The sequence below is a fragment of the Hypanus sabinus genome, chromosome 1, assembly GCF_030144855.1.
Source record: "Hypanus sabinus isolate sHypSab1 chromosome 1, sHypSab1.hap1, whole genome shotgun sequence".
NCBI classification, from domain to species: Eukaryota; Metazoa; Chordata; class Chondrichthyes; order Myliobatiformes; family Dasyatidae; genus Hypanus; species Hypanus sabinus.
The window spans coordinates 135,036,316-135,180,494 of NC_082706.1; the positions used below are offsets into that span (position 1 = coordinate 135,036,316).

Genomic DNA, 144,179 nt, shown 5'->3' on the forward strand with positions numbered 1-144,179 from the left:
ATATTATCATGTATTGCTCTGTACTGCCCCTAAGTCAACAATTTTCATGACATATGCCAGTGATATTAAACCTGATTCTGATTTTATTATCAGACATCCTTTTATGGTGATTGGAGGAAGGTTTAGGATAGATGTCAGACATAGGTATTTTATACAGAGAGTGGAAAGTGTCTGGAATGTACTGCTGGGGTTAGTGGTGCAGGTAAATACACTATGGACATTTAAGAGACCCTTAGTTAGGGGACTGGTTAAATAAAAAAGTTAGGGTTATGTGCTAAATAGGAGGAAAGGGTTAGGTTGATCATGGAGTAGTTTTATGTTGGTCATCAGAATCAGAATCAGAATCCTTTATTGTCGCCAGGTATGAGGACAGATAGAGGGAATTTCATGCCGGTTTCCCTGAGCTCTCTCTGTACAGAATCATGGGTCCAAGGGTGCACACTGTGCTGTACTGTTCTATGCTCTATAAAAATATGGGATTAATAGAGGATTATTGTATATGGATGGTTGATGGACGGTGTGGACACTGGTCTGAAGAACAAGTTTCAATGTTGTATGACTCTATTACTCTAAGTGTATCCTCGGTCAGGAATACTCAACATATTACTTGTTAACAGCTGCCTTTCTAATCTGGTTTCAAAATACTGAAATACTATCTAACAGCAGGATAGAAGCTGTCCTTGAACCTTGAGGCATGTGTTTTCAAACATCTGTTTTTCTCTCCCTGAGGGAGGAGACAGAAGAGAGAATGCTCACGTGGGAGCAGTTTTGATTCTCTTGGAATGCTTTACTGAGGCAGCAAGAAGTGAAGGCAGAATCAGTGGAGGGTTTCCATGATCTGATGAGCTGTGTACGTAACCCATTGCAATTGCTTGTGGTCTTGGCTGTGCAGTTGCTATACGAAACCGTGGTGCATCAGGATAGAATGATTTCTGTAGAGTGTCAATAAAAATCAGTAAGCGTCAACAGGGATGCACTGAATTTCTTTGGCCTCCTGGAGAAGTGGAACAAGCCTCCATAAATTAACAGCTTTAGGAATATAGAAGGGCTTGTGATTTTTGTATATTAGATCTCTTATCTCTGAGTTAAAATCTAGTTCAGACTACTGTGATGTGGATATACTCAACTCTAGGGGAAAATATCATTTTAGATAAGGTTGAATGGATTAGCTGATCTCTCAATAAGCAAGACCCAAAAGAAAAAGAAAAAAGACACAAAATTGGCAAAGTCTTGGTAGAGTATGAGTTACTGAACCTAGGGTTGTGTTATGTTATTGCCAATTAACACACTGTGGAACTTGACTCGAGAGCTGTGATACACTTGTCCTGAAGGATTTGTGATGTTGGTTTTATTCACAGATGTCAGTGCTAACAATTCTTTAGATGCAAAATTCATGAAACTTATATAGCACAGCGGAAAAGGCAAGAATGGAAGTGTATCCAATTGCATCCAAATCCTTTTTTTCTGGATAAAATAATAAAATATTTAAATATTAATCAGGAATAATTTACTGAGCTGTATATTCAACTTCCAGCTCTTGCATTTTGTGTTTCTCTGTTTGGGATGATTTTGGGAAACAGATTGGTGCTTATGATTTTCATCATGATTTCAACCATTAGCAATAATTCTTTTGGCAGCAACCTGATAGAGGAACATTTTTGTTGAGTGGTTTGGCCCAAAATTGTAATAAAATGTCATGACTACAGTTGGAAGAGAGCTAGGGCTTACTGAGGTGACTGTTCAATGATTACAAAGACGATACAAAAAAAAAGACAAATTTGAAATGAATCAAAGGTGCAAAAACATCTGTGTTGCTTTTTCAATTAATTTATTTTGTAAAGCCTGGCTGGTGCAAAGAAGCATCCACTGAGTGGCTTTAGAGGCTATTCCTGAGTGCATTTCAGTTAACTACATTGCAGAGTCCTGATGTATGAACAAACTCCTATAAAATTATTACATTTCTAATAGATATATGCAGCATATACACCTGGATTCACATGCAGACACAATGAACATGTGAGTAATAAACAAGTTTTGTTTTAACAGGTACCCTTTAAGTCAGTTTTGTCCATAAGTCAGAAAATAAAGCAGTCAGCATAATCAAAGACAGAAGCCTGAAACCACCTAACACCAGGCACAAGGAGAGCTTCCGCCCTGCTGTTTTAAGACTACTAAATAGATCCTTAGTGAAATACTCTTTACCTTGTTATGATCTTACACCTGACTGGTTACCTGCACTGCACTTTCTCTGAAGCTACTACACTTTATTATCGCTTTACTTTGTTCTGCTTTAAAGCACTGTGTAGTACTCTGATCTGTGTAAAGAGTATGCAAGCAAAGCTTTTCACTGTATGTCGGTAAATATGACATTAATATTCTAATTCCAAAAATACACAAAAATATTTTTTCTGTTTTGCACTCCTTTCTCTGTCAATACTTCTGGACATTAAAAGGACCATAAGTGGAATAGAACTCTTTCCTTAGAAAGTATGTGCATGATCAACTTTGCAAGTAATAGGATTACATCCAGCTAAAGTGTGAAATGGCCAGATGAAGGAACTAAATGAAGAAGAAAGAAAAATCCCTTGACCTTTAATCAAACCTATTAACAGAGTCTAGCTGCATCTGCTTTATAATTAATGTGCTAATGCGGCTTTGCCTCACCTCTTGTGATGTTACTGAGATAAGGTGTTATGTAGTTGCTTCCAGCTTCCTCGTTCTGTCACTTAAGTTTGATCCTCCAACACAGCTTATCATTATCTCAATGAAAATCAGTGGAGAATTTTTAATGTCTATCATAGCAAATGCACAGCCTTAATTTGCAGTCATTAAATACACCTTGAACTCATCAAAATATTCATGAATTGCTTGTGTAACCAGTTTTGAGCAGTTCAATTAGAATTTGCACTTAACCTAGAAACATAATTATAAAGTAAAGGAATATTTCATTTTTACCAAACTGATCATTAAGAGATTAAGATTTATTGGACATGTTTCAGAATTGGACAACTTTAACTGGATCGAAGCCTGTAATGGAGTGCTTGCTACTGTTTCTTAAAGAAAACTGTAAGATTGTGTAACATTATAATCATCACCAAACAAATTCTCTAGAGCTTAAAAAACTCTCCACAAGCTTTTTTTGTTTCATTTTTTCAGCACTGTTGACAAAGCGAGGATTTGTTGCCTAATCCTAATTGCCCTTATGAAGGAGGAGGTGGTGAATTGTCATCTATAAGTCATAGTTTTACAATATGAAAACAGGCCCTTTAGTGCAACTCATTCATTCAAACCAAATGCCCATCTAAGCTAGTTCCATTAGCCTCTAAAGTTTTCTATCTTGAAGTGCAGCAATCCTTCTGGTTAATAGGACCATTGCCCTATTACAAACAGTTAAACAGATGATGAGAAAAGAGACTGTAGATGGTAGAATTTGAAGAGATAAACAAAATGCTGGAGGAACTCAGTGGATAAAGCAACATCTCGGGGGGAAATGGGCAGTCCACATTTTGGGTTAAGACTTTTCAGTTGCACCCTTCAAGTGGGCAGTCCAGATAATTGTTCTTGACCCAAAACATCAGCTGTCTTATTTACCTCCACAGCTGCTGCCTGAGCCCCTAAATTCCTCTAGCAGATTGGCTAAAGAAATTAGAAATGTATTCTGTGCAGTTCAAAAGAATAAGAGGTGATCATACTGTAACACTGAAAGGCTTGACAGGGTCAATGTTGAGATGTTTCCACTAGAGGGAGACGCTCCAATGAGAAGACATAGTTACATGTTTAAGGACTAGTCATTTAAAACTGAGGTACAGTATGTGGGAACTTCTTTTCACAGATACTATTGACCTCTGGAATTCGCTTTTTGGGCAGGTTGTGAAGACTAGATCAATGGGTGCATTTAAAGAGGAAAGAAAAACTTTTTTGAAAGATTGGGGAATGGTGGATGATGGGAATCTGTCATAGAAAAGTTGAAGCCAAGGACAGTTAAGCCATGATCGTGTTGAGAGGTGGACAGTGAGCCAGTTGTTTAAATAGGTTTGGTTTTTCATCCAATAAAAACTTCATCAGATGTACTGTTAAAAGTATCCCGATTGCTTGCATCATGATCTGGTACAACAATTCCAACACACAGGAACAAAAGCGAGTGAAGAGAGTAGAGATCACAGTCTGGTCTGTAGGGCACAGCCCTTCCTACCATCGATAAATTCTACAAGAGCCTCACGAAAGGACATCTATTATCAAGGATTCCTGTCATCCTGGCTATCCATCTTATCACTGCTGCTGTTCAACAGGAGGCACAGAAGCCTGAAGTCCCTCTTCATCAGTTTCAGAAACAGCTATTTTCCTACAACCATTGTGTTCTTGAACAGATCTGAACAACTCTAACCCTAATTCTGCAACGTAACACTACAGACTATTTCTTGCAAGACCGTGACTCCGTGACTTATCTCTGATTGTATCTTTGCTGCAGATAGAAACTGTACATTACCATATAGTTTTGTTCAATAAACTGCTAAATTGGCAAATTGGTTCATTATTTTCACATGTGCCAAGGTCCAATGAATTCTTGCCAAATATATGGACCATTTCATCAGACTGAGGGTACTTTCAGACTTTTGTATCTTCTGCCAGACGGGAGAGGGGAGAAGACAGAATGTCCAAGATGTGTGGACTTTGATTATGCTGACTTCTTTACTGAGGCAGTGGGAAGTATAGACAAAGTCTATGGAAAGGAGACAAATTTCTGTGATGTCCACAATTCTCTGCAGTTTCCATAATACACTGTGATCTGTCCAAATAGGATACTTTCTATGATCCATTGATAAAAGTTGGTGAGGGTAAACAAAGACACTTGGTGAGACGAGAGAGAGAAAGGCAGTGAGGGTGTGCGGAAATGATGACATTGTATCTCCCTCCCTACCCACCTGTGACTGTCCCTGTGCAACCAGTGGCTCCACCTCTTCTTGGGGCAACTTCATATCAGTCCTGTGCAGCAGGAATTTGCCTCTTGTAATGGAATGGTTGGTGTGTGGAGATCTTCATATTTGTTGACTATTTGTAACTAAAATCAGCATTGGTTAATTATTGTCTCATGTATCAACATGCATAGAAAAGCTTGTCTTGCATACTGTGTATACAGATTATGTCAATGCACAATGCATTGAGGTAGTTTAATGTAAGACAATAACAGAATGCTGAATGAAGTGCAATAGTTACAGAAAAAGTGTAGTACTGGTAGACAATAAGGTGCAAGATCAGAATAAGGTAGATAATGAGGTCAAGAGTTTATGACTTTCTTCCAGCTCTCCTCAGCAAGCAGGAGTGCATAGTGACAGCAAGTACCTTGGACAGCATGGCTAATATGCTTTCATGCAGTCTGCAGACAAATCTGTTGGGGTAGGCAGGTATCTCCAAAAGAAACAAGCATAGTTTGGACAATAGTTCTCCATCCCCAGTAACACCCTCATCAATCATGTCTTCACCCAAACCAATGCACCACAACTGTCCTCAGGTGTGGTGACAAAACTATGCAAATTCATGCTTCAGATGGAGTTTCAATGTTTGGCTGAGTAGCCAATGACTACCTGGATATACTGTATCTGATACTTGCATTAATAAACAACAAGTTTGACCAAAACACAAGCAAATCAATGCCTGAAAGGCATGGGTGACTCTCAGATACTAGACAGCCCATTCAATAGAATTACTAGTTTTATTTTGCTGTAATGTGGAATCAAGGACATGATTAAATTCAGTAGGTTAAAGAGAAAAAGAAAGTTATATTACTTCAGTGACATTACCACTAATTTATTTTCTGATGTTATCTGAAACATTTATCTTTTGAAGATAAATGCATTATCACTGTGGACTGAAATACTGCCCATGGCAATGATTCATTTATGAGTTACTGTGAATACACACAATGCTTTGAGTATCAGTAAGACCAAAATCACTTCCATCTTTGTTCAAAGACACCTAAGGAATGTCTTCAAAATTCAAATACTCCCTTTCCATTTTTGCTTAATTTCTCACCCATCAATGGTAGATAAAATAACCATTGTGATCCCGTGTTCATTTGCAAGCCTTTAACTGATTGCTAACTCCCTGTCTCTTTAGTTAGTCAGTTGACAAGTCAATTAACTAATGTTAAACCTCTTGATTCCCACAGCTATCTTGATGACACCTCTTCCCACTGTTTCCTGTAACAATGTTATTCCTTTTCTCAGTTGCTTCGTCTCCATCACACCTGTTCTCAGGATGAGGCTTTCCTTTCCAAGACATCAGAGATGGTCTTCTTCAAAGAAAAACTGGTGTCCCTTCTTCCGTCATTGATGCTGCTCTCATTTGCATCTCCTCCATTTCCCAGACTTTCACGTTCAACCCATCATTCCATCTTCCCGTCACCTTAACAGTGACAGAGTTCCTCTTGTTTTTGCCTTCAACCCCATGAGCCTTTGCATCCAACACATCATTCTCCGTATCTCCAAAGGGTTCCTACCACCAAACATATCTTTAAATGCCTCCACCCCCACCCCACCCCACTCTTCGCTTTCTGTAAGGATTGCTCCTTCCATGATTCCCTTGTCCATTCATTCCTCCCCGCTAATCTCCTTCCCGGCACTTAACCCTGCAAGCGGAAGAAGTGCTACACCTACCTATTCACCTCCTCCCTCACCTCCATTCAGAGCCTTTCAAATGAGGCATCACTTAATCTATGAATTTGTAAGGGTTGTCTATTGAATCTGGTGCTCCCGATGTGGCCTCCTTTACATTGGTGAAAACGTAGTAAATTGGGGGACTGCTTCATCAAGCACCTCCGCTCCAGAAGTAGAACTTCCTCGAGGCCCAACATTTTAATTTTGATTTACATTCCTGTTCCAACATGTCAATCCATGGCCTCCTCTTGTGCCATGATGAGGCCACCCTCAGGGTGGAGGAGCAATACCTTATATTCTGTTTAGGTTAAAAAATTCTTCTGGTTAAAAAATATTCTTCTATTCCTTACTTTGGTCTCTTACCTCTATCTACCTGCCTGTCACCTCCCCCTGGTGCCCCTCCTCCTTCCCTTTCTACTATGGTCCACTTTCTTCTCCTATCAGATTCCTTCATCTCCAGCCATATGCCATTCCTACATACTTGGCTTCACTATCACCTTCTAGCGATATTTATTCTGCTCCTCCCAACTTTTTATTTTGGTGTTTTCTCCCTTCCTTTACAGACTTGAAGAAAGGTCTCGGCCCAAAACATCAACTGTCTTTTTATTTCCGTGGATGCTGCCTGACCTGCTGAGTACATCCAGCATTTTGTGTGTGCTACTTTGGATTTCCCCCATCTTTAGAATTTCTGACCAGAAGATGTATTATTAGAATTCTGATGTTAATAATGGAATTTACAGTTACCAGATGAACAATATAATGTTTGTTCACTTAGTGTGAACAGCTTGTAGAATGGACCTGTCACAGCAATTATACGTGGCCTATCAGCGGTGCCAACAAAGCTTTACCAAGAGGTATTTTTTGCAGGTCAGCGGTGGTTATTTAAAAAGAGAGCTTTGAGAGCATTTGTCCATTGCATGTGGCCTATCAGCAGTGTCAACAAAGCTTTACCAGGAGGGATTTCTGGGAGGTTGGTGGTGGTTATTTAAAAAGGAAGCTTTGAGAGCATTTGTCCATTGCATGTGGCCTATCAGCGGTATCAACAGAGCTTTGCCAAGAGGGATTTCTGGGAGGTTGGTGGTGGTTATTTAAAAGAGGTCTTGGCTAGGAAGAGATGTCAGCTCCGTGTAAAGCGTCTATTAAGGTTTTCTTTTTGTTTTTATTCCTCTCTTACTGTACCATTTAAATGGCTGTGGTGTGCTCTTTGTGTCGGATGTTAGAGAACTGGGAGACCCAGAGTCTCCCGGGGAACTACATCTGCATGAAGTGCATCCGGCTACAACTCCTTAAAGACCGTGTTAGGGATCTGGAGCAGCAACTGGATGACCTTCGGCTTGTACAAGAGAGTGAGGATATAATTGATCAAAGTTACAGGGAATTAGTCAACCCGAAGTTGCAGGAGGTGAGTAGCTGGGTGACCGTCAGGAGAAATGGAAATAGGCTGTTCGAGCAGAGCACCCCTGTGGCCATTCCCTTCGAAAACAAGTATATCACTTTGGATACCTTTGTGGGGGATGATCTCCTGGTAGAGTGCCACGGCGACGGGGTTACAGGCACTGGGCATGGGTCTGTGGTGCAGAAGGGAAAGAGATAGCAGAAGGTAGTGATAGGGGACTCGATAGTGAGGGGAACAGTCAGGAGATTCTGTGGACATGAACAGGACATCCAGATGGTATGTTGCCTCCCAGGTGCCAGGGTCAGGGATGTCTCAGATCGCGTCCAAAACATTTTGGAGGGGGGGGGAGTGGCCAGATGTCTTGGGACATACTGGTACCAATAAAATAGGAAGGAAAAGCAATGAAGTCCTGAAAAGAGAATTTAGAGAGCTAGGTAGAAATCTGAGAAGCAGGACATCCCAGGTAGTAATTTCTGGATTGCTGCCTGTGCCACGCGCCAATGAGGGTACAAACAGGGTGATCTGGCAGATAAATGAGTGGCCGAGAAGCTAGTACAGGGGGTATGGCTTCAGGTTCTTGGATAATTGGAATCTCTTCTGGGGGAGGGTATGACTTGCTCAACAGTGACAGGTTGTACCTGAACTTGAGGGGGATCAATATTCTCATGGGCAGGATTGTTAGAGCTGTTGGGGAGCGTTTAAACTAACTTTGCAGGGGGGTGGGAACTGGAGTGAAGGGACTCAGGATAGGATGGATGGTAAAAGAGTAAAGATAGCATGCAGTCAGACTGTCAGGAAGTGCAGGCAGGTTATGGGACTTGGTTGCAGCCAACAGGCTAAGTATCAAATCATTAGGGATGCAGAATCAGAGACCATAGCAAATATGGAACTCAAGGTGCTGTATCTAAATGCACGTAGTATAAGAAATAAGGTGGATGATCTTGTTGCAATATTACAGATTGTCAGGTATGATGTTGTGGCCATCACTGAATCGTGGCTGAAGGATCGTTGTATTTGGGAGCTGAATGTCCAAAATTACATGTTATATTGGAGAGATTAAAAGGTAGGCAGAGGGGGTGGTGTGGCTCTACTGGTAAAGAATGGCATCATATCAGTAGAAAGACGCAACATAGGATTGGAAGATGTTGAATTCTTGTGGTTTGAGTTAAGAAACCGCAAGGGTAAAAGGACATTGATGGCAATTATATACAGGCCTCCCAACAGTGGCTGGGAGGTGGACCACAGATTACAACAGGAAATAGAAAAGGCGAGTCAAAAGGGCAATGTTATGGTAGTCATGGGAGATTTTAATATGCAGGTCGATTGGGAAAATCAGGTTGGTAATGGATCTCAAGAGAGTTAGTTGGTTGACTCCTTAAGAGATAGCTTTTTAGTGCAGTTTGTCACTGAGCCAACTAGGGGATCAACTGTACCGGATTGGGTGTTATGCAATGAGATACAGGCGATTAGGGAGCTTAAGGTAAAAGAACCCTTTAGGAACCAGTGATCACTTGAAATTTGAGAGGGAGAAAGTAAAGTCTGATGTAGCAGTATTTTAGTGGAGGAAGGGAAATTACGGTGGTATGAGAGAGGAGTTGGCCAAAGTAAATTGGAAGGAGCTGCTAGCAGGGATGTCAGCAGAGCAGCAATGCATGCGTTTCGGGGAAAAATGAGGAAGGTGAAGAACACATGTATTCCAAAAATGAAGGAATACTCAAATGGTAAAATAGCAGAACCATGGCTGATAAGGGAAGTCAAAGCAATTGTAAAAGCAAAAGAAAGGGCATACAACAAAGCAAATAATTAGAGGGAAGATAGAGGATGGGGAAGTTTTGAAAAATCTACAGAGAGCAACTAAATAATTCATTAGAAGGGAAAAGTTGAAATATAAAAGCAAGCTAGCAAATAATATCAAAGTGGATAGTTAAAGTTTTCTCAAGTATGTTAAAAATTAAAGAGAGATGAGAGTGGATATAAGACCACTAGAAAATGAGGCAGGAGAAATAATAACAGGGGACAAGGAGACGGCTGATGAACTAAATGAGTATTTTGCATCAGTCTTCACTGTGGAAGACACCAGCAGTATGCCTGATGTTGTAGTGTGTGTAGTGGAGAAGTGGATGCAGTTACTGTTACAAGAGAGAAGATGCTCAAAAAGCTGAAAGACCTAAAGGTACATAAGTCACCTGGGCCAGAGCAACTGCATCTTAGGGTTCTGAAAGAGGTAGTGTTAGAGTTTGTGATGGCTTTTGGAAAATATCTTACAAAAACCATTGGAATCTGGCATGACCATTGACTCCTTAAGAAAGGAGGAAGACAGCAGAAAGGAAATTATAGACCATTTATTCTGACCTCAGTGGTTGGGAAGATGTTAGAGTCAATTGTTAAGGATGAGGTGATGGAGTACTTGGTGACACAGGACAAGATAGTACAAAATCAGCATGGTTTCCTTCAGGGAAAATCCTGCTTGATGAACCTGTTAGAATCCTTTGAGGGGGCTACAAGTAGGAGAGATAAAGGGGATGGAATGGATATTGTATATTTGGACTTTCAGAAGGCCTTTGACAAGGTGCCACACATGAGGCTGCTTACCAAGTAAAGAACCCATAGTATTACATGAAAGTTACTAACATGGTTAGAGCATTGCATGACTGATAGGAGGCAATGAGTGGGAATGAAAGGATACTTTTCTGGTTGGCTGCCAGCGACTAGTCATGTTCTGCAAGGGTTAGTGTTGGAACTGCTTCTTTTTATGCTGTATATGAACATTTCAGATGATGGAATAGAAATCTCTGTTGCCAAGTTTGCAGATGATATGAAGATTGGTGGAGGGTATGTATGTTGAGGAAACAGGTAGCATTCAGTAGGACTTAGACAAGTTAGGAGAATCGGCAAGAAAGTGGCAAATCAAATGCAATGCTGGAAAATGCATGGTCATGCACTTTGATGGTAGAAATAAATGTGCAGACTATTTTCTAAATGGGCAGAAAATCCAGGAATCTGAGTTGCAGATGGACTTGGGAGTTCATGTGCAGAACACCAAAGGGTAACTTGCAGGTTGAGCTGGTGATGAGGAAGGTACATGCCAGGTTAACATTCATTTAAGAGGTCTAGAATACAAGAGCAAAGATGTGATGCTGATGCTTTATAAGGCACCGGTGAAGCCTCACCGCATTGTGAACAGTTTTGGGCCCCTTATCTTAGAAAAGTTGATGCGGGCATTGGAGAGGGTCCAGAGGAGATTCACAAGGATGATTCCAAGAATGAAAGGGTTATCATACGAGGAATGTTTGATGGCTCTGGGTCTGTACTTGCTGGAATTCAGGAGGATAAGGGGGATCTCATTGAAAACTTCTGAATGTTGAAAGGCCTAGACAGAGTAGATGTGAGAAGGATATTTCCCATGGCGGGAGAGTCTAGGACAAAAGGACATAACCTCAGGTTAGAGGGGTGCCCTTTCAAATCAGAGATGTGGAGAAATGTCTTTAGCCAAAGGGTGGTGAATTTGTGGAATCTGTTGCCACATGCAGCTGTGAAGGCCAGGTCATTGGGTGTATTTAAGGCAGAGATTGATAGGTTCTTGATTGGACATGGCATCAAAACTTACAGGGAGAAGGCCAGGAACTGGGATTGAGGAGGAGAGAACAAAAGGATCAGCCATGAGTGAATGGTGGAGCAGGCTTGATGGGCCAGATGGCCTAATTCTGATCTTATGTCTTATGATCTATTATATGATGGTATGGGCTGGATAGGATCATCATGGTCACCAGTCTGCTATTGAACTGAACATCTACTCACCTGTTGTAATCGCAATGAGAAATGAAGGGACACCTGGTTGATGTGTGGACCCCGGAATCTTCCTCTAAGACATCTGAAAAACACTGTGGAAAGTTGTGGATACAGCTCTGCACATCACCTCAGAAATCAGCCTCCCCTCCATAAACTGTCTCAACTCTTCTCATTACCTCAGTAAAGCAGCCAGCATAATCAAATAATCAAAGACTCAAAGACAGCCAATCCCACTACCACCTCCCCCCCCCCCCCCCCCACCATCTCATCCTGGACATTTTCTGTTCTAGAATTAGTATCAGAATTGAAATTGTCTTTTTTAATTGTCACACATATGACTAACCGCAAAATTTCAAGTGCACCTTCACTAACTCCTCGTACACGGTAGAATGTCCGGTACTTGAGGACATTTATTAAGGTGAGTGGGGAAGTAAAAGTAAATGTTTGGGTCACAGAGAGTGTCAAGTGTCTGAAACCAGCTGCCGGGGGAATGGTGGAAACAGATATGATATAGGTGATTCAGAGTCGACTGGATATATACACAGATCTGCAGGGAATGGAATGATATAGATCAGGCACAGGCAAAAGTGATTTAGTGTAATTCAGCATTGTGTTCAGCATAGACGTTGTGGGTCGAAGGGCCTGTTCCTGTGCTGTACTGTTCTCTAAGTCTCTTTGAATGATCTTTGCCCACTCATTTAATACATCTCTATTCTCCTGTGGTTTCTTCATAAGATACACTCTTATTAATCATAGTGACATTAGCAAATTTAGCAACCGTGCCTTCTGTGCCTCTTTCTGAGCCATATATCTTTTGCTAAACCTTTACAATAGTTGAGAGCCAGTTGAGGGATTGTATGCCATTCATAAGTCCAAAAGCTTAAGAAGCTGATGACCGTGGAGAGGAAACAGAGGAGATTTCTGGAACAATTCCAGGTGGGACATGTCACAGTTTTTAAAGGAAATTTGGGGAGCCAGAGCAGTATCCTTAGAGCAGGGAGATTAGAAACTAATATGTCGGAAGTGTTTAAGTATCCGGTCAAGAAGGCATTCAATGCTCCCTCGGTTGACATCTGTTGGATAGACCATGAAACTCTTGATTTCACTTCTTTTACATCTGTTTTTAATCTTAAGTGTGTTTCTGGAACTGTCAGAGCCTGCAACTTACAGTTTGGAATCGAGTGAGTGATCTGAGAAGATTCTGTATCTGAGAAGATTCTGGGAAGCAGTAAGTGTGAGCCATGATGTGAAGAGGCTATGAGATAGGATGCAAGCCGATGTTTGCTGAATAATGCTTGCATTACTTGCTGAGAAAAGCGATGAAGCTTGAAACATCGAGGCGAATGCAGGAGGTGAGCTCCAACTGCCTGTCTTTTACTTGATGATGGGACACTCTGCTGCCAGGGAGGGAGCCTGGGTGGCCTACCTCCATGCCCAGAGGTTAGGCCTCTGCGTTCTAGCGGTGTCTCTCTCTTTCAATGATGTTGAAGGATGTTACCTAGGTTTTGTGTCTATGAATTTGTACTATGAACTTATTAGTCTTATAGTTTTCATATTCTGTGTTTTCGCCTGCTCTTTCCTGTTTTTTTTTGTGTGGGGTGAGGGTTTGGGGAATTGATGTTTTTGTTGCATTTTGTGTGGGGGGAGAGGGGTCTTGGGATTGATGTCCTTGTTTTGTTGTTGTTAGATTCTTGTGTAGGGGAGGGCGTTTTGGGGTCACTGTTCATGTTGCATTCTGTGCGAGGGTAGGAAGGTTTGGGGAAGGGGTTGATTATCATGTTATGTGGGGGGTGGGTTTGCTGTTTCTCTTTGAAATGACTTCCATGGTTTTTCTTTGTTTCGTGGCTGTCTGGAGAAGAAGAATCTCAGAGTTGTATAAGGTATACATACTTTGATAATAATTGAACATTTGAACCTATGAATCTTTGAACTTTTAAGGTCATAGAAGTCTTAGAAAAGGCAAATAAGGAGAGACCACAGATTTAATCAGATTGATAAACATTCAGAAAGGAAAAGATAACTTCTGGAAACAGTGGTTAGGACTTAAGGCTCACAGACTGACAGGAAGGTATATTTCAATAAGTCCAGATGAAGGGTCTTGACCTGAAATGTATACTGTCCATTTCCAGCCATAGATGCTGCCTGATCTGTTGGGTTGCCCAGCAGTTTGTTATTCCAGGTTTTAGCAACTGCAGTCTCTTGTGAAATAAATTCAACTGGAGTCTTCAAAGGAAACTGGATTCTTAGAGGAGAGAGAGAAATGTAAGGATCTGGAGATGGAGTTGGGGAATGGAGCTAAATGATTATTCTGCATAGTTGTGGACTAAATAGGCTTCTCCTGTACTTCTCTATTCCATAATCTCATGGACTAATGGAAGTTAGGCTGTGTAGAATCATGGAATTATTATATAACAGAAGGATATTTGGCTCATCAACTCTATGATAGCTCCAAGTAAAATCAGCTCAATAATGCCATTTACATGCAACTACTCTACGAAATATTCTCCCTTAAATTTATCCAATTTATGAGATATTCTCCTTTGGATTTTACCCAATTTCCTTTTGAATAGCTGGTCTAGTTCTCTTTTGAGCAATTCCAAAGTAAAGCATTCAGCCCATTCAGCTTCACTGTCCCTTTTATCGTTTATGAAAATGTTTAAGTATGTGCCCCATAAACCCTCAAATGACTGCAACAGTCCATAAAAATCAAGAGCAAAAAGTGGAAGTTATTTGTTGCTCTGCAAGAGCTGGCATCAACTCGTTGGACCTAATGGTGTATTTCTATGACATAGATTTGAAATGTTATGGTTGTAAAACTGCTGAAACTGTCACACAGAAATCTCTGACATACTCCTGGAATGAGTGACTTGTCCATGTGTTCGGTGAGGTTATAACATGAGGGGAGTATTAGAATGACTCTATCTAATAGAGGGATGGGTACCGGGGGGCGGGGGGGGGGGGGCCGTTGTTGTCTAAACACGCAGTTAATAAAACCATGAGTAATCAATCCTTGAGATCGGAAGGCAGCTATAAGTACTCCTCCCTTCAGAAGTGGGATTTAAAGCACTGGGCAGAATGGAGCACAGTAAAGAGAGGAACCAGAGCCCCTTGACATTGGGCTCTAACTATAGGTTTATACGGTGATAGTAATAGCCTGCCGAAGGATTCTGAACCGCCACTATGGTAGGGCATTTGGTTAAGACAGCATCTCCCAATTAAATGGGGTGATGTTGCCTTTAATGGGATCGACAGCTGGAGGTACCATAAATGCAGCCATTTGGTTGCTGAAAGGGTTGGAGTACGAGGGAAAAGGTAAGCATAGCCGGGTAGGGGATCTGAATAAACAGACAGGGTGTGGCAGATCTTACATGAAACATAAGATGTTTTTAGGCATGGGTCCTGAACACTCCTGAACAGGTCAATGGAGTTTCTACTCCCATGCAATGTGGAAGGTACGTTGTGAGAAGAAGGGAACTCTTCAAGGGTGGGGCATCTTCTAAGGCCTCCCGCACTAAGGATTCATTTGATACTTTTTCAGATTCCACATCTTGCAATTCTGGTTCCTGATATCCCTTTCTGGAAGCCTTACAAAGGGAACTTGCAGACCTTCAGCGGCAGTGGAGGTCAGGCAAAGGGTGTGCCCTCTTGCCCCGCTCACATAGGGATGGGGTCAGGGCTCCTGGCGGATATGTTCAGCGGTCCTTTCCAAGCCAGGGGAGCAAATGCATTGTGGTGCATTGGCAGAAAGGAAAACGAGTAGCAATAGATGGTACTGGTAGACACCAGCGTCAAGAACACCATCATTCCACGTAACCCCAGCAGGTAGCAAGGTTCCTGGGCTACAATAGAGGGTTTTAGGGTGTTCCCTTCTTTCTGCCCAGGAGCTTACCCTGCAGTTGGCCATTGGATCAGACCAGCCAGGACCCAGGACTGTCTTCACAATGATATTTGTCGAGTGCATTCTGGGCATGAATGTGCTGAGGGGTAGATCCCTACAAACCAATAAGGGTCACTTTACCTTTGGGATGGCCTGGGTGAAGATATTGAACGGATTGGCCAGTGGGAGCCTTTGGCGATTCTGCTCCCCTCGAGTGTGATCAACACTAAATACTTCCTGATTCCAGGAGGCAGCAAAGAGACTGGGGAGACTATCGGTGCCCTGTTGTGGGAGAGAGTCAGTCGCCCTGCCACTTACCTCTATAACAGCCCGGTGTGGCCAGGGGATGGGACACGGCACATGATGGCCAACTATCGACAGTTGAACAAGCATGCACTACCCCTCACAGCAGCTGCCTTGGATATGGTGACCATTATTGAGGAAATAGGGGGTAGGGAGGAGAACCACTGGTATGCGGTAGATGTCCTGTCCAATGACTTTTTCTCCATTTCCGAGTCTGGAATCACAAGATCAGCTCATCCTCATATGGGAGGGTTGCGGGAACCCTTTTCACTGCCTCCCCCAGGGGTATGTTCAGAATCTCACGTTGTGTCACTGTATGGTAGCTCAAGATTTATAGGGGATACAGCTAGACCCCCATGTCTCCGTGCCTCACTATATAGTTCCACGGGCTCTCGCAGGATGAGGTGGTTACCTCTCTGAGGAAGCGGGGTTAGTCTATCAACTCCGATAAGATACAAGGCCAAGTCAGAATGCTCTATTCCCAGTCATATTGTAGCATTCTGGGCAGTGCAAGATACCTGATAAGACAATCTGAATGATCTTGAATACTGTGGATCTCACCCCCAGCAGCCAGCAGTAGATGTAGCGACTTGTAGGGCTCCTCGTGTACTAGCGCCAACATACCCACACCTGACCACGATATTATCACTCCTATACCAGGTCTCCTGCAAAAAGTCCACCTTCTCATGGGGCCTCTGAGACTGCCAACAGGCAGTGGAACAGGTCTCCCATTAGCCCCTAGACAGGGTGGAGCACCCTTTGAGACTGCAGTTTTCAGCTAGTCCTGGGGTGGCCATGTGGGCCCTGTGACAGGTGAAGGGATAACCTTTCTCCTTGGGGAGTTTTGGACAAAGACTTTCTCCAAGGCAGAGACCAATATATCCCCTTCCAGAGGCAGCTTTAGGCCTGCTATTGAGCCCTCCTGGGCACTGAACACCAGACAGCCTCTGAGTCAGTTGTGATACAGTGGGTAAAGTCGGACAATACAGTTCACACAGAGGGCCATGCCCAGCAGTCTTGGTCATTAACTGGAAATGGTATATATGGCAGACAGGCAGAGATAGGTCCTGATAGGGTGAGCCGTCTCTGTGGATAGGTTACATAACTGCCTGATAACAACCATTTCACTCACAGTGACATCCCTACAATTGACCCCTCACCCATACAGTGGGGTAAGGTGTATGATAATCTGACCCCTGAGGAGAAGCAACATGTCTGGTTCACCAGTGGTTCCAACTATTGATGGGATGGCAAGCAGTGATGGAGGGCCACCATTTCCACCCTGCGATGAGCAAAGTAATAAATGAGCAGGAGGGAGTGTGTGGGTCCATACAATTGTCCTGAAAGTGGCTGGGCCTATTAGAGTCCACACCTCTTGGGGCACTGAGGACACCATACTGTAGATAGAGCAGCTCAGATCAGAATGGCAGCGGTGGCCTGGTGGTCTGGGCACACCAGAAAAGCGGGTCTTAGGGATGGATGGGATAAGGAAATGGCCGGATGGTTGAGGAGTGGCTCTAACTTATGACAAGCCTAAAATGATGGCCATAAGTTGACAATTTGCCTGACCTGGCAACAGAGTAAGGCCAGGAGATGGCCAGCAGGTCCATCAGGACACATCTCAAGGGATACAGGAGGTAGATTAGCCAGAACAAAATAAAGAGTAGCATGTGCTGACCATAGTTAACATGTAATTCAGAGCCGAGTGACCATGCTGACCAGTAAAACATGATAAAAGGATTACAGTGCTTGTCATCCATGTATGGGATTCCCTAGGAGATTCTATCAGACACTTGCTCACATATCGCAGGAGATAACGTCCAGGACAGGACTGTAAAATCCAGCACTTCATGGGTGTATCAAATTCCATACTACCTGCAAGCAGTGGGGCTGATCAAATGCATGAGTGGGTAATTGAAGAAACAGATTAAGCTATTGACCCCTACCCACTCCCTCCAGGAGTGTCTGGGTGTGCAGCAGCGAGTGATGGGCCACCTGAGCATATGGCCAATGAGTCTGGGTGGGTCCCAACGTTTAGAAGTGTCAGACCTTCCAAAGCCTGAAAAAATGAAGTTGGAAGAGGATTCGGGGAAAGGATGGGGCCAGTGGAGCACAGGGAGATTGTTGCACACAGGCCAGGGAATATGCGGTTGGTTCCATTACCAGGGAAACTGGGAATGACATGTCCAAATGCCCAGTGATTAACCAGGTTGGAGTAAGTGTGTGTCTCCCTACATTGCGGAATGGTGAAGTGGTGGGCACTGATGGCAGTGGTGATGACACTGATTCTGTGGCGGGAGGTCCTGTAAATATGCAAACAGGACCAATGTGTCAGATTGCTGGATCTCGATGAGGACTCTGACCTATGCAGCAGAAGTAATCCCATTAAAACCAATCTGTTCTGTGGTCTGATCAATGATTTATAGACCCTCAGCATTTCATCCTTGTTTTTATATTCTAGTCCTCTTGAAATGAATGCTAACACTGCATTTGTGCTGCTTACTGCTGACTCGGACTGCATGTTAACTTTTAGGAATCCTGCACTTCTCCCTTTTTACCACTGATCTTGGAAATTACTCTATGTTTAGAAAATAGCTTATGACATTATTCCTCCTTGTTATGTGCATGGCCAGTCACTTCCCAAAACTGTATTTGAAATTGGTGGATTTAATGTTAAGTTCCAAAATCTGTAAAGTCCTGTTCAATGTGTTTCCTTTGGGCCCCATTGGAACAGTGTAGAAACCCAAAGACTACAAAGTCAGAGTGAAAACTAACAACAGACACTGGAATTTGGAGCCAGAAGCTGCTGCAGGATCTCAGCAGGTCAAGCAGCATCTGTGGAGTTAAATGGCCAGTTGATGTTTTGGGTCAAGACCCTTTGTTTAACTCAAATAAATAGAAACCAGAAGCCACAGAGGGTCATCAGTGAGGGAGGGTATTACAGAACGTCTGATGGAGAGAGCAGGAAAGGTTCTTCAAATTCAGCGTGCCATGAAGAAATGTCACAGTGAAGTCGTGCAATAGGGACACAAGAGAATGCACATAATGGATCCGGAGTAACAAGCAAGTTACTGAAGGAAGTCAGTGAAACAGGCAGCATCTGTGGAGGGAAACAGAAAGTCTGCATTTTGGGTTCAGACTCTTCATTTCATAATTAAATTAAATTAAAGAACCTCAGGGTAGATTGTAGGGAGGAGTCCTGCAGAGTGGTGGTCTGTTTGGTCACTGAGTACATTGGAAGCTGAGGCTGAACCATTTTGCAGCACAAAGAATGAGGGCATTAAATACAAAATGTGCAATATGTCAGCCTTGATCTAACTGAATGATAACTTGAAGGCTATTCCTGGTGTACTCCAGCTCCCATTTCTCTTCTTTCTGAGGTTTGTGGGTATTTGGCGGTCAATCAAAAACTGTGATTTGTAAGGCTTGGTTGTGGAAGTGTCTGGGACAATGAGAAGTAGAGGGAGTTAAGAGACACATCGGCACAATTGAAATGAACGTGGAGACCTTCTTTTGGCTTTGCTTCTGTTCCAAAGGTTAACTTGAGAAACAGTAGACCACTAACCCTCCTAATCTCTGCAACAAATCATTAGAAATAACATGAAGAAAGGGTATGAGTGTTAATACCATTTTAATTGCCTTAAATATAAATGGAATTATGTATCACTCGTAATGCCTCATTGCAGACACTCTTAGAATTCAGTCAGATTCTACGACCAAGATGCTGGGCTCTGGATTGTTTGAGAAAATAAAAATGATTACTTCCATCTTCATTCATGACTTACTAACAATCTCTTGGTCACAGACAGTTTTAAACTCGTGATTTCAAAGAATGCAATTTATTTAAGGGAATGGGAAGAAGACATAAATCCAATGATAACTCATCAGCTGTAATAATCCTCTGGTATTTGTCATGTCACTAAAGAGCCTTCCAGGCAGCATAAATTTACATGGGGTAAGGAAGGTATTATAGTATTAAGAGCAGAGATTCCAATTAAGTGCACATAGCAGAGCAGCTTAGAAAATGTACAACGAGGAAGAAATTCAAAGGGTCAAATCAGCCTCCTTGTAAATCTCCAATCATAATTGGGGATTATGTGCCTTGGTCATGTTCAGTCAGTTCCAGTCTTAGTTCTGACTCAATATTAGGTGTTCAAATCCCAGCAAAGAGGTTTGTGTACAAAAAAAAACTAGGTTGAAATACAAGTGAATGTGACATTGTCTTCTGTAGTTAATGTCTGCCTCTCAGGTGAGTGTGAAGAAACCTGAAAGCAATAACGAGAAGGGGAGTTCTCTGGTGCAGTAAAACAAGCTGCTGGAGGTGCTCAGTGAGTCAGGCAGAGTCCATGGGACGAAATGGGCCGCTGAAGTTTCAGACTGAGACCATTCACCTGGTTTGAAGCAGTAGACGGGAGAGGGCATGGATAAACAGGTAATGGGATGGAAGATGTGGCAAGTGATGGATGATGCAGGCAAGGAGAGGTTGAAATGCAGCTGGAGTCAAGTAGGGAAGGGAAGGGTGGAGAGAGGAAAGGAGGCTTGCGGGTAATAGCTGGAGGCAACAAAGGGAAACAGGTGATGGAATCTGAAAGGAGAGGGAGGTGGAGCATTGAACCAAATAAATGAGGCGTGGAGATAAGATGCAGCTAGTGCATGAACGGGGCCCAGTGGGAGAAGTATTCGGGTAATAAGCTGATAGAGTGGATGGAGGAGGGTGAAGGAATTTGGATACAGAGGGCTGTAGTTATAAAGTAGGGTGTATACATGAGAGAACCTGAGTTGATCAGAAAGGGAGAGAAAGAGACAGTATTTTGTGATCAATATTTACCCCTCAGGAAGACATCATTTGCATGCCTTGTGTTGAATTGCTGCACTTTGACAGGAAGCAGCTCATCAGCTGTAATGGATGAGTTATAATGTCTGTGATGATGAGAGGGATTGACAGGAAGATGCCAAGGAGATGTTTCCATCGTCTGGAGACTAGATTTGGAGGATATAATCTCAGGGCTAGTGTCGACCATTTGGGAATAAAGCTGGATTGGGGCACCTTGAATTCCATTCATCAGTGGAGAATCATGCACAGAAGCTGTTCTTACAGCCCACCAGACGGCACCATCTAACAAGGATTGAGAAATAAGAATCAACCTCAATGCCATATACATGATTTGGGGAATTTCAGAATTTGTGTTGGTTGTACTGTGAAATGCAGCCTAAAGAGATTAAAGAATGGATATGAAATATGGAATCGAGCAGTTTTGGGCCCCTTATCGAATAAAGTATGTGCTGGCTTTGGAAAGGGTTCAAAGGTCATTCGTGAGAATGATTCCGGGAATGAAAGGGTTATCATAAGAGGAGCACTTGAAGGCTCTGGACCTGAGCTCACTGGACTTTTGAAGAATGAGGGGGAATCCCATTGAAACCTATTGAATGATGAAAGGCCCAGATAGAGTGGATATGGAGAGGATGGTTCCTATAGCGTAGGAGTCTAGGACCAGATAGCACAGCATCAGAATGACAGAATCTCAATTCGTTTAGAACTGAGATGAGGAAGAATTTCTTTAGCCAGAGGGCAGTGGATCTGTGGAGTTCATTGCCACAGATGGCTGTATAGGCCAGGTCATTGTGTGCATTTAAAGCAGAGTTTCCTAGATTCTTGATAAGCCAGGGTGTGAAAGTTTATGGGGATAAGGGAGGAGAATGAGTTTGAGAGGGAAATAGATCAGCCATGATCAAATATTGCAGCAGACTTGATGGACTGAATGGCTAGGCTAGGCCCAGAACGTGCCAAAAGACAAGGGCCAGGGAGGCAATGACAAATTTTTAAGTTAAAAGTTCTCGAGAATGTTTGCCAACAATGTACAATTGTTACTATTTGCAATAGTTAATGGAGTTTTGTTCCATTTTATATTTCAGGCATTTCTTGTTTTTATATGCTCTTTGAAACTACGCACCTGATTGCCCTGTTGCATCTAGTTCGATTGAAATTCACTGCTTTTCAGGTTCAAGGTGAAGTATAATTGTCATTCAACCATACATCAGTGCACACGAACACAGCCAGATGAAGTAGCATTAGTCCAGGGTCAAGGTGAAAAACACAATAGATTCTTGATAAGCCAAGGTGTGAACGTTTATGGGGATGAGGGAGGAGAATGAGTTTGAGAGGGAAATAGATCAGCCATGATCAAATGGTGCAGCAGACTTGATGGACTGAATGGCTTAATTCTGTTCCTATGTCTTATGGTCTTATGAAATAAATGTACATGAATACATAAATACCACTATATATTTACAATGAAAACATCATTATAAAGTGTGGTTTAATGTGTTTGCAATACAGTTCAGTGGCTGCGGTAATAGATAGAAGAGGGTGGCGGTCTAACCAGAATGTTTGATTAGATAAACTGCCTGGAGGAAGAAATTTAAGATGGCTTGAAGCTTTTGTTTTGTTTTGTGCTTTCCAGAAGGGAGATTTTGAAAAAGGCATTTTACAGGGTGGGTTGTGTTCACCTCCCCCACCCCCCACTATTTATACTGATCCTATGTTATTCCCATTCTTCTCTGCCCATATCCTTCGCTCCTCCCAGATTCTACCACTTATGTCCATGAGTAGTGGCCATTTAACAAGCCAACTCATAGCTTTGGCATTTGGGAGGAAACCAGAGCTCCCAGAGGAAACCCATGCAGACACAGCAAAAATGTAATTTCCACACAGAGATTGGGATCAAAACATGTTGTGAGTGTTGTGTGGCAGTGACTCTACCGGCTGCCCCATGGTATAGCTCTTCATTCAATTCATGTTAGATCTGGGCATAAGTACTGAAATCATTGTAGATAGAATGTTGCAGCTCATGGGCTATGGATCTAATATGCCCACTCTTCAAAAAGTAGGATAGCAGCACACTTGGGCGCAGTGGCTTCTACTGGGTCAATGAAAGGTGTTATTGTCCCTTTAAATGTATTTTCTACAATCACAAGATATTCCCTGCAGGAATGCTGCAAGTCCAATTCATTGATTTATCGGTGAATGGGGGGGGGGAGCTGCATGGCCTTGGTCATAGCAAGGAGTAGGCCTCAAGCCTCAGTGTTGCCTGCTCAGGTATCGGAGTCAGGCACTGCATCGTCAGGCAGTGTAACGTGATGTCCATGTTAGAGCCAGTGGTGCCTTCACTGTTCAACTGGCAGAAGTCAAACTGTATTGTTTTGGACTGCAGACTGTTGCAGTGGGCTCAGGAACTTGGATTATATCTTTTCTGTGATTACTATCTTAAATATGCTTGCTGACTTATACGTGTTCTATGTCCCTCGTGCTGTGTTCTATATTTATTGCTTAATTTTTTTTTCTTTTGTACTTGCACAGTTTGTTGTCTTTTACATATTGTTTGCCTGTCCTTTTGGGTGTGATCTTTCATTGATGTTTTTGTGTTTGTTAGATTTACTAAGTATGCCTGCAACAAAATGAATTTCAGGGTTGTATATGGTGATATATATACACTGTAAATACTTTGATAATAAATTTACTGTGTTGCTCCCCAAGACTCTGGAATTTGATGTTCTCAGTGGTTTTTCTGTCTCTCTGGTTTCATCTCAGCTACAGTGTACTCCTAAACCTGAGGTGGCCCTGTATCTTCAGAAGCTCTCATCGCCTCCATGTAGCTGTAAGGAAAGATTCTGACCCTGGGAAGTGTACTTGTTCCTGAGGGGTTTTTCAGTGTGGATGTGGAGGAGGGGGTATGAATGAGAAGCACTCGTTCTCTTGAACGTGTTCCATCATTTATTCACTGATCTAACTGCAGCCTCAACATTATATTTCAGTCTATAGAGCTGAAATATATTTCAGTCTACTCGTGGTGAATTTTCATGCAACAAACTGCCTCTAACTTAAATTATTCAGAAATTGTTACCAACGTCAGTTGTAGGGAATTTAAAAAATTAATGCAATTATGTGGGGCCCCTGGAATCCGAAATGTACCTGTTACTGAAATGACAGCATAATTAAACGAATATTTTCATTTAGTTTTCACATAATTGTTAAGGAACCAGAATCAAGAATCACAATCAGGTTTATTGTCACCGCCGTAAGTTGTGAAACTTGTAAACGATGTGACAGCAGTACAAAGCAACAGATAATAATATAGAAAATAACCTGTGAATTATGTCCGTTTAGCAATCATACGGCTGAGGGGAAGAAGCTGTTCCTGAATTGCTGAGTGTGTGCCTTCAGGCTTCTGTACCTCCATCCTGATAGCAGAAATGAGAAGGGGGCACTATGAATCTAATGGGGAGAAGGTGATTGGAGGAGTTGTGGACAGTATTAGTGAATATTGTGGGATATAGAACCCTTATAGATTTGGGAAGAGAAGACCACAAAACCGTTAAACATAGGGGGCAGATTAAGACCATCTGACCCATTGATTCTGCTCTTCCTTTCAATCATGGCTGATCATATTCCCTCTTAACCCCATTCTCCTGCATTCTCCTCATCATTAGAAATCAAGAAACTGTGAACCACTGCTTTAAATGTACAAGATGGTTTATCCCCCACAGCCATCTGTGGCAATAATTTCCACAGCTTCACCATTCTCTGGCTAAATAAATTCCTCCTCATCTCCGTTCTAAGGGGATGAACAATTCTGAGGCTGGGTCTGCTGAATAACTCAGAAATGGCAGAAGAGTTCAATCTGAACAAGTGAGGGTTGTTACACTTTGGTGGTGGTGGTGGGGGGGTGGGGATGTCAAATGAATGAAAATAGTATGCAGTTGCTGTTAGACCTCATGATATTGAGGTACAGAATGATCTTGGGGACCAGATTCATAGTTCATTGAAAGTAGCTACTCAGCTTCAAAAGGTGGTCAGGAAGGCATGTTTGCCTTCATAGTAAGGGTGCTGAGTAGAAGAGTAAGGATGTACAAATGTACAAGTATACAAATATTTAATCAGGCCATTTTTGGAGTATTATGTGGAGTCCTGAAGAAGGGACTTGGCCCAAAATAGTAACTGTTAATATATTTCCATGGATACTCTGTGACCACTTGAGTTCCTTTAGCATTTTGTGTGTGTTGCTCTGAATTTTCAGCATCTGCAGAATCTCTTGTGTGTATTATGTGTAGTTCTAGTTGGCCTGTTATAGAAGGATGTGGAGACTATGAGAGTTTTACCAGGATATTGCCAGATTAGAGTGCACGAGACACAAGGAAAAGTTGGACAAATGTGTTATCTTCTCCGGAGCAGCAGAAGCAGAGAAGAGACCTCAGAGAGGAGACCTGACAGAGGTTTCTAATTTAATGAGAGGTAAAGATAGGTTTTCTCCAGGGCTGAAATACCAAACAGTTAAAGACATGCCCCTAAGGTTAGAGGGAGGATGTTTAAAGGTAATGTGAGAGGCACATTTTTATTTATGCAGGGTGTGGTAGGTACTTGGAATGAGTTACCGGGGTAGTAGTGGAAATAAGTAGTTTGGTGGAGTTTAAGGGGCCTGTAGATAAGTACGTGAATATGAAGGGCATTGAGGGATGTGGATGGTACACAGGAAGAGGATGCTCAGTATAAATTGGCATCAACATCAGCATATCCCTAGGCCAAATGGTCTGTCCTAAACGGTACTGTTCTATGTTCAAACTAAAGGAAATCAGCATCATTAAGAAATTAAGATTTAAGCCAGTCAGTGACTGGCCTTGATCTTTTGAACCACAGAGTAATAAACCAGGTGCCTTAGAAATAAAAATGCTTTTATTGCCATTTTCCTGAATTTTATAGATCACGAAATTTCTAGAAATTTAAGTGGCATGAAAATCAGGAAACTATAGATTAATGAACATAAAATTAACAGTAGGGCACATGCTTGAGGTTCCTATAAAGAATTGGATAACAGGACACCTTCACAATATCAGTAGATGACTCAAAGTCAACATAGGCTGCTGGAAAGGAAATCATCTGTGCCAAACCTCCTTTGAGGCTATAACTGGCACAAGAGTTAAGGGAAATGCAGTGATGTGTACTTGGATTTTCAGAAAGCCTTTGATAAAATCCTGCATAAAGGAGATACGAGAAGCTGCAGATGCTGGGGATCAGAAGTAACAAATAACACGCTGAAGGAACTCAATGGGCCAGGTAACATCAGTGAAGGGAAATGGACTGAGAACATTCAGGCTGAGACAACTAATCTGGCCTGAAAGACTGAGAGGAGATAGCAATGTAAAGAGATGCGGAAAAAGGGTATGGCAAGATCTGGCAAATGATAGGAGGATGCAGGTGAAGAGAGGTCATAGGCAGATAGAGGAGGGAAAGGAGGAACTAGTGACAGAGGCTTGGAGGTGATAGGTGGAGGCAACAGTGGACAGCAGATGATGGAGTCTGATAGGAAAGGAAGATGGAGCTTGGAGGTGGTGTGGGCCAGTGGGAACATGTAGGACACCAAGTGGGGGGTGTGTATGTTGATAGGAGTGTGTAGTGGAGGGAACAGAAACAGGATGAAGGAGGCTGGAGTAGGTGTAAAAGGAACTGGGTTGGTCAGAGAAGAGAGAAAAGGTTAAGATTGGGAGCAATTTACCTGAAAATGGATAATTCAAAGTTCATGCCATTGGGCTGAAGAGAACCCAGGCAGAATGTCCGTCCAGTTTGCATTTAGCCTCACTCTGGCAATGGACATGGATATGGTTCGTGATATGGATTATTCCCATTTTAAAGTCACCACCAGATTCGACAGAAAATGAATAGCAACTTAACCCAGTTATTGAAGACAATCTATTTTATTTTATACACATATATAAATAGAAATATAAAATAAAAAGGAATATATATTTCAAATTTACAGGGAACAGAATGTTTCTTTTACAACAAAGCACTTTGTCATTGATATTCAAAAGCTAACAAATCAAAAGCATAAACGTGGATGTTCTCAAATGTATACAAAATATGTTAAATAATGGAATAAATTTTTAAGTTTCCCCAGCAATGAAAATATTGATATTGCCCATAATTCTGGTAACAATTTGCATAGCCCCACTTTCACTTCTGCTTGTCAGAATGGGGTGATTCTGAAATATTTTCTGCACCTCAAGGATCCAAACCTCACTCACTAAGGGCATCAGAATCTTCTGTTATCATTATCAATTATAGATGTTAGGTTATATCTTTAATTTTAAAACCAAATTGTCAAAAACAGGACTGAAGTGTTACACTCTCTTTATCTGGCTGATGACCATTCAGATTTGATAAATTGTGCCAATGTCTTCATCAAAGTTATGGGTCGAGTATGGGCAACAGAATTCATTGCACTTTCTGTACATACAAAATCAACAGCAAACTGGCTAGTTAATTATAAAGCATTTGAACTTATCCATAAATCATCAAACTCTTGATCATAATAAATGTTTCCAACTCTCCTCCTCTTGAAGGATTTAGTCACCTGGTTTTGTACTTCTATTGAAAAGTGATGATGGCACTAAAAAGCAATTCCTTTGCTTGTATCTTCGGAAACAGCTTTATTTCTATCTTTGATATATTTTTTTCCCTTTCAAGGTTCTTTTGAAGACCCTGACCTGGAGTTCCACTCTGACTCCAGTTCTTTGCAGGAATGGGACCCGCCATCAGGGCCTCACCATCAGCCACTTTTTTGATATCCCAAGGACATGGCCTGGAAGACTAGATGGCCTTCAGTGAACTGGATTTTCGAGGCTCTGGAGATGGGCTGATTCAAGGCCAGTGCCCATGACAGAGGTGTCATGGAAGAACATGGAACATCAGGAGCAGCAGATTAGCAGCCGCGAGCTGTTTGTCCAGAGAGCTGAACTCCCTGGGCGCAGAACTCGGAAAAAGCGATGCAACAGACTTTTAACATCATCAATCAGTAAGTTGCTTATTATGTCTCCCCTCTCGCTGTGAAACGGGGACACCATTTTTTCCCTTATTAGGGAGAGAAAGAGCCTGTGGTATGTGGAATTACTGGGTGAACGAGAAGACTTTGTGGTACTGCAAGTCTGTGTCGTTATTGATGCTTTGCTGCATGCTTGAGTGCTTGGTGGGGGGGGGGGGGTACCGATGACTTTTGCTGGGGGGAAGGGGTGGGGTCATTGCTTTGCTGCTGCTTGTGTGTGGGAGGAAACGTTTAACTGTCATTCATTGTTTGGGACACTCCCCTGTTTTCGTGGACGTTTGTGAAGAAAAAGAATTTCAGGATGTATATTGTATACATTTCTCTGACATTAAATGTACCTATTAAAACCTAAAACAATGGAGGTGATGGACACAGTAAAGGTTTAGTCACCTGCTTTGTATGTTTATGGTAAAGCCGAGGAGGCAATGGTCCTAGTTAGGGCAAATGGAATTAGTGTAGATGTGATGAGCTGATGGGCCTGTTTCTATGCTGAACAAATCCAAAACTCTCAGAATGTGTGTTTCCACTGTAGCTTAGTATCAATAGGTTTGATAAAATTCTTGTGAAATACATTGGCATGTTTGACTATTCAACCTTACAAAACTATGGAAAGATGATGATGATGCATTGAATTGGTAGTAGCTCTGTGTAACAGGAATTCATTGATCAAATTTCCTTAAACTCTCCTTATAGTTTGACAACTTGCTCAAGTACTGCCAGTCCACATTTCAAAGCTACAATTAAATTTGTCTTCACGATTACATCTATTAGCATATTCCAGATTTGAACCATGAAGAAACTTTGTCCTCCTTTTCACTTTTGGTTCTTTTGCCAGTTACATTTGGTCAATACTTTCTAGGTCTTGATCCACTCCACCGGTGAAAACAGGTTTTCTCTAACTGATCAGTCTATACCCTTCATTACCTTAAATACCTCCATTTGATTCTATTGCAATGTTTTTCATTCAAAGGAGAACAACTTTTCTCTATGATTAAAGTACGTCCTCTAGGGAGATTTTCTGTACTCCTTCCAAAGTTTACAGCTTTCCCAATGTGTTATGCCCAGAAATGGATCCTCTCAATCAGCTCCACCACTGCTTGTGTAATTCAGTCCTTCTCAGTCTTACCCTATCTCAAACATTCTCTTTGCTCCCTCAGGTCTTTCCCATTCTTGGCAACTGAAACTATGTTTGATTTATAACATGTCCTACATGAACATCAATGATGAGGGATAGGGAATTATGGTAGCTCAGATGAAGGGACTCAACCTCAAACAGAAACTGTCCATTTCTCGCCACAGATGCTGCTTGATCTTTATAGTTCTTTTGTGTGTTGCTTCAGACTCCAGCAACTGCTTTGTTTTGTGTCCACTGTTCCAATGAAGCTCAGCATTAGAGCAAGGAAGAGCATCTCACCTTTTGGTTGGGCACATTATATCTTGCTGGACTCTACACTTCAGATGATCAGTCTTTACAGTTTGTATCAGAATTGGCCAGCTCTGATGGAAGATTGTCAACCTGAAATGTAACTGTTTCCCTCTGTGTTCCTTCCACAGATGGTTACTTCCAGCATTTGCTGATTTTATTTCAGATTTCTAGTGGCTGTTGTTTTTTTGACATTGTACATACTTTTGGGTCAGAAATAGGACAACTGATGTAAGGATAAAAGAAAGCTGAGGAAAGTCTGGAACTCTCTCTATAAACAGATGGTGGAGGCGGAAACCTTCAGACATTTAAAAACCGTTTTGCTGAACGTAATAAATCCCAAAATGATCACTGAACTATCAGACCATGATGAACACAATGGACCAAACAGTCTCCTACTCTGCTATTAATATTTATGACTATGATTATATGGTTAATATCTAACACAAGCTTAAAGGCCCACTGAACTGTTCCAGCATTTTATGAGTGTTGCTTTGAATTTCCAGCATCTGCAGAATTTCTCATGTTTATGGTATGTTGAAAAGGAGCTCCAAAGTTATATGAAGACAATCAATGTTTTTGCTTCTGCTGAAAATGCTGCATTGTGAAATGGATTACAGTTATGCAACTAGTGGGCTGAATGGCCTGTTTCTCTGCTGTGTTGCTCTATTCACAGAAAGTCACGTCACAGGTAGACAAGCGGGCAAAGAAGGCTTTTGGCATACAGTCCTTCATCAGCCAAGGCAATGAGTACAGAGGTCAGAAGCTTATGCTGCAGTTGTACAAGATATTGGTGAGGCTGCATTTGGAATATTGTGGTCAGATTTGTTACAGGAAAAATGCCACGAAGCCAGAAAAAATGCAAAGGAAATTCACACGGACTTGAGGGTCTGAGTTATGCAGAAAAGTTGAACAGATTGAGACTTTTTTCATTGGAATGAGGGGTGATCTTATGGAGGTGTACAAAATCATGAAGTCCATAGATAGGGTGAATTCACACAGTAATTGCATCAGAGATGGGGAATCAACAACTCGAGGCCATAGGCTGAGGCTGAGGGGGAGAGATTTAGTAAGAACTTGTGGGGTAATCTTTTCACCCCAGAGGTAGTCAGTATCAGAATGAACTGCCAGAGAAAGTGGTTGAGGCAGGTATATTAACAACATTAAATGTGTTTAAACAGCTACATAGATAAGAAAGATTTAGAGATAAAGCCCAAAAGCAGGCAAATGAAGCCAGCTTAGTTGGGAATACTGGTTGGCATGGAACTGTTGAGCCGAAGGAAACGTTTCTGTGCCTTATGACTCCATAACTACAATTTAACTGTCACCGCTGGTGAGAGGAAATTGATTTAAGTAACACTTCCCTGGGCTATACACAGAAAAAAAAATCTATAGTGTACAAATAGCTTTCTGTAATGTAGGGGTTAAATCCATATAGATAGTATAAGCAGGAGGCTGATAAATCTCTCATAAAGAATGAAAAATGTGGTTCTAGATGATGGTATAATGTGTACAATCTGGCAGATGAAGATCTTTTCTAGCTCATCCCCAAACACTGCAAACAGTGGGGTCCAACTGTATGCAAAATGCCACCTTGGAACTGTGCAAGGACAGAAATAACTGCACAATTTTCTTTCTATTCATCTATTAGTTCAATTTCTGCAGATACAATTGAAGTGATTGTTGGAAATATTTCCACTGACAGCATTTATAAATGTCGGTTTAGGGATTTCTTGCCCAGTGGCTCCCTCAATAAATATAAAAAGCAGCAGCTTAATAAAATCTTCATCTTAAATTGTATGAATAGGTTCACAGTTATTCCCAGCAACCGTACCTTGCAATAGGAATAAAGAGCAAGTTCAACACTATTTTACTACTTAGCTGGTATTCATCTGCCGGGGAGGAATAATTTATTTAAACAATGGCAGTTAAAATTGAGACACACAGGGAAAAAAATCTCCAGTTTACAATTGTGTATATGTATATATAACTAATTGCATCCTTCTCATGCTAACCAAAGATGAAGAAGAGTTGTATGTACATGTATATATATATATATGTGTGTGTGTGTGTGTGTGTGTGTGTGTGTGTGTGTGTGTGTGTGTGTGTGTGTGTGTGTGTGTGTGTGTGTGTGTGTGTGTGTGTGTGTGTGTGTGTGTGTGTGTTTGTGTGTGTGTATGCGTGTGTGTATATATATAGCCCTTCACAAACTCACAATTTACCAAAGTGCTTCATGTTTGGAGGGTTACCACTGTGATATTGAAGGAAACAATGAACAGGGGCATCTGCATATCACCACCCTACTTATGGATCCACCTATCGCTGCCAACTCTTCCCCTCTACTTCTTTATACTAGTTACCTTTCCTCATCTTTTCAGACCAGATGAAGGGTCTCAACTCTAACTGTTGATTGTTGATTTCCCTCCACAGATGCCACCTGATCCATTGAATTTCTCCAGTGTTGTCTGCATTGTTCCAGATTGTAGCATCTGTAGCTTCTTGTGTCTCCACTCAGCTCTAGGTGTCTGCTAGATCATGGTTGATAAAGACATACAGCCACAACAATAACCTCTCATTCAGTGTCAGCAGGACCAATGAGCTGATTATTGACTTCAGGAGAGGAAACCGGAGGTCTATGAACCAGTCCTCAATGGGAGGTCAGAGGTGGAGAGGGTCAACAATGTTAAATTCCTTGGTGTTATCATTTCAGAGGATCTGTCCTGGATCCAGCATATAAGGGCCATTATGAAGGAAGTACAGCAGTGCATCTAGTTCCTTAGAAGTTTGTAAAGGTTCAGCATGACTTCTTAAACTTTGACAAACTTTGAGAAGTGACATTCTATTGACTGGTTTCATCACAGACTGGTATGGAAACACCAATGCCCTTGAACAGAAAATCCTACAAAAAACAGTGGATATGACCCAGTCAATCATGGGTAAAGCCCTCCCCACTATTGAACACATATACATAAACCATTGTCACAGGAAAACAGCATCTATCATCAAGGACCCACACCATCCAGACCGTGCTCTTTTCTGGCATCAGGAAGGTGGTGCAGGAGCCTCAGGGCTCACACTACCAGGTTCAGGAACAGTTACTGCCCCCCTCAATCAGGCTCTTGAACAGAGGGGATAACTTTACTCATCTTCTCTTGCCCCATCACTGAACTGTTTCTACAAGTTATGGACCCATTTTCAAGGATTCTTCATCTCATTTCTCGATATGAATTGCTTTCAAATTTTTTTTCTTTCATATTTGCTGTTTGTTGTATTTCTCACATTGGCTGTTTCTCCATCCTGTTGTTTGTCCGTCCTTTAGGGCACAGTCTTTCATTGATTCTATTGTGCTTCTTAGATTTACTGTGTACGCCTGCAAGAAAATGTATCTCAGGTTGTATATGGAGGCATATGTACTTCAATAACAAATTTGCTTCAAACTTTGAGCATTGAAATAGACCCTACAGCCCATCTCACCCATGTTGATCTTTTCCTTCTGTGCCACTTCACTTATCCCATATACTTTCATATCCATCATCTCTACCTTGAATAGACCCAGTTAACGATCGTCCATGGACCTCTTGGGTGTTCACTCCTCCCTGGATGAAGAAATGAGGCCCTGACCCCTCATTCTAGACATGCCAAGTAGATAGGGTTCGGGTGATGGGTGAATTATTGAAGGAGATCCTGAGAAGGAATCTCTTCACTGAGAGGGTGATACGAGTGTGAAGCAAGCTACCATCGAAGTGGGTTAATTACAACATTTAAGAGAAGTTTAGATTGGTATATGGATGAGAGGGGAATGGAGGGTAGATAGGATGAGGCAAAATAACAGGCTAGCCCTGACTAGATGGGCTAAAGGACTCGTTTCTGGTCTGTAGTCTCTAAATTAGTGAACACATTCACCTCACGTCTTTTCTGTTGGACCCTTTAAGAAAGTGTTACATTTCAGTGCAATTGCCTCACGTTCTTCAAAACTATGGGAAGATGAGCAAAGACCCCCCCCCCACCCACATGCACCTCCAACAACCCACTCCCTCCCAAGCCTGTCCCACTGTCCCATGAGGTCATGACTGATCTGCACATTAACTCCATATGCTGAAAACTAAATCTATCATTCCTCACTGTCCATGCAGCCACAATTACTATTTGCAGAAGAAAAATCAAAGGGTATTGCTTTAAAGTGAGAAGGGAAAGATCTAAAAGGACCAAAATTACAACTCTATAGCCCAGAGGGTTATGCATATATGGAGTGATTCGTTAGAGAAAGTGGTTGAGATAGGTACATCAACAGCATTTAAAAGATGCTTCAATAGGTACATGGATAGGAAAGGTTTGAATAGATATGTGCCACACAGGGACAAATAGAATTAGCTTAGGTAGGTATCTTGGTCAGTATGGTCCATTTTGAGGACAGCACTCTGTCTATGCTCATTGGTTCTATGATTCTTTAAGTGAGTTCCGAATTTCTACCATCCTGCATGTACAGACATATTTCTTTATGTTAGAACTGAAATTAAGCCAGAGAAAGCTGGAAATATTCAGCAGGTCAGGCAGCAACTATGTAGAGAGTATCAGATAAGATTAATGTCAACCTGGAATTTTAACTGAGATTCAATTTCCACAGCTGCTACCCAATTTGCTAAGTGTTCCCCACCTAGTTTGATTTTAGATTTCCACAGTCTACAATTATTTTTCCCTTTGCTTATTAAATTCTGAGCTCAGTAATTATACTCTTTTGTAGAATAGTGTCATCTCAGTTCCAAAAATTCAGGCTTTCACAGACAATTTATAAAGAAATTTAATTTCTAGGACTGTATTTCTATAGTTAATGAGAGCAAATTAATCTGTTGTCACACAGTTGCCCAAAGTCTTATGTTAATCAACTTTTGATGCAATAAATATTTTGGCTTTAACATACAGAATTCTTCTCAGAGAGGATGGAAATTATGTGGCGGATGTGAGGGAAATGCAATGAGCTCAGACCTTTGACCTCTATACTGAGCTGTCTGTGTAGACTTTTTCATCTGTACCCCTATCTAGTTTACCTATCACTATTGTCAGCAACTCTGATAGAATAGAACCAATCAAAAGTCTAGAATGAGGAGAAAGGAAGCAATTATTAAGTCTAACAGAACATTAGCATCAATTACCAAGGAATTTGAATGTTAAAGGAGTTTATGGGAAGGGAAATTACTGAGAAGGATTGTCCAATCATTTCTGGAGACAACACTGTATCTTAAAGAATGCATTGAGAATAATTCAGAGTGGCATATTCAGATATGAAGGTTGTAGGTAGTGTAGAAGGTTGTCATAGGTTTCAATGGGACATTAATAGGAAGCAGCTCTAGGCTAGATAGAGTTCAGTATGGAAAAGTGTGAAGTGATACAGTTTGGAGGATTGAACTTGAAGACGGACTCATGGTAACATTCTTTGCAGTATGGAAAACCAAAGGGATCTTGGGATCCAAACTCAGAGATCCCTCAAAGTTCTCACACAAGTTAATAGGACGGTTAAGGTGTTTGGTGTGCTGACCTTCATTAATTGAGGAATTGAGGATAAGGGCCACAATGTAATGTTATAGCTCTACATGACTCTGGTTACACAAAACTGGAAGTACTGTGATTAGTTCTGGTCACCTCATTGTAGGATGAATGTGGAAGCTTTAGAGAAAGCAGAGCAGATTTACCAGGATGCTGCCTAGATTCAAAAGCATGTCTTATGGGGAAAGGTTGAGAAAGCTAGGACTGTTTTACTTGGAGCAAAGTAGGATGAGATGATAGAGGTGTATAAGATGATAAGAGACATAGACAGAGTAGACAACTTGTGCCTTTTTCTCAGAGCAGTAGTGGCTAATACCAGTGAGGATCCTTTTAAGGTGAGTGGAGGGAAGTTTAGGGGCGATGTCAGAGGTAGGTTTTTAACTCAGAGAGAGGCAAGTGCCTGGAACACACAGTCAGAGTGGTGGTAGAGGCAGATACATTAGGGACATTTAAAAGACTCTTAGATAAACACAATGATGAAATATAAATGGAGGATTATGGAGGAAGGGTTACATTGATCGCTGGGTAGGTTAAAAGGTCAATACAACATCAGGTACTGAAGGGCTATGTTCATTTGCACAAACAGCTTCATTTGTACCAATGCCCAAGAAGAATGTCGAAGCCTGCCTCAATGACCATCATCCAGTAGCACTTACATCCATTGTGATGAAATGCTTTGAGACATTCGTGATGAAGCGTGTCAACTCCTGCCTGAAGAGCAACTTGGATCTGTTCCAATTTACCTACCATCACAACAGGTCTACAGCGGACGCCATTTCCATGGCACTCCATTCTGCAACATCTGGACAGTGAAGATGCATGCATCTTTGACTCAGCATTCAATATCATCGTCCCCTCAAGACTAATCAATAAGCTCCAAGACTTAGGCCTCAATATCTCCTTGTGCAACTGGATCATCATTCTTCCCAGTTGTCGACCCCAGTCAGCTCAGATTGGCAACATCATCTCCCCCACAATCTACATGAGCACAGGTGCATCACAAGGCCATGTGCTTAGCCCCCTGTTCTACTAGCTTTACACTTATGACTGTGCAGCTAAGCACAGCTCCAATGCCAAATTTAACTTTACTGATGACACTAATGTTGTGGGCTAAAACAAAGCCAGTGACAAATCAGGATATGGGAGGGAGTTTGAAAATCTGGCACAGTGGTGCTACACCAACAATCTCTTAATGTCAGCAAAGCCAATGATCTGATTATTGACCACAGGAGGGGGAAGCTGGACATCTAGTAGATAGTCCGCATAAGGGGATCTGAGTTGGAGAGGGTCAGCAACTTTTAATTACTTGGTATTATTATTTCAGAGGATCTGTCTTGGGTCCAGCATGTAACTGCTAGTACAAAGAAGGCACAACCATGCCTCTACTTCCTTAAAATGATCTGCAGATTCAGCATGTCACCTAAAACTTTGAAAAACTTTTATAGGATGAGCAATGGAGAGTATAAAGACTGGTTATGTCATGGCTTCTTATGGGAATACCCATTTTCTTGAAAGGAAAAGCCTTCAAAAAGTAGTGGATACAGCCCAATGCATCACATGTAAAACTCTCCCTATAACTGAGCACATTTACAAGGAGCACTTTCACAGGAAAGCAACAAGCATCAAGAACCTCCACCATCCAGGCCATGCTCTCTTCTCTTTGCTGCCATCAGGAGGGAGGTACAGGAGTCCCACACCACCAAGTTAAGGAACAGTTATTACCCCTCAACGATCAGGTCAATAGACAATAGACAATAGGTGCAGAAGTAGACCATTCGGCCCCTCGAGTCTGCACCGCCATTCTGAGATCATGGCTGATCATTCACTATCAATACCCAGTCCCTGCCTTGTCCCAGGTCCTTGAACCAGAGGGGATAACTTCACTCACCCCAACACTACAGTCCATGGACTCACTATTAAGGACTCTACAAGTTGTGTTCACAATATTTATTACTTATTTATTTACTATTTTTTTTCTCTTTTTCTTTTGCATTTGCACAGTTTGTTGTCTTTTGCACATTGATTCTTTGTCCATCTCTATAGTGCACAGTTTTCATTGATTCTAATGTCTTTCTTTCTATTTGCTATGAATGTCTGCAAAAAATGAATATATATAAGAACATTTGTATATTTTTTGTACTTTGATAAATTTACTTTGAACTTTGACTGTTCTATGTTCAACACCAGAGCTGCAAGAAAATTGGATAGGCAAGAACCATCTACGTTAGTAAGGGTGAGGGGAGACTTGACTGAAACTCAATATGCCAAGGGGTTCTGACAGCATGGATCCAGGTTTCTTGATGATATATTGTAGAGGGGGGCCCAGCCAGTCTATACCAGCTGGATTAACCCATTGGAGAGGACTGAGTGTCACCAGACACAGTGCTGAGGATATTGGACTGGGAGAGGAATATTACAATGCAGCTGAGTGGCTCAATTGGATTGCTCTGTGAGCTAACACAGAGTGGACCAATCTATCTGTCTGTTAAGCCATGTCATTTGTATGGCCAACTTGTCTACCTGCACCTTTTTGGTAACTGCAACACACTATTCTGCATTCTGCTTTGTTCTTTACTACCTCAGTGTAATTGCATACAGAATGTGATGCCCGGATGGCATGCAAATCAGAAACACATCACTGCTTCTTGGTACCTGTCAATAGTTTTGTGCATATTGCTGGAGAAACTCAACAGCTTGAGCAGTATTTGTCGACATTTTGGGTCGAAATCCTGTATTACAATTGAGAATGAAGAGGGCAGATGGCCAGCATGAAGAAGTGGTGAGGTGGGGGGTGCAGAGTCCAAGGTGATCGGTTGACTGAGCTGACAGATTGTGTCAGGAATTTAGAGTTGGTTGGAGTTGGGACAGTGGAGTGAAATGGGGGGAGTGGAATGGTGGAATGTGAAATATCTGGAATGAGAAATGAGACAAGCATCAACATGAAGGACCACCAGGGTTAGGCTCTGATAAGTAAAAGTGAATAGAGGAGCCACTGGGGAGAGGGGAATGGCAGATGGAATCAAAACCAGAGGGGGAATGGGTGGTGAAACTATGGATGAACTGTAGTTGAATGGAACTTGGGTGGGATGGTGGAAAGTAAGGCAGAAGTTGGACTGTGTGAATAAATAAGAACAGAAAGTACTGGAAATATTCAGCAGGTTGTGAAGAGGAACAGAGTTAACTTTTCAGATTAAAGGCACTTCATCAGAACTGGGAAGGAAACAAAAGAGGCACACTGAATTGGAGGGAGGTTGACAGGGTTATGGTGGGAATGTCCCTGATTGAGTAAAACTGGGTTCTACACGGAGATAAACTGTAAACAAGGCTACACTGGAGCATCAGAAGCTGAGGAGACACCTGCTAGAAGTGCTTAAGATTATAAGATGCATAACTAAATAGTTTGTATCTATTTCTCAGGGCTGAAGTTTCTAATACTCTAGGACATGCATTTTGGGTGAGAGGGATGAAAGTTCAAAAGGTATGTGCCTGGCAAGTTTTTCTTAAGTATGAAGCCTGGAACGTGCTGCCAGGTGTGGAGGCAGGTGCAATGGAGGCATTTAATTAGTTCCTAGATAAACATATTAATATACAGAGAACGTAGAGATATTGATCATATGCAAGCAGAAGGGATGGCACAATATCAGGGGTAGAGGGTTATGCTCCTGTGCTGTACTATACTATGGTTTAGACTCTAAAATGACCTGGTCAGTGAGCAAGAGAAAGGAGATATAGAGTGAGAACACAGGCAAAAGAAAGAGATCAGAGAATGCAGGAGTTAGAAATGAAGAGCAGGAAGGCATGGCCAGATCAGGCTGGGCTTCTTCCCCACTTCCAGCGAGAGAACAATGGAAAATAAAACACAATAAGCTGGGCCAATATCACCAATGGATGAATGATGCAAAACTTGGCTTGCACTCGGAGCTGCTATCACTAAGAATTTTCTAACAAATGGTGAGAGTCTGTTTCCATTGGTTGGATAGATGGTAACAAGAGAGAAATAAATTAAATCAGACACCAAAAAAAGAGCATTCTGATCATTAGAGCTATGGGATGAACAATCTTTTGTTAACTGCAAGTACTGTTTGTAAAGTGAGCTTGTTCAGTATGAGTATTGTTTCCTGCCTAGACATTGGTAGGTCACATAAGCATCCCTAATAGCGTCCTAATCACTATTAAATTGCTACTGTCACGATAGTGCAGTCAGGAGTGCTCTTCTGAGATGGGTTTGGTGCTGAGCAAGTTTTGCTTTACACCGTACAAAGCAGTCTTGGTAATGCATGAGACAGGCACTGCGTGACTGAAATGGAAAGTATCCTGTCTTGCTGAATAAGCACAAAACTTCTCTAGGAAAGCTACAAGAAAACACAACAAAAGCAGGGTGATTAAAAAGCTCTGCAGCTTAGCTGGTAAGACTACTGTCTCATAATCAAAAGGTTAAGGGTTCAAATCCTCCTCTGGGGAATACAGACAACAAGAGGAGTTTGGAACTGAGGAGTAATGTTATTATATTGAAGTTGTTGCCTTTTCAGAAGGATTGCAAAAGAAAGAACAGTCTGTTTTTTCAGGTGGATCTAAAGGATCTCACAATGCTATTTTGAAGCAGAAAAGGATAGTTCTCCCTGGTCTCCTGGTTAACATCAGTCCCACAGCTAGAATCAAAAAATGATTAGCTGGCTATTTTCATATTGCTGTTTCCAGGAGCTTGCTGTATGTGCAAATTGGCCATTATAATTCCTACACTACAATAGTGACTTGCAACTCAAAAAAATATCTTGCTGACTGTAAAGTGCTTCAGGACATCTGTAGTGAAGTGTGTTACAGAAGTCTAAGGCCGGCTTTCTTAAAATTTGAAATACTCTCTTATTGATCTACAAGATGCACCAATCTACACACTTGCATCAGAATTTCCACTGAAGTATCTTGTTGTAAGTGAATTAGTGCCTTTGTTAGAACAGCTTAGAAGATCTGGGTAACAGATTGTGCACTGCAACATCTTGTACGTTAGTCATCTGCATAATGCGAGATCCCCTCAATGCATCTTCCTCATCACCCTCCACTATCAGCACACCCCTAAGTACGGTGCAACCTTAAAAAGATGATGTTCCTGGTGAGTGGATGGGCAACATCTCCATTTAGTATTGTATCTGAAAGAGGCCACCCTAGATGTCAGCTTAATTCATGTATTCATGAGTCTAGAGGGTAAGAGAACCCACAATCTACTGACAAGTGGTAGAAAGACACAGAGCTTGCAGATGTGGCTGACCTCTGACCCATGAGCTTAAGAAATGGAGGAACACTAATCCAAATTCTGCTGGTGCTCAAAATCTTACGCTAACAAATTCAGAACACTAAATAAATCACTTCATCTTGTCTTTAGTTTGCAATGTTCCAAGTCCATGTCAGGTGAGAAGTGACAGGAAAAGGATCTTTAGCAGTCACGTTCTCCACAGATTCCCACTGAAGCCCATTTGTTATCCCAGTGTCGCTGATGAATTTTTCCATTGCTCTGGATTCATGCCAAGAATTTCAGGTTCCAAACATCTAATGAGAAGCAATCTTCTGAAAGTGGAAAGTGGTAAAAGTTTTTTGGCATCAGAAGGAATGCCCAGATGTAAGCAGGCACAGAAGGTGAATGAGACAACATCAAAAGCACAGGGATGACGTCAGCGGAGATACTTACGACTGTCTCCTGCCTTCATGAGGCTGAGTCATAGTTCCCATACAGTTCAGCCAGGTGGCGGAATCGGGGACCCCAGTCGCAGAGATAATTGTAAGGTGGGTCTGAACTAGAGGCTATTGAGGAGATTGAGCTCAGGGACCCTGCCAGTGAGCCGCTCCCCTCAAATGCATACGTTTGCAGGGAATCATATGGGAGAGCAGAGGGATCCGAGTCCGCTTCCCTGAGCCTGTCGTTGATAAACTCTCGGAATACAGCAGCATCAGGCCCCAGCCCAAGAGACTGCCGACATACTGACCGAACTTCTGGTTTTACTTTGTCACGGAGCTTGGCTGCTCGCCGAAGGTGAGACCCTCTCAGGGTGGCGATGTCGAAAGCCTGCGTGTCCTCCTCTCCGCCTCCTTCATCGTCGTATCGGATAATGTTCTCACACACGTCATCACCTTCGTCAGGCGACTGAGGCTCCTTCTTGTGTTGCCTGAGCGTGAGGAGGAGGAGGATAATTGCTGAGGAGGAAAGCAAAAGGAAGTTGCATTATAGGTAGACAAGGTGGTGAGGACAGCTTTTGTCACACTAACCTTTATCAGTCAGAGAACTAAGTATCAAAGTCAGAATGTTATGTTACAGTTGTACAAGATGGTGATGAATTTGGAGTATCATATTTTACTTTGGTCAGCATTTTAGAGGGAAGATGGTATTAAACTGGAAAGCGTGCAGAAGAGAGTTGCAAGAATTTTCCTGTGACTCAAGGAACTGGGTTGTAGAGAGAGAGTGAAAAAGTTGGAACTTTATCCATTGGAATCCGGCAGAATGAGTGGTGAGAGCTGTACTAAGTCATGAGGGATATAAATACGGTGAACACACAGGTCTTTTTCCCAGGGCTGGGGAACCAAGATCTAGAGTGCAAAGGTTTAACATGAGAGGGGGGAGATATAAGAGGAACATGAGGGTCAATGTTTTTACCTAGAGGGTGGCCCATACATTCAATATATAGCCAAGCTGCCAGAGGAAGTGGTTGAAGCATTTAAAAGACACTTGGACAAGTACCTGAATGTGAGTTTAGACTGACAAGGGCAAATGGGATTAGCTTAGATGGGTATCTTGGCTGTCATGGATTAGTCATAATTTGAAAAGTTTCAGCTGGCCATTTGCAATCCGATGAGAACTTGAAACAGGAGCCAGCAACCAATATTGTAGCTGGATTTCAACCACACTGAGCTTGTCACACAGCACCTTTCAATACAAAAGGTGCTGGGAGATTTGAAACTTTTTATTCATCGAAGAGATCTGGGCTTTACAGGCTGAGACAACATTTAATTGTCCATCCCTATTTTTCCTCAGAGACAAAAGAGGCAACAGAGATGGAAAATGCTAGAATTTGGAGTAACTCATAAGAAACTGGTGGCACTACACATGTCAGGTCAGGTACCGGCATCCTTTGAAAAGGTAGTGATGAGCTGCTTTCTTGAACTGCTAGTGTTTGTGTTGTGAGTACAATCTACAATGTTATTAGTGAGGTAAAATCTTGGAAATCGCTCAGTGAAAGAACATTGATCCAAGTATGGATGGTGAGTGCCTTGAAGGAAATTTTCCAGATAGGGACTTAGGACTCCACCCATCCAAGACGTTTTCTGTTCACCATGACGTCTAAAACATTGACAGATTACTATGGGTGTGTAAGGGTGGGAATATTGACTGACTGCATCACAGCCTGGTATGGAAACCCCAATGCCCTTGAATGGAAAATCCTACAAAAAGTAACAGATACAGCCCAGTCTATCATGGGTAAAACCCTCTCCATCATTGAATACATCTAAACAAAGTGTTGTTGCAGGAAAGCAGCATCCAGCATCTTAGACCTTCACCACCCAGGTCATGCTCTTCACACTGTCGCCATTGGGCAGAAGGTACAGGAGCCTCAGGACTCACCACCAGCTTCAGTAACAGTCATTACCCCTCAATCATCAGGCTTTTGAACCAGTGGCAACAACTTCACTTGCCCCATCACTGAGCTGTTCCCACAACCAACAGACTCACTCTCAAGGACTCCATCGCATGTCCTCGATACTTATTGTTTATTTATTTATTATCACTAATTCTTTTTACATTTGTATTTGCAGTTTGTCGTCTTTTGCATAGTTTTTTTGTCTTCCCTGTTGGGTGTGATCTTTCATTGATTCTATTATGGTTCTTGGATTAACTGAGTATGCTCTAAAGAAAACAAATCTCAGGGTTGTATACAGTGATATGTACTTTGATAATAACTTGACTTTGAACTTTGACCAGCAAACTCACTTTCAAGGGCTCTTTACAACTCATGGTCTCAGTATTATATTTGTTTGAATCGTATTGCCTGCCTTATTTTGTACATTGGTTTATTGTCGGTCTTTGTCTGTTATGTATAGTTTTTTTTTTGTAAATTCCATTATAGTTCTCTTCTATCCCCTTTAAAGACCTGCAAGAAAATGAATCTCAAGTTAGGATATGGTAATATATACTGTATGTGCTTGGATAATAAATTTACTTTGAATTTAAAAGAATCCAGTGACTGGGTCTTCACAACCTTTGGGTTGGAGCATTAAACAGTTTGATGACCCTTACACCGAGCCCCCAGCACACCTCAGCCCAGGAGGATGAGTTGTACTTGAATCTGAGGTGGAGCAATATCTTGGCAGGGAGGTTTTCTAAGGCTCTTGGGGAGAGTTTAAACCAGAATTACTGGAGGATGGGAACCAAACTAAAGAGACAGAGGAAGGGGCAGTTGGCTTACATATAGAGAAAGCTTGGAGGCAGTGAGAGAGGGTGGATAGGCAGGTGATAGAGAAGGGATACGCTCAGACTGATGGTTTGAGATGTGTCTGTTTGAGATGGTTTGAGAAGCATCATGAACAAAATGGATGAGCTTAGAGCATGGATCAATACTTGGAGCTATGATGTTGTGACCATTACAGAGACTTGGAGGGTTCAGAGGCAGGAATGGTTACTCAGAGTGCCAGGCTTTAGATGATTCTGAAAGGACAGGGAGGAAGACAAAAGAGGTGGGATTGTGGCACTGCTATTCAAAGATAATGTCTCTGCTGCAGAAAAGGAGGAAGTCATGGAGGGATTGTCTACTGAGTCTCTGTGGGTGGAAGTTAGAAACAGGAAGAGGTCACTAACTCTACTGTTTTTTTTATATATATATAGATCACCCAATAGTAACAGGGACATCAAAAAGCAGATAGGGAGACAAATTCTGGAAAGGTATAATAATAACAGGGTTGTCGTGGTGGGAGATTTTAATTTCCCAAATATTGATTGGCATCTCCTTAGAGCGAGGGGCTTAGATGTAGTGGAGTTTGTTAGGTGTGTTCAGGAAGGTTTCCTGACACAATATGTAGATTAGCCTACAAGAGGAAAGGCAGTACTTAATCCTGTATTGGGAAATGAACCTGGTCAGGTTCCAGGTCTCTCAGTGAGAGAGCATTTTGGAGGTAATGATCACAATTCTATCTCCTTTACCATAGCATTGGAGAGGGACAGAAACAGACAAGTGAGGAAAGCGTTTAATTGGATTGAGGAGAAACATGAAGCTATCAGGTAGGAACTTGCAAGCATAAATTAGGATCAGATGTTCTCAGGGAAATGTATGGCAGAAATGTGGCAAATGCTCAAGGGATATTTGTGTGGCTTCCTGCATAGATACATTCCAATGAGATGGAAAGGTTGGTAGGGTACGTCAAGAAGAAAAGAAAATCTTGTGTAAGGTTAAAAAAACTAGGTAATGATAGAGTTCTAGAAGATTATAAGGCTAGCAGGAAGGAGCTTAAGAATGAAATTAGGAGAGTCAGAAGGTGCCATGAGAAGGCCTTGGTGAGCAAGATAAAGGAAAACCCCAGGGCATGCTACAAATATGTGAAGAGCAAGAGGATAAGATGTGAGAGAATAGGACCAATCAAGTGTGACAATGGAAAAGTGTGTATGAAACCGGAGGAAATAGCAGAGGTAATTAATGAATACTTTGCTTCAGTATTCACTACAGAAAAAAGATCTTGGTGATTGTAGGGATGACTTACAGCGGATTGAAAAGCTTGAGCATATAGACATTTAGAAAGAGGGTGTACAGGAGCTTTGGAAAGCATCAAGTTGAATAAGCCTCCAGGACCGGATGGGATGTACCCCAGGCTGCAGTGGGAGGCGATGGAGGAGATTGCTGAGCCTCTGGCAATGATCTTTGCATCATCAATGGGAACTGGAGGTGTTCCAGAGGATTGGAGGGTTGCAGATGTTGCTCCCTTATTCAAGAAAGGGAGTAGAGATAGCCCAGGAAGTTATAGACCAGTGAGTCTTACTTCAGTGGTTGGTAAGTTGATGGAAAAGATCCTGAGAGGCAGGATTTATGAACATTTGGAGAGGCATAATGTGTTTAGAAATTGTCAACATGGCTTTGTCAAAGGTAGAGCAGTGGATGTAGTGTATATGGATTTCAGCAAGGCATTTGAGAAGGTACCCATGCAAGGCATATTGAGAAAGTAAGGAGGCATAGGATCCAAGGAGACCTTGCTTTGTGGATCCAGAAATGGCTTGCCCACAGAAGGCAAAGAATGGTTGTAGACAGGTCATTCTCTGCATGGAGGTCAGTGACTAGTGATGTACCTCTGAGGTCTGTTCTGGTACCCCTTCTCTTCGTGATTTTTATAAATGACCTGGATGGAAAGTGGAGGGATGGGTTAGTAAATTTTTTGATGACACAAAGGTTGGAGGTGTTGAGAATAGTGTGGAGGGCTGTCAAAGGTTACAGCCAGGCAATGATAGAATGCAAAACTGGGATGAGGAGTGGCAGATGGAGTTCAACCTAGATAAGTGTGAGGTGGTTTATTTTGGTAGGTCAGGTATGATGGCAGAATGTAGTATTAATGATAAGACTCTTGGCAGTGCGGAGGATCAGAGGGATCTTGGGGTCTGAGTCTATAGGATGCACAAAGCAGCTGCTCAGGTTGACTCCGTGTTTAAGAGGCCCTTCATCAACCATGAGATTAAGAGCCGAGAGGTAATGTTACAACTATATAGAACCCTGGTCAGACCCCACTTGGAGTACTGTTCTGATCACCTCAGTACAGGAAGGATGTGGAAACCATAGAAAAGGTTCAGAGAAGGTTTACAAGGATGTTGCCTTGATTGGGGAGTATGCCTATGAGAATAGGTTGAGTGAACTCAGCCTTTTCTCCTTGAAGCGTCGGAGGATGAGAGGTGACCTGATAGAGATGCATAAGATTATTAAAGGCATTGATCTTGTGGATAATAAGAGGCTTTTTCCCAGGGCTGAAATGCTTGGTACAAGAGAGCACAGTTTTAAGGTGCTTGGAAGTAGGTACAGAGGAGCTGTCAGGGGTAAGTTCTTTTACGCAGAGAGTGGTGAGAGTGTGGAATAGGCTGCCAGTGATGGTGGTGGAGGCAGATACCATAGGGTCTTTTAAGAGGCTCCTGGATAAGTACATGGAGCTCAGAAAAATAAAGAGCTATGGGTAAGCCTAGGAAATTACTGAAGTAAATATGTGTTTGGCACAGCATTGTGGGCTGAAAGACCTGTTTTGTGCTGTGGGTTTTCTATGCTTCTGTGTTTCTATTCTCCCACCAGTGAGAGCTAGCATTAACTGTTATTTATTCACCTCAATCCATCGGTGTAAACTCCATTCCCTTCTTCGCAAGTTTGCCAAGCCTGCCATGAAATGCAAACATCTTATTGGGTTCACCACTCCCTGCAGATTAAGTCGCCCCTTCTCACAACTTTCTCACTAAAGAGGGAATTTGTAAATTTAGCTACCTGTCTTATAACTTGACATGATTAATGTTGATCCAACATCTCAAGTCCTGATGTGAAACCCCCCTCCTCATACATTTTGCCCCCACAGATGACACACAGTGCTAGTAGAAAGGCAGTGAGCTTCCTCACCTAATATCATCAGAAGGCAGACTACCACAGCGATGAGGGCTCCTGTGCTAAGGCCAGCAGGGAGCAGGAAAGCTTCAGTGTTGCATAGTTGGCCAACTCCATTGTTACTGCATTTACAAACAAAGACAGTGAGGGTATTGGTGCTGCTCAGAGAAGGCATCCCATTATCCTCAATCAGGATGGGCAGCAAGTAAAAGGCCTGTGCCCGGCGATTAAATCCAGTTGTCCGTGTCAGAATGGCAGCGGTGTTATCTGCAGATCAAGACAGTAACACAAAATCTTTGTTAGGCAAAATAGTGAAATAAAATTAAAGTTAATAAACTGTTATTGTCACATATCAAGGTACAGTGAAAGACTGCTATGTATGCCATTGCTGCAGATTGTTCCTTCATGTAGTACATTGAGGAGGGATAGGGGAAAACAGTACCAGAAAACCATCTAAAATATTATAGAGAAAGTGCAAGGCAGCCCGTCAATAACGTGCAAGGTCTTGACGAGGATGATTGTGAGGTCAAGAGTTCATCTTACGAAGTTAGGGGATCGTTCAATAGTCTTTTAACAATGGGATAGAAGCCATCCTAAAGTGTTAGTTCTATGTGTTTTCAGTTTTTGCATCTTCTGTCCAATAGGAGTGAGAAGAGAGAATATCCAAAGTGGTTTCGTCATTGATTATGTTCTTTGCTTTCCTGAGGTAGCGAGAAATATAGAGAGTCCATGGAGGGAGTGCTGGTTTCAGGATCTGCTGAGCTGTGCCCACAATTCTCTATAGTCTCAAGCGGTTATGTGCAGAGCAGTTGCCATACCAGGCTGTGATGTATCTAGATGGAATGCTTTCTATAATATATTGCAAATATTGGCAAGAGACAAAGGGGACATGCCAAATTTCTTCAGCTTCCTGAGGATGTAGTGGCACTGGCGAGCTTTCTTATCTGTGGCATCCGTGTAACTGAACCAGGACAGACTATTGGTGATGTTTATCCCTGGGAACTTCAAGCTCTCAACCATCTCTACCTCAGCACCATTGATGGAAACAGGTGTGTCCACTTTCCCACTTCCGGATGTCAATAACTGGCTCTTCTTAGTGTATGTGGCAAAGAGGACACCCAGCATATTCTCCATGGGTTAATATCAATAGACACATAACACAACACAGTGGTACATTAAGTCAAAGTCACTCTCGATTGGCACTCCTCCAATCTACATCCAGTCACAATGTCTGCTTGGATAATAAACATGATCCCATGGAACTATATATAAAGCATGCGTAAGTTATTTGGCTCAACTTGAACATGCTGGTGACCAGAGACTCCATCTGCACTTCCTCATCATTCACAGAGCCAACTGTTCCTTCCTTTTCAAGTGTCCATCTACATTGCCAAAGTGCCTGCCGCTTTAGTTCACCATCTCCTACTCTGACCATTCTGTGCATGGTCTCTTGAACTGTCACAATGAGGCTCAATGCAAACCTAAAGGACAACCTCATCTTCACTCCAGATAAATTGCAGTCTTCAGGACTCAATATCAAATCCAATAATTTAAGATTACTCACTTTCTGTTTATATCAGAACTGTCCAACTCTTTTCAATATCATTCAATCAGATCATTAGGTAACTCACTCTTTCTTGTGTAGAGGAAATAGAAGGTGGAGTTTAATCTGGACAAGGATGAGTTGCTGCACTTTGGAAGATTAAACAAAGGGAAAACAGAGTTAATGGCAGGACCCTTAATAGAGTTGAATATACCAAGGAAGAAGAAAGAATGAACAGAGTCTTTAACTTTATCCATTGAGTTCATCTGATCAATTGCAAGGAAGTAGTAGTTCCTTAGAATATGATGCCTCACAATACATACACGAGAAATTAAACAGTATTGGGTAGCTAAAAGAACAGAAGACACTAGAAATATTCAGGTGAGTTTGCATCACAAGGAAGAGAAATATAATTACTATTTTGGGTCAGAGATCCTTTGTTAAATACTCAATAGCCTAGCCTGCTGAGCATTTCCAGCTTTTTCTCTGTCTGTCATATTTGGTTTTCATGTGCCAATTGACTGAAATGAAACAGACACATCTTTAAAAAAAATTACAGGGCATACAACAAGAAGAGAGCTCAGAGTTTCTCTACAGTACTCTGGTAAGTTACAATATTCTGGGGGCAGAAACATTTCACTCCCTCTGACAAAAGCAGAGACTGGAAATCCAGCTGCAGCTCCTGTAGGATTGGCATTGCCCTTTACTGAATGCCAGGGTTCACAATGATGCTATATCACACCGCAAAATGCACGGCAATAATGTGCAGCTGCCAAGAGAGCAACTTAAGTTAAATCATGTGCTCAGTAGGGAGTAGCACAAAAAGTTGGAGTCATCAGCAGACCTAGCCCTGACCACAACTCTGCATGGCATTATTATTGTCACATGTAACAAGATACAGGGGAACAACTTGTCTTGCATGCTGTTCATACAGATCAAGTCATTACACAGTGCATTGAGGCAGAACAATATGAAACAATAACAGAATGCAGAATGAAGTGTAACAGCTACAGAAAAGTACAGTGCAGGTAAACAATAAGGTGTAAGGTGGACAATGAGGTGAACTGTAAGGTTAAGAGTCCAACTTATCATACAAGGGAACTACTCAATAGTCTTATAGTAGCAGGATGGAAGGTACCCTTGAGCCTGGCAGAACACATTTTCAGATTCATGTATCTTCTGATCAATTGAAGGTAAATGGGACAACATCCAGGTGCAAGAGGTTTATTTATCATGCCGACTGCTTTACTAAGGTAGTAAGTGTACAGACAGAGTCCAGAGAGTGGAGCCTGGTTCTTCTGATGCTTTGAGCTGCATCCACGACTCTTTGCAGTTTCTTGCAGCCATGTGCAGAGCAGTTGCCATACGGAGGCATTATGCATCTAGATAGGACGCTTTCAGTGATGCATCAATAAAAGTTCAAAGTTCAAACTGCATTTATTTTCAAAGTACACACACTGTATGTCACCATATACAACCCAGAGTTTCAGTTTCCTGTGGGCATAAACAGTAAATAAAAGAAACACAATAGAATTCATGAAAAACTGCATACAACAGGACAAACAACCAAAGTACAAAGGACAATGAACTGTGCAAATAGGAAAAGAAAAAAATAAATAATATTAATCATAAATAAGCAGTAAATATTGAAAACATGAGATTGAGGCCCTGAAAGTGACTCCATAGGTTGTGGGAACATTTCAGTGATGGGGCAAGTGAAGTTGAGTGAAGTTATTCCCTCTGGTTCAAGAGCCTGATGATTGAGGGGTAATAACTGGTCCTGACCTTCGTGGTGTGGATCCTAAGGCTCCTGTATCTTCTTCCTGATGGCAGCAGCGAGAAAAGAGCATGGCCTGGAAGTTGGAAGTGCTTGATGATAGATGCTGCTTTCCTGTGGATTGGAGAGAATCAATCGAACATGCCAAACTTCTTTTGCCTTTTGAGGAAGTAGATACATTGATATCCTTTCTTTGCCATAGCAGCTACGTAGTTGGATCACGACATGTTATTGGTGATGTTCACTCCTTGGAATTTAAAGCTCTCAGCCGTCTTAAACCTACCTTGATTATCTCTGACAGTGAAGTTGAGACTACTGGTAGCATCTGTAGCAAGAGTGAAGCGGAAATGCTGGCCATCCACCGGATCATCCTTGTCCACTGCACTAATGGTCTGAATGAGCTGAAGAGGGAAAGATTCAAATATCAGCCTGGAATGAGAACTAAACATCTCAGCTCCCCTTTGACTGATCAATGCTTGATTGGTAGGAGCTGGATCATGGTTGCAGGATGGAATTGACCTTTAAATATTCTCATTTGGAGTTAATGTGTGCCGTTCTAGTCAGCTCATTACAGAAAGGATATAGAGTCTTTGGAAAGGTTCACTGGGGTGCTGCCTGCAGTAGAGAACTTGTGTTATAAGGAGAGGATGCACAAGCTTGGGATGTTGACTCTAGAGTGCTAGACGCTGAGCAAAGAAGTGAGAGGAAGTTTCTAAAACTATGTACGGCATAGAGTCTTTTTTTGCTAGGGTGCTATTGGCAAATACTATAGGGTATAGCTTTAAATAGGGAGTTGGGATGGGTGGCGAAGAAGTTTAAAGCACTTGTACAGGAATAGCTTCTTAAAAATATGTACAGAGAATGACTAGTGTCTGGAATGTACAACCAGGAGTAATGGCTGAAGCAGGAACAACAGTAACATTGAAGACCCAAAGCCATTTTTTAAAACCATATCCGCAAGTGCATATGTACAATGAAAAACTTACTTTCAGCAGCATCACAGACACAGAGCATCAGAAGCCAGAATTATTTACCATAAGACCAGAAAATCTAGAAGCAAAATTAAGCCATTTGGCCCATTGAGTCTGCTCCACCATTTCATCATGGCTGATCCAATTTTCCTCTCAGCCCCCATCTCCTGCCTTCTCCCCATATTCCTTCATGCCCTGACCAATCAAGAGTCTATCAGCCTCTGTCTTAAATATACACAAAGCCTTGGCCTCCACAGCTGCCTGTGGTCAAGAATTCCACAGATTCGGCATTCTCTGTCTAAAGAAATCCCTCCTCCTCATTTCTACTCTAAAAGGATCCCCCTCTATTCTGAGGTTGTGCCCTTAAGCCTTAGATTTACACCATAGGAAACATCCTCTCCACATCCACTCTGTCATGGCCTTTCACCATTCCATAACCTTCAATGAGGTCATCCCTCATTCTTCTGAATTCTGTAAATACATGACATTCAATCCTGGAATCATTTTCATGAATCTTCTTTGAAATCTCTCCAGTTTCAGTACATCTTTTCTAAATAAGGGGCCCAGAACTGTTCACAATACTCTATGAGGACTCAGCAGTGCTCAGCATTCCAGACTCTAGTGATTTTTGAAAGATCATTACTAATGCTTCCACAATCTCTTCACAGACCACTTTTAGAATATTGGGGTGTACACCTTTTGCTCCAGGTGACTTACTTACCTTCAAACATTTTATTTTCCCAAGAACCTTCTCTCTAGTAATGGTAACTCCACACACTTCACAACCCCTAACACCTTGAATTTGAATCATTCTGCTGGTGTCTCCCACAGTGAAGACTGATACAAAATACTTATTCAGTTCATCCACCATTTCTTTGGCCTCCATTCTACCCCTCCAACATCATTTTGCAGCAGTCCAATATCGACTACTCTCACCTCTCTTTTACACTTTATGTATCTGAAGAAACATTTGACGTCCTATTTAATATTATTGGCTAGCTTACTTTTGTATTCCATCTTTACTGTCTTAATGACTTTCTTTTAGTTGCCTTATGTTGGTTTTTAAAAGCTTCTCAATCCTGTAATTTCCCACTAATTTTTGGTCTATTATATGCCCTATCTTGGCTTTTATGTTGGCTTTGATTTCTCTTGTTAAACAGTTATGTCATCTTGCCCTTAGAATACTTCTTCCTCTTTGGGATGTATATATATCCTGTGCCTTTCCAATTGCTTCCAGAAATTCCAGCCATTGCTGCTCTGCCGTCATCCCTGCCAGTGGACTTTTCCAAACAATTCTAGCCGACTCCTTTCAATGCCGCTGTAATTCCCTTTACTCCTCTGTAATACTAATACATCTGACATTAGCTTCACCTTTTCAAATTTCTTGACCACTTTCCCCCAAAGGTTCTTTTACTTCAAGGTCTCTAATCCTACCCCTGTCATTGGTACCTACATAGACAACGACCTCTGGCCATTCACTCTCCCACTTAAGAATCTTGAGCACTAGATCAGAGATGTCCCAGGCTCTGGCACCAGGAAGGTGACATAACATCCGGAAATCTTGTTCTTGTCCACAGACCCTCCTGTCCATTCCTCTAACTAATGAATCCCCTATCACCACAACATGCCTTTTCTTCCCCCCTTCCTTTCTGCATCACAGAGCCGGACTCAGTTCCAGAGACCAAACAGTCAAATCAGCGGCCGGAGCAGGCTACGAGGATGAGGTTTTACACAGGTCAACGACATTTGTTTGAAAGTACAGAAGGGACAAGTGGGGCGGCCATTGTTGGAAGTAGGCCAGTAATGAGGTAGGAGTGTCAGGCTTTGGCTCAAAGGAAATTTAGGCTTGAACGAGGTGTTGGCTCTGGATAAGATACTGTTAAGGTTCCCTTTTTTTCTCTCACTGTACCTAGTGTAGAAAATGGCTGTTGTGTCTTTTTCATGCCAGATATTAGAGTCCTGGGAGCACCAAAGTCTCCCAGGGAACTACATCTGCATGAAAAGCATCTGGCTGCAGTTCTTGAAGACCGTGTTCGGGATCTGGAGCAGTAACTAAGAGCTCCCTGACCACCTTCTTACATCAACTCCATATCCCTTGATAAATTTATTGGGTAAAACTCCATGAGGTCCTGAAGATCCTGTTGCAGAAGGCATCAGGTTATATTCTGAACTTTACTGTAAATTGAATTATTACCAATTTCCATTTATCCAAGTGTTCTGGAGGACCCATAAAATGATTCAGTCCTTAATTTTAGACTTCTCATTTCTTCTCTGAGTTTTTGCAAGACCATCTGACATAGAAGCAGAATCAGGTCATTTCAACCATCAAATCCGGCTGATTTCACCCCCCCCCCCACCCCATTCTCTCACTTCTCCCCGTAACGATTAAGCCCCTTACCAATAAAGGTGCATCTCTGCCTCCAGTACACTTATTGATTTGGCGTCCACCTCTCTGTGCAACAAATTCTACAGATTCACCAACTTCTGACAGAAGAAATTCCATAACTCAGTTCTAAAGGAATAACCTATAATCTGAGCCTGTGCCCTCAGATTCTGGATTCTCCTACTAATAGAAACATTTTCCCCACTTCCAATCCACCCAGATCTTCCAGTATTCTCCAGGCATAACAATCCAAGGCTGTAACTTTTCATGTGAACAATTACTGTCCCTTTTCTGCCAACTCATTTTAAGTTGATCCAATTACCCTCTCCCCACAACTCTATAAATCTTTTTCTGACAACTGCTTATCTAGAGTTCTTTTCAACATAATTGCATCTGTGCCAGCAGGTCTGCAGAGTCAGGTCACGTATAAACAGGCCTATCAGCCCATTGAATCTCTGCTGACCAATGACACTGAATCCATGTTCTACTCATTGGATTTCCATTGGATCTCCTCTCACCCAGATCATCCTGCTATCTCCCCATTACAGGTAAATAATCTGTCAGAAACCAGAACACACAGAGGAAACCCAAGAAGAACATGCAAACTCCACATTGACAGCACACAATGTTAAGATCGAAACTGGGCCTTTGGAGCCATGAGACAGCAATACTAACCATTGCACTATTGTTGCCTCCAAGTACCTGCACTTACCTCTCCATAAATTCTGCAACTTAGGCCATGAAATATTTTGTGTATTAAACAAAGTATCAAAAATGAGGCCCCCAAAATTAGTAGATCATAAAATAATCTTTCCTTGATGTTTTTTTGAAAACCCATATGTGACATCTAGCCCAAAGTTCGCTCAAATAGACAGGTAAACTTCCCCCACATTAAGGACCACACTCCACGGAATGAATTCAAAAAACTCCTGAAATGATACTTGCATCTCCCACATGGCCAGTGAGAATAATTTGCAACAGGAACAGCTTCCTGCTTCTGGGGATTTCTTACCTGCCCATACTTTGCATTTTCACATACAAATGTTTCGTAGGGAATTGGAAACATCGGAGAGTGATCATTCTTATCCAGGACTCCTATGTGTATCAAAACAGAGGTAATCTTCTTTGAGTCATCTGGAGAAAGGAAGGGATAATGAAGAAGGGTTTACTAATATTTATACCTCTTTTTCTTCTAAGCCTAATTAATCACTTCTTCTGACAACTTTGCTTAATGCCTGCCATTGCTTAAAGAAACAATTACTGACTGTTACTGATTTTAAAAGATGTTCCATTTGTTTTACTCATGGCAACAGTCCCTTCCATCTGAAGAATGGTGTCCATTTACATTATTCCTGTGCTGATTCCATTTAATTCTCCCTACAATCCTATAATTAACTCCCCCACAAATTCTCCCATTAGGGTTAATTAACTTACCAGCTTGTCTACTTTTGGGATATGGAAGGAATTGAAGCTTCCAGGGGAATCAATGCACTCAGTGAGAACATATATTAGACAGTGCTGGAGATCAGGACTGAACCCGGGTCACTGGAGATGTGAGGCTACGAGATGTACCACTGTGCCAGCCAGAATGAGCTGATTAATTGGATTGTCTTTTTAACACCGCAGTTTTTGAATTTGATCATCTAAGCTCATAATATTGATTAAGTAGTGACTCAGTAATAACAAGCTACTTTTTATATCATTTACCACATGATATGTAGGCATCACAGGTAGAAGAGATACTACCCTTCTGTAACTGTCCCTGAGAAACTTGCTGACCCATCTTCTGGAACATCTGCAGACCTGGTAATGTAGGTTCTCCCAGATATGGGATTCTTAAGCTTAAACCTAGCAATGAGGAACAGTGAGATATATCCAAAACTAATTGATGTGCAAGTGTTATCCTTCAAACTACTTGCAAGATTATTTACATGATAGTACCTCATTTAAATAGAGATAAGTGAGTTGTGGTCTCAGGGATACAGAAAACTGGAAGTGAAGTTGTAGAATATTTATTATAATATACAGATAATGTGAAATGGAACAAGTAATCATACTAGACAGTTTGATTGCAATTTTGAACCTCTTCCATGAATGGTATTGGTTTGTTGCCATGTACTGATACAAGGTAAAATAAAACTACGTGTGCCACCCAAGCCAATCATACCATGAGTGCATTGAGGCAGTACAAAGCAAACAGAATGCAGAAGATAATGTTACAGCCACAGAGAAAGTGCATTTCAGGTTGGCAAATAAAGTGCAAGGGTCACGAGTAGACCAGGAAATCAATTGTTCATCTTTAGCATACAAGAGGTCCATTCAACAGACTTATAGTATTACCAACTATACCAATTTTTATCAATGCACCATAGAAAGCATAAAGGCTTGGTATGGCATATCACAGCATATCTCAGCATATCACAGGAATCAGTCACCCCTCTATGGATCTATACTTCAAACTGCAGCAGTAAAGTAACCTGCATAATCAAAAATCTCACCCACCTCAGACATTCTTTCATTTCCCCTCCCCAATTGAGCAGAAGATACACAATCCTGAAGTCATGTACCACCAGGCTCGAGGACAGCTTCTTTCCCACTGTTACCAGACTCTTAAATGGACTTTTTGTTCAAAAATATGAATCTTAGGCCTCACAGTCTACCTCATTATTGTTTACCTCCATTACACTCTTTTGGTAGCTTTTACTCTTCATTCTTCATTGTTGTTGTTTTACATTATTCTTTCTCAATGCACTGTGTAATGATTTGATCCGCATAAACAAACTTCTCACTGTATCTTGATACGTGACAATAATAAACCAATGCCAATATAACAGCAGGGTAAAAAGTGTACTTGAGCTCAGTGCTACATGCTTTCAAGCTTTTGTATCTTCTGCTCAATAGGAGAGGTCAAGGAGATGAGAGAATAACAAGGGTGGGAGGGGTGTCCCCAGATATGTCAGCTGCTTTTCGGAGGAAAGAGGAAATGTAGATGGAGTCAAGGGAGAGAAAGCTAGATTACATGATGGACTGGGATATGAATGGAAAATTGAAATTATGAGGGAATCTGTTGGATATAGTTTACATAGAGTCACCACACTCCAGCACCATTGATTGTGTGGTAATTGTATATTTTATATCTAATGTCAATTGATTTTTATTAACCAAAACTATTAAGGAATAAGGAATATTAGGTTAGGTCACAGATTGATCATGCTTCTAAATGATAGAACTAGTTAGGGAAGATGTGGGCTGAATGGTGTCCTCTTCTTCAGAGAGGCAGGAAGATGGGAGATCAAATCTTCCTCTCTCATTTAAGGAACACAAAAAACTGCTGGAGAGACACAGCAGGCCTGACAGCATCTATGGAAAAGAGTAAACAGTTGACATTTCAGGCTGAGACCCTTCATCAGGACTGGTAAAAAAAAATGAGAAGTCAGCTTAAGAAGTTGGGGGAGGGGAGGAAGGAATACAAGGTAGTAGATGATATGTGAAACAGGGAGAGGGATGAAGTAAAGAGCTGGGAAGTCAATTGATGAAAGAGATAAAGGGCTAGAGAAAGGGGAAAGAGGGAATCTGAAACGAGAGGACAGAAGGCCATGGAAGAAAGGGAAGGGGGAAGAGTGCCAGGCAGAGATGATGGAAAGGTAAGGAGATAAAGGGAAAGAGGGAAATGTGAATGAAAAAGGGTGAAGGTGGGCAGGGGGAGCATTACAAAAGTTCAAAAAATTGATGTTCATGCCATCAGGTTGGAGGTTAACCAGACGGAATATAAGGTGTTGCTCCTGCAAACTGAGTGTGGCCTCATTGTGGCAGTAGAGGAGGCCATGGACTGACATGTCAGAATGGGAATGGGAAGCAGAATTAAAAAGGGGTGGCCAAAAGAAGGGTATACAATATTTAGGTATTAACTTTCCCCCTCAATTGAAGAATTTAGTAAAGGTAAATTTTGATCCATTATTGCAGAGTATTTCATGTGATGTAGACAGATGGTCATCACTGTATCTGTCAATGTCGGGAAAAGTGAATGCCTTGAAGATGAATAGCATTCCAAAGATTAATTAACTGTCCCAATCGTTACCAGTGCAAATCCCATTAACATATTTTAAGCAATTTGATAAAATAACTAAGGCTTTTATTTGGAATGGTAAATGCCCACGTTTAAACTTTAACAAATTACAATTGCCAGTTGAAAGTAGGGGAGCTTAGGTTTGCCAAAGTTAATATATTAATACAATGCCTATACTCTTAAACATTTAGCAGATTGTTCTCTCCCTCCGGAGAGAGCGCCTTCTTGGTATCGTATTGAGTGTTCTCTTCTTCCTCCTATCCCTCCATCACAATGTTTGTCTGTCAAGTTACCTCCTGAGGCAAGGTCTCACACAATTATATCGCATATGCATTTGTTCTGGAATAAACTAGCCAGATTATTTAAATTTAATCCATACTTGAATGAAGCCTCATGTATCTGGATGAATCCAAAGTTGTGGATTGACAAGTCCCCTTTCATCTGGAGGTAATGGCAAGGGAAATGCATAATTAAATTGGGAGACGTTTATAATGGTGATAGTTTAAAATCTTTTAATCAATTAACCCAGCAGTATGATATTTCTAGGTCACAATTTTGGAGATATCTTCAACTGCGTCATTTGCCACATACAACTTTTGGTTCTACACAGCAACCCCCACAAGTTGCTATGATACTGTCTACTGTACTGGCTGCATATGGCAAAAGTTCAACTTATTTTTCAGCTTTAACACAAATTTCTGGGGAAAAAATTCTTTTGGGCCTTAAAAGAGCATGGGAAAAAGACCTAAATGTGACTTTTGAGACAAAAGAGTGAGACAAGATCTGCAAAAATGTCAAGACAATATCAAGAGACCTGAGGGTGCGTCTTATTCAGTTTAAGACCCTACACCATTTCTACTGGACTCCAGCAAGGTTACATAGATTAGGGTTGAAAAATACCGCTGAATGTTGGTGCTATAAGGCGGATAAAGGGGACTTAGTACGTGCTCTCTGGTCCTGTCCCAGAATTCAAGAATTTACATAAGTATATTGGTGAAGTTTCAGATATTCAACTCCCTTTCTGCCCCAGACTTTTGTATTGGGAGACACACTTGGGTTACTTGGGGATAAACACTCTCAAATTGGATCCAAATTATACATAGAGGTTGGAGGAACTGGGGGGAGACGGACCATCATTTCAAGAGTGGGTCACAGAAGTAGCCAAAGAAGCAGCTTTTGAATACATGTCTTACAAACAGTTTGATAGATTGGACATCTATACATAAAAATGGGGCAAATATTCAAGTTTCCTGAGGGAAATAGTGGTGAATGTAGTGGTGAAGCACATCGTTGAATGGTAGTCTTTTCTGTTATTAGAGGTCTAATAGACACACTTGGTTATTACATTGAAATTTATTTCTGCCATGTTTGTTTTTATTTTATGGATAATTTTTTGTTTTCTAAGCTATGGTTAATATAATTCTAATTCAAGGGGTCCGGGAAAAAAATTTCCAGATATAAAAATGTTTTTAAAAATGTCTGGCCATTGGGAGATCCTGCTTTTACTGGGGGATGGAGCATGGGTACTCAAAGCAGTCTCCCAATCTACGCCAGGTCTCACCAATATACAGGAGGCCACACTGGATACAGTAGATGACCCCAACAGACTCATAGATGAAGTGCCACCTCACCTGGAAGAACTGCTTGGAGCCCTGAATGATAGTGAGCGAGGAGGTGTTGGGGCAGGTGTAGCACTTGTTCCACTTGCAAGGATAAGTGACAGGAGGGAGATCAGTGGGGAGGGATGAATGAACAAGGGAGTTATATAGAGAGCGATTCCAGTGGAAAGCAGAAAGTGAGGGAAAGACATGTTTGGCAGTGGGATTCTGATGGAGAGGGCGGAAGTTGCGGAGAATTATGTGCTGGATGTGGAGGCAGAAGGATGGAGTGAGGGCAGATGTGTGTGAAATGGAAGAAATGTGGTTGAGGGCAGTATTGATGGTGGAGGAAGGGAATCCCCTTTATTTGAAGGAGGACATCTCCTTAGTTCTGGAATGAAAAACCTCAACCTGAGAGCAGATGTGATGGGGACGGAGGAGTTGAGAGAAGGGGATGGCGTTTTTATAAGTAACAGGGTGGGAAGAGATATAGTCCAGGTAGTTGCGAGATTCAGTGGGTTTATAAAAGATACAAGTAGATAAGCTGATGCAAGAGATGGAAACAATAATCGAGAAAGGGGAGGGAGGTACATTTGAGGGCAGGGTGGAAGTTGGAGACAAAGTTGATGAAGTCAACGAACTTGGCATGACTGCAGGAAGCAGCACCAATGCCTCATCAATATAGCATAGGAAAAGTAGGGGAGTAATACCGGCGTAGACTTGGAACATAGACTGTTACACATAGCTGAAAAAAGACAGCTAGGACCCATGTGAATGCCCATGGCTACACCTCTTGTTTGAAGGAAGTGGGAGGGGCCAAAGGAGAAATCATTGAGAGTTTGGACAAGTTCTGCCAGTTGGAGGAGAGTGGTGGTGAGGGGAAGCTGGTTGGGTGTGGTATCAAGAAAGAAAAGGAGAGTTTTGAGGCCTTTCTGATAGGGGATGGAGGAGTTTGTGGACTAAACATCCATAATGAAAATAAGATGATTGGTGAACTTGAAATAATTGAAAAGATCAAGAACATGTGAAGTGTCAGGGTTGTAGGTAGGAAGGAAATGAACCAGGGGATATAAAACTGAGTCGAGGTATGCAGGTACAAGTTCAGAGGGCTAGGAACAAGCAGAAACATTGGATCTGTCTGGACAGTTTGTGGATCTCGGGTAGGAGACAGAAATGGGAGGTGCAGGGTGAAGGAACTATGAGGTTGCTGGGAGTGGATGGGAGATCCCCAAAGTTAATAAAGTCGGTGATGATGTGGGCGACAATGGCTGGTGCTCCTTAGCGGGGTCCATTTCAGGGGGTAAGTAAGCGAAGGTGTCTGATTGTTGTTGCCTGGCCTTTGCAAGGTAGAGGTCAGTCCACCAGACTTCAACAGCACTCTCCTTATCTGCGGGTTTATTGGTGAATGAGGAGAGAGTGGAGAGCAGTGTGTTCGAAAGGACTGAGGTTGGAATAGGAGAGAGGGGTAGTGAAGTAAAGATGGCTGATGGCTCTGGCTGTAGTGGGGTCCTGTTTGAGGGGTAAGTCACTTAACTACAACTTTTTCTCATCAATTCTTTACTGTGCTATCTCTTGCCTTGTTGCGTGATGTTGTTCTTCTCATCTGCACTGATTTTCCATCTGGTTTATGGGTTTAAAGAAAAGATTCAAGTCTTTAATGAGCTGTTATAAATGTCTGACATCGAGGGCAATGCACCTAAAATGGGTAAGTGTGATTAGAATAATGATCAGCATGAACACCTTCAGATGCAGAACCCATTTCTGTGTTGCACAACCCTATGATTCTCAATGATGAGGAGGTGCTAGACTTCTTGAAACTGGATTGAAGTACTATTCGGGAAATTAGTCCTACTAATTGCACTTTGGTGGTGATAGATCACATAACATAATAAGTGAGCTGAAAGGATTAACATAATAAAATTATTGCCTTCCACTATGTGCCAGGTTTTGAGGATGTTCAAGGTTTGGACGCTGAAGAGAGAATGATGGTCAGATTAATGGCTGTAGGTAATACACACAAAATGCTCGAGAAGGATTGCAGCTCGATATGTTGACTGTTTACTCTTTTCCATAGATGCTGCCTGGTCTGCTGAGTTCCTCCAACAGTTTGTGTGTGTTGATTGGATTTTCCGCATTTGCAGATTTTCTCTTGTTTGAGATTAATGTCTCTGTTCATTCTGCTTTGTAAACTATAGGTAACAGCAGATTTCTGATTGTATTAATAGATTGATAATCCAGAATTATTAAACAATACACAGAGAAATCTCATGCAATTAGAAAAATGTTTAAGCAATGGAATTGTTATTGAGATACAACTCTTCCCTTGTACATGTAAAATACAAGACCCACATCAGAACTGTTCTTAACTAAATTAAAGAAATTAACAAAATAATTACTTTGTGAAAAACAGCCTGATGTGGGAAGCTTCTATTGAAAATCAAAAACTATATGATTAAGAATGTACTTTTAAAATGAAAACAAAATAGTCAATGGTGTAAATCTGAAGGAGAAATATAAAGTGCTGGAAACACTCAGTAGGTCAGGCAGCACCACTGGAGAGTGAATGAGAGTTAATGTTCCAATCTAATGATTATTTCAAAGGCACCCGACCTGCCAAGTGTCTCCAGCATTTTTTGGTGTTACTAAGTATGAACTTACTTGCTTCTGAAGCCCACACTGATACATTGTACCAAGGGGTCTCCTCTCGGTCGAGGGATTGAGAAGTTACGATGGTCCCCCTGCTTGCATCAATGATGAAGGCACCGCCCATATTTGTCTGATGATCAATGGAATACCTACACAGGAAGCAAACCATTCAATTTCAAAACATTTTGTCTTTGTAACGGAAATCCACAGAGGCATCACACACTCTACAAATAAATAGTCTGCCCAAAATGAATTTGATGAGAATTCAATCACTTTCCAGAAATTAAGTTAAAAGCAGCAAAATCGCCTTTTTAAACAATGCAATCTCCAGGCTGACAGAGTTGAATCATAGTTGGGCATTCACTTGCAAACATATTCCAATAAAAATTTGGCAAGATTCGAGTACCAACCTCTCTATTCACAGACTGCAGAGCATTTCAGATACAGGGTCATTGGACTGAAACAATAACTATTTTTCTCTCCTCAGAAGCTACCCGACTGAATTGGCTATTGTGAGCTTATGTTAGAACTTCTATACATATATGATACTGTTTAGACCATTTAATGTATACTTTGATATGAACTTGAAGTTCAATGATCTGGAGGACTATGGACCAAGTAGGATTTGACACATTAGCTCTTTCTTGATTGGCATGGAAACAATAGTCCGATTGGCCTTGTGACTTCATTCTAACAATTGAAATAAAATACACCCGCTGAGATCCAAACTATAATTGACACAAATACACAAAGTGCTTTGAGAAAACAAAATGGCGCCATCATGAAGTTACAAGCAATTCTGCATATACTGGAAATCTTGAGCAACACACATATAAAATGCTGGAGGAACTCAGCAGGTCAGGCAGCAACTGTGGCAGGGAAAGGAAAGTCAACCTTCTAGTCTGAGATCCTTCATCATTACTGGCCTGCTGAGCTTCTCCAGAATTTCACGTGATACCACCTGTTGATCCACCATTTTCATGCTGATGATTAAGAACCTATCAGTGCTAATCCTATTAACCAGCACTGCACACAACCTTTTAAACACTGGGGAGTCGTGCTCGTTTAGAGAGTTTTGACATATTTAGAAAGTTTCTGCTTCCACAGCTCTCAGAGTGTGTATTCCAGAATGATTAATGTTTTATTGCATTCTGTCACCAGGAGCATCACCTTGCATCTTTCCTGCTTATTGCATGTAGCCAATGGACAAGCGTTACTGTTAGGGATTATTCTGGAGTGATGAAATTATGGAGAACATAATTATGGATTAATTAAAGTCCATAACTGGTTCTCCATAGTCTATCGTGTCTGTAATTTCCTCAAAGGATTTCAGCATACTTGTCAGGGAAGATTTCCCCTTAAGGAAACCATGCTGACTTTGGCATTTTATTGTGTGCCTCCAAGTACTCTGAGATAAAGCCTATATACAATATAACTTTAAATGACATTTTAAATGTACTGTCATTGGTTGATTATCGTCACATGTACCCCAATACAGTGAAGCGCTTGTCACGTGTAAAGTTCATACAGATCAAATCATTACATGGTGCATTGTGATAGAACAAGGTAAAACAATAACAGAATACAAAATATAACAGCAACAGAGTAAGTACCGTCCAGGTAAACAACAAGGTGCTAGAATATAATGAGGTAGATTGCGAAGTCAAAAGTCCAAATTATTGTTTCAGGGAACCACTTAAGTAGTCTTATGAAACTAATCATTGGGTATAGGACATTCTGATTCTGTACCATAGAAACTACACAGCGAAAGACAATAGATAAATGTTCATATTAATTGGAGCCCATTGAAAACTTTAGTATGTGTTCAGGGAAGTCATGCAATGGCCACATTTTAAAATGTATATCCCAGCTTCTTAATGCATAATTGAGGACAACAACACACAAAATGCTGGAGAAACTCAGCAGGCTGGGCAGCATCTGTGGAAAATAGTACAGTCGACGTTTCAGGCTAAATGAGGTCATGTTTGATTTGTCTCTATTAGGCATAAGTCTTATCTAGTTAGTTGTACTGTATGTTAAGGGAGACACAACTTAATACTGTAACAAAGGGGGGCATATTTTGGGAGCTAGGAGTTTGTGCTCAGAAGCACATTGAGAACAGACGCCAGTTCTTAATTTTTTTTTTGTACACAGAGAGTCGTGGTGCGTGGAATGCACTGCCGGTGATGGCAGTGGAGGCGAATACAATAGGGTCTTCTAAGAGACTCTTAGATAGGTACATAGAGTTTAGGAAAATAGAGGGCTATGCAGTAGGGTAATTCTAGGCAATTTCTAGAGCAGATTACATGGTCAACATACCATTGTGGGCTGAAGAGCCTGAAATGAGCTGTAGACGTCTATGTTATATATTCTAAAGACAAAGGAGAGTTCGAGGACGTAGATTATTTGCATTTTCAGAAGGCCATAAACAGGTGTTGAACATGAAGCTGCTAAACAAGAGCATATGGTATTACAGGAAAGATACTAATAGGGTGAGAAGATTGGCTGACTAGCAGTAGGGAAAGAGTGGGAGTGGATATCTCTTCAGATGGCTGCAGATGACTAGAGGTGTTCCACGGGGGTCAGTGTTGGGACTGCTTCTCTTCACATTATATGTTTATGATTGGGGTGATGGAATTGAGTGCTCTGTGGCCAAATTTGTGGAAGATACAACGATAGGTGGAGGGGCAGGTAGTGTTGAGAAAGCAGAGAGTCAGCAGAAGGACTTATACAGATTAGGAGGATGAGTAAAGAAGTGACAGATGGAATACAGCAGAAGGATGAGTATGTTTATTGCACTTTGGAAGAAGGAGTAAAGGGATAGACACCCTTCTATATGGGAAGCAAGTTCAGTAGTCAGAGGTGCAAAGGGAGTTCCAGTGCAGGATTCCCTAAAGGATAACTTGTAGTTTAAGTTAGCATAGGAAAGGTAAATGCAATTCATTGAGATGATTAATGTATAAATACAAAGATATAATGCTTAGAATTTACAAAAATATCAGTCAGACCACATTGAATTGTTTTGGGCCCCATTTGTAAGAAAGCATGTGCTGGCACAGGAAAGGATCCAGAGGAGGTTTACAAGAATAATCTCAGGAATGAGTGGCGTAATGTTTTGGGAGTATTTGGTCCACCAATATATTAGACCTAGACAGAGTGGACGTGGAGAAGATGTTTCCAATAATGGGAAAGTCTAGGACCCAGAGGGCACAGCTTTAGAATAGAAGGACATCTCTTTAGAATGGACTACTGTGGAGTATAAGTTATTAGGTATATTAGAAGAGGAAGTTGATCAGTTCCTGATCAGAATCTGGTTTCATATCACTGGCATATGTTATGATATTTGTTAACTTTATGGCTGCAATACATGATAAATAAATATAAGAAAGAAAAACCATTGCTCTAAGTCTGTATATATGTGTGTGTATACATATATGTGTACAAAGTATTATTTATAATACTTATTTTAACTTAACTATTTATAGTAAAGCTAAAATTAAAAAAACAAAATAAAAAAGCATGACGTAGTGTTCATGGATTCAATGTCCATTTAGAAATCGAATGGCAGAGGGGAAGAAGATTTTCTTGAACTGCTGAGTGCCTCTTTCCTGACAGTAACAGCGTGAAGAGGGCATGTACTAGGTTGTGGGAATCCTTAATGATGGACACTGCCTTCCTAAGGCACCTCTCCTTGAAGGTATCTTGGATACTAAGGAGGCTAGTACCCATGATGGAGCTGACTAATTTTCCTCAGCTACAGAGGAGAAAGTAGAAGAATTGGGTTGAGGGGGAAAATAATTCAGCATGATCAAATAGCTGAGCACTTTGTGGCTTGAGTAGTCTGATTCTGTTCTCACGTATTATGGTCTAATATTGAACCCCTCTGCTATCTTCATAGTTAAACAGTAAGAAAAGTCTGCTTAACCTTGAAGGCAGTTTATAGAGATGGTTGACTATTGAATGCAGAGACAGGAAAGTATTCCCTCTGTGGGTGTTGAATCTTTGGAATTCATTGACCTGGAAGGCCTGTGTGGGGAGCCAAGGTTTTCACACGGACCTGAAATGGTTAATTGTTGTTTAATGAGGATTATTAATTGTATAGCATTCCTTATGTTTTCACTTGAGTGACTTACTCTTCGTATTGTAGGTTCCCAGTGCTTTCCATTTAAACTTGTTAAGTTTACTTTGATTGACTGAGGATTTCCGTGTTACTTGTATTATTTAAGCAGATGGTTATCATGGGACCCTAGTTTTGAGAATCATTGTCTCATACTGTCACTCAGCTGAACCACTGATGTTCTTTTGGAATTCATATGAATAGACTCTGGTTGCTGTCTCTACATTGGAATCTATCTTCCCTCTGCACTTGAGTTCCCACATCGTGAGCCGGAGAGCAGTGGATGCTGTGCCAACGAACATAATCAGAGCAGAAATGAACCAAGTTTTGGATTACTGAAGAGTCAATAGTTATGAAAGGAAGTGGAGCTGAGACCCAAATGAGATCAGTTATCCATTAGTGGGGTAGCATCGAGGTTCTGAAAGGTAAATTTCTGCTCCTTATCCTTGTTGGATTTGATGTTGATTCAAAGGTTCTCAGAAATCAAGAAGGAGGTGATGGCCATTTTACTTAGTGCTACAAGAACAAAGAAAGGCAAAGAAAAAGTTGCAGTCATCTCTGACTTAGATTAGAGATAAAGCACATTGCTAGTACATAATGTATGAAATTACCAGGTTCAAGTGGTGTGACACCTGCTGCAGAAAAACTGAAGCTTCTAGACAATACAGAATTAGCTCTACTAGAAAATTTACTGAACAATTCCACACATACACTCTTGGTGATGACATAAAAATTAGAAGCAAGCAAAGAAAAGTTGAAACTACAACAAAAATAGCAATTCTACACCCTAATCCAACACCCTTGACATACTTGCGTATGGAATAATCTGTGCAATAGCATGCAGAAAGTAGTGTTTCATTATATCTCGAGTTACACACACACACAATACTGTAGGAACTCAACAGGTCAGGCAGCATCTTTGGAAGAAAAAGAGCAGTCAATATTTGTGACAGACACACTTCATTAGGACTGGATTGAAGAGGGGAGGAAGCCAGAATTAAAAAGGTGGGGGTAGAGGGAGGAGTACATGCCTGCAGGTGATAGGTGAGACCAGGTGACAGGGAAGGTGGCTGGTGCATGTGACAATAATAATCAAAATAATCTTCAGTTTGCTCTGCTAATGACAGTACACCACAACACTTCAATTATTGGAAAATAATATAAACATGCTTAAACCAAATTACATACCATACATCTGCTCAAATGTAAGAAGCTAAGTTTCTTCTTTTATCAACCACCTTAGACTTAAAGCTTTTTGCCAGGATGGCTTCACACGAGGAACAATGCTGTCCTGTTATTACTGAACAAGTCACCATTACCTCAGTAATACATGTTAACCTCATATAGTAGAACACAAAAGCCTTAAGCATTAGATTTCTGACCAAATCCTGATGCAATTGACTCATTTGACGAAGCTGACAGGAAATTGAACTGCACAAGCTTAACCCTGCAAGAGAAAATCTGGAGATGCTGGAAACCTGAGCAAAACACACAAAATGCTGGAGAAACTCAATAGGCCAGGCAGAATCTATGGAAAAAAGTACAGTCGACATTTCAGGCCAATTCCTCCATCTCCGTTGCATCTGCTACGCCATCCTCTTTTCTCAATTCCTCCTTCTCCCCCACATCTGCTGTCAGGATGAGGCTTTTCATTCTTACTTCTAATTTTATGTAATGTCCTCCTTTTTCAAAGAAAGGGACTTCCCTTCTGCCACCATCGAAGCTGCCCTCAACTGCATCTCTTCCATTTCACGCACCTCTGCTCTTACTCCACTCTTCCTCCATTCTACCAGGGATAGGGTTTCTCTTGTCCTCACTTACCACCCCACCAGCCTCTACATCCAGCACGTAATTCTCCGAAACTTTCACCACCTCCAAAGGGATCCCACCATGAAGCACATTTTTCCATCCCCCACTTTCTGCTTTCCGCAGGGATTATTCCCTATGAGACTCCCTTGTCCATTCATCCCTCCCCAGTGATCTCCCTCCTGGCAAGCAGAACAAGTGCTACACCTCCTCCCTCACTACCATCCAGGGCCCTAAACAGTCCTTCCAGGTAAGGTGACACTTCACCTGTGGGTCTGTTGGGGTCACTTACTGTGTTCGGTGCTCCCAGTGTGGCCTCCTGTATATTGACGAGACCTGATGTAGATTGAGAGACCATTTTGCCGAGCACCTGCGCTCCATCCACCAGAAAAGACAGGATCTCCCAGTAGCCATCCATTTGAATTCCACTTCCACTTCCCATTCCCATACGTCCATCCATGGCCTTCACTGTCATGATGAGGCCACACTAAGTTTGGAGGAATAACACCTTATATTCCGTTTGAGTAACCTCTAACCTGATGGCACAAACATCGATTTCTCAAACATCCGGTAATGCCCCCCAACCCACACCCCCTCCATTTCCCATCCCCTTTTCACTTTTTCACCTCATCTTCTCGCCCACTCATCATCTCCCTCTGGTGCTCCTTTCCCCCTTTTCTTTCTTCCATGGCCTTCTGTCTCTTTCCCCAATCAGCTTCCCAGCTCTTCACTTCATTCCTCCCACTCCAGGTTTCACCTATTACCTGTGGTTCTCTTACCCCTGCCCCCACCTTTTAAATCTACCCCTCAGCTTTTTTTTTCTCCAGTCCCACCAAAGAGTTTCAGCCCGAACCATCAACAGTACTTTTTTTTCCATAGATACCGCCTGGCCTGCTGAGTTCCTCCAGGATTTTGTTTGTGTTGCTAAGTTTAACCCTGCAGTCCTTTTCCTGAGGATTGGTACTTCGTTATTAATAGAATATCTCCCATCTTTATTATTCACTTGATTGTGGAGGTCACTAGTAATGTGCCTCAGTCATGAATCTCCCAATTGATGCTGCTGTTAATTGCTTCTAACCGCAATCTATTGAGCTCTCAATGTCTTAGCAAACATTCATCCCACAGTGCAACAAAACAATCTCTTGTCAGTATCGATTTGTTGTTTCTGGGATCTAACTGTGTACACATCATCTACTCTCCTTCCTCCTGTTCTACAATGACTTCAACATCATGCATCGGTTGGACAATTCCTTGTATCTTCCTGAGATTGTGAAAGCTGCTATACAAATGCAAGACCTTTTCTTACTCCCTCTTCCATTGATGTATATCCTAATTATTAGAGTCATACAACACACTTACCAATTAGTCCTGCCTGTCATTTCTCCTATACATATCCCAAATAACAAGTGATTGTGTACAATAGCATAATGTCTTGAATTTCAAAAATCTGGATTAAATGCTTAACAAAAGTTTATAAAATTATGAAGAACATTGAGGTAGTGATAGAAGTAGACATGAGGAATTTAAGAGGCTGAAAATGCAAGGATTGTAAGGATATGGATCATGTTCAGGAACAAGAGATTTAGTTTAATTCAAAATAGTGTTCAGCACACACATCATGGGCCAGTTCCTGTGCTGTACTGTTCTCTGGTCTTGATTAGAACACTCTTCCAACAAACTTGTCCATGGTGAGCAAGATGCCCATCTAAAAGTAGTCCCATGTGCCATTGAAACTTTCCTATCCATGTACCTGTCTAATTGTCTTTTAAAATTGCACCTAACTCAACTGATTCCTATGGCAGTTTGTACTACATGCACACCACCCTGTGTGAAGTTGCCCCTCAGACTTCAAATTGCCCCTTCCACCTTAAACCTGTGCCTTCTAATCCTTTTAAATTCCCCTTCCCTGAAAAACAGATTGCGCATTCACTATCTCTTTCCCTCCATGATTTTATACATTACAGTAAGTTCATTCCAAAGGCTCCGACACCTCAACAAATAAATTCCTCCTGCAAATCAGGTCCTCAAGTGTTGGAAATATTCTTGTAAATCTTCCTTGCCCGCCTTAGAGCTAAAAGACATGTTTTGCATTGCAGGGCAACCGAAACCATTCACTATCACCGAAACCATGCAGCCTCACCAATGAGCTCATGGCAGCCACAGTTGTTCAATTTCTATCAATTAAATTAAATGGGAGCAGCTTCAATTGGAGTCTTGGCCAGCATGGACCAGTTGGACTGAAGGGCCTGTTTCCATGTTTCATAACTAAAATCTGATGTTAAACGCTGCGTTTCAATGATATATCCATAGAACTCACTGATGCATCATCAATTCTAGTGTGATCTCTCAGAAGGGGTGAAGGAACCTTACCATTCTTTTGGATGGCAACTCCCCACTTACAAGTACGTCTTTTGCCCTCTTCTGATATGATCCAATGATTTAGTTTAAAAGGCAATTAGGGTAGGTAGTTAATGCAATCATGCACATATCTTGAAAATAAATCTCAAAAAAAAGAAACATGACTTTAAGGTGTGCTGATTCATTGCCGTTGTACACACCTGGATAAAGGAAAATAAAAACTTCTGTCTTCCCTGCTTCAATATTGACAGGAGTATTCTGCTGGTTTGGGGAGATATGTTTGATATGTTCCTGTGAATATGCCCATAGAAGCAGCAGATAATGCAAGCAAGTCTAAAGCAGGAGCAACAACATCACTGAATGATGTCAATAATGAACTAGCAACAAGACACTTGCAAGTGAATCAATTACAGTGAAATCTTTGAAAGTTCATTAAGCACAACGTGAAAACAGGATGACAACTAATAATGGTCTCTTGCTTTGTTTATCTGGTCCTCTTGACTATTTTCATTGTCTTGAATTTATTTATATTGTTTAAAGAAGCAAAATAGCAAGATTTAAATGTGCAATTTCCTCCTCTGTTGGCACAGAAGCAGCAGGAGTTCCTGTAATCAGGACTGCAAGGAGAATTTACACACTGCTTAATGGAATTGGCAATCAGCTCCATCATTCTGAAGCATCACCTACCTGATTGAATTGTTTGCAGCGTCGGGGTCCCTGGCAGTCACCTCTCCTACAAAGGCTCCTGGCTCCTGGTTTTCTTGAACCCAGAAAGTGTAGGTGGGAGAGAGAAAGAGCGGGGCCTCATCAACATCAAGCACATTGATCTTCACACTGGTTGTATCTTTAAACCGTTCCAGCTGGAGCTGCCGCGGGTCAATGTGCTTATTGAGCGCTTCCACCCTGAGGCTAAACCATCTTTTGGCCTCATAGTCCAGAGTCTGAAGGAAAGTACAGAAAGGACCGCTCATCATTACTGATTCCAAAAACATCATGTTATTGATCAGCCACACATTCCAACACAGATAACTTGCCAGCCACCTGATTAAAGGGCTGTTTGTTCCTTTAAATAGTTCTGCCGTTCAGTTTTAATTAACCAGATTGTGAGCATCACTCACATTTGGTACCTTGCTTCTGGAATAACGCACTGAGAATGGAGAATGGTTACGAATTGATCATCTATTAGTGTAGGGCTCCCAAATAAGAGGAAAATGACATGTAGGGCTTGTCATTCAGAAAAAATTTCAATGTTACTGGAAATTACTTTAGAGGTGAGCCATACATCAAAGTCAAGTTTATGATGTAGGTGCAGGAATAGGACATTTTCTTAATAGGCCCTTGATGCCCTTATTAATCAGGAGCACATCTACTTTAAATACGCCCAATGATTTGAACTCCACAACATTCTGTAACAATGAATTCGACAGATACACCACCCTCTGGCTAAAGAAATTTCTCCTCATCTCTGTACTAAGGAGACATCCTTCTATTCTGAGGCTGTGCCCTCTGGTTCTGGACAGTCCCACTATTTCAATCATCCTTTTCATGTCTACCAAGCTATTTAATATTCGGCAAGTTTCAATGAGATTTCCCTTCATTCTTCTTAGCTCCACTAAGTACAGACCCAGAACCATCAAAAGGCTCCTCACATGTTAACTCTTTCATTCCTGTAAACCTCCTCCAGGATCTCTTCAATGCCAACACATCCTTTCTCAAATACAAGGCCCAAAACTACTCACAACATAGTGAGGTCTGACCACTGCTTATAAATTCTCAGCATTACACTGTTGCTTATATATCCTACTTTTCTCAAATTAATGCAAAAATTACATTTGCCTTTCTTATTACCAACTTAACCTGCAAGTTAACCCTTAGGGAACCCTGCATGACAACTCCCAAGACCCTTTGTATCTCTGATTTCCGAATTTGTTCTGTTTAGAAAACAGTCTTTGCTTTTACTCCTTCCACCAAAGAGCATAACGTTTCAATTCCCAACACTGTTTTCCATCTGCCACTTCTTTGCCCATTCTCCTAACCTGTCTAAGTCCTTCTGTAGCCTTTTTGCTTCCTCAATACTGCCTGCCCCTTCACTTCTGCACCATCTACAAACTTGGCCACAAAACCATCAACTCCATTATTCAGATCATTAACATATAACGTGAAAAGCAGCTGTCCCAACCATGATGCCTGCAGAACATCGGCAGTCAACAAGACAATGCCCCCTTTATAGACACTTTGTCTTCTGCTAGTCAGCCAAGCTTCTATCCATGCTGCACTTTTTTTTATTGTATTTTATACAATAATATACGTGGTCAGGAGCAATGTAAAACTTACTTGCAGCAGCATCACAGGTGCACTGCATTAGCGACACAATGTTCAGAAGAAAAAACACAAATGAAATGTAAGTTATACAAAGAATACAGGAGGATACAGAACTGGAGGAAGAACAATGAATCCAGTTGTAGTGCAAAGTGAGGCAGTGTTTTTGTTGATACATTCAATAACTGAATCATTCAAAGAAAGCAGTTGTTTTTGAATCAAGTAACGTGGGTCTTCAGCCCTGTCTGAGGGTAGCTGCAAGAAGATGGCATGGGCCAGATGATGGGGATCTTTGACAATGTATGTTGCCTTCTTTACATAGTGCTTCAGAGAAGCATTACTGCCCATCTCTAATTTCCCTTGATAACACAGAGTACAATAGGAGCCAGCTGCCCTTTTGAGGCTATCCGCAATTGAATGGGTTTCACATCTCTTCTGTATCAGTTCCTCATAGCCCTCAGTTTTCAAATCTCTCAAAAAATTCCAGTGCTAAGAGGCTTGGACTCTTGATAGAAGATGTGACTTCAAATCCCACCATTGCAGCTAGAAAAATTCAATTCAAGGACTATCTCACATTTTAAATCTGGTAGTAGGATTGCTTTTTTTTCCAAAAGACTTCAAGTTCCTGATACACCTGGCATTTATTGTCATTCCCTAATGGCTTTTGAATCTAGGTGGGAGCTTTGAATCATTTGTGTTAAGCATGCAACTACTGCCTATAAACTTCCCATCTGGTGGAACAAAATATTCCAGGGATATCAACATCCCACCTGCCCTATCAAATGAAAACCCCGCTATCCTTGGTCTGACCAGCATGTAGCTCTAGACTCCTTTGTAAGTATTGTACTAATGCCAATGCTTGTTCATTGAATTACCCTACCTACGTTGCCTGCTATTGCCAAACTCTGATTTCTCTGGACTGTATAGTTTCCAGCTTTGGCCACCATTCAGTCCTGTTGGTGTAATGGGAATTAGATCACACTGATTTATGAATATTTTCCACATTCACTTCTGTTCAGCTTTTTGCAAATGCATCATACATTTCGATATGCTGCTCGCAGATTTAAACTTATAACATTTTTCTCAGAAAGTATTTTGCTTCAGCAGATAATGTAGAAAGCAAATAAAATAGGGCAATGCATTGGCCTTTATCAATTGTGGGATTGAGTTTAAGAGCCAAGAGGTAATGTTGCCATTACATAGGACCCTGGTCAGACCCCATTTGGAGTACTGTGCTCAGTTTTGGTCGCCTCACTATAGGAAGGATGTGGAAACCATAGAAAGGGTGCAAAGAAGATTTACAAGGATGTTGCCAGGATTGGGAAACAAGCCTTATGAGAATAGGATGAGTGAACTCGGCATTCCTTTCTTAGAGCGACGAGAATAAGAGGTGACCTGATGGAGGTGTATAAGATGATTAATTGGTGTCAGAGGAAAGAAAGATGTTAAATTGGAAAATTATCATATAGTATGTGGAAATGGGCAAAAAAGATCAGTGAGTTCATAAAGGGGGCCCTTTACGTTTTTGATGATACTAGCTTCTTTAGGTTTTAGAATTATTGCAGTATATTTATGGGAAGCAAAGGTGATCTCAGATTCTTAAAAAAGGGTGAGAGAAAGCAGGAAAAATGCTTGAATCTATAATATAGTATAATTGCATAAAATCTGATCACCAGACTCAAGAGCAAATTCTGACCCACTGTCATCAGGCTCTTGGATCACTCAATTGCTAAAGCTGAACTCTTGATCTCCCAGTCTACCTCATTAAACCCTTGTACTTGCATACTGCACTTTCTCTAAAGCTGAATCGGAACCAGATTTATTATCATTGCCATACATTGAGAAATGTGGTGTTTGCTGGCAGCAGTGCAGCACAGTACATAAACATTAGAATAAATTACAATAAGAATATATTAAAATAAATAAATAGAGCAAAAAGAGAGCAAATTAGTGAGTTAGTGTTCAGAAATCTGATGGTGGAGGGGAGGAACACTGAGGCTCCTGCACCTCCTTCCAGATGATAGTAATGAGAGGAGGGCAAGCCCTAGATGGTTAGGGTCCTACACAATGGATGCTTCATTCGTGAGGCATCAGCTTTTGAAGGTGTCCTTGATGGTAGAGAGGATTGTGCCCATGATGGGCTGGCTGAGTTTATAATGCACTTAAGCTTTTTCTGGTCCTGTGCATTGGTGTCTCCATACCAGATGGAAATGCAAACCAATCAGAATGTTCTCCACACATCATCTGCCGAAAATTACAGAGTCTTTGGTGACAGACCAAATCACTTCAAATTCCTAAGAATGGCCATCACTGGTGTGCATTCTTTATAATTGCATCAATATGTTGAGGCAAGGATAGATCTTCAAATGTGTTGATACCCAGGAACTTGAAGCTGCTCACCCTTTCCACTGCTGATGCCTTGATCATGACTGCCTTGTGTTATCTTGATTTCCTCTTCCTGAGGTCACTAATCAATTCCTTGATGTTACTGACAGTGAGAGTAATCTGCAACACTATGTTCTGAATTCTGCATTTTTGGTTCTTTTTTGATGGGTTGGCATACGGGTTTTTCCACTGCATTTTGGTACATGAGATAATCAATATCAATCAATCCTAAAATAAAAGTATGTACATGTAGCATCTGTTCCCCCAATTTACCCCATTTACCTAGGGTGAACCGCCAGTGCCTCGCCAACAGTGCAATACTTCATTGTAAATACAGTGTAATGCTCCCCAAGTACACGCTCGCAACACAAATACCAGACAATACACCAACGGTGAGTAAATAATTACAACTTTATAGTTATTTCTTAGTGATGGATTAGTAGAAACTGATAACCTAAAGGTGCCAAATCAGTAAGTTTATCAGTTTGTGCACATAATATTTTAATACATTGGAGTTCACGCCTCCGATTCCATCTACAACAACCTTCCGAGCCTTCAGCCACCGTCCAAACCACCAATGTCCAGTATCTGCCGCCCAGGAACGGCTGTCCATTCCTCACACGTCCGTCCTCCTCGCTCGCCTCCCGAAAAAGATCGCGAACTCCCACTCAACTCACACATACAAGGTAGCATAACAATTCTCCATTGGTTAGTTCCCCCCTTATCTGTAGTTATAACCCGAACATTCCAGCTACGGAAACCCATTACAGCATTTAGTAACATTACAGAGAAGCCATTTCATTATAACAATACAGAGAAGCTATTTTGTTAGCCTAAACAGTTAGCAGCACAGTTACTGGTACTGAGAGCCCTACATATATTATATACAACCTTGAGATTCACTTCCTTATGGGCAGTCACAAAACAAAGACACCCAATAAAACCTTTTTAAAAAGGACCATCAAACACCCTATGCACAGAGAAGAAAACAAATTGTGCAAACAATAAAGCAAGCAATAAGCAAATGATATTCAGAACTGAAGATCATGAAGTGAATCCATAGCCACAGAGCCAGTCACCACTGCAGTCGCTCCAAGAACTTATTAGTTGCAGGCTCAGAGGTGGCTGAACGTCACTGAACAGCGAACTGAAGACTGGCACATCCCTCACCTCCAGCCCCAACACTCTGACCTTTTCAATCTAGCCAGGCACTTAAATCAGCCAAACCTGGGCTTGCTTTTTACTCTTGGACCTGGACCCTGTGCTTCAATATGCTCTCGAGTCCAGGACCCATCACCTCAATTCAGCCCCAGTATGACATTTCCCTTTCTGCCTGGCACTTAAATTGGTCAAACCTCAGCTTGCTGCTCACATTCAGGTCCGTGCCTTGCTGCCTCACTTCAGTTCTGCCACTTCAAATCACCTCCAAGTCCCCTCCATCAGCCAAACATTGACTGATTCCCCACTCTTGGGCACGAGTCCAGCAGCCTTGATTCAGCCCAACGCACCACAATCGTCTTACACCTTTGTGACTTCTGTTCACAATACAAAAATATCAAGTAGTACATCCAGTTCAAAAGCTCATTTCCAAAAGGGAAGCTGCAGATTATTGATTAGAGTGATCATGGTCCAGAAAAAGTATGATTAATAAAGTAATTAATAGCTGCTTTTACTGCCAGCAAGTCATCACTATGTTTAACCAACACCATCATAAACCGTAAAATCCTAGTAAATGACAATATGATTGAGCAGAGTCAGGGTGGTTTCATGAAAGGGGAAGTACATTTAACGAACCACTTGGAGTTCTTTGAAAATATATCTAGTAGAGTGGATTTGAGAGAATCAATGTATATGGCGTATTTGGATGTTCAGAAGGGTTTTGATAAGTTCCTGCATGGAAGCTTAGTGAACAAAGTACACTTGGAACTTTGGATTTAATGTACCAGTGTGGATTAAGATCTGGTTAACAGATGGATGCAAAGATTGGGGATGAACTAGTTTCCCTTAATTTGGTAGGCTGTGCCTGGCAGGATTCCAGAATAATTGATGCTTGGGTCCTGACTATAAACAATCTACATATCAATGTAGTGGACGGGACCAAATATAACAGATCCAAGTTTGTGCAAGACATGAACCGAAGTGAGAAAGCAAGTGGTGTTATCGAGACTTCAGGGGCACATGGAAAAGAGAGCATCAGCATAGAGTCATGGAGTCATAGATTTATGCAGCATGAAAACAGGCCGTTCAGCCCAAATTGTCCATGCTGACCAAGATGTCTATCTAAACTAATCCGATTTGCCTGTATTTGACACATACCCCTTTGAACCTTTCCTATCTTATTGACATGTCTAAATATCTTTTAAACATTGTGATTGTACCTGACTCTACAGCTGCACTGGCACCTTGTTCCATATCCCCATCACACTATCTGAAAAAGCTTTCCCACAGATCCCTTTTAATTCCTTTCCCTCTCATCATAAACCTTTGTGCTCTAATTTTAGACTCCCATACCCCTGGAAAAAGACTGCAACTTTCTACTCTATCGCTGAACTTCGTAATTTTTTTAAACCTATATTTGATCACCCCTCAGCCTCCTTCACTCCAAGGAAACCAGTCTTTACATGTAGCTCAAGGCATCTACTCCAGACAATATTCCTATCAATCTTTTCTTCACCATCTCCACCTTAATCACAAAATTTCCATAGCGTAGTTACTGGAACGGCACACAATACTCCAAGGGTAGTGAACCGATGATTCATATGACTAAAACATAACATCCCACTCCTGTACTCTGTGCCTTACTGATGTGTTCATCTTCTTCACCACTCTACTTAACGGCGTTGTCACTGAAGGAAATTTGCACATTTTCCCCAGATCACATTGTTCAATAAACCTTCCAAGGACCTTATCATTCACTTTGTAAATCTTGGTCTAGTTTATCGTTCCAAAATGCTGCATCTGGCAGTTGTCTGATTTAGATTCCTACACCCATTCCCTTTTCCCATTTCTCACTGTTCTAACTTCCTTCAATGTCTACTGTAGCAATTCTGCTCATATTTCTTACATAAAAATTTAATTACAATACAGTATTTCTCATGTAACGTAGGTTACAATAGGATATTGATAAGGTACAGTACTGAGCTGAGAAGTAGCAGATGGAGTTTAATCTGGAAAAGTGTGAACTGATACACTTTGGAAGATGAAACTTGAAGGTAGATTTAATAGCAGGATTCTCAGCAGAGGGAAGGAACATTGAGGTCCACGTCCATAATCTCTCAAAGTTGCCTTGCAAGTTGACTGGGTAGTTTAAGTGTATGGTGCATTGGGCTTCCTTAGTTGGGAGATTGAATTCAAGAGCTACAAGGTAATGTTACAGTTTGATAAACAGTGGTTAGACCACTCTTGGAATATTGAGTTCTGTTCTGGTCACTTCACTATAATGAGTATTGGTATAGAGCAGAATTACCAGGACGCTGCCTGGATTAGAGAGCAAATTTTATGCGGATAGGTTGAAGGGCTTGTGCTTTTCTCTTTGGAGAGAAGGTGACTTGACAGAGGTATACATGATATTAAGAGGCATCCCACGTTTTCCCACCCTGTTACTTGTAAAAATGCCATCCCCTTCTCTCAATTCCTCTGTCTCTGCTGCATCTGCTCCCAGGATGAGGCTTTTCATTCCAGAACTAAGGAGATGTCCTCCTCTTCACAGAAAGGGACTTCCCTTCCTCCACTACCAAAGCTGCCCTCAACTGCATCTCTTCCATTTTGAGCATGTCTGCCCCATCACTCCATCCTCCCACCACCCCACCGACGATAGGGTTCCTCTCGCCTTCACTTTCCATCCCGCCAGTAACTTCAATCATCTCCAACAGGACCCCATCCCTAAGCACATCTCCCTCTCCCCCTCACTTTCTGCTTTCCGCAGGGATCGTTCGCTATGTGACTACCTTGTCCATTCATCCCTTTCCACTGATCTCCTGTCTGGCAGTTATCCATGAAAGCAGAATAAGTGTTACATCTGCCCCTAAATATTCTCCCTCACTACCATTCAGAGCCCCAAACAGTCCTTTCAGGTAAGGTGACACTTCACCAGTGAGTCTGTTTGGGGTCATCTACTGTGTCCGGTGCTCCCAATGTGGCCTCCTGTATATCAGAGAGACCTGACGTAGATTGGGAAATGGCTTCGCCGAGCACCAGAAAAATCAGGATCTCCCAGTGGCCATCCATTTAAATTCCATTTCCCATTCCAACATGGCCAGCTCAACTGTTTGGATGAGGCCACACTCAGGTTGGAGGAGCAACACCTCATGTTCTGCCTGGGTAGCCTCCAACCTGATGGCATGAACATTGATTTCTTGAACTTACGGTAATGTTTCCCCACCCCCTCTCCTTCACCATTCCCTATTCCAATTTCCCCCATCACCTATCTCCTTACCTGCCTACCACCTCCCTCTGGTGCCCCTCCCTTTTTTTCTTCCATGGCCTTCTGTCCTCTCCTATCAGATTCCCCCTTCTCCAGCCCTGTACCTTTATCATCAATCAACTTCCCAACATTTTTCTTCACCTAACACCTTATGTTTCTACCTCCTTACTCTGACTAATCTTTTTACTCCAGTCCTGCTGAAGGATCTCGGGTGGAAACATTGACTTTGCTCTTTTCCATCGATGCTGCCTGGCCGGCTGAGTTCCTTCACCTTGTGTGTGTTGCTTGGATTTCCAGCATCTGCAGATTTTCTCTTGTTTGTGTTAAGAGGCGTAGATCAAGTAGAGAGCTAGAGACTATTTTCCAGGGCAGAAAACAGCTAATATCAGGGGGCATAATTTTTAAAGTGATTGGAGGAAAGTTTGGGGGGGGGATGTCAGAGGTATTTTTTTTTTTTGCACAGAGTGTGGTGGGTGCATAGAATGCTCTGCATCATGTGGTGGTGCAGGCAAATATATTAGACGTATTAGAAACTCTTAGATAGGCACATGGATAATAGAAAAATGTTGGGGTATGTAGGACAAAGGATTAGATCGCCCTTAGATTAGGTTAAAAGGTTGGCCCAACATCATGGGCCACAGAGCCTGTACTGTGCTTCATTGTTCTCTTTTCTATGTTCTACGTTCCAGATCTGTTGAGCAATGAGCACATAGGGGCTGAACTAGTTCCCTTGACTTGCTAATGAATAACCAAAGGCCAAGATTCAAGATAATATTCTGCTATTATAGTTCTGAGAGCAAGAGGGGGGATCTTGTAACTTCTATGAGTGAGAAGAGGGGACTTGTTACTTCCATACAGACTGACCTGAGCTAGAATGTTTTGAATTAGTTCAGCAGAGGAAGCAGAATTAATAGGCATTTTCAAAAGGAAATTAAATCGTTCTTGATGTGGAAAGCACTTACTGGACAATGGAAAAGAGAAGGATAGGGGATTAATTCCTGCAAGAGCAAATAATCTCCTGAGAAGAGCTTATTCGCCATACAGTCTATGCCGGGAAAGCACTGGATCCTTTTTCCTGAAAGAGCAGATAGAGGAAATAAACTGCTTATTCTTACATAGTAAAAGACAGTGATTATGATACTGATAAGTGATTCTAGAAACATTAGGATCGTAGAAATAAATTAAGCTTCGAAAGTACAGATAAAACAGTGATGCAGGTCTCAGGCTGATCAAATAACTAAATGGATTGGGATCTTCGTTGTACTGAAAAGAATAGATTACAGAGTAAGTTATATTATTTTTTGAGAAGGCTGGAAAATTTAATGCAGGTTCAAATCCAATCTTTGATTGAAAATAGGAGTACATTTTGGTTTAAGCCTTGTGTTTGTTCATTTCACATAGCATAGCTTAAGATGCCTAACATTTTGTATGGAGTTGAACAGGGGAGTTTGACATTGTGGAAACTAGGAAAACTTAAGGAACTTGGTATTCACATGATTAATTCATTAGAGTGATACAGATACAGAATGTGAGTTCAAATACCCCAAAAGCAATTGAGAAATTTTAGTTAATGAATTTGAGGCAGCATATTAAAAAATCTGGTTTTAAAAGTGGTGGTAATGAGACCTTTGAACTCACGAAATCTTGAGCAACGCATATACAATTCTAGAGGAACTTCGCAAGTCAGGCAACATCTATGGAGGGAAATCAATAGTTGATGTTTCAGGCTGAAACCCTTCACCTGGACCCTGAACTTTGATTGAAGTCAGGCCTGAAACTTCAACTTTTTACTTCCCTCCATAGATGTTGCTTGACTTGCTGAGTCCCCCTGATGTTTTGTGTGTTTTGCCCAAACCATTGGACTGTTGTGATAGAACCTATTCACACAGAAAGAAATTGGCCATCTTTACCATATGAAACTCCAAGCCCACCAAATGTAGTTGACTCTTAACTGTTTCCTTGATTTTGGGCATCTAAGGATGCAAATAACCGTTTGTAATGTGAGCAATCTGTATTTGAATTCCAAAAAACAAAAATCATCTACACCAAACCTTCTTTAGAATGACGACACCTTCCTGGGTCTCACTATTTGTAAGTATGCCAAAGGTATCTGAGCCATCACTGCCTTCTACAGTGTAGGTCATTTCTACATTTTGTCCAATGTCGGCATCAGTAGCCATCACCTTCCCGATGGTGGTCTCGATATCAGCCGATTCTGGCACGGAAAAGTGGTACAGCTCTAGAAAGGAGAGAGCAAATCCAATGCAATCAGTGAAAAAAGTCCCTCTACAACACCGTGCAGCTGCTGGAAGGTACTATAGTGAATGCACATAGGTTATGTTGAAACTTGTTCATAGTGTCACAGGTGAAAGACAAATTTGGGCCAGTTGTAGCTACAATCTGTCCTGAGATACCAGTCATAATACAGGTTAGATCAGAGACTAGATTACTTTAGCTTATTGTCATGTACACCAATATTCAATCAAATGCCTTGTTTGCGTGAAGCCCAGAGCAAAAATGTTGCATATCATAGATCTAATGTTAAATACAGTGATGAGCCAAAAGCAATTGAATGATGTAAACATAGTCATACAGTCTATAGTCCTACCAAAAAGCAGTGATAAAAGTACAGAGGGATGGGGAGAAAACATTTCCAGATATAACCAGAATTATGTTGCTGGAGGAACTCAGCAGGTTGAGCAGCATCTGTAGGAGGAAGGAAATTGACATTACCAGTCAAGGCAAAAATAAAAAGACTCAGCCCAAAACACTGACCATCCTTTTGCCTCTTCAGCTGATACTCAACCTGCTGGGTTGCTCCAAGTTTGTTCTAATTGCTCCAAATTCCAGTGTCTGCTGTCTCCTATGCCTCCACAGTCAGAATCTACCTCTGTCATCTAATAGTGAAGGAAATTTTCCACTCCACACACTAGTGAGATGATATTTCAACTTCCTGCTAAAATTCCTTTCCAATGTCACAAATGTGAGATCTCCCAGTCAGATGATGTGATGGAAATCAATAAAACTCCTGTTACTTGAAACTTCATTAATTGGTAATAGTTTATTATTGTCACATGCAGTGAAAAGCTTTGTATTCATGCCATCCAGGCATGCATTCCATTCATCAATATATCAAGGTAGTAGCAAAGGGAAAAAAATACTGAAAGCAGAATATTGTACAGAGAAAGGGCATTACACGTAAATAAATTATGTGCAGGGGCCATGGTGAGGTTGATTGAGGGACTGAGAGCTCATCTTTATTGTATAAAAGATCCATATTCAGGAATCTGATAATAGCAAGATAGAAGCTATCCTTGAGCTTAGTGGTGAACAGAAAATCCTGGACATTCTCAACAGGTCAGACAGCCTCTATGGGGTTACTAGCAAAGATAACACTTCAGATCAAAGCCCCTTCATCAGAAGTCAGATGCGATAGTTTAATTTCTTGGAACCAATATATTCCTTGGAAAATGGAGCCCTAACAGTGTAATTGATCACAATATCATATTACAAAAATATGTATTGCTGGGATGAGTAGTTTAAAACCCCTGAAATTTGTGAGACCATGTTGAACCACTTAGCAACTTCACTGAAAGACACCTCATTTCTTAGGATGTTGAATTATTTTTTCAAAGTGAATTGGTATCTTTGGAAAAAGTAAAACAAAGGAGACTGCAAATGTTGGAATCAGGAAGAGAATACAAAAACTGGAAAAACTCAGTAGGTCGAGCAGCATCTATAGAGTCAAAAGACATAAATCCATATTTCAGATTGAGACCTTGCCTCTCAAGTATTAACTCATACTTTCAACAATGCTGCTTGACTCCACCCCCAACCTCACCCTAGAGTTCTTCCACCATCCGGTTTTACGTTCAAAGAAAATTAAATGCAGTTTGAGGTTCCTTCCTCAGTCATTGCAATGACCAGGATCTCAAACTGTTACCTGGTGTGAATGTGGTCAATTTGTGGGCAAATGCTAATCCTGGGGATTTGATGAGTTAGCTCTGCCATGTGAGGGAACTAAAATCAAAAGTGTAGTCACTGATAAACACAGTTGAGAAATTCTATGTTGAGAAGGACTAGTTTAATGATGCAGAAGTGTCTGAGGTGAATGTGACTGAGGCATTTACAGAACAACAACTAGTAAAGACCTGTTGGAAAAATGAACAGTAAGGTGTGACAATGGAGTGAGGGAAAATGTTGTATGGCCCATCAGCACTGGTACAGATTTGTTAGACCAAATGAGAGTCAGCATCAGGTTTAATATTACTGGCAAATGCCGTGAAATTTGTTGTAATGCGGAAGCAGTATATTGCAATACATAATAAATTATAGCAAGTACATATATTAAAAAAGTTACATTAAATAAGTAGTTCAGAAAAAGAAAAAGCAGAGTGAGTTAGTATTCATGGGTTCAATGTCCATTGTGAAATCTGATAACAGAGTGGATGATGTCATTGAGTGTGTACCTTCAGGCCAAAACCAGAGAACTGTTTTCTGAGTTTAATGCAAACTATATCACCATTCTAACAATGAAAGAGTACAATAGGAGATTGCAATATTAATTCACTAAGGTCAAGATTCTTGTGCTCAAAATAGTTTCACACTTCTTATGTGCCATGCTTTTCATAGTCTTATGAGCCTATGGTATCCTTTGGGCAATAAAAGCATACTTTCGAAGTAGTGTCTTTGTTTTAAATGTAGGAGAAACAATTCCCGCTGAGCAAGATCCCATAAGCAGCAACATGACCATACTGGGATAAACTGCTTTTCTGATGCTGAATGCAGGATAAATATTGGTCAGGAAACTGGGGAGAACTGCCTTGCTGTTTTTTCCAAAACAGTAACATTTGATTTTTAACACCTCCAAGAGGAGGCAATTTCTTGGTTCACTACCTTGCATAACAGATGGCACCTCTGACAGTGTAGCACATCCTCATAGGGTGTTAGTCTAGATTTTCATGTGGCAGTCCTGAAGGGGGGACTTGAATCTACAGCCAGGAGTTGCTGCTTCTGATTCTGAGCAGTATAATTTCCTCTCAGTAGTAGATACATGTGTGGTAGCTTAATGATGTAGAAAAGTCCTCACAATCAATTGTGTGTTTAAGTACTTTGATGTGCAACAGACCAAACTTTTAGCAATTGATACATGTTTATATTCTGTTTAAGTGATGGGTTTCTAGTGTTTCTTTGTGGATTGACAGTGTTTCTCTCAACCCCTCACAGCATCTACTAGAAATTATATCTTCACTTGCTGTGGAGTGCCATCTGCTGCAAACTCAAGGGAAAATATAATAGTGAGTTCAGATGGTGGTAACAAGCTGTCACTGGTTGATTTTTGGATGAAGGCAATCCATTTGCATTGCACTAGAAGTGAACTGGCCCTCAGGGCAGACATTTTGAGAATGAAACTCCAATTATCCAGATTATGTAGGGAACCAGTGTGCCTACCACCAGCAGTTTGGGGAGCAATTGGTAATGAATGCAACAGAGGAAAATATAAAGCATTGGAGCGACACAAAAAATCTCAAGCAGATAAAATCATTATTGTGTTTAGGTTTGGTCACTCCGCTACAGGAGCAATGTTATTAAATGGTAAAGATATTTTTACAAGGATTGTGAGGATTTCAGGGACTGAGTTATATGGAGAGATCAGACAGACTGAGCCTTTATTCCTTGGGGTTTTGGAGACTGAGGAGTGATCTCAATAAGGAAAATAAAATTGTGAGGGGTGTAGATAAGATAAGCAGTTTTTTCCCCAGAGTTGTGGAATTGGTCATAATGCCAAAGTTAAGGGTGAAAAGATTAGTAAGAACGTGGAAGAATGGTTTTTATACAGCAGATGATATTATTCGACTGGATTGAAAATCTAGTTGAATGGCGTCACAATAACCCCTCACTCCAACGTCAGTAAAACCAAAGAACTGATTATTAAGCTGATTATATGGAAACTGGAGATCATGAGCCAGTCTTCATTAAGGGATCAGTGGTGGAGAGGATCAGTAATTTTAAATTGCTTGGCATTATCATTTCAGAGGATCTATCCTAGGACCAGACCATAAGACTCATTACAAAGAAGGCGTAGCAGTGCCTTTATTTCAAGGTTTGCACAGATTTGGTAGACCGTATAAAACTCTGACAAACTTCTAAAGATGCAGTGTCCTGACGATCTGCATCACATTGGTAACACCAATGCCCAAGAATGGAAAAGCTTTCAAAAGGTAATGGATACAGCCCTGTTTATCACAGGAAAAGCCTTCCCCACCATTGTGCATATCTACAAGGAGCACTGCCTCAACAAAACAGCATCCATCATCAAAGACCCAAACAGTCCAGGCATGCTCTCTTTTTGCTGGTGATATTGGCAAGGAAGAATATGAACTTTAGCTTCAACAGCACCAGGATTAGGAAGATTTATTATCCTTCAATCATCAGGCTCTTGAACCTGCGTGGAAAACTTCACTCGCCTCAAAACTGAATAGATTGCACAACCTGTGGACTCAATTTCAAGGACTCTACTACCTAGGCTCTCAGTAGTATGTATTTATTTACTATTATTTGTGCTTTTGTATTTACGTAGTTTTTCTTCTTTTGTACATTCATTGTTTAAGAGACTTAGTACAGTTTTTTTATTGATTCTATTATATTTCATTTTCTGCTCTGAATGCCTGCACGAAAATGAACCTGAGCATTGTACATGGGGATATTTACACTTTGATAATAAATTTACTTTGAAATTTGAACTGATATATACTCTATACGTGCTGAAGAAGCACATGGACAGGTATAAGAATTTAGAGGGCCTGGGAAATGGGATTGGTCAGCATGGATTTGCATGGTTTTAAGGGCATTTTTCTGAGCTGTACACTCTGGCTCTATGACTTCAATGAAAGCTGATACTGGCCATCTACTTCTGAACAAGTGCAATAGTTGATTGCAAATGTCAGGAGAGTACAATGTTCTTAATTGTATGCATATTTGATTAAAACTAAACTTGCATTTACGTAATGCCTTTCAGGGTGTAAAACTGTGCTTTAAAGCCAATTAAGTATTTTGTAATGTGTCATCATTATTGTAATAAAAGATGTTGCTTAGGATTTCCAGCATCTGCAGAATCACTTATGTTTATGATCAGCCGCCAATTTACAACCCAGAACTTACTATGTACAGAAAAGTGACTAGGTAATGCGTGTTTGTTATGTTGATTGCAGAGGAACTGTCAAATGGTAGACATATGAACATTGTACATTTAATTGTATATATTCATGACACTGTATGACTTCTGACTTGTGGTGGAAACCATTTTGAGAGTAGATAATGCAGTACAGGAAACAGAAAAGAACAAATAATTCATCTGGATCATACATTTAAATGTGTGCATTAAATAATGAGAAAATCTCCAGTGAGTAAAACATAAGTTAAAATATGAGTAATTGTATGTTGTTCTGGTCACTTGGAGTATTGTCTGTAGGTGTGGTCAGCACACTATAAGGAACACTGCCCATAACCCCAGTGCTGCCTTAGCAACAGATCACCTCTTACATTACCATTTACTTGTCTCTGACAGTGTTTTGTTTTACACTAATGTCTTGTTTTGCAAAGCATTTTTTCTTCACCATCCTGTATTATTTATGTATAACTTTATGTTCTATGTGCTCCATGTGCCTGTGAAGCTGCAGCAAGCAAATTTTTCATTGAACCTCTACTTCAACATCACCTTGTTTTGATCTGACATATTTAAGTTGGAGGGGGAGCAGAAAGTGTTCACAAAAACTTTGGCTGGACTAGAGGCTTGAGCTATTAGGAGAGATACAATGGATGAAGTCCGTTTCCCTGGAGTGGAAGAGGCTGAGAGGTGACGTGAAAGAGCAATGAGACACATAGATTGACTAAGATAGCCGGTGTTTGTTTCCCATGGTAGGAGTATCTAAAACTACAGGGCATAGATTTAAGCTGATAGCAGAGAGGTTTGGAAGGAGTTCTGAAAAGTTAATTAATTAATTTATTTATTGAGATACGGTGTGGAGCAGGCCCTTGTGGCTCAGCCACACCACACAGTAAACCAATTTAACCCTAGCCTAACTACAGGACAATTTACAATGATCAATTAACCTAGAAACCAGCAAGGCTTTGGACTGTGGGAGGAAACCCTGCAGTCATGGGAAAAACTTACAGGCAACATCAGGAATTGAACTTGGGTCACGTACTGTAAAGTACTCTGCTGACTGCTACACTACAGTGCACCCCCAGTTACAGGACAGATTTTCACACGAAGATTAGTTGGTATCTGGAATGAGCTGCCAGAGGAGGAAGTGAAGGCAGCAACTTTAACAACATTTAAGAAGCACTTGAATAAGTAGAGCATAGAGCGTTAAGGAATTAATGAGATTGTTGTGATTGGTATAGATAGTCATGCTTGTTATCATAGACCCGGTGGGCTGAAGGTATTTCCTGAAGGTAAAATTCAATGACTATAAGGAGTAATATTTATAGAAAAATTATGAGCATGACATAAACAATTCCTTCATGATTCAGAATGAGTGACAATTACACATTTATAAAATAGGCTTCCTGAGAAATCTGAGGATGCTTCCCTTCTGTTAGAGACCAACATCTCAAACAATGAGGTATGGTAGCATACCTGAGTTACCAAACTAACAGCCTAGCATTTGAAACACACTGATCCATCAACATTAGTTTAAATCCCACCATCACAACAGGGAAATTTCAATTCAAGATATTAATTAAGGAAAAATATATTCACTGTAACACTCAGCATGAAGCTTGTGGATTGTTGTAAAATCTTTTGGTTCATTAAATGATCTTTAGAGAAGGAAGTCAGCTGGCATTTCTCCGCCTTTTCTACCTCTCACATGCAGTGATGCCTTATGTTCGTGGCTCCGGTGAAGTGGTAAATTGGTTTAATATTGTCACATGTTCTGAGGTGCAGTGATCTGTTTTACATGTCATTCTTATAGATCATTTCAGGTAGTACAATGAAAAAAAGCTCTCACAGTTATGGATATGGGGCAATGCAGACAGACAGTAAGGAGCAAGGCCATGATGAGGTAAAGTCCATCCTATTGTAACAGAAGCTGCCCTGGATCCTGGTGGTGCACAATTTCAAGGTGTTGCATCTTCTGCTCAATGGGACTAGGGAGAAAAGAGAATGTCCAAGGTGGGTGGGGTCTTTGATTATGTTTTATGTTTATGCTTTGCTGAAGCAGTAAGAAACATAGACAGAGTCCCTGGAAGGAAGGCTGGTTTCCATGATATGCTGAGCTATACCCATAACTCTGTAATTTCTTATGGTCTTGGGTAAAGATGTTCTTATACCAAGCCATAATGCATCTGAGTAAAATGCTTTCTATGGTGCACCAATTAAAAATGGTGATGGTCAAAGGAGACATGCCAGATTTCTGCAACATCTTAAGGAAATAGAGGCACTGATGCACTTTCTTGATTGCCAATGACAACACCATGATCCAAGCATCTATTGGTATGACAACCCAACTGTGATTCCCAGCCAATTGTGCACACACTGGCAGAACAAACCAGGAATCTCCAGCACAGGGATGTCATTATATCATGAGCATTTACTTTGTATTAATTAAGAGGCTTAGTATTAATTAAGCAGCACAAAAAAACCTAGGAATGGGGGTCCAGTACATTTTGAAGCATCTCAAAGCACTTTACAGCCAATTAAGCTTGTCTGAAGCTTTATTAAAGTTCTAATGGAGGAAACATGACAATCAATGTGTGGACACTGATTTCCTGCATGCAGAAATAAGTGAATGCTCAGACTAACTTTAACTGAAGTTAAATATTGTCCAGGACACTGGGACAGCACTCCTGCTCTTCTACAAAACAATAAAGGTGTATCCTTTCCATTCACCAGAGAGAGGATGTTGACCCTTAGTCTACCATTTCATTGGAAGGATAGCACCTCTAGATGTACAGCATTACCAGAACCCTGCAATGAAGTATCAGACTAAACTTTTCTGCAGGATTAAACATCAGGAGTTAAAGGACTCTGTAATGATCTTCCGATCTTGAAACAATTTTCTCTATCTTTATTATGTCGACAGATTGTCACTCCAGGTGGTCCATGAAAATAAATTTCCCTTCATGTTTTCATGAGATGTTCTGGTTATAAATTCATGCTAATGGAGACAGGAAGACATAATGTGGTGTCTTCAGTATTTATAACTGGTATGATACTGAGAGATCTCATTGAGCTGAGAGCATACTTACTGTGTTGGAATTTTGGTCCATTGTCATTAACATCAGATAAGGTGATGGTCACAGTTGTTGTCCCTGAGAGACCTCCTTTCAATCCAGCCATGTCTTTCGCCTCAACAATAACCATGTAATGTTCTTTGACCTCTCTGTCCATATTAGGTAAAGCTACCCGAATAATTCCTGTGGAAAACATTCCCCTCCTGATTAAAAAGGAATCAGTCCTCCTTGTACAATATATCAGATAACCAAAAACAATAGCACACAATTTATAATTGGTTTCATTATCTGCTGTTAGCCGTGGTCGTAGTTCTAGGGGATTTTCCCCATGAGATTTGTAACAAGGTAATTTCTGCTCATACAAGTAATTTAAAGTTCTTTCAATTCCATGAAATGACATTTCAGCTAGCTAAATCAGGGCAGACCTATTTTGTTGAATATTTCTATGTAGGACACTTAAATCATTGAAAAAATGTGTCAACTCTAAATGAATGAAAAATCATCCTCTTTGCAATTTCCAAGTTTTTGAACCATCAAGGCACAGAAGGCAGCAGAACAAATACCGGTAGATGGTACAGAAGGTGGGTATTTGATGTTTGGCATGTGCATGGTAGACTGAAAGGCCACTTTCTATTCTGTGTAGTTCTATGCCTCAATAACTGGCAACACCTCCCTCACGTTCCCACGAGGTCAGATGACATAGGGCAAAGAACAAAAATCTGGAGGAATCCAATGCATCAGGCAGCATTTGTGGAGAGAAATAGACAACCAAATTTCCAGCTTCAGATGCATCAACTAGACTGAAGGGGTACAGACAGAAAAAAAAAGTTGGAGGGGAGGGATGGAGCCCAGGAGTTGGTACGTGAGCAGGTGGATCCAGGTCAGGAGAGGAAGAAAGGCAGATGGTAGAGGGGAGAGTGTCACTATTCCCAATGGTTGTTGCTCCAGATTTTGGCATCAAAAGTCTCCACATGACTCATGGTTTCAACCAGTCTTACTTCCACTCTCCATTGCACAACATGGAGTCGTGCTTTTGTACAACACAGAAAGGGGCCCTTTACATGCGAAAAGCTTAAATTTTCATCTGCTTTAAAATTCCCTCTCATCTTGAACCCTTATTTTTTTAAACTTTTGAATGATTTTGAACATCTTCCCTATCTCAAAATCTAATGAATCTTCACTGAACTCCCTCTACAAGAAAGATATAATTTACTGGAAAATTTGAATGGTTGAAAGATCTTTATTGCATTCTTGCAGACAGAAGTGTTTGTGAAGACTCCATGAAAGACACGAGCAGTATGGTGGAAGTTCCAGGTGTCAGGAAACATGGTGTGTGAAGTTACCATAGCTAGAGAAAAGATTATCGGGAAACAGAAAGGTTTGAAAGAAGATAAGTCACCTGGACCACATGGTATAAATGCCAGGGTTCTGAAAGAGGTGGCTGAAGTGATTGAGGAGGCATTAGTAATGATCGATCAAGAATCACGAGATTCTGGAAGACTGAAAAATTACAAATGTCACTCTACTCTTCAAGAGGGAAGCGAGGCAGAAGGAAGGAAACTATAAGCCAGTTAGTCTAACTTCAGTGGCTCGGAAGATGTTGCAGTCGATTATTAAGATGAGGTCTCAGGGTACTTGGAGGCGCATGATAAAATAGGGTGTAGTCAGCTTGGTTTCCTCAAGAAAAAATCTTACCTGACAAATCTGTTGGAATTCTTTGAAGAAATAACAAACAGGATAGACAAAAGAAAATTGGTTGATGTTATGTACTTAGATTTTCAGAATGCCTTTAACAAGGTGCCACACATGAGGCTGCTTAACAAGAAATAAGCCTGTGGTTTTACAGGAAAGCTTCTAGCATGGATAAAGCAGTAGCTGATTGACAGGATGCAAGGAGTTGGAGTAAGGGAGCCTTTACTCATTGGCTGCTAGTGACTAGTGTGTTCCACAGGTGTTTGTGTTGTGACCGATTCTTTTTACATTATGTCAATGATTTGAATGATGGAATTGATAGCTTTGATGCAAAGTTTGCAGATAATATGAAAATAGGTGGAGGGACAGGGAGTTTTGAGGAAATAGAGAGGCTACAGAAGGACCTAAATAGATTAGGGAATGAGCAAAGAATTGGCAGGTGGAATACAGTGTCTGGAAGGGTATGATCCTGCACTTTGGTGGAGGAAATGAAAGGGTTGACTATTTTCTGAATGGAGAGAAAATACAAAAAAAAAACTGAGATACAAAAGGACTTGGAGGTCCTTGTGCAAGATTCCCTAAAGGTTCATTTACAGGTTGAGTCTGTGGTGAGGAAGGCCAATGCAAAGTTGGCATTCATTTCAAGAGGACTAGATCATAAAAGGAAGGATGTAACATTGTGATTTTATACAGCAATGCTGAGGCCTCCCTTGGAGAATCATCAGCTGTTTTGGACCCCTTATCTTAGAAAGGTTGTGCTGAAACTGGAGAAGATTCAAAGGAGGTTCATGAAAATGATTCCAGCATTGAATGGCCTGACATATGAAGAGTATTTGAGGGCTCTGGGTCTGTATTTGCAGAAATTCAGAAAAATGAGGGATGACTTCATTGAAACCTATCTAATACTGAAAGGCCTTGCTAGATTGGATGTGGAGAGGATGTTTTCTTTGGTGGTAGAGTCTAAGACCAGTGGACACTGCCTCAGAATACAGAGACATTCTTTTAGATAAGGAGGAATTTCTTTAGCAAGAGAATGGTGAATCTGCAGAATTCTTTGTCACTGGCAGCTGTGGAGGACGTTTTTACATATATTTAAGGCAGATGTTGATGATTCTTGTGGCTATATCTGAAACTTGGCTAAAGAATGGCTGCAATTGGGAGCTGAACATCCAAGGATATACGGTGTATCCGAAAGGCAGGTCAGTAGGCAAAGCGGGTGGTGTGGTCCTGTGTACAAGAAATATTATTAAATCATTAGAAAGGGATGACATAGGATCGGAAGGTGTAGAGTCTTTACGGGTTGAGTTAAGAACTGGCAAGGGTTAAAGGACCCTGATGGCAGTTGTATACAGGCCTCCAAACAGCAGATGGGATGTGGATTACAAATTACAGCAGGAGATAGAAAAGGCATGACAGAAAGGCAATGCCATAATAATTGTGGATTTTAACATGTAGGTGGACTGGGAAAACCCAAGCCAGTACTGGACCTCAAGAGAAAATTTGTAAAGTGTCTGAGGGATGGCTTTTTAGAACAGCTTGGTGTTGAGCCCACTAGGGGATCGGTTGTGCAGGATTGGGTATTGTTCAATGCCCCAGAGGCAAAAAGAGAGCTTAAGGTTGAGGAACTCATGGGGAACAGTGATCACAATATGATCGAGTTAACTTCAAAACTTGAGAAGCAGAAATTAAATTCCAATGTGTCGGTATTTCAGTGGAATAAAGGAAATCACAATGGCATGAGAGGGGAGCTGGCCAAAGTTGACTGGAAAGGAACAGTAGCAGGAAGATCAGCAGAGCAGCAATGGCTGGAGTTTCTGAGAAAAATGAGGGAAGTGCAAGACAGATATATTCCAAATAAGAAGACATTTTTGAATGGAAGAAGGACACTACTGTGGCTGGCAAGTGAAATCAGAGCCAAAGTAAAAGCAAAAAAGAGGGCATCCAAGGAACCCAAAGCTAGTGGGAGGATGGAAGGTTGAGAGGCTTTGAAAAACTTGCAGAAGAAAACTAAGAAGGTCATTAGGAAGGAAAAGATGAATTATGAAAGGAAACTTATGACTAATATCAAAGAAGATACTAAAAGTTTTTTTTTAAGTATATAAGAGGTAAAAGAGAGTTGAGGGTAGATTATAGGAACAATAGAAAATTATGCTGGAAATATTGTAATGAGAGACACACAGAGATGGCAGAGGAACTGAATATGTATTTTTGCATCAGTCTTTACATTGGAAGACATCTGCAGTATATCGGACATTCAAGAGTGTCAGGGAAGTGAAGTATGTGCAGTGAAAATTATGAGTGAGGAGGTGCTCAGGAAGCTTAATGGTCCGAGGGTGGATAAATCTCCTAGACCTGATGGAATGCACCCTTTGGTTCTGAAGGAAGTAGCTGGAGAGATTGTGGAGGCATTAATGATGATCTTTCAAGAATCAATAGATTCTGACATTATACCGGATGACTGGAAAATTGCAAATGTTACTCCACTTTTTAAGAAGGGTGGGAGGCAGCAAAAAGGAAACTATAGACCTGTTAGCCTGATATCAGTGGTTGGGAAGTTGTTGGAATTGATTGTTAGGAATGAGATTATGGACTACCTGGAGGCACATGACAAGATGACCCAAAACCAGCATGGTTTCCTGAAAGGAAAATCCTGCCTGACTAACCTACTGCAATTTTTGAGGAAATTACAAGCAGGGTGGACAAGGGAGATGCAGTGGATGTGGTGTACTTGGATTTTCAGAAGGCTTTTGACAAAGTGCCGCACATGAGGCTGCTTAACAAGATAAAAGCCCATGGAATTATAGGAAAGTTACTTGCATGGGTGGAGCATTGGCTGAACGGCTGAAAACAGAGTGGGAATAAAGGGATCTTATTCTGTCTGGCTGCCGGTTACCAGTGGAGTTCCACAGGGGTCAGTGTTGGGACCACTGCTTTTTACAATGTATGTCAATGATTTGGACTATGGGATTAATGGATTTGTGGCTAAATTTGCCGATGATATAAAGATAGGTGGGGGAGCAGGTAGTGTTGAGGAAACAGAGAGCCTGCAGAGAGACTTGGATAGGGACTGGGCAAAGAAGAAATACAATGTTGGAAAGTGTATGGTCATGCATTTTGGTGGAAGAAATAAACTGGCAGACTATTATTTAGATGAGAAGAGAATTCAAAATGCAGAGATGCAAAGGGACTTGGGAATCCTTGTGCAAGACACTAAGGGTTAACCTCCAGGTTCAGTTTGTGGTGAAGGCAAATTCAATGTTGGCATTCATTTCTAGAGGTATAGAACATAGGAGCAGCGATGTGCTGTTAAGGCTCTATAAAGCAATTGTGAGACCACACTTGAAGTATTGTGTGCAGTTTTGGGCTCCTTATTTTAGAAAGTATGTGCTGACGTTGGAGAGGGTTCAGACAAGATTCATAAGAATGATTCCAGGAATGAAAGGGTTACCATACGAGGAACGTCTGGCAGCTCCCTGGAGTTCAGGAGAATGAAGGGTGATCTCATAGAAACATTCTGAACATTAAAATACCTGAACAGATTAGATATGGCAAAGTTATTTCCCATGGCAGGGGAGTCTAAAACAAGAGATGCGAAGAAATTACTTCAGTCACACGGTGGTAAATCTGTGGAATTTGTTGCCACAAGTGGCTGTGGAGGCCAAGAAATCGGGTGTATTTAAGGTAGAGATAGATAAGTTCTTGATTAGCCAGGGCATCAAATGGTATGGGGAGAAGACAGGGGAGTAGGATGACAGAAAGAATTGGATAACCCATGATTGAATGGTGGAGCAGATTCAATGGGCTGAATGGCTTACTTCTGCTCCTATATCTTATGTCAGAGCATGTAGGGATATGGAAAGAAGGCAAAATATTGGGACTGAGAGCAAAATTATATCAGCCATGATAAAGTGGTGAAAGAGACTCAATGGGCCAAATGGCCTAACTCTGCTCCTATATCTTATGTTCTTATGGTGACTCATGGACTGATGTGAGAGACCAAACAAATTAAAGCATGTCACAGCAACAAGAACACCCCACAGCAATAGGACTCCCTCAAGCCTGAGTGTGGAAAGGTTGTGTAGACTGGGATGTTATTCCCTGGAATGTGGGAGATTAAGGGGCGACCTAATTGAGATATACGAGATCATGAGTGATGAAGGCAGTCTGCTTCCAATGGAGGGGGTAATAAAAACAAGAGGGCAAAGGTTTAAGTTGAAAAGTGAGTAATCAGGAGCCCCTCAGGTTCTTGTTAAATGTCTGCCCTCTCGCCTTAAACTTATGTCCTCTAATTCTTGATTCCCCAACCCAAGAAGAAAAATTGTGCACATGACCTGTGCCCCACGATTTGATAGCTTGTTTTTTTTCTTTATATATTAAAAATGTGATTTTTAATTTATTAAGAATACACACACACACACACACACAACTTTTGCCACAAGTTTGCTTTGCTCCTCCAGCAGTTTTATACACATTGATAGAGCAGTCATCTGGGCAAAAGAAAAGTCACTGTATTAAAGAACAAATCTTCCTCAAATGCAGGGAACAAAATGTATCCAGATAAACCAACAATGTTGAGGATCAAATAGCAAGTGTAAAGCATTTTGTACTGGAGGCTGTACAAATCGCTCAGGGGTGGATTATCACAGGTTAAAACAAACATAAAAAAAAATCCTGTTGGAGTTTATCACTTTTGAAGGAAAATTAGCATTCTAAATTAGCTGAAAAAAAATCTCTTTGGAATGTGTGCAGATGCTGCTGTCATTAGTATTCAGCACCTTCCTTCCAATGGCACTGTAACAATTCATATTCCCCTGCCATGATTCTGACTGCAGGTTCAGAAATGGTAAGAAACTATTTAAAGAAAAACACGTTTTTCCCCCTTTTCTTTAGGGAGTGCTGCAGCGAAAAAAGAGCAACCGTATTTATATTATTTTGAAGACCCTTAAATGCACTGGCTAAACTGTACCTCGATTATTATGTGCAGCGCTGATCACATTATTGGAAAGAAGTGGTTGCAATGGAGAGAGTGCAGAACGAGATTCACCAGGATGGAGACTTCAGTTTTCCGGAGAGAACAAATAGTCTTGGCTTGTTTTCCCTAAGGGCACTGAGGGGTGATCTCATGCAGGGATATAAAATTGTTGCATTGCTTACCCTGATATTCAGAATCTGTTTCCCATAGTAGGGCATAAGTTTAAGACAGGAAGGAGCTTTAAAGGGTTTTGAAGAAATTATAAAAAGGATACACAGAGCATACAGAATCTTGTTCTCATGGTAGGGTATCAAAATAAGAGGGCAGAGGTTTAAGGTGAGAGGAAAGTGTCTTAAAGGAGCTTTGATGGAAAGACTACCCTGCCCCACAGAGAATGCTTGCTATCTGGAACTCACTGCCAGAAGAGGTGGAAGAATAAATATAAAGGCAATCCTTAAGTAATTTTTAGACAGGCATGTAATAGGCAATGCATAGAAGGATACGGTTCTCATGTAGGCAAATGGGATTAATGCCTAAGTGGAAAATGATCAGCATGGATGTGATGGGATGTAGGGCCTATTTCTATGCTGTATGATTCCCTGGCTGTACAACAGTCACAACTGCAAGGATATTTTTGAAGCTACCACTACACTGAACAGTCCCACAGAGGACAATAGCCAGATAATATTGAATAATTACCAAAGGCTGATGAAGAAAACAGGGAGAGATCCCCAAATACTCTTTGAAATTATGTCAAGAAGTCAGTAATGTCTCACTGAGGAAAAAGAGCCTTTGTTTTGTTTATCCTACCTGACATTGTAGCATGACATTCAGTCAGCCTGTAGTTTTGTCTTCAAATCTCTGCAGCAGAGAGCAACAAGCAATTTCCATGACATGTTGAAATGACCACTCTTCTATACAGCTCCCAATGTGATGGAACTCTCTATTTTCTGAATGACTTTACTCCCAAAAGAACACAAGCAGCTCAACACCATCCAGGACATAAAGGCACTTTGTGCATTACCTTAAACACAAGCCTGTGGAGATCTCGGTGAGTGTGCAGAACAATTTTACCAGTGTATTTCCTGGATTCAAGGCTATAAGCTAAAAGCAGAGGTTGCATAAGCAGGTTGTTTTTCTGGAGTGTTGAATGTAGAGATTAGAAAGTAGGGATTTATAAAATTATGATAGGCATAGATATGGCAAACCAAACACAAACAAGAGAAAAATCTGTAAATACTGGAAATGCAAGCAGCATACACACAAAATGCAGGAGGAATTCAGCAAGCCCAGCAGCATCTAAGGAAAAGAGTACTGTCAATGTTTCAGGCCAAGACCCTTCATCAGGACTTCATGCAAAGCTCATCAACTTTATCAACTTTGCTTCCAACTTCCTCCCTGTCCTCCAATTCACCTGGTCTGCTTCCGACATCTTGATATCTCTGTCTCTATCTCTGGAGACAGCTTACCCACTGATTCTCACAGCTACCTGGATTGTAACTCTTCCTACCTTGTTACTTCTAAAATTACCGTCCTTTTCTCTCAATTCATCCATCTCTGCCGCATCTGCTCTCAGGATGAAGCATTTAATTCAAGAACTAAGGAGATGTCTTCCTTTTCCAAAGAAAGGGGGTTCCCTTCCTCCATTATCAATGCTGCCCTCAACCGCATCTCTTCCATTTCACACACATCTGCCCTCACCCCATCCCCCTGCCACCCCACCAGGGATAGGGTTCCTCTTGTCCTCACCTATCACCCCACCAGCCTCACCGTCTAACACACAGTTCTGTGTAACTTCTGCCATCTCCAGTGGGATTCCACCAAGCACATCTTTCCTTCCCCCCCCATTTCTGCTCTACGTAGTGATTGCTCCCTACCTGACCCCTTTGTCCATTCATCCCTCCCCACTGACCTTCCTCCTAACACTTATCCTTGCAAGTATAACAAGTGCTAAGCATGCTCCTACATCTCCTCCCTCCAAACAATCCTTCTCGGTGAGACGGTACTTCACCAGTGAGCATGCTGGGGTCATCTACTGTATTTAGTGCTCCCTGTCTATCAGCGAGACCCGACACAGATTAGGAGACTGATTCGATGAGCACCTACGCTCTATCCACCAGAAGAAGCAGGATCTCCCAGTGGCCGCCCATTTTAATTCCGCTTCCCATTTCCAATCCACCGTGTGAGTCCCAGACCTCCTTTACTGTTGCAATGAGGCCACACCCAGGTTGGAAGAGCAACATCTTACATTCTGTCTGGGCACCCTGCAACCTGATGGCATGAACATCGATGTCTCGCACTTTTGGTAATCTCCCCCCCCCCCCCCCCCACTTCACCATTCCCATTTCTCACTTTTACCTTATTACCTCCCTCCGGTGCTCCTCCTCTGTTTCTTACTTCCGTGGCCTTCTATCCTCTCCTATCAGATTCCCCCTTCTCCAGGCCTGTATCTTTCACCAATCGACATAGACTTTTTAGCAGTTTACTTCATCACTTCCCCTCCCCCTCCCATTTCACTTATCATTTTGTAGTTCTTGCACCCCTCCGCTCAGATTCTTACACTGAGTCTTCATCTTTTCCAGTCCCAATAAAGGGTCTCGGCCCAAAACGTCAACCGTAGACTTATCCATAGATGCTGCCTGGTCTGCTCAGTTCCTCCCACATTTTGTGTGTGTTGCATAGATAGCATAGATTCTTTTTCCCAGGGTAGTAATGTCAAGTAGTAGAGGAAATGCATTCAAAGTGAGAGGGAGGGAATGGTCAAAGCAGATGCAATAGTGACATTCAAGATGCTGTTCGAGATACATATGGATATTGCAGGGACCAGAGAGATGAATAGACACAGAAGAGATTTAGTTTATTTCAGTATCTCTTTTGGTGCAGACATTGTGGGCTGAAGAGCATTTTCCTGTGAATTACTCAATGTTCTATGATGGCATTGGGTTTGATGACTGTGAAGTTCTAAACTCAAATGAAGAACCTAAAGCCTTACTGGATATATAGTAAACAGCCATGAGCCCCCTCACTAAAGGGAGATTATATTGTAACTACCCAACCTTCAAAGACTAGTTTATTTCTCCATTTAATCTCCACAGTTAGCTGCCAAAATCCATAATTTGAGCTGTGAGTCCCCTCAGCCTACCAAGGAGAAGACACTTCCAGCTAACAAAGTAGTTTAAAACAGTTATTTTATTTTCAGTGAAACAAATCCAAACATTCTTAAAACACATATAAAGCTCAGAGGATTTTAAAACAAAGCATTTTCATAACACAAGGATTTTTAAACCTTTTGGGAATTAAAAGATTTTTAATTCCTAAATCATAAGGCACAAATCATTTCTGAATTATGAAGGTTTTCTCAAATAAAGAATTTTCAAAACATGTATAATTCTTATAAACTAAAAAGACGTACCAATAAGTTGCAGACTAACAAGTTGTCTGTTGCAGAAACCAAAGCCGAAGATTCGCTTTGTGCTTTGCCCATATTTCTTTATGTTCTTGCTCTCTATGATTATACCCATTTTCTACCAGTCATGTGACTTCACAAGCATCTGATATTTTCTCAGATTTTTTTTTTAACATAAATGCTCTAAAAGCACTTTCAGTTACCAGTTAATCCCGTAAAGATAACTTTCCCAAATACATAAAGCTTAGAACTATAAACACTTTAGTTATTGATATAGTAAATTATATTATTCATCTGTTCTGTAAGCTTCCTTGAACCAAGCAATTTAAGAGATGGCTTGTCTGTTTCAAACAGCCCAAATTAAACAACCCATTGTCATATACTACACTTTGAGCAATAATAAAGCAGGTGTAGTGAGGTACCATCTGCTTCTTCACAGTTTCTTCTATCTACAGAGCTTGTTTGCAAAGCTGTTCTATAGGCAGTATTTTTAACTGCCTATATCAAGCCGATTACTTCCTCCATTTACATTTTCTAACCAGAAGTTAAACACAGTGTTGGTTGGAAGTTTACTTACATCTGTTTTGTCCTACAAAATGTTGTATTTTTGAAAGCAAGCTTAGCAAACATGATATCTCTTGCACCAGATGGTGAATATCCATCACAATTCTATGTTCTTCTCCAAGTCAAAAACCTCTTGAACTAGAAATGTATTGTAATTTCTTCATTTTGGCTGGCTCTACTTAATTTAGCAACCTCTTAACACCATGAATATATGGATTTGTAGCATCAAACCATACCTATGAAGCTATAGGTTAGAATGAGGGGTAGCCCAAGTGTCTCTTTGAAACATAATCGCTGGTATATTTCTTGTTCAATTAGATAGAGAGTGAGTGGTTAGGAGCAATTGGCTAGAAGTTTCCTACAGTGACACAAATACCTCAAGTTGTTTTGTCGAGTTCAACTCTTCATGACCTCATGGACCAAAGGGTCCATAAGGTTTTCATTGAAATACATGGTGCCAGGCCTTTCTTCCACACAGATACTGCTGCTGCTCAAGTTGGGACTCAGCTGGGTTTGAACTCAGGACCATCTGACTTGAAGTCTAGTGCAGTTGCCACTACACCACCAGCTGTCCATAGAATGGTACAGAAGAGAAAAAGGCCTTTTGGTCCATCACGTCCATGCCACGCTTTGTACACTTATCCCATTTGCCCATATTAAGACAATTCCTTGTGCTTTGACTATTTAATTGCCAGTCTAAATGTTTATTATATTTAATATCTGCTTCTGCCACTTCCTCTGGCAGCAAGTTCCAGATATCAGCTACACGCTTTGTGAAAAAATGCCCCTCATGTCCTTTCTATAGCTCCTTTCTTTCACCTTAATCCTATCTCCTCCTATTTTGATGTGCTCAGCTTCCTTCACTCCAGGGTAAACAGACCCAGCCTACCCAAGCTCTCCTCATAACTAAAGACCTCTAGTTCTGACCACATCTGGTGAATCTCTTCTTTATTCTCTCCAGCACAATGTCTTTCCTATAATATGGTGACAGAAAAGTACCCAGTACTCAAAATATAGTCTAACCAAGATTTTGTGAAGTTGCAACATAACATCACAACTTTTGAAATTTTATATGATCTAGTTGAATGGCTCAGGTTGCTGAAAGGATAGCCAATTCTATTTCTTTTATCCATTTCTTGTTACAAAGAATGTAATTCCTTTTTATTTTACTATCAATTTGAAATATGTTTCTCATCTTGGTTGTATATTACCACTCGTTATACAAGCTCATTGGGGAAGACCATCAAACTATGAGGTGCAAGACTCTAGTATTACCTGTTGTTGGTTCTATCAGGAAGTATGGTTGACCTTGAAGTATACGGTACACAATCCTGGCATGGGCCCCGAATGAGGGGTCATCAGCATCTGTAGCTGTTACTTGGGTAACTGAAGTTCCTGCACACAGTTCAAGGAACACATTCGTTAAACATTTCTTGCACACTCTTATCCATTCAAATCCTCTCTTGTTAAAATGGATATACAGCATCAACACATATGGCAGGAAAAATGTCTTCCATTTATATAGCACCTTGCTTTATGTATAAAAAGTTCAAAGCCTTGAGAACAGCTCAGTGGGTTAGTTGAAGGGAGGTTAGGTGTTTTTCCCTTGGCTCAGGAGCCCTAAATTGATAGTCTCAGAATAAGTGGTCAGCCATTTTAAAGATGAGAAGAATTTTTTCCCCCCGCTCTGAGGGGTGAATCTTCGTAATTTTGCACTATGGTAAGATATTTTTGAGTTAGTTTGAAAGATATCTTAACAAATGGTGCAGTAGGGTCAATGCATAAAATGGCATCCTGTCACTTATGCTGCTGTTAACAAACAGAATTATGATGAAGCCCAATGTAGTAGAATTATGTACTCTGTTACATGCAACAAAAATACATCATGTAGAGTTGTACAGGTCCTCCTGGGATCTATTTCATGCAGAAATATGGTTAATGATCAGCACAGATTTAGAAACTTCTTTTCTTTTTCAATCTTTTTATTGAAATTCATATATATATATATAAAAGAACATAACATAATAATGAAAGATTTAGAAACTGAAAGGCAAAAGCAGTTGAGGGGCTGAATGGCAAGTCCTATGCTTATTCCACATGGCAAGTTCAAAGGAGTTGTGCAGGGCAAGTTTATTGATTTAAACAGAGTGACAGGTGCTTGGAATGCACTACTTGGAATGGCGTTGCAGGCAGATATGATAGGCTATTGGAGAGGCACAGGAATGTGCAGGAAATAGAACGATATGCGCATGGGTAAGCAGAAGGGATTAGTTTAGGGAGCATTTCATTACTAATTCAATTCGATCAGTACAGCATCACAGTCTAAAGGATCTGTTCTTGTATTGTACCATTCTATCTTCTATTTTGCAGGATTATAGTGCGATTATGTAGAATCAAACTAATCTGTCCCACTTCCCTCGTCTATTAGAGTCATTGTCTAGTATAGACAATGGTACAATAAGTAACCACTATTTATAAAGAAACTTTGATGTACTGTATATCTATCAGCCGATTAGTAGTGACTGCTGTATGCCCAAAGCTCAGCTGGAGAGGTGAGCTGGTGATCAGAGCTGCACATAATATTTTAGGTGCTTACCATCAGGTGACATTTCAGGGACGGTGGCAACATAAGGACCATTCAGAAACCTGGGTTCATTGTCGTTGATATCCTGGACTTTGATGTTGAATTCAGACTCTGGTTCAACAAGCTGATTGGTTGCTTTGTTTATCACTTGTGCCCGCAATGTGTAGAAGGGTTTTTCCTCTCGGTCCAGCTTCTTCATGAGATAGATGTCTCCTTTATCCTCAACAATAGTGAATATGGTGCCAGCTCCTTCACCACTCAGGGTATATCTCAGAGTACCATTGCCATTGTCTGAATCAGAGTGCAGCTGTGGGTATAAAGTTATCCAGGCTATGAAAAGAATGTAATTTTAAGGTTGCAAGTTCACTGGTAATGCAGGGGAATCACCATGACTCCAGCAAAACTCATCTCAACACAATATTAACAATAATTCCACCTTACACTGAAACATCACTATTCAAAACAGCTGGCTTTGAAAACTTGTTCCTGTCCAAAAATTGGATGCAATGTGCTCTCTCTCATGGATGGCAGGAATTTACTGCAGACAAGTTTGAAGTTTTGCAGTTTGGGAAGATAAACAGTGTAGGACTTTCACAGGGAATGGTAAAACACTGAAAATGCGGTAGAACAAAGATCTGAAAATTCAGATTCATAATTCCTTAAAAATGGTGACATGGGTGGATAGGGTCATAAAGAAAGTTTTTGGCACATTGGCCTTCATAAATCAAAGCACTAAGTAAAGGAATTGGGATGGAATGTTGAAGGTGTGCAAGATGTTGGTGAGGAAAATATGGAGTATTGTGTGCATTTCTCTTTACCTACCTACAGCAAAAATATCAATAAGATTGAAAGGGTACTGAAAGAGGAAATTTACAGTGATGTTTCTGGGAAGTGTCCTGAATTACAGGGCAAGGCTGAATAGGTTAGGAGTGCAATAGACTGAGATGAGATTTGATAGAGATTTGACAAATATTATTAAGGGTATAGAAAGGAGAAATGCAAGCAGATCGAGTGAGACTAGAACTAAGGTCATAAGTGAAGTATAAAATGTGAAATATTAAGAGGAACCTGGGGGTTGGGATTTCTTTACTCAGATAGTGGTGTGTGTATGGCACAAATTGCTAGTGGAAGTGATGGGTGCAGGTTCAATTACAACACTTCAGAAGTATGAATAAGTACATGGATTAGATGGACTGAAGGGCCTGTTTCTGTGCCATAGTGCTCAATGACTATGAATTTAAATTCCATACACCAGCCTCCAGAATGTTGTAATGAAATAAAAAGTTTATGATGGCACACACTATAAATTTACATTGCATAGTACAACCTCTGACTATATTGGCGTATCATTGACACATGTACCAAGGTACAGTGAAAAACTTGTCTTGCATAGTATTTATGCAGATCAAGTCATTGCACAGTGCATTGAAGGTAGGGCAAGGTAAAACAATAACAATGCAGAATCAAGTGTAACGGTTATGGAGGAAGTGCAGTGCAGTAAAGAATGAGGAGCTGGTTCATAATGAAGTAGATTGCGAGGTCAAGGATCCATGTTATCGAATACAAAGTCAGTTCAAGAGTCCAATAACAGTGGGGCAGACTGTCATTGAGCCTGGCAGTACATCCATTTGTATCTTCTACCCAATAGGAGAGGGGAGAACCACAAATGCCCAGAATGGATGGAGTCTTCGATTATTCTGAGTTCTTTCCTGAGGCAGCAAGAAGTGTAAACAGAGCGTGTGGGGAAGCTGGTTTTCATGATGTGCTGGACTATCCATAACTCTCTGGCACTCTTGTGGTCACAGCAGAGCTGATGCTATATCAAGCCATTATGTGGTCAGATAGAATTCTTGCTCTTGATTAAAATTGGTAAAGGTCAATAGGGACATGCCATGGAGTAGAGTAATTTCATTGGTTCTAATTGAGTTCTTTCTTTAACAATTCTTGAATACATTTATGTTTAGTTTATGTATTCTTCTAAAAAGGTAATATATCTAACGCTATATGCTTATGAAGCTCCTGTAAGTTTTTTAATTGCACTTGTACTTGTGCATATGACAGTAAACTCTACTTGGCTTCACATTGCAGGTGCAATGTTCTGTCCAGTTGTCACAATATGGACAATATTATGCCGAATATCTTTATTGTGAAACCATTACACCAGATGTCATTTGTCACAAAATGGATACTATTATGCTGAATATCTTTATTGTGACACCATTACACTGGATGTCAGTTGCTTAAACTTCAACAAGGTGATACAGAATGACGTAGTTTATCAGTTCCATAGCAAACTCCTTGAATGGAATACTATGCCCCGAGTTACGTCATCCAATATATTTTAACACTGAGCTCTTTTATAACTCTTCATATCTCTCACTGAAATAGAAATGAGCAGGGACAAGGTTTCTGCTTTGCAGATATCCAAAACAACGACCATAATTTGTAGGCACAACAGCACTCTGGCGAAATTATTGGACTCACCTCCACAAAGCCTGAATTATTGATCCAAGGACTCTGGGAGTTGGGGAATTACTACTCAAGCAACCTAAAATAAAACCCCTGTCAGTGGTGACCAGGGAACTATTGATTTTCATAAAAACCTATCACTGGGGAGGAGATACAGGAGCTTTAAGACCCTTACTGTCTAGGCAGAAGGGATTAGTTTAATAGGGCATTTGATTACTAATTTAATTAGTTTGGCACTACTTTGACAGCAGAAGAGCCTGAGGGCCTGTTCCTGTTCTGTACTATTCTATGTTCTAAATTCTTGTGATATTTACACAAAGGAACTTATAAAGTTCTCAATTTTCAGAATATGTGGAAAACTGATTCAATTCTGAAGCTCAGTGGCTTACTTTGGTGTTGTAAAGAAAAAGGAAACATAAAATCTGAAATTTTGCTTAAAGTAAATGATAAATAGAGCTACATGATATTTATGCATGAAATCAAGCACAGTATATTAGACTGAGTGGTTTGTCTAGAATCATAGGGTCATCCGGCACAGAAGCTCACCCTTTGTCTCCAAGATCCACATTTGTCCCATTTGACCGTACTTGGCCCATTTCCCTTTAAACGTTTCCTATCTATTTACCTGTCCAGGTGTCTTTTAAATGCTATTATTGCAGCTGCCTCAACCACTTCCTTTGGCAGCTCATTCAATAGAAGGATCACCTTCTGTGTGAAAAGGTTGCCCATCAGGGTCGCAAATAAATATCTCCCCCTCACTTTAAACTGAAGCAGCCATTTCTGTGCCAAAGATCCTACATAAAGGGTTCTGTCTGTACATGATCCTTGTACCTCCACTCCCTGAATAAACAGTGCAGATAGCTCAACAAGTAGGATTTTAAGGACTATCTTCCAGGATGAGAGAGAAAGTCAAGGGCATAGGGAGATGATGCTCTAATGAGGTAACTATAAACTGATCACAGAAGATCTCTGCTCATCTTATTACACTGAGCCCTCTCCTTGGCCTATCTCCACAGCCCCTCCTTTACTTTTGCTTAATAAAATCTATAAGCTTAAAATTTAAAATTTACAATAGATCCAATATTATTTGTCATTGGAGGAATAGGTGTCCAGAAATTGACATTCTGAGCGTGGAAATGAACACTATCTGTAAAGGCTGGCTCTAATTTTAGCTTGTCTCCTTGTCCTAGATTCCCCAGCCAGGAGGGTTAGTACTTTTTCTACACAGTAACAGTTCTACTTCACATCATGAAATCTTCAGTCCATTATTCTTTAAAGGAAATGTGATCAGCTTGTTAAAGTTTAACATTGATTTCAAATATAGAAGAATACAGCAAAGTAACAGGCCCTTCAGTCCACAATGTGTGCTTGAACAGTGTTGAAGTAAACTGAATTCCATCTGCTTGTACATGATTGGTAACTGCCTCTGCCCCTCCCCCACACATATCCCTGCATAGTCATGTCTAACAGCCTCCTAAATAGCACGGTCATACCTACTTCCACCACTACCCATGGCATCTTGCTCCAGGCACCTACCACACTGTTAAAAAACTGTCCACAATACTCCAAGTGCAACCATTTTATATAGCTGTAGCATGACTTCTTCAGTCTTATACTCAAAGTGCTGACCAATGTGCTGATCATGTCATATGTCTTTTTACCATCTTACCCACTTGAGGCCAGTTTCAGTTTCATGGACTTGGACCTCAAACCCTCTTTACATCAATGCCTTTAAGGGTCCTACCATTATCTCTGTACTTCCCCCTTACATTTGACCTCCCTTATTATTTTGATAAACGCACTAAGGTAAGCACAATCTTCCATATACCCCAGAACTGCTCTTAATGCCCCAGGTCTGATTTCAGGTCTTTGTATCATTCTGGTACAACTTTCCTGTTTTTATCTTCCAGTTTACTGACAGCAGTCCATCTGCATTTATGATTATGTTCCACACCTGATCATATTGGTGAGAGGAGGAAAGCTGAAACAGGGAGTTGTTCAGGGTATATTTTTGATTACACTAGTGGTGGGTACCTTCAACACACAGCTGGGGTAGTGATGGAAACAAATGTATTAGAGGCATTTAAAAGGCAGTTAGATAGACATATCTAGGGATATGAATCACGTACTTTATGAAGAACTTTAATTCACTTTACCATCATGCTTGGCACAGACATTGAGAGTTGAATTACTGTTCCTATGGTTTACTGTTTATGTTACATGTTTTATAAAGCTTTTCTCTTTTTTCAAACTCTAGAACTAACACGGTCATCAGGGTAAACGGAATTACCTCAACAATCCAGTGGATTCATGTTCAATTTTAATTGTATTTCAACCATACACACGAATACAGCCAAACAAAACAACATTCTTTTGGGTGCAAAACACAGAACCAACAGTCATAAACAGCACACATAAATATGGTAACAGAGAAGCCTACAGTTACAAATATATATTTAAAAAGTCACAATATAGCCCGAGTTCCTGAGTGTTATGGCCTGTAGATTGATGGTGCTTGGATGTTGTCCTGGAGCCATGTTTCTACAGGAACAGCCCACATCAAGTTCCTTACTTTGCATAGTGCAGCCTCGGGTGAAGGCAATCCAGCTTGTCTCCCACTGAGCAGACACTGAGAGGCAGCACCAATGGGAGGATCCTGCCTCCAAACTAGTGCAGAATCCAGTGGCATATCGCCACCTCCAGCATCTCCTTCCTCGGCAGCTGCAACAGGCAGTCCAAGGCATGAATGAGGGCCTGATCTATGCACACAAACAAGGCCTTGCAACTTCCCCATCAGTCTCACCAATGAACTAGTGAAACAGAATCAATTACCAATGTCCAACAAGGTTTTACGATTACAACAAAAACGTCCACACCCTCCATTCAATCATGCTCTGGCTCCACACAACACTTTGTGTGATTATACTAACATGTTATTAACTTTCAAAATGATCTTAAAACCAGTGGCTCACCTTCCCAATGTAGAGTTGATTCTCTATGGCTTGCTCTTCTAAGACAAAGAACTGGTTCCACACCCACTTCCGCTTGACACGATGACGAGAGTGATGGTGATTCCCGACCTTGTGGTGCTCTGAGTAAACCAGGGTCATCAGCCAACATCCCACAAGAATGGCCCACCAGTTGCTACAGCTTAACATTACTGGTGAGTAGTGAGTGTTTCATGTGAAGGAAACAATCGGGGCAGATGTTCAATGGATAATCACTATGTCTGAACTCTGATAGAATGCAGATATATCTTTCCTTCTAATGCAGTCACTGTCACTAAAGGAGTAGTGATGAGCAAACTACTGGGCCTAAAGTTAAATAAGACCTGTGGTCCTCATGAGGAAATCTGCAGATGCTGGAAATTCAAGCAACACACACAAAATTCTGGTGGAACGCAGCAGGCCAGGCAGCATCTATAGGAAGAAGCCCATGGTCCTGATGGGATGTGTCCCAAGGGTACTGAAAGACATGGCAGAAAATATAGAAGACAACTTTGTAATAATTTACAAACTTTCTATTGTCAGGAAAATGTTTGAAAGTATCATTAAGGAAGAAATAATGAGTCATCTAGATAAATTTCCACAGGCAGACAGTTTAGATTCATGACAGGTCCTGTTTGACAAACTTACTATAATTCTATGAAGGTATAATGGGCACAGTGGATAGAGGGGAACAGTGGATGTTGTATACCTGAATTTCTAGAAACCATCTGATATGCAGCCACATAAAAGACTTAACCGTGAGATAATGATGCATGAAGATGTGAGTAATGTATTAGAATGGATAGAGGATTGGGTAACCAACAGAAGCAGAGTTGGGGCAAACAGGTGTTTCTCTGGTTGGCAGTCAGTGGTAAGCAGAGTGCCACCAGTGTTGGTGCTAAGCCCACAACTATTCATGATATACATTGATGACTTAGAAGAATGGATCCAGTGTTAGTCAACCTAGCTAGGTTTGCTGATGACTCTGACTTGAGTGAAATAAAATTGTGCAGTGGATGCAAAAAATCTGCCAAGAAATATAGATAAGGTAAGTGAGTGGGCAAGGGTCTGGCAGATGGAGTACAGTAGTATCAACTTTGGAATGAAAAATAGAAGATCAAATTATTATTTAAATTTTTAAAAGCGTACCATTCTGTTGTGCAGAGGGACTCGAGAGTGCCTGTCCATAAATTGCAAAAGTTGGTTTGCAGGGGTAAGAGCTTATCAAGAAGGTAAATGGAATGTTAATCTTCAATGCTACAGAGTATGAACTTAAGAGCTGGGAGGTGCAGCTGTACAGGGTGCTGGTGAGGTTTTACCTGGGGGTCTCGTTGCCAGTTAACAAAAGACGGTGGCGGTGCAGAGGAAGTTCAGGAGGTTGTTCCTGGAGATGCAGGGGTTAGCCGATGAGGAGAGACTGAGCCTCCTGGCACTATACTTGCTGGAATTCAGAGGAGTGAAGTTGGGATCTTAAAGAAACATAAAATTATGAAAGGCAGAGATAATATAGAAACAGGAATAATGTTTCCACTGGTACATTAGATTAGCACAACTGCAGATAGTCTCCTGATTTAGTCTCCTGACTTAGGATGCAGATGAGAAGAAACGGCTTTACAAAGAATAGTGAATCTGTGGAATTCTCTGCCCAGGGAAAGCAGTAAAAGTGACCTCATTAAATATATTTAATTTGCAGTTAGATTTTCACAAAGCAGGGGGATTAAGGGTGATAGGAAAAAAGGTAGATGGAGCTGCGTCCACAGCCAGATCATCCATGAATGGTGAGCAAGCTCGATGGGCCAGATGGCCTACTCCTGCTTGTAACACTTAAGCCTGGATGAGTAGTAGAATCTAGATCAGGGGTCGGCAACCCGCAGCTCCAGAGCCGCATGCGACTCTTTCATCTCTGTGGTGCGGCTCCCCGTGGTTTGTTAGTTTTTGAAATGTAATTCGATATTTGAAGATTATGGTGATCTTGTACAATCTAAAAACGTTGTGGAGACCCCATTTCCTGGCACATCCGAACCGGCTCACAATTAGCCACTGTTCCGGCTAAGGGAAATAGCCTACGGGGGTTTGTGAGTACGTGTCTTTTGGAGCATCCGCGCCCACAGGGACGGGTTGAGGGAGGCTTTAAAGCAAGGCTGTTTAGTTTGAATAAAGTTACCTTGACTGCAGTGTCTTTATTTTAGCGCTGCATGTAGCACTACACCGCTACAACGTGTTTTTTATCGCTATTAATATACATCACCACTGCCAATGCCTGACACCCGCCAGTGCGCGCTTTCTTTTAATTCTTCGATCCAAGGTAGGCTAACTATGGAGTAACCTTCAACCCAACGTCATTTTTTCGGAGTTCAAAATGTTTTTGTTGCATGCAGAAATGTAATTTTGTATTCTCTGCAGGAGTATTATTTCATTTTAAATGTCAAACGGGTTTTGTGGCTCCCAGTGTTTTCTTTTCTGTGGGAAATGGGTCCATATTGGCTCTTTCAGTGGTAAACGTTGCCGACCCCTGATCTAGGGGAACTAGTGGGAACAAAGGGAGAGTAAAATGACATCAGCACAGGAATAGTGTAAATAGGTGCTTAGTAGCTGTAGTGAACCCTGGGGCTTTTTCCATGCTGTATGGCTCTACAATTCTGTGTTAAATCACCTGTTCAGTTTCACTTCCCAAGGCAAGATCAAGTACTGCCCATCTCTAGTAAGAATATTGATATATTGTTTCAAAAATATTCAAGTATATTTAACAAATTCCAATCTACCAAAGCTCCTTGCACAGAGATAATCCCAGTCAGTATTCAAAAAGTTAAAATCCCCTGTAACATAACTCTAATTGTTCTTACACCTATTTGCAATTTGCTTACCTCTTGTACCTGATAAAGTGGTCTAAGTGTATGTCCATCGTCCTCTGCTGCTGTAGCCTATACACTTCAAGGTTCAATGTGTTTTTCACTAAGAGATATTCTTCTACACACCACTGTTGTAACACATGGTTACTTGAATTACTAGCACCTTCCTGTCAGCTTGAACCAGCCTGACCATTCTTCTCTGACCTCTCTCATTAACAAGGCACTGCTGCTCACTTTTTTTTCCACTTTTCACACCATTCTCTGTAAATTCTAAAGGCTGTTGTGTGTGAATCCTAGGAAATCTGAAGTTTCTGAGATACTCAAACCACCTCATCTGCCACCAACAAACATTCTACAGACAAAGTCACCTAGATCACATTTGCTCCCCTCTCTGTTGTTTGGTATGAACAACAACTGAACCTCCTAATAAGGTCTGCATCATTGAGTTGCTGACACATGATTGTGTCATGATCCCAATGGTTAATCCCCTATTTTGCCCCTAATCTCCTTTGATTATGCCTTGATTCCAATTGTTAATTTCCCGTATACTACTAATTCACTTAATGCCAGCACACCTGGTCTCCATCAAGAACTGCAGTAGAAGAACACTGGCAGCGCAACCACTCCTCACAGTTTGTTGGTCTGTTCCTATGTGATAACTTTGTTTCCCAACTGCTTAGAACCATTAGTTCTCAGTTCAGCTCCAGTTTCAAGATATTCCATGAAAACCCAATCTCCATGTCAAGACTCCATATCAGAGCTTCATGTCAAGATTCCTCCTGTTTGCACCAGCATCCCCAACTCAATCTCTGTGCCTGTATCCTGCATTTGGGTTCTCCTCAGTTACTCTATGCAACAGATCGGCTGATTAGATATATGGATTAAGGATAGGTATACAGGTGTACCAAGTGGCCATAGGGTGTATTTGTTTCTGTTGTCTCTGCTTACTCAGGAAAGTGATAGATCTGCTCCTATTCTTAAGTTCCACCCACTTTTGGGTAGACAATCTCCTTAATGTCCAGTGTGACCTGAAGTCTCTGTCATGCCTGAAGCTTCTCTGTTCTAGAACAATAAGCTGCTAGTCCTGCCCTTCATTTAATTACGTTTCAGTGACTGCAGTAACATAATAAGTCCAAGTGTTGATCCATCTGTAGAATGACTTCTGTTCTATCCACTTGCATTTAGTGCATCCTGACATGAGGAGGACTGATCAAGGCAATAGCTCAACTGTAAATCTTTTCTCAATGATTAAATACCTTCCAGATGGAATGTAATCGATATTCAGAATATGAAACCACATTAAGATAACTTTAGCTACTCATGGACTGTATTTTGTTTTACATTTGAGATTGGATGTAAATGCAAATTGCTCTTGTAATCACCTTGTTATTGATGGCTTAGGATTCAATTTCATTGAAATTTTGTACACAAAATATATCATATTGATTCTAATGTCAGCCCATTCCATGCTTTCTTTGGCACCGGAACATCTTACCCAATTCACTGTGCTCTGTATCACTGCCACTCCTATCAGACTGTCCCCTATCCAGAGAGACACAGAGGAGATGTACAGAAGTGCCATAGGCTCACAGAGTACTACAGCAAGAAACCAGCCATTTGACCCATCCACTCCAAACCAACCCGTTCTTCTGCCCAGTCCCATCTACCTGCACTCAGATCATATCCCTCGAAACCTCTCTCACCCATGTACTTATCCAAGCTTGTCTAAAATGTTACAATTGAACATGCTAGTTCTGCTCTCTCACCAGGGATGATGTCCCTTGATTATAAAGGAGAAGGTGTAGTTGTTTTTGTTGAAGCAGGATGAGGCTGAAAGCAGGTTTAATTGAGATGAGGTAGAGTTGCGAAGGATTTCCCTGACCAGAGAAGAAAATGCATAGGAGGTAAAATAGAAGGTAGGTGATGGATTATTGTAGGTGGTTGATGTGCTATTTTTATACCAGTGTAAAAATGAGTGGTCAGCACAGATTTAGAATAATCAGAGTCCTAGAATCCTACAGCATAGAAACAGGTCACTCAGTTCAACTAGTCTATGACAACCAGTGAGCATCCTCTGCATTAATCCCATCTCCCACCACCAGGTCAATACTCTCTATGACTTTTGTTTTCAAGTGCTGGCATTTTTTAGGCATTTTTAAAATACTTTTAGTGAGCTGGCTTCTCAGGATATGCATTTTCAGTACTTAACACTCTCTGGATGAAGATGGGTGCCTCATATCCCCTCAAAATCTCTTCTTCCTTATCCTAAATCTGTGTCTTCTAATTTTATCTACCTCTGATAAGGGGGTTTTTCCTGCATTCTTACAGCGGCATCTTCAGAGCAAAGGGTAGTTTGTATTTGCTGGAAATAGCATATTAACAATACTTAAAAGCCATCTATATATTTATATGGGTAGGAGAGGTTTGGAAGACTGCAGGCCAGACATGGGTAGATAGGTCTAGGTCACTGGGAAACACATGGATGAGTTGGGCTGAATGGCCTGTTTCCATGCTGTATGACTATGACTGTTAGTCATTCTGGTTTTTAAAAAAACAGAGCTTGTAAGAAATAGTAGTTCATTTATTTTGTGAAGTGTTCACTGTGCACTTTAGATAATGGTTGGATCTAAGTTTCCTTCAGCAATGAAACAGTGGGGAAGGATTCAATGTATAAGTGGGAACACATTCGTTGGTTAGAAATGAGGCGAATAAGTTCTTGCTCTGCGGCAGATAAATATTTCTCCTGTAAATGAGCTTGAATGCATTAAACCTAAAAAAAGATAATTTGAGTAAGTGGCAGTGGCTTGAATGTGAAATGTGAAAGAAGGGCTTACTGGTTGGTCTATTGAACCTGAGTGAGGGCTGAGTGTTGAATATATTTTCTCTTCCCTTTGCCAGCACTGCCAACAGGACCAATTTCAAAAAGCAAGCCCGCAGAAAAAGACAGCAAAGGAATTAAGTCTGTGGAACAGCTGCACTGTTCTACTTTCGAGTCAGTCAGAATTAACTGGCTCATCTTGTTTTGTGCCTTCCGCAAGTCAATGTTTTTAAAATAGACAGGAAAAGTGCAGCCTGAAAAGCCTGCTCCTCTGTCTGTCAGTTTAATTGATGCCACAAGTTGTCCTTTTTGTGAACAGAGCTTTTCAGAGGATTTGAATGATTTGGGATTTGAAAATGAAGGATTTGAATCTTTGGTAGTGACTGACTTCTATATCGTTGCAATCAATGCACTGTCAGTCTGACATCAACCAGTTCAGCTCTGACTTATTCTTAGGCCTAGTATAAGATTATATTCCCATTGGCTCAACAGCACCTTGCTGCCTGAGCACCGCCCCTTTTCGCGTTACCTCAGAATCAGCTTTATTTTTGCTGTTAAATGTTGCAAAATTTGTTGTTTTGCATCAGCAGTATCCAATGCAATACATAAAAAGTACTAGGTTGCAAGAATATACTGTATTAAAAATAAATAAGTAGTGAGAAAGAGAAGAAAATAGTGAGGTAGTGATCATGGGTTTATGAACTGTTTAGCTATCTGTCCCATGACTGTCATGGAATAGTACAGCACAGAAACAGACACTTCAGCCCACTATCTTCATGTTGGCCTACACAGCTCCCATTTACATGCATTTTGTTTTCTATCCCTTAGCGATTTAAAGGCTTATCTAAATACTTTTTAACTGTTGTAAGAATACCTGCCTCCACCAGCCCTTCAGACAACGTGTTCCAGATTTCAACCAGTTACTAGATTTATAAATTATTCTTGAAATCCCTTTTAACTTTTAAATGCTCAACTTAAATCTGTGCCCACTTATTTTAGGCACCTCAGCTATGAAAAGAAATGTTTCCTTCTATCTGCCCTATCTTGAGTGCACCTGTGCTGATGGAGATCGTGGAGAAGATGCTATTACCAATCCAAGCAGAATGGGGTCTGCAAGTGAGGAAACTGAAAATCCAGTTCCACAAGGAGGTATTGAGGCCCAGGTCTTGAAGATTAGTGATTCGTTTTGAGGGGATGATAGTATTGAAATCTGAGCTGTAGTCAATGGAGATCATCGCGATGTATGATTCTTGAGGTTTAAGATATCGGTGAGTACTTCAGCCAGTTGATCAGCACAGGTCTTTAGTACTCGACCAGGTACCCTATCTGGGTTGGATGCTGTCATGTCAGCCTCAGAGATGGAAATCACAGGGTGGTCGAGGTCTGTGGGTGTTTGTGAAGGTGCCTCCTTGTTTTGATGGTCAACGTGAGCATAAAAAACATTGAGCTCATCTGGCAGCAAAGACTTGTTGTCGCCTATGTCAGCAATACACACCCTTAAGCCATGACTTTGCTTGTAGTCCCTCCCAACCACAGTGAAAAAAGCCTGCCTGCATTTATCCATCTATACCTCTCAGAATTGTGTGTACCTCTAACAAATCTCCTCTCAGTCTTCTATGTTCTAAACCTATTCCTAACCTGTTCCTATGTCCTAACCTATTCAATCTTTCTTATAACTCAGGTCCTCCAGAACTGGCAACATCCTCGTAAATTTTCTCTGCACTCTTTTAATCTTGTTTACATCTTTCCTATAGGTAGGTGACCAAAACTGCTCACAGTGCTCCAAATTTGGCCTCTCCAATGACTTATACAACTTCAACATAACATTCCTTCTGTACTTAATACATTGATTTATGAAGGCCAATGTGCCTAAAGATTTCTTTATCTACCTGTAACGCCACTTTCAAAGAATTATGTACCTATAATTCCCAGATCCCTTTGTCTACTATTATATTGCATTTTTTGTTTTAGTGAAATGAACAAAATGAAAATGAATCTCAGGGTTGCATATGGTGAGATTTATACTTTGATAATAAATTTATTTTGAGCTTTGAAGTATACCCCTCTTAGGGAAGGTGCTTAGCATGCTTGCTTTTGTCATTCAGGAATTCAGGAGTTCAGATGTCATGTTACAGATGCACAAAATACTGGAAAAGCCACATTTGGAGTATTGAGTTCTGGTTGACTGGCTCTGGGAAGAATCTCATTGAACTAGGGAGTTTGCAAAAGAGATTTACAAAGATGTTACCAGGACTGGAGGGCTTGGGTTATAATGATAGCATAGGACTTTTTCTCCTTTGAAAATAAAGGGTCTGGGGATGCCTTATAAATGTATATAAAATCACAAGGGGCATACATAAAGGGAATTGCCAAAGTCTTTTCGGTAAACTAAGGGAGTCCAAAACTAGAGGGCACAGATTTAATTTGAAAGGGGAAAGATTTAAAAGGTGCACAAGAGATTGTGCAGATGCTGGAAATCTTGAGCAACACACATAAGGTGGTGGAGGAAGTCAGCATCGAAGCAGCATCTACGGAGGGAAATAGTCAACGTTTCAAGCTGATGTCATAGCTGCTCCAGCATTGAGTGTGTGCTGCTCAGGATATAAAAAGGTTCTGAGGGGATTTTCATCCCCAGGGTGGTATATGGATGGAATTGGCAGAGAAAGTGGTAGAAGCAAGCACAATAATGACATTTCAAGGCAGTTGAACAGTTGCAAAGATAGGAAAGGATTAGAAAGATAACAGCCAATCACAGACAAATGGGACTAAGTCAGTTAAGCAGCTCAGCTGACATAGATAAATAAGGGTGAAGGGGGAGCCTGCTGCATGGGCAACAGCTTGCTCTCATGTTGTAATGCCCTGGCTCGCGTATCAATGACTGCTAGGACACAGCATCCATGGCCGACCCCAACCACTGGAGGACTCCTAGATTTAAGGTTGGGATTTAAGGTTTAAAGAAAAAATGAACGAGGAATTACAAGACAAGTTTCTCACACAGAGAGTGGTAGGAGTGGTGTGTGACTGTTTCACCTCAAGGTACATGGTGGAAGCAGATACAAAAACAACATTTAGGATGTGTTTAAGCAGACACCTGGACAGTAAGGGAACAAAAGGATATAGATCGTACACAAATAGTTGGGATTAGATTGGATTGGTGTCATAGTCTGCATAGGCATTGTGGGCCGAATTGTTCCATGTCCTATGTGCTTTTAATCACTGTTCAGTACAAGGAGAGATTAGCTGATTTTCACACAAAGTGCAATGTGATCATGACTAACCACTGTTCTGGCAACATTGAGTGAGGGATAAATATTATCAGGGCTGCTGGCAGCACTCCTGCTTCTTCTGTGAAAGACTGCTCTGGGTCACAGACTGCACGCTGAAGCATGCTACGACCCCTCATCTGAAACACAACATGATTGTACAGTGCTCACTCTTCGTTTCTGTGTCGACCCAGCATTTTTGTCCACGAACTTCTGGCGTGGGAATCGAACCTACAAGGTTTTGCTTCAGAGGAAAGGCGGTATCACCCATGAAATCAGACTTGACTCTATTATTGAACAGGCAAGAAACAGCAGACGGTGGAATCTGGAGCAACAGACAAAATACTTGAAGAACTCAGTGGGTCAGATCGCATCTATAGAGAGGAATGTCCAGATGACATTTTGGGTCAAGACCCCTCATCTGCAGAGTTCCACCAGTGTGCTGTATGTTGTTAGCTCTCTATAACTGTTTAAAAGGCAGTTTTTTTCAGATGTGATCATTAGCAGTCAGCAACACAGTGACTGAGTGGAAAAATCTTTTATTTTGCAAAGTGATCCTGATTTAAAAAAATAGCATCTCAAAGACTTAAGTGGTGAGATCCCTGGAACCCACTTGAAGTAAATAGGAATGCACTGATTTATAATAGTTTCTAAACAATTTTATAGCTTCAGAATGCAAATTGTTTGGTTTTGATAGAGGCACTGAGGTATGGGTTAAAACACTATAGAGCTGTGTTCGTGCCATCAAATTCATTGATGGGGAACGGTTAAAATTCAGAGCACACATCGCTGGTTCATGTGTAAATCTAAATTGAAGGAATGTTTATTCCCATTATGTTACTGCAAAGAATATCGGCTATAGGCTGTATTGAAGAATGAGGCTCATTAATATCCAATCCTCCATCCTCAAACCTTCCTGGGAAACAGACTGCAAATGAAGGGACCTAGTGAATGCTGGGCTGATTTTGAAAGGGAAAGTGAAAGAGAGAGAAAAGGAGATGATGAAGGGAAGGAGAAGGCAGGGTGTCGAAGGATGGCATGAGGGAAGGGGAGGAAGGAGCAAGAAAAAGTAATGGAGAGAGAAAGGTCTGGTGGAAGGGAGAGATGGAGGAAGGAAAAAAGCAAAGGAGGGGACAAGGAAGGAGGAAGGGGAAGAAGGAGGCAATATGTGAGGAAAGAAATGAGGTAGGGAAGGAAGGAGTGAGAAAAGGAAGAATGCAGGGAATGGAAGAAGGAGATGAAGGAAGGGAAGGTATTGATATTGGTATTGGCATTCATTTATTGTCATGTGTACCTACATACAATTCAAAGTTTGTCTTGTATACTGTTCATGCAGATCAAATTATTACACGTTGCTTGGGGTAGAACTAGGTAAAACAATAACAGAATGCAGAATAAAGTGTAACAACTATAGAGAAAGTGCAGTGCAGATATACAAAGTGCAAGATCATACCAGGGTAAATTGTGAGGTCAAGGGACCATCTTATTGCATTAGAGAACTACTTCGTAGTCTTATGACAGCTTGGTAGAAGCTATCTTTGTGCTTGGTGATAGACTTCCATGCTTTTGTATCTGATGCCCAATGGGAAGGGGAAAAACATTGGCTACCTTCTCTCTACTCTTTTAATCCAGATGAAGGACTCAACTCGAAATGTCAACTGTCCAGTTCCCTCCAAAGACACTATCTAAGTTCTTCCAGCATCCTTTTTGTTGCTACTGTTTTGTATTTTGTTTTCTCAGTGGAGTCGTAAAATGGAGACATAAGAGTCAGCAGATACTGGAATCTGGGATAAAAAATAAAATGCTGGAGGAACTCAGGCAGCATCTGCAAGCAATAATGCAAGGTCATAGCCTGAAAATTAACCATCTGTTTCCCTCCACAGATGCTGCTCAACCTGTTGAGTTATTCTGGCAGTTTGATTTTTACAATTTTGTATTTCTTAAATTTCTTTTGTTCATGAATACATTTTGAAATTAAGCATGCTTTGGGGAAAGAATGTGGCCTAAGATTCTGTTAAGATTTGGACACTGAGTGACTGTATAACATATGGAATGGTATCTCAAACATCACTTAAGTATATTGTTAAGCTGTGTTGTTGCATTACAGTAATATTGTATGTATTAAATAGATGGCACAATCAATCTAGGGAAAGGCATGTACAGATTTCCTATGTAATCTCCATCTACTTATTTATTTATTTGTCTCCATGTCTGTTTGCTTATTTATTTAATATTTATTCATTGATTTGGTTATTATAAATTAGTAACAAGTCTTGCACAGTACTACTGCCACAAAGCAACAAATTACATGACACGTTAGTGATAGTGAAGTTGATTCTAATTCTGATTCTGAATATTTTCGAAATAAAAACATGCAATGTTAAAGCCTTTATCAGAAGAACATTCTGATAAAGGGTCTCCAACATGAATAATTACCCTTCTTTCTCTCTCCACAGATGCTGCCTGACCTCCGAGTGCTTCTGTCACTTGGTGCTTTTATTTATGCAAGGTCTGCTGCTAAGTGTGACTGCTCCCACAAGAGACCCGTGCAAGCATGGCTTGTATCATTTAGTAGCAATTTCTTGATTCAGATTGTCTAGTTTTGATGCTGGATATATTTAGGCAGGTTATTTTTAAATATTAGATTAATTTGCATGATGTTCTTACAGGCAGAGTTCTGTTGTAGATGTCTCCAACTTCTGCTTCCACACTGCATAATAGAGCCACTGACACAGAATTGGACATCCAAGAATATTGACAGCGCAATTTTTACGCTACTTCCTATGCAGACAATTACAGGGTCAGTTATTATGAACCAAGGCCAGATGTAATGGCTGAGACACAGTGAAATGATCCATAGGAGATTTGTATTGAGTTAGTGAGATAGCAAATTCCATTGCTAACAGATTTCAGTCCTTTCACTCTCATGGAGTTAGAATTGCCCATTTGGTTTGAGAAGTCAAATTTGTTGAGAAGCACTAGACTCCCAGAAATTAAAGGAACCATTTTGGGTAAAACTTTACCTTTGCCCTCATGCTAAGTGAGTTGGAAATGAATTTCTTCTTACTTTTTGTTCATCTGCCTCATGACTACAAAAGCAACAAATGGTATATAGTGGTGCTAGGAACTTTGTGAACCCTGTGGAATTTTGTCTATTTCTATATGACCTAAAATGTGATCAGATCTTCATGTAAGTCCCAAACTAGATAGAGAGGACCCAATTGAATAAATAACACAAAAACTATACGTGTTCATTATTGTATTTGTTGGAAAAAGTATAGAAAAATGTTACATTCAGTAACTGGTGTGACCCCCTTGTACAGCAATAACTTCAACCAAACAGTCCTGCACATCAGCTTGGGGGAATTTAAATCCATTCCTCCTTACAGAACTGCTTCTGGGATGTTGGTGGACTTCCTTGCATGAACTAATTGCTTTGGGTCTTTCCGCAGCATTTCTATAGGATTAAGGTTAGAACTTTGACTTGGCCATTCCAAAACACAAATGTTCTTCTTTTTAAACTATCCTGTTGTTGACTTACTCTTCTCTTTCTGATCATTGTCTTGTTGCATAATCCAACTTCTATTAAGCTTCAGTTGATGGACTGTTATCCTGATATTATCCTATAAAATGTCTTGATGAATTTTGAATTTATAATTCCATCAATGATTGCAAGCTGGCCAGCCCCTAAGCCAGCAAAGCAGCAGCAAACCATGCTTCACAGATGGGCTGAGGCACTAGTGTTTGGTGTGCAGTGCCCTTTTTCCTTCAGATATAGCAATGAGCATTTCTGCCACTAAGTTCAACTTTTGTCTCAAACATGCTGTAGAACATCCAGGTGGTCTTTTGCAAATTTGAATTTTGGAGAGCAGTGGTTTCCTTCATGACGTCCTTCCATGTGCACCATTCTTGCTCAGTGTTTTTCTTATTATGGGTACATGAACAGAGACTTCAGCAAGTTCTAGAGATTTCTGCAGGTCTTTTGCTGTTACCCTTGAGTTCTTTTTCAACTCCTTCAGCATTGCAAATTGTACCTTTGGCATGATCTTTGCAGGATACCCACTCTACAATTCTTCTAACGTCCTCTGAAAGTTGCTTTGATTGGGGGATGGTGCACATAAACAAATCTTTCTTGAGAAGAGCAGGCTCTGTCAGCAACCCGACTTTGTGTGTCTTTTTTATCAGGCAAGGCACCAACCGCACCTCCAATCTCATCTCATTGATTGGAACACCTGATTCCAAATAGCTTTTGTAGAAAGCATTACCCCAGAGGTTCACATATATTTGTTGGAAAATGTATGTTTTATTGGATCATTTTTCTTAATGAATAAAGGAACAAGTGTAACATTATTTGTACTATTTATTTAATTGGGTTCTCTTTATCTAGTTTTAGGACATATGAACAACTGATCACATTTCAAGTTATATTTATGCAGAGATAGAGGAAATTCTACAAGTTCACAAACTTCTATAGCACCACTGTGGTTTTAAAATGAGAGGGCAAAGATTTACACAGAGAGAGGTGGATGCTTGGAACAGGTTGCCAAAGGTAGTGGTGGAAAAGTGTTGTTCAGGAGGATTTTAGATAGTCACATGAACACGTAGGGAATGGAGGGACATGGACCACCTCCAGGCAAATGCTTAAGTTGGCATTCATGCTCAGTGCAATCACTGTGGGCAGAAGGGTCTATACATGTGCTGTACTGTTCCACATTCTGCCTCTCCACCTTGTTGATCACAAGGCCCAAGTTCTGAAAACTGGCATACTCACTCTCCGTCTTGGCTTCCAACAAGTGCTCGACAGTGGAAATCATAGAGTCATATAGCTTGGAAATGGATCCGTCAGATCAGCTGTTCCACTCTGATTAAGAATCCCATCTAATCTAACTCACTGGTCTATATTTGACCCATATCCCTCCAAACCTTTTCCATCTACATACCTCTCCATTACCTTTTAATTATTAGCATTCCTGCCTCAATACTGAACATCACAAGGTGAAAAAGTTGCCACTTAGGTTCATATTAAATATCTCCCCTCTAGTCTTGATTCCTCAATCCTGAGAAAAAGACTGGACACATTCACCCTATCTAATATCCCTTACAAATTTGTACATTTCAATGGATGTGGAATATTCCCAATGAACATTTTCCCATTAAAGGCATAGACTTGGTTTAAATCGGCTCCAGCTGGTGTCAACTACCCAGTCCTAAAACTGAACCACTTGGATATGCATTAAAGCAACCCGCAGAGCCGGAATCTGTAATCCAATAATAACCTGAATATGTGCCCCAAGGTTGAAGTGTGCAGAGTACTAGACTTAAGGGTCCTGTCTTAAATGAAGCATTGAAGCAAGAAGTATGAGAGGCGATTTTATTGAAACATAAACTTTTGAGAAGGGTTGACAATGAAGGACGTTTTCCTACAGTGACAGATTCCATAATATGGGCCATTGTTTCAGAATTTAGTTTGCTGATTTAAGCTGATTTAAGAAGTCTTTTGCTTCATGCATCAGACTCTTATTCATTGAAACTCTCTACCCTAAAGAACTGGAAGTTAGTCACCAAAATTGAAGGTGAAGGTAGATTTTTAGATAATAGAGTTAATGTGGTCAGGGCATAAGATTAGAGTTGAGACCAGAAATCAATCCAGCCTTGATGACTTCTCAAGTGACTGGTTCTTATGTTCTTCATCAGTCATTTTCCAGTTGAATTTAATCCTTCATAGCTGTTTTCCAGTCCTGATGATCTACCCCCACCCCACCGCTTATTCTTCCCTTTCTCTGCTTTGTATCCACCAAAGCTTTACTGTTATGGCAATACAATTTTGCAGGATATATATAGATTGGTGAATTTTCCCCAAGTGAGGCAAGATGATCTCAAATCCAATAAAGGCACATTTTTCTTCACTAATCCTTGGTTGTTGATTTCTTGCCTGATCTGTTACGGATCTTCTGATGATAGGTTTGTCTCTTATTTTGGTGGCCAAAGACACTTTCAGTTTATACATCCACACTCTGACCTGCAGGAAAGAATTAAGGTTTTCTTTGAAAGGACTTGATGCAGAAAAATGAGAGTAATCTTTGTATCCCATTTTTATCTCGAGTGATGATTGGTTGCAATGTATCTTCCATTTCAGACAAAGGCTTTATTGATTGTGAGGAAGAACAGTCCTTTAAATGCTACAACAAGAATTGGTTAGCAGCTAGGAAGCAGAGAGTATGGATAACTCAAAATGTCAGGATGAGGCTTGTTATGTCCCTAAGGAGTCTGCGGGGTTTCTCACAACATCTATCAGTGGCTTGACTGAAAGAATGGAGAACCTTATACACAGGTTTGTTGATGCCATCTAGTCAACAGGAACAGTGCAGACAGTGGGAGGAAGCTTCAAAGAGATGCCGAGAGAATAAATGAATTGGGAAAGGTTGTGGCAGATGAAGTTCAATGTGGAAAAGAAAGTCCTTGGCCCTAGGCCTAAAGCAAAGATAGATTTAAGTGTTCTGTGAATAGGAAACACCAAGGAACCGTGAAGAAGATTTGAGGGTCCTTGCACAGGGGTAATAAATGGGTCTCAATGGGCTGAATGGTCTAGTTAAGCTCCTATGTCTTATGAATCACTAAGAACTGATGGATTGAAGGCAATGTCATTTAAAAAAGGCCAGCTTGAGACCATTTTGGATGGAAATGAGGAGAAATTTATTTACTCACTGAACCTTCTTGTATATTAGAGGTACCAAAGAATATAAGGATATTCCCTAAATGGTGGTAAATTGCAAGTTAAACCATGATTTTGATCAATGGAAAAAAGAACCTACTTCTGTTTACCACAACCAAGACAAGCATTTTGTGTTAAATTTCACATTTATTTAGTTATATGAATGCAACTTCCTCAAGGAACATGGTGGGATTCAAACTTATAATTCTGGATCAAAGATGCAAGAATGTGCGGAACAACTCACACACGGTGTACAATTCTGGTTGCTATGCTGTAGGAAGGACACAATAACACCAGGGACCTCTCAAGGTAATCGCCCAAGATGTGGCCTGGACTCTTACAGTTCAAGGGGGAGAATTGAGACAGTGGGCCCATTGGAGCAGAGGAGGCTGAAGGAGGAGCTGAACAATATGTTAATAGATATGGACTGCTGAGCTGGTTCAGGCTAGGGTTTCAAAGTCACTTATTGAACTTCTCACAATGTGCATTGCTAGCACTCGCAGTGGTGGGCAGTGATCAAGCAGCCCCGTTACCAACCTCGTTTGAGGTCTCTCAGCCCATCATGGCAGTGCATGGTTGGACCGTGTTTATTTGCCTGAGTCCATTCTCAGGTTTTGATGCAAGGTAGGGGAGGTCATTGATAATTGGTGAGTGCTGTCACTCATGGACGAGAGGACTGTAGGTTGATGATTGGTGAGTGCTGTCACTCATGGAGGGAGGACGGTAGGCTGATGATTAGTGAGCTCTGTTACTCATGGAGGGAGGACAGTAGGCTGATGATTGGTGAACGCTGTCACTCACGGACGGGAGGACAATCGGCTTATGATTGGTGAGTGCTGTCAGTCACAGAGGGGAGGACGGTAGGTTGATTGGTGATCGCTGTCACTCATGGAGGGAGGAAGGTAGTCTGATGATTGCTGAGGTCTGTCACTCACGGACGGGAGGAATGTAAGCTGATGATTGGTGAGCACTGTCACTCACGGAGGAGAGGACGGTAGGCTGATGATTGGTGAACGCTGTCACTCACGGACAGGAGGGTGGTTGGCTGATGATAGGTGAACGCTGTCACTCACGGACGGGAGGGTGGTAGGCTGATGATTGGTGAGCACTGTCACTCACAGACGGGAGGAATGTAAGCTGATGATTGGTGAACGCTGTCACTCACGGACGGGAGGAATGTAAGCTGATGATTGGTGAACGCTGTCACTCACGGAGGAGAGGACGGTAGGTTGATGATTGGTGAACGCTGTCACTCATGGACGGGAGGAAGGTAAGCTGATGATTAGTGAACTCTGTCACTCACGGACAGCAGGAAGGTAGTCTGATGATTGGCGAGCGCAGTCACTCACGGGACAGAGGATGGTAGGTTGATGATTGATGAGCATAATCACTCACGGAGGAGAGGACGGTAGGTTGATGATTGGTGATCGCTGTCACTCACGGAGGGGAGGATGGTAGGCTGATGATTGGTGAACGCTGTCACTCATGGAGGAGAGGACGGTAGGTTGATGATTGGTGATCGCTGTCACTCACAGACGGGAGGAATGTAAGCTGATGATTGGTGAACGCTGTCACTCATGGACAGTAGGGTGGTTGGCTGATGATTGGTGAGCGCTGTCACTCAAGGACGGGAGGACGGTAGGTTGATAATTGGTGAGCTCTGTCACTCACGGAGGAGAGGACGGTAGGCTGATGATTGGTGATCGCTGTCACTCACGGAGGGGAGGAAGGTAGTCTGATCATTGGTGAATGCTGACACTCACGGGACAGAGGATGGTAGGTTGATGATTGGTGAGCATAGACACTCACAGAGGAGAGGACAGTAGGTTGATGAGTGGTGAGCTCTGTCACTCATGGAAGGAGGACGGTAGGCTGATGTTTGGTGAGCGCTGTCACTCACGGACGGGGGGACGGTAGGCTGATGTTTGGTGAGCGCTGTCACTCACGGACGGGAGGATGGTAGGCTGATGTTTGGTGAGCGCTGTCACTCATGGACGGGGGGACGGTAGGTTGATGATTGGTGAACGCTCTCACTCACGGACAGGAGGGTGGTTGGCTGATGATTGGTGATCGCTGTCATTCATGGATGGGAGGAAGGTAGTCTGATCATTGGTGAACGCTCTCACTCACGGACAGGAGGGTGGTTGGCTGATGATTGGTGAGCGCTGTCAGTCACGGAGGGGAGGACGGTAGGTTGATGATTGGTGATCGCTGTCACTCACAGACGGGAGGAATGTAAGCTGATGATTGGTGAACGCTGTCACTCACGGAGGAGAGGATGGTAGGCTGATGATTGGTGAGCGCTGTCACTCACAGACGGGAGGAATGTAAGCTGATGATTGGTGAACGCTGTCACTCACGGAGGAGAGGATGGTAGGCTGATGATTGGTGAGCACTGTCACTCACGGAGGAGAGGACAATAGTTTGATGATTGGTGAGCGCTGTCACTCACGGACGGGGGGACGGTAGGCTGATGTTTGGTGAGCGCTGTCACTCACGGACGGGAGGATGGTAGGCTGATGTTTGGTGAGCGCTGTCACTCACGGACGGGAGGATGGTAGGCTGATGTTTGGTGAGCGCTGTCACTCATGGACGGGGGGACGGTAGGTTGATGATTGGTGAACGCTGTCACTCACGGAGGGGAGGATGGTAGGCTGATGTTTGGTGAGCGCTGTCACTCATGGACGGGGGGACGGTAGGTTGATGATTGGTGAGCGCTGTCACTCACGGACAGGAGGGTGGTAGGCTGATGATTGGTGAGCACCGTCACTCATGGAGAAGAGAACGGTAGGCTGATGATTGGTGAACGCTGTCACTCACGGAGGAGAGGACGGTAGGCTGATGATAGGTGAACGCTCTCACTCACGGACGGGAGGATGGTAGGCTGATGATTGGTGAGCGCTGTCACTCACGGAGGGGAGGATGGTAAGCTGATGATTGGTGAACGCTGTCACTCACGGAGGAGAGGACGGTAGGTTGATGATTGTTGATCGCTGTCACTCACAGACGGGAGGAATGTAAGCTGATGATTGGTGAACGCTGTCACTCACGGAGGAGAGGATGGTAGGCTGATGATTGGTGAGCACTGTCACTCACGGAGGAGAGGACAATAGTTTGATGATTGGTGAGCGCTGTCACTCACGGACGGGAGGACGGTAGGCTGATGATTGGTGAGCGCTGTCACTCACAGACAGGAGGACGGTAGGCTGTTGATTGGTGAGCGCTGTCACTCACGGACGGGAGGACGGTAGGCTGATGATTGGTGAACGCTTTCACTCACGGATGAGAGGACGGTAGGTTGATGATTAGTGAGCGCTGTCACTCACGGAGGAGAGGACGGTAGGTTGATGATTGGTGAGCGCTGTCACTCACGGAGGAGAGGACGGTAGGTTGATGATTGGTGAGCGCTGTCACTCACGGACGGGAGGACGGTAGGCTGATGATTGGTGAGCGCTGTCACTCACGGAGGAGAGGACGGTAGGCTGTTGATTGGTGAGCGCTGTCACTCACGGACAGGAGGGTGGTTGGCTGATGATTGGTGATCGCTGTCATTCATGGATGGGAGGAAGGTAGTCTGATGATTGGTGAACGCTCTCACTCACGGACAGGAGGGTGGTTGGCTGATGATTGGTGAGCGCTGTCAGTCATGGAGCAGAGGACGGTAGGCTGATGATTGGTGATCGCTGTCACTCACAGAGGGGAGGAAGGTAGTCTGATCATTGGTGAGCGCTGTCACTCACGGACGGGAGGAATGTAAGCTGATGATTGGTAAATGCTGTCATTCACGGAGGAAAGGACAGTAGGTTGATGATTGGTGAGCGCTGTCACTCAGGGAGGGAGGACGGTAGTCTGATGATTGGTGAACACTGTCACTCACGGACAGGAGGGTGGTTGGCTGATGATTGGTGAGCTCTGTCACTCAGGGAGGGAGGAAGGTAGTCTGATGATTGGTGAGCGCTGTCACTCATGGAGGAGAGGACGGTAGGCTGATGATTGGTGAGCACTGTCAATCACGGAGGAGAGGACGGTAGGCTGATGATTGGTGAGCGCTGTCACTCACGGACAGGAGGACGGTAGGCTGATGATTGGTGAGCGCTGTCACTCACGGACGGGAGGACGGTAGGCTGATGATTGGTGAGCGCTGTCACTCACGGACGGGAGGAAGGTAGGCTGATGATTGGTGAACGCTTTAACTCACGGAGGAGAGGACGGTAGGCTGATGATTGGTGAGCGCTGTCACTCACGGAGGAGAGGACGGTAGGCTGATGATTGGTGATCGCTGTCACTCACGGATGGGAGGACAGTAGGCTGATGATTGGTGAGCGCTGTCACTCACGGACAGGAGGACAGTAGGCTGATGATTGGTGAGCGCTGTCATTCACGGAGGAGAGGACGGTAGGCTGATGATTGGTGATCGCTGTCACTCACGGATGGGAGGAAGGTAGGTTGATGATTGGTGAACGCTGTCACTCATGGATGGGAGGAAGGTAGTCTGATCATTGGTGAACGCTCTCACTCACGGACAGGAGGGTGGTTGGCTGATGATTGGTGATCGCTGTCATTCATGGATGGGAGGAAGGTAGTCTGATCATTGGTGAACGCTCTCACTCACGGACAGGAGGGTGGTTGGCTGATGATTGGTGAGCGCTGTCAGTCACGGAGGGGAGGACGGTAGGTTGATGATTGGTGATCGCTGTCACTCACGGAGGGGAGGAAGGTAGTCTGATCATTGGTGAGCGCTGTCAATCACGGACGGGAGGAATGTAAGCTGATGATTGGTAAATGCTGTCATTCACGGAGGAAAGGACAGTAGGTTGATGATTGGTGAGCGCTGTCACTCACGGAGGAGAGGACGGTAGGCTGATGATTGGTGAGCGCTGTCATTCACGGAGGAGAGGACGGTAGGCTGATGATTGGTGATCGCTGTCACTCACGGATGGGAGGAAGGTAGGTTGATGATTGGTGAACGCTGTCACTCATGGATGGGAGGAAGGTAGTCTGATCATTGGTGAACGCTCTCACTCACGGACAGGAGGGTGGTTGGCTGATGATTGGTGAGCGCTGTCAGTCACGGAGGGGAGGACGGTAGGTTGATGATTGGTGATCGCTGTCACTCACGGAGGAGAGGAAGGTAGTCTGATCATTGGTGAGCGCTGTCAATCACGGACGGGAGGAATGTAAGCTGATGATTGGTAAATGCTGTCATTCACGGAGGAAAGGACAGTAGGTTGATGATTGGTGAGCGCTGTTACTCATGGAGGAGAAAACGGTAGGCTGATGATTGGTGAGCGCTGTCAGTCACGGACAGGAGGGTGGTTGGCTGATGATTGGTGAGTGCTGTCACTCACGGAGGGGAGGACGGTAGGTTGATGATTGGTGAGCTCTGTCACTCATGGAAGGAGGACGGTAGGTTGATGATTGGTGAGTGCTGTCACTCACGGAGGGGAGGACAGTAGGCTGAAGCGCTGTCACTCATGGAGGAGAGGACGGTAGTCTGATCATTGGTGAACGCTGTCACTCACGGACGGGAGGAAAGTAGTCTGATGATTGGTGAGCACTGTCACTCACGGAGGAGAGGACGGTAGGCTGATGATTGGTGAGCACTGTCACTCACGGAGGAGAGGACAATAGTTTGATGATTGGTGATCGCTGTCACTCACGGACGGGAGGAAGGTAGTCTGATGATTGGTGAACGCTGTCACTCACAGAGGAGAGGACGGTAGGCTGATGTTTGGTGAGCGTTGTCACTCACGGGGGAGAGGACGGTAGGTTGATGATTGGTGATCGCTCTCACTCACGGACGGGAGGAAGGTAGTCTGATGATTGGTGAGCGCTGTCACTCACGGAGTAGAGGACGGTAGGCTGATGATTGGTGAGCGCTGTCACTCACGGAGGAGAGGACGGTAGGCTGATGATTGGTGAGCGCTGTCACTCATGGAGTAGAGGACGGTAGGCTGATGATTGGTGAGTGCTGTCATTCACGGAGGAATGGCCGGTAGGCTGATGATTGGTGAGCGCTGTCACTCACGGAGTAGAGGCCGGTATGCTGATGATTGGTGAGCACTGTCACTCACAGAGGAGAAGACGATAGGTTGATGATTGGTGATTGCTGTCACTCATGGTAGGGAGGAAGGTAGGCTGCTGATTGGTGAGCGCTGTCACTCACGGAGGAATGGCCGGTAGGCTGATGATTGGTGAGAGCTGTCACTCATGGTAGGGAGGAAGGTAGGCTGCTGATTGGTGAGCGCTGTCACTCACGGAGGAGAGGACAGCAGGCTGATGATTGGTGAGCGCTGTCATTCACGGAGGAATGGCCGGTAGGCTGATGATTGGTGAGCTCCGTTCCTCATGGAGGGAGGACGGTAGTCTGATGATTGGAGAGCGCTGTCACTCATGGACGGGAGTGTGGTAGGCTGGTGACTGGTAGGCTAATGAGGAGCCTGCAGTGCGTTTTCTGAGCATTGATTGAACTCGCCGCACAACTTCCCATGTGACATCAACCTCTCCCTCCCGAATTACCCACCACCTCAGCCTCCCCTTACACACCGCCGACTTATGGGAGTGAACAAACGACCCGTGTAGTAGAAAACTGGAAGGAAAGCTTCATTCTAATGAGATTCCAATGTGGCCATTTTTGAAATGGAGGTGTGAGATGGACGGGGAGATGTGAGATGGAAGAACGTGACTCCAGGCCTAAGCCTACAAACAATTCTGATTTATGTTAAAGAAGAAGAATTAGAATCTTCTGAGTCTTTTCACTTCACTAGTGCAACACCAAACACAAAAAATCCATCTTTACAATGAAAGCTACTTGTCAATGGGTTTTACACAAACTTGTGATCCATTTTGTCTTATTCCCATGTGCCTAGTCTGTGGCAAACAGATTACAAATGTAGCAATGGCTCTAGTAAAATTGTAAAGACAATTAACTACAAATCACAGCTGTATGACATGCAAAATGCTGATTAATTAAATGACTATTGGATTCTCAAAACAAACATATTAAAGCTTTCGAAAATAAAGTCACAGTCAGTAAAACAACTCAGGAAACAAGTTATTGGTAGCTTTAATCTCAGTCCACTCGAAAATGTTTGAAAAACTATGTGAAAATGTGGACAAAGAGCACAGCAATCTCCTGCTACAGACAGAAATCCAGTGACTTAGCAGTGGAAGAGATCTCAACGAGGCATTTGAACTGAAAGCTGAATTTCAGGAGTACTTTCAAGAAAATGCTAGGCCAGACTTTGCTTTTAAGATGAAGAATGGTTGCTGAAACTCTTCCCTATTTAACATACATTTTTCATCACATAATGTATTAAGTATCTGCAAGACCATGGAGAAAATATTTTGACTTCATGTGACAAGATTCTTGGATTTAAAAGGAATTGAATCTTGGAAAGATCATGTTGTAAAAGGAAATTTTGAAATGTTTCCACTGCTGCTTGGGCTTGAGAGTGAGGAAGGGTAGCAGAAAGTGATGAGTCTTATTGAAAATCACCTGGAAGAACTGCAGAAGAAAATTGGACAATATTTTCCTTCCCTTTGAACACAAGTGTATGACAGGAAGAGGAACCCTTTCTCTGAACCTTCTGCTCAGCCTGAAAACTTGACTTTGAGAGAAGAGGAAGAACTTTGTGAGCTACTCTCCAATGACACACTTAAGATGAGATTTACTGACTTTCCCCTGGACAGGTTCTGGATTTCTGTGAAAAAAGAGTATCCAGCCATTCATAGAAAAGCAATTAACATTTTGCTGCAGTTTTCAACTTCTTTCATGTGTGAGCAAGCTTTGTCTTGTTTAACAAGCATCAAGAGCAAGGATAGAAATTCTCTCATTTCAGTTGAAGATGAAATCTGTGTGTCCTTATCTTAAGTTTGAACCAGAATTGAGAAATGCATTCTGTTTGCTTTATGAAGTTTTAACATTTATGAAAGGGAAAGAAAGATAAGCTAAGCTTACTATCTTTCTTTTTGAAGTAATGTGTGTGTGTATTGGTTGTGAAATGAGGAGGGTCAACTAAGTTGATGGGTTATGAGTTAGATAAAGGCCAGACCAGCTAAAGGTCCCCTTCTCTGAATGACATTGATAAAACCTACTTAACAACTAAATGTTTGACTTAGTGTGATTTTGTGCCAAATAGTTTGCTCATCTTTTTGCTTGTGAAGAGTTTTTGTCATGGTAGTGCATCTCAAAGTGTTGCTCAGAAATTTTGAAAAATGAGCAGATTTTAAAGGATATCCCGGAGAAAATGAAAGAGGCAGAGCAAAAGAGGGGGTTAAGACAAAGGTCCAGATTTTTAGGCAGCTGTCGGTGTCTGGAACAATTGGAACTTGTGAATTGCACCTGACTACATTTGCCTCAGGGATACCATAGAATGAGTCCATGGGGAGATCTGAAAGCAATGCTGTGAATTATAAAATCTGTATGTTCATAGACTGGGTCAGTGAACACAAGACTGATGGTTCACAGGAACATCTACGAGCTTAGATCTAGGATACCACTAGTAACTTTGAATGAAAATATTCATGACTTCAGCAGATCCATAAAGATCAGTAAAGATCAGCAAAAAGACCAGGATAGAATATCGTGTTCTCAGTAGCACGAATAATATGTTTACCCAGCAAGTAACAAAAAAAAATACACATCCCAATATATTAATTTTATGTGTCAGTTAGTAGCAGAAATAAAGAATTACTGAAGCAAAAATGTGATTTTAGTAATTCTGGCCAAGTCCTTGAGTTCTATGTATAACAAAATTGCAATTTCAGTTTTTATTAAAGTGATTACATCCTAAATGTGTTTAAATGTGACACTTGATGGCATTGCTATGAGTTAATGACATTAATTACTTTTGTCCAGTACTATGATATTTTGTTATTGAAGATGTTTTTATTTAATAATTGTTGAACTTCATAATGGATGCCTATATAACATTTTAAAGTATTATAGAGTGCTATTGCAAAATAATCTGTTTGACATTGCACTGTTACTTGTATTCTCTGAATAAAATTGATTTTGATTTTGTTTCCCTTGTCCAAAATGGGTTCACTACTCACAGGTTAAACTTCTTTTAAATGTAATCATCTTCCTTTTGTAAGTTTTTCTCTTTCTTGTAATAAGATTTTGTTTTGGTATTTAATAATGTGTACATAATTTAAACAATATCTTCACAAAGATCAGATATCTCACTAACCTGAGTATCAGACACTTCTAACAGTTATATTGTTTACACACTAACCTTCAAGTTCATTTTTTGTGAGTACATTAGCAATTATAAGAAAATAGGAACTAGAAGCAGGAATAGCTGATAATACCTGGGTTCCACTTTCCTGCTCTAATAGTATATTCCTGAATATTGAATATTTTTGATATTTTTTATTTCCAGCAAGGCACAGATCCAATGTCGGATTTAAGTTTGCTGACCATGGTCTAACGCTGATCAAAAGTGGTGACAAATCAGCATCCGGAGGGAGACTGAAAATCTGACTGAGTGGTGCCACAATAACAACCTCTCACCCAATATCAGCACAAGACCAAGGAGCTGATTGTTGATATGAGCAGGAAGAAACTGGATGTCCATGAGTCAATTATCATCATGGGATCAAAGGTGGAGTGGGTCAGCAACTTTAAATTCCTCTGTTATTATTTTGGACGACCTGCCCTCGGTCTAGCACCTATGTGCATTACGAAGAAAGCACTTCCTTAAGAGTTTGCTAAAATTTGGCATACCATCTAAAACTTTGGCAAACTTCTATGGATGTAATGGAGACGATATTGCATAGCTGTATTACAGCCTGGTATGGAAACACCAATGCCCTTGAATGGAAAATCCTACAAAAAAGTAGTTGATCCAGCCCAGTCCATCACAGTTAAAGCCCTCCCCATCACTGAGCACATCTACACAAAGCATTGTTGCAGGAAAGCAGCATCCATCATCAGGGACCATCCCATCCAGGACATGCTTTTTTCTTGCTGCTGCCATCAGGAAGAAGGTTCGGGAGGCTCAGGACTCTCACTACCTGGTTCAAGAATAGTTATTACTCCTCAACAATCAGGCTCTTGAAAAAACAGAAAACTTCACTTCATCATAGAAATGCTCCCACAACCAGTGGACTCACTTTCAAGGACTCTTCATCTCTTGATCTCAATATTTATTCCTTATTTATTTACTATTGTTATTATTTCTTTCTTTTTCAATTTGCACAGTTTATTGTCTTTTGCACATAGGTTGAAAGCCCAAGTTGGTGTGGTCTTTCATTGATTCTATTATGGTTAATATTTCTTATGGATTTATTGAATATGCCTGCAATAAAATGGTGACATATATGTAGTTTGATAATAAATTTACTTTGAACTTTAAACTTTTAATACACACAGTGACTGAGTGTCCTCAGCCCTCTTGTATTAAGAATTCCAAATGCTCACTCCTTTGAGTGAAGTGTTTTTTTTTTCCTGTATCTTTACCCTTTTATTTTGGATCTGTGAACCCCAGACCAACTCACTCCTGTCAGGTGACATGTCATTTCCACTTTACCCTTCAATAGGACCATGTCAACAGGACTCTTTAGGTTCCTTAAGGTTGTTATAGCCAGGTGTGGTAGTGGGGATCAGCTCCCAGCACCTTTGAAATGCTCCCAATGACATGCATGTCAAATAGCCTCTGACAACCAAGTCCAGCTCCTGGCCTTTATGTGTGACTTAGCTACTAGGCCTAGTGGAACCATTTCTACTGACAAGACAAGGAGCAAAGGTGGGTCACTGGCACCTTAAGACAAGTCGCCTTGTAGAGATCGTTAGCCATGTTTGGCAGCTCTTGTAGGAGAAGAAAAACTATTATCTCATTTCTCAGCTGCCTTTCTGCTATACCAACTCATGGGGAAGGCCTGTGGTAAAAACCAAAACTGGAGTCCCAAAGGCAACCCTACATTGAGTTTCACATTGACTCACAAATCCTGCGATGCCCCTGGTACCAAATTGTATCAGGCTCTGCTGTTCCTTTGGATTCATCAGGTTCATGGAGAGGAGAAGCCTGCTCCATGGGCAACAGCTTGATTTGCATATCGTACTGCCCTGACTAGCATATCACCTAGGCAGCTATATGTTCTTCGTTCTAGAGAGTACAAAGTCGATCTCCGTATCTCCATCTTATTAGGCCATTCCCAATTCCCAAGCGAATCTACGCTATACTTCTGCTATCCTAACTACATCCAGAGATGAGGTCAAGATCTTTATCAAAGCCATTGCTGGTGTGTTTGCTCCCACTACCTTTACAGGCATTAATTCATAACATATTTTGTTTTCTTTGTATTCATCTTGTTTCAACAACCACTGATTTGTGTCTCTGATCATCAACTTTTCTGAAAACAGATTCTCCTTCCTTATCCAATCAATGATCTGTGTAACCTCTGCCTATGTTGCATGGAGGAAAGCCTTGGAATTGGAATCTGTGTGTAGGGGGATATCTGGTGGAAAAATGAAGAGATTTGTACTGAAAGAGGAATATGCCAAGAGTGGACATTCTTCTGAAGGCACTTTGAACAGGAAGACCAATATATTCAATGAAGAAATGGGATGGGGGGAACCAGAAGGTTGACTCTAGGAGGAAGGGTAAGAAGATTTTGGAGAATGTTCAGGATTGTCCAGAGACTGTTGGAACTAGAAAAATTCTGAGAACTTTGGGAATAATTTTATTTTTTCTTCTTCCTTTACACGTCCAGAGAAAGCAATGACAGGGAGGATGTGTTTTGCTTCCACACCTCCATTGACAGCATTTGTACCCAAAGGATAGATGACTTCAAGCCATCCTTTATAGCCAGGTGCAGGGCAGGATTTTAGACTGTCCTGTAGTGACTGCACCTTGAAATATTGTCTGGTCAGTAGGTAATGCTACATCTCATCAATAAATTGACCCTCTTCCATTCCCTTTACAACTGCAGCTCGATGATGACCAAATATTTAAATTATAGGAGGTATTTAGGCAGGCAGAATCAGAATTATGTTTATCATAATTGTCTTACAGTATATGACATGAAAGTAGTTGTGATGGAGGGATCTATCTCATGTGCAGGCAATAGGATTAGTCTGAAACGGCACCATAGACAGCACAGATATCATGAGCTGAGGGGCCTGTTGCTCTGCTGTACTGCACTCTTCTATCTTCTATGCACCGCTTTCAGAGCAGGACTCCATACGGTCACACAGTAGATACAGTTATTTCCAAATACAGCAACATTCCCGGCTGAGTTAACTGCCCTCAGCTCAGCACATCACAGGAACCTACCTCACCTGTCCGCACTTCTCACTGCCTCAGTAAAGAAGCCAGCATAATCCAAGACCCCGCAACCCAAAGACATTCTCCCTTCTCCCCTTTCTCATATACAAAAGCCTGAAAGCACATTCCACCAGGTTGAAGGACAGCTTCTATCCCACTGTTACCAGACCTTTTACATGGTAAGATAGTTTCTTGGCCTTGCAATTTAGCTCATTATGATGTAGCACTTAATTGCCTGCTTGCACTTCATGATGCATGATGTAATGATCTGATCGATATAAACAGTTTGCAAGCCAAACTTTTCACTGCATTTTGGTACATGTGACAATAATAAACCAAAGCCAACACCCTACTCCAACAGCTTCTGATGTCTTGTACTGTTACAATGAGGTCCAAAGCAAATTTAATGGACAGCAGCTCATCGTCTGTCGTAAGCTTTCTGATCTCAATAATGACTTCAAGAACTCTGTCTGTTTAAACCATCCACCTTCGATATTAGCTTACTTTTATTTATTTTTTTCTTTTCTTATTTTGCTCTGGGAGTGGAGAACATGGCTGCCCTGATCTGTTGGGTAATGCCTCATGTTTAGCATTTCACATCCCTGCATTCATCTATCAATGTTCTGTTGACTCTCTGTAACTGCTCCATTCACCCAATGACCAGATGATTTTGCTCCTTGATAATCCCAATGGTTACCTTATGTTTACCCCATCACACAAAAACCAGACTCCTTTCCATGGATTCTGTCCACACTTTTTGCAGCCAGCAAAATGCCTCCTACTCTGTACAATCTCTGTTTTCCCTTCTATCATTGCACAAAAAATACAAAATCCTGAAATAGTATACCTCCAGACTCAAAGGCAGCTTTCATCCTGCTATTATAAGACTACTGGAGTTCCCTAGCCTGATAAGATAGATTCTTGATCTCACAATCTACCTCATTATGATGTTTACCCTTATTATCTGCCTGTGCTATACTTGTTCTATTACTGTAACACTTTACTCTGCATTGTTATTGTTTTACTTTGTACTATCAATATAACGTTGTAATAAACTGATCTGCATGTGTGGTATTCAAAAGAAGTTTTTCACTGTAGCTTGGTACATGTGACAATAATAAAGGAGTGTATTAACTTACAGCCCTCCTGCAACTGGGCAAGCTTCTTTTGTCTCCTGTCAATATCTGACGAAAGGTGTTTGACCTGAAACATTGATTGCTTTTCAACCTCCATCTATCTGGACTGAGGTAGGAGGAAGAAAATTTAACTGAGGTTGGGATGATCCTGAAGATGGCTAGCAAGTATTAAAGGAGCTAGAGCATGTGGACAGGGTTTGAACTGCTGTCGGATTGCATGCTAGTAGGTTATTTGGTCACTGTAAGTTGTCCTGTTGTGTAGGTGAAGAGTAGAAGCTGGGGGAGAGCTAATGGGAATGCAGAGAGAATAAAGCGGTATCAGTACCCTAGTGGTATTATTTCCAATAAATCTGGTATTAATACACCGATGATATTAGTAAGTAAGTGACATTAGTAAATTTGAGCAAGGAGGGGGTGACTTAAAAAAGAACAAGTCTCATCGGAAGTGAGTCATAATATGAAGCAGTGAGTGAGAGTGAAACATCATTACAAGGCATCAGCCATTTGAGAGGAACAAGCCTTGTCAGGAGTATGTTTTATTTCAGCCAAGAAAAAGAAGCGGAGCGGCCATTGTTGGAACAGGCCAGTGTTAGAGTGGGAGGTTTTGGCTCAACAGGCTCAGCAAGAACTGACTTGGGAAAGCACAGGTGGAGGTTCTAAGCAAGTTTCTAGTAAACTTTTTCCTCTTTCTTTGTCTATCAGTACATAGCTAGTGCATGGAGGGATCTTGAGTTAGTGGTATATTGGCTGTGTGAGACGTTAGGTCTCCCTGATAACTGCATCTGCAGGAAGTACACCAAGCTGCAACTTCTTAGAAACCATGTTAAAGAACTGGAGCTTGATGACTATCGGTTCATATGGGAGAATGAGGAGGTGAGAGATAGGAGCTACAGGAAGGTAGGTACCCCGAAGTTGCAGGAGGCAGGTACCCTGGGTGACTGGCAAGAGAAGAAAAGGAATACACAGCCAGTGCAGAGTATTCCCGTGGCTGCTCCCCTGAATAATAAATATAAAGCCACGGATATTGTTTGGGGGGGGGGGGGGTTGTGGTTGGGGATGACCTACCAGTCAGAAGCTGCAGGTCTCTGGCACTGAGTCTAGCTCGATAGCTCAGAAGGGAAAGAGGGAGAAGAGAAGTGCATTAGTCATAGGGTATTCCATAGGTTAGAGGAGCAAACAGGAGAAAAAATAACCCAAATGATATTTTGCCTCCCTAATGCCAGGATCAGGGATGTCTCAGACTGGGTCCACAGCATTCAAAACGGAGGGTGAGCAGCCAGAATCATGGTTCATATTGGTACCAACAGCATATGTAGAAAAAAAGAGAAGGTCCTGAAGAAAGAACATGGAGAGTTGGGCAGAAAGCTGAAACGCAGGACGTCCAGGGCAGTAATCTCTGGAATGCTGTCTGTAACATGTGTCAGTGAGGGTAAGAATGGGATAATTTGGCAGAGGAATGCATCGCTGAGGAGTTGGTGCAGGGGACAGGGTTTCAGATTTCTAGATCGTTGGGATCTCTTTTGAAGGAGGTATAACCTACGAAATAGACAGGTTATGCTTGAATCCAAGGGGGAAGCAATATCCTTGCAGGCAGGTTAGCTAGGACAGTTAGGGAAGGTTTAAATTATGATGTGGACATGACTGAGTCGTCGCTGAAAGAAGATCATAGTTGGGAACTTAACATCTAAGGATACACTTTGTATGGAAAGGTAGGCAGAGGATGTAGGTAAAAAATGAAATCAAATTCTTAGAAAAAGGTGATATAGGATCAGTTGATGTAAATCCTTGTGGGTAGAGTTAAGAAATTGCACTGGTAAGAAGACCCTGAAGGGACTTATATACAGGCTAGTATGGGGGGGGGGGGGTTATAAATTACAACATAGAAAATGCTTGTCAAAAGGATAATGTTATGATAGCGATGGGGAATTTCAATATATAGGTAGATTGAGAAAACTAGGTTGGTGATGGATCCCAAGAGAGGTCATTTGTAGTATGCCTATGAGATGTCTTTTTAGAGCAGCTTGTGGTTGAGCCCACTTAGGGGAAAGATAATTCTAGATTGGGTGTTGGTAATGAACCTAATTTGAATAGGTAAAGAAACATTTAGTGCTCATTTCACTTTTTAAATTGCTGAATTACTTCTGCTGAAAATATTAGAACATTTTCTCCAATTCTCCTATTTCAGGTAACCTATTCCCCTACCTCTTTTCTCTCTCCTCCTGATCTACCCAGATCCTCCTACACTTAGTCACTGATCACTTAACCCCCTGTCGTCCAGCCCCAAGTTTCTTTCTCATCTCCACTCATTTCATTTGCCCATCACTCACACGTTTCTCCCACTAGTTCTCCCCCTTTACAATTCCCTCCACGTATCCCACCTCCTTTACTAGATTCTCTGCTTCACCTTCCTGTCCTTTCAGACGCCATCATCTTCAGCCCTTTATCTCCACCTATCTCCTCTCAGCCTACGTTGCTACTTCCATACTTCCATCCTTCACCTGCCTATCATCCCTTCTCACCTAGATCCACCAATCACTTGCCAGCTCTTGCCACACCCCTTCCCCTCTATCTTTCAGACTCTCAATCCGAAATTTCAACTGTTTATTTCCCTCCACAGATGCTGCCCGATCTGCTGATTTCATCCAGCATCATTTTTTTTTGCTATTGTTCTGGATTTTTTTTGTGAAAAATAATATTAAAAAATAATGAGAAATAATGCTGAGGAACAACATACAACAGAGTGTTACAGCTACAGAGGATGTGCAGTGCAGGCCAAAAATAGGGCAAAATTAGGTATGTTGTAAGGAAGATTGTCAGAATCAGAATCAGAATCAGAACTGAAATTAAAAAGACTTTGTGGGGAAGGTCCATAAAGCTACGAGGTTCCTCCAACATATTACGTTCCTACAGTGATGTTGGGAAAGGTGTTCCAATATTTAGACTTGGCAACAACAACGGACTGGCAATGTGTGTTTAAGTTAGAATCGTATGCAACTTGCAGGTGATGGGATTTCCATGTTCCCAGTGATCTTGTCCTTGTTGCCAAGGTGCAGAGTCATTGTCAGAGCAACTGCAGTGTAATTTCTAGATGATACGCACTGCATTGATTGGCAAGGGAGTGAATGTTGAAATTGATGATAGGGTTGCCAATCAAAAGACTTCTTTGACCTGGAATCTGTCAAAGTCTCAAGCTTTGCTGGAACAAAACTCTTCCAGGCAAAATGGGATAAAAATTATAGTCAAGGTTTTGAATTTTGATGATTTTAGTTCTGCAGCTCAGTGCCAAGATTTTAAAGGTTTCATAAAGACCCTTTCATAAAAAATCACACATATCCTTCAGCCTTTAATAAGAAATGAATCATATACAACTCAGATTAAATGCAACACTTCAATGTACTATAACATTCTGACAAGATGTTTCCTTTAAAAAATGTCAACTCTGGCTGAGTAAGTACAACTCTCAGCTCTGAGTGAATATGTTACCCACTCAAGGTCTATTCCTGAGGCCTGACTGAGATTGTTTGGGCTTACATTGCAGAACTGAAGGAAGCCGCAGTCTGCAGCCTGCATCTCAAGTGCTAACTCGTGCCTGCCTTCTCCCTCAAAATATGGAGAGCACAGGACACAATCTTGAAGAACAGAAGGGTAGTTTCTCCTTGTGTCACATCCTGTATGTATCCTTCAATCAGCATCAGATTCTGATCATTCTCGTGTGACAAGTTGTGGGAGCTTGCTGAGAGCATATTGGCTGTCATGTTTCCCACTGTAGAACAGTGACAACACTTCAAAAAGGACTTCAGTTTCTACAGAGCATTTGAGTACTTGTAGTTTGTGACGCGCTGCAGAAATGCAGTCTTTCTTTGAAAGAATCTTACAGAATAGAAATAATACCCTCAGAGTACTGAGTCCACAATGACAAACAAGAACCCATTTACACATAACCTATAAAAAACATTTTCATTCTCTTCACTGCCCCTAGATTCTACTACTCACCTACACAACAGTCAAGTGTGTAAGATTTAATTACATCCTCCTGGCTGGTCATCGCTGAGAGTGATAGTGAAGTGTCTCTTGACTCCTCAAAAGCATTGTCTGTGGCAAAAGACCTGATTATCTGTGACGGAGGTGAGAGCCACAGTGATTTGGCTGTGGAAACAGCTATCGAAGTTGGAGAAGTGCAAGAAGTGATGCAGCTGATTAAGGGAACACTACCGGGGCCATTCAATGATAACACACAATCTCTATGGGTCCACGGTTATGCTTTGGGGTCAAAGGATGCAACACAGTAAGGAAATGACTGGGATGCAGAACTGGCATTTCTCTAACTTGCAGTAGAGTTGGTTTTCGAGGAGAGGTTGAAGGACTGTGCAGATGTGGCAGACGTGGTCTTGGCATTCCTTTGAGAAGATGAGGGTATCACTGAGGTAGAAAACCACATAGCTGTGTAACACATCTCAGGAGATGTCTTGAATAATGGCTTGGAAAATGACTGAAGTGTGGGATATTCTGAAAGGCAGTACACATGGTGGCCAGTGGATGTTATGAATGCCATCTTCCACTCATCCCCTGGTGGTTGCAGATTAAGTTGTACCTACTCCAGTCTGGTAAAGATCTGGGCCACATGGACTATTTCAAATATGCTATCAATCAAGGGGAGAGCATAGCAGTTCTTAATGATGATCTTGTTGAGTTTATGATAGACAAGGCAGGGATGGAGAACCACATCGTTCTTTTGGATAAAGAATAATCCTGCACTGGTTGAATGAAGCGGGGCTGTAGTGCTTCAGCAATGTAGTCATTAATGGCTTGTGCCTCAAGAGGGGAGAGGGAGAACAGGTGGCCTTAGGGAGGGTGATTGCACAGCCGTGTGGTTTGTGAGGCAGCCGGACACTCACTTTCCTTTTACTGAAGGCGATGGCTAAGTCGTAGTATTCCTGCTGGAGTTTGGTGAATTTGAGGCTTTCCTCCATCTTCAGATGTACAGTGTGATGTCAACTTGTAGGGTTTTTTTGCGAATCAATTGATGTGAGGCATTTAAAGTTTACCAAAAAAAAACATATTTATTGAACACCAAAACCTGAACACAAAGTGCACTGAAGTCTTTAGCGTTATTACATCATCACATCAGCCCAGCCTCTTAAAGTGAACCTCAACTCAATGTTAGTGGTTGTGAATTATGTACATTTCCACCAGCTACATTACCCTACAAACTGAGCTTGCAGGCAGATGGGTCCCCACCTCAGCAGTGAACCAGATGATGAGGCGAAGCGAGGGTTGTGAGTGGAGACCAGGGGCTACTCAAGATGAGAAGAGTGTTGTGTGAGTCAATAAGGAGGAACCGGGTGCTCCCTGATACTCATATGCCCAGCCTTTGAGCACACTCTGACTATCCAGACACCAAGGGACATTTATCAATGGCCATACTGCAGAAGGGGTGAGAGATAGACTCGGTGGGGAGTCCATGGTGCACACGTAGTCCTGTCTGCTGCTCCGGAATCCACCAGAGCCTCCTGTGTACATAGAAATGTTGGGGTGTGGAGGAGGACGGAGGGAGTGAGTCGGGCATTGTTAGAATGAAAGCCTGGAGAGAGCCTACCAGATAAAAGCCCCCTCATCTCTACCTGGTGGAATTGCTTTCACAGACAGAGTGGCTCTGCACTGAATGCACAAGATGTTTCTCCATTGATGTCCATGCTGTTGTGGAGCGTTCTCTCTAACTGTGTGGGTTCTGGATGAATTGCTAATGATGGTTCTGCAGCCTGAAATTGTTCTAGGAATGGAACCGGGGTTCTGGCTGATGATGTAGAGGGTTGTTCCATAAGACCCTTATCAACATGGAGAGGCAGAGCGATGAGGCTTTGAAGGTTGTTGGGCATTTCCCAGGTAGACAGTTCATCTTCCAAGTGGTCTGAGAGGCTGTGGCGATAATGGGCCAACACTAAGCCTGAGTGCTGGTACTGGCCAAGTATCCAACCTGCCTCCTCCTTTCTACTTCTTGGATGGTCGAAAATTCAGCACATCTCAGCAGTGAAATCCTCATATTTCTTGCAGATGGTGGTTTTATTGACCCATTTTGCAGTAGCCCGGATCAGAGCAGACTCAGTCTAAAGAGATGACAAAGGCGATCTGGCTCAGTCCGTCGAATACAAAGCTTGGCTACAGCTTGAAGTGAAAGGTGCACTGGGACCGGGAGTGAGGCAACAGGATGGGGATCCGTCAAAGTGCTCTGAGGGAGGGTGACTGGCGTGGCGTTGCTGTGATGAGGTGGAGAGTTGGTTGAGAGTGACGAGCAGACGGTCAATGGTTTTCTGCTGCTTCTGCATCAGGTGCTCGTGTCAGCTGATGACTTCCTTGAGGCGAGCAAACTCTGCTGAGTAATTCACCAGTTCACCCATGGCTGACCCAAATGCAGAGCAGCACAGATGATTTAGCAGTGAACAATAACTTTACTGATAAACTGCATAATAGCAAGCCACACCGGGCTCTGAAACAAGAGAGAATGGATACTTAACATGACAAAGCAACTGAATACTAGGAGCAAGTGGTTGCATCTGGTTGGTTTGAATGAGTGAGCAAGGATTGTGGATGGGGGCTGGGTTTAAATGGGCTGCAGTTGATGAGTTGGAAATGTTGACAGATGACTCCTGTTAGCCGGGTAGAGACTGGGATGTACCTGCCAGTGTAGGCCTGACAGATACATTTGGGACATTTACGAATCTCTTAGATAGGAACATAGATGAAAGGAAAACAGAAGGTTATGCACTGTGTAGGAGGGAAGGGTTAGGTAGGTCATGGAGTGGGTTAAAATGTCAGCACTAACTAGATCGTGGGCTGAAGGGCTCATACTGTACTATTTTCAGTTGGAGAAAACCAAATTACCCAAAGAAAACCTACACTGACAGAGGGAAAATGTGTAAACTCCACACAGAGAACGTCGGAGGTCAGGATTAAACCCAGGTCATAGGAACTGTGAGGTGTCAGTGCTACTGTGCTACCCATTTCATTGACTGTGTCACAGATACCAGCATTCAGAAAACGAAGCTGCCAGTAAAATTAATCATAAATGTATAGAGACAAGAGCTCAGAAATAGTCAAAGAACAACACAGTAACAAGACCTTCAGCCTACAGTATCTGCACCAATAATGCTACCATTTTAAACTAATTCTATCTGCCTGCATATTTTCAGGTTCCTCTATTCCCTGCCTATTCACGAGCCCATCTAAATACCTTTCAAATATTCCATCAAATCTGCAACCACCACTTCCCTTGGCAGAGTGATCCAGACATCTCCCATTCTCTGTATTAGATAAAACTTGCTTCCTAAAACTCCTTTGCAGTCACCTCTCTTACCTTATAAGCTATATCCTCTGGTAT

The 144,179-nt window shown here is 41.6% G+C and overlaps 1 protein-coding gene across 1 annotated transcript; it reads right to left on the reverse strand.

Annotated features, from left to right (window-relative positions):
• Window positions 1-40,550: 40,550 nt before the first annotated feature.
• LOC132379589 (cadherin-7-like) lies at window positions 40,551-102,512 on the reverse strand. The gene is made up of 9 exons (XM_059947713.1): window positions 102,311-102,512; window positions 89,096-89,263; window positions 80,893-81,080; window positions 70,402-70,655; window positions 61,446-61,582; window positions 54,136-54,257; window positions 50,053-50,170; window positions 46,465-46,716; window positions 40,551-41,038 (listed from the first exon to the last, which is right to left on the reverse strand). The coding sequence occupies exons 1-9, from the start codon at window positions 102,495-102,497 to the stop codon at window positions 40,551-40,553; spliced, it is 1,914 nt and encodes a 637-aa protein (XP_059803696.1). The 5' UTR covers window positions 102,498-102,512.
• Between the last annotated feature and the right edge of the window lie 41,667 nt (window positions 102,513-144,179).

Bases quoted from the DNA above. Each gene is read 5' to 3' on its own strand.
- LOC132379589 (XM_059947713.1), bottom strand. From the start codon at position 102,497: ATGAAGAAGCTGGACCGAGAGGAAAAACCCTTCTACACATTGCGGGCA. The intron at 50,171-54,135 runs GTAAGAAATCCC...TTCCCTCTTCAG, and splicing joins AAAATGCAAAGTATGGGCAG to CTCATTCAGACCATTAGTGC. The intron at 46,717-50,052 runs GTAGGTTTAAGA...CTTGATCTGCAG, and splicing joins CACTGTCAGAGATAATCAAG to ATAACACCGCTGCCATTCTG.